Consider the following 119,037-nt stretch of genomic DNA (forward strand, 5'->3'; position numbering starts at 1 on the left):
CCAGATTTCCAATACTTAGCTTTGTTTTCACGTATTCTGTTCAAGGAAGCAAGTGACTGAGAACTAGAAACGTGATTAAGAACTATTAGTGGTTTGGCCGGGGTCTACCATTCCTGGTCAAGACCCACCCTTTCAAAGAACAGAATGGGCAATATTGTTGTCTTCCTTGGTGGATATTTGCTTAACCAAGGAAATAGACTCTCCCCTGTTCAGCCCATTCTCAGCTGTTATCAAGCAAGCCATGCCTTGCAAAGCATTTTCAGTGAGAGAGCCTGGGAATCCAAATCCAGAGGTGTATGGACAGAGTCACCAGTGTCCTATTTAAAGATTAGGTCCCCCCCCATAGATCCATAGTCACACACTTTTGTGTTGGAGCCAAGGCAAATGAGGGAATGAAAGTCTCTGGTGATACAGAGCCCCCAAATGGAATCTAAGTCTCTCAATGTCTGTGGGGCATGTGTGATCTGAGACAGAGCCCCCAAAGTTATATAAAAACACAATGATTATCATAGCTTAAAAAAATTACAGCCATCCCTTCACCAGTGTACATTTCCTACCACCAATGTCCCCAACTTCCCTGTTCCCCTGTCTGCCTGATGGCAGGCATTTTTCTGCTCTCTCACTCCCTCCCTGCTTCTTGGTCTCTCCCTTTCTCTGATTCTCTCTCTCCCACTTCCTGATTCTCTCTCTCTTCCTTACTTCTTCACTCTCTCTCTCTTCCCCAACCTTCTCACCTATTGGGCATAATCATTTGCATTATAGATACTGAAAAGTTATCAGGCAAATTCCTTTACCTACTTTCAACACTCAGTTCCTGTCCAAAATGATTATTTCCAACTATTATTGTGATACTGGGCTGGAGCGATAGCACAGCGGGTAGGGCGTTTGCCTTGCATGCAGCCAACATGGCTGACGTGAGTTCGATTCCTCCACCCCTCTCGGAGAGCCCGGCAAGCTACCGAGAGTATCTTGTCCTCACAGCAGAGCCTTTGTCCTCACAGCAGAGCCTGGCAAGCTACCCGTGATGTATTCGATATGCCAAACACAATAACAACAAGTCTCATGATAGAGACGTTACTGGGCCCGCTCGAGAAAATCGATGAACAATGGGAGAACCGTGATTGTGGTACTGGTCCCTTCTTTATCATAAATGCCCTTAGCCATCTTCCAACCATTGATCACTGCATCCAGTTCCTGTATTCCTTTATTCCTTGACCTTGAATATGTTTTGTATTATATATTATTTTTTTATATCCCATAAATTAATTTAGTCATTCTACATCAGTCCAACTCCTTCTGACACATTTTACTCAACATAAACTTTCATTTGCGGCCGCACGACATCTTATTATGACATCTTATTATCTCATTCCTACTTTGGACAAACTGGCAGGCTACCGAATGTAGCCTGCCCACATGGCAGAGTCTGACAAACTCCCCGTGGCGTACCCAATATGCCAAATACCAGTAACAATGATGGGTCTCATTCTCCTAAAGAGCCTTGTATATAATCTCAGGGCTATGATAAAGGAGACATTACTGGGGCCTGCTCGAGGCAATCGACGAATAACAGGATGATTTGTGATTTGTGATTTGTGAAACTTCCGATACCCATCCATTTATGAGCAAATGTCATGAGTTTATTCTTCCTAAGGGCTGTGTAGTATTCCATTGTGTAGCTGTATGATGGCTTCTTTACCAGTTAACTGTTCTAGGGCACTCAGGTTGTTTTCAGATTCTGTATATTGTAAATAGTGCTGCAATGAACATACACGTGCAGGTGACACTTCTGTTCTGTGTTTTTGGGCCCCCAGGGTATACTCCCCAAAGTGATATTGGTGAGTCTTTTGGGAGTTTAATGTGAGGAATGTCTGTGCTTTTTTCCAAAAAGATTGGAGCAGTCTACATCCCCACCAATGATGGATGAGAGTTACTTTTCCCCCAAATACCTGCCAGCACTGGTTGTTCTTGTTCTTTGTGATGCGTGCCAGTCTCTGCGGTGTGAAATAATATCTCATTATTGTTTTGATTTGCATCTCCCTGGTGATTAGTGATGTAGAGCATTTTTTTCAGGTGCCTTTTGACCATTTGAACTTCTTCTTTGAGGAAGTTTCTGCTCATTTCTTCACCCCATTTTTTTTGTTTGTTTTTTTTGGGGCCATACCAGAAAATGCTCAAGGATTTCTTATGGCTCTGCACTCAGGAATTACTTCTGGCAATTCTCGAGAGACATATAGAATAATGGGGATCAGACCCAGGTTGGTCATGTGCAAGGCAAATGACCTACCTGTTACTATCACTCCAGCCCCATCTTCTCCCCATTTTTTGATGCAATTGGATGTTTATTTCTTGTAAAGTTCCTCCATTGCCTTATATATCCTTGATATCAATCCCTTGTCAGATGGGTATTTGGTAAATAATTTTTCCCATTCTATGAGCTATGCTTGTATCTTAGTCACCATTTCTTTTGGGGTGCAGAAGCTTTTTAGTTTGATGTAGTTTGATGTAGTATCATTTGTTTATCTTTGCTTCCACTTGCTTGGTCAGTGATGTCTCATCTTTGAAGATGTCTTTAGCTTCAATGTTATGAAGGATTTTTCCTACCGTTTCTTCCAAAGTACTTTGTGGACTCAGGTCTGATATTGAGATATTTAATCCATTTTGGTCTGACTTTTGTGCATAGTGTTAGAAGTCTGAGTTAAATGTTTTACATGTAACTGCTCAGTTTTTCTAGGACTACTAGTTGAAAAGCCTTCCCTTGCTCCACTTCATATTTCTTCCTTTTTTATCAAAGATCAAATGATCAAAAAATTTAGGGCCTGTGTTGTGTCAAAATATTCAGCTCTACTCCATTGGTCTGCTGGTCTGTTTTTATTCCAATAACATGTTATTTTAACTACTACTGCCTTGTAGTGCATCCTGAAGTTGGGGAAGGTAATTCCTCCTATCTTCTTTTTCCCAACGATTGCTTTGACTATTTGTGGGCGTTTCTTGTTCCATGTGACTTTCAGGAGTGTTTGGTCAATTTCTTTAAAAAATGTCATGGGTATCCTTATAGGGACTGCATTGAATCTGACTAATGCTTTGGGGAAATAACCATAGCTTTGATCAATTATATTTCAAGCTCATGTAAGTACGCAGGATATCAGCCATTTTGGGTCAGAACCAAATTTGAAATTTGGCATGTAAATAAATTTGGCATGTAATCTCATGTGCAACCACAAATTCCAATGGACATCTAGACCTACACAACCTCATAGCCACTGGCATTGACTCAATCTCATGAATATGGATATATTTAAAGATACAGTTGTTTGGGGAAATAGTACAGGCATTAAAGTGTTAGCCTTGAAAGTTACTGACCAAATTTTCATCCCTACTATCACATACAGTTCCCCAAGTACCAGCCTGAATGATTTCCTGAGTATAGAGCCAGAAGTAACCCCTAAACACTGCAGGGCGTTTCCCCAAAACAACAACAAAAGTTTATAACTAAAAGAAAAAATCAAGAAAATAATACAATTCTATAAAATCAAGATCTGGGTTTCCCTCAAAAAATGAACAAGAGGGGCTGGAGCAATAGCACTGCGGGTAGGGCATTTACCTTGCATGCGGCCAAGCTGGGTTCGATTCCCAGCATCCCATATGGTCCCCTGAGCACCGCCAGGGGTAATTTCTGAGCGCAAAGCCAGGAGGAACCCCTGTGCATTGCCGGGTGTGACCCAAAAAGCAAAAAAAAAAAATGAACAAGAAGGATAAGCCCTAAGTTTGACTCATAAACAAAATAAAAGAGAAAAAGTTCAGTCAGATAAGAAATGAATGAGAAGTTACAGCATATTCCTTAGAAATATATATGACCATGTGACTTTTCTAAACACCTTTATGTCAATATCCTGTACAACCTAGAAGAATTGGATGCATTTTTAGAAGTTTAAAACCCCGGAATCAAGAGACAATAGAAAATCTGAACAGACTAGTTACTAGTAAGGAAATTGAAACAATAAGAAAACAATATCCTCTAAAACAAATTCCCAAGTGCTGAAAGGTTTATTACTGAGTTATATGAATCCTCAAAAAGGGACCTATTACCAATTTTTGTCAACCTCTTCCAGAAAATCAAACAAAAGGGAATTCATCCTAACAATTTCTAAGAGGTCACAATATTTTCAGGCTGCTAGAATCTGAATAGAATTCTTTTTCCCACCAAACTCTGTCTCATGAGTAATTGGTCTTGCTTAAGTGGTGACCACACGTATTTGAATTTGGTAACATTGGGGCCACACCTGGAAGAGATAAAGGGCGGTGGTGTCTCATTCTTTATTTCTAGGAAGTGAGACACGCAGTGATGACGCCTGAACTCAGGCTCTCATGTACTCTACTACTTATCCATCTCCTTAAAGATAGCCGCTAGTGGGGCTGGAGCGATAGCACAGTGGGTAGGGTGTTTGCCTTAAACGTGGCCGATCCGGGTTCAATTCCCAGGATTCCATATGGTCCCCCCAGACACAGCCAGAAATAATTCTTGAGTGAATTCCTGAGTGCATGAGCCAGGAGTAATCACTGTTTATCGCTGTGTGTGATCCAAAGAGAAAAAAAAAATCTCCTACAAAAGCATGTGGAAATCCAGTCACATTGAGAAGTGGCTGATAATAATAATAAAAAAAGTCTCCATTTGTTTAATAATTGCTTCCAAATATTTTAGTTGTCTAGCATATTACCCTTGGTTATGTTGCAGGAAGAGGTGATACGTGGATATGCAGAAACCCTTACATCTCTCATATGTCAGGAGAATTTTATTTTTTTTGTTTTTAATATGCTTCTTGATTATGAAGATCAGAATAAAAGGAGAGAAATAGTAGAAATTATAAATTGAAACATACCTGGTTGATTTCTCTGCTCAGAACCAAGAATAATTTTTTAGAAAATTCAAATCACAAATCATCCTGTTAATCATCGATTGCCTCGAGCAGGCCCCAGTAACGTCTCCTTCATCCTAGCCCTGAGATTATATTCAAGGCTCTTTAGGAGAATGAGACCCATCATTGTTACTGGTATTTGGCATATTGGGTATGCCACGGGGAGTTTGCCAGACTCTGCCATGTGAATGTAGCCTGCCAGTTTGTCCAAAGTAGGAATGGGATAATAAGATGTCATAATAGGATGTTGCACAGCTGCGAATGCGGCCGCATTGTTCTGGGAGCTGGTTTTTATAGTCTCTGGGTCTTGGCCGTTGATGGGATTACACGGTTCCAGGGGGCCAGTTGGTGGGTGTGACCCCTGCCTACTGGAATTTGGAGGATCTTTAGAAAATTAAAGATAAAATAAGTGGATAAAGAGACGAGCTTTAAGAGAAGTTTAGAAAATCAGGAATAACTTGTTATACTGTCCTGAGTAGGCTAAAGATTATTTTGGGATTTTGAAGGTATTATGATTTTTATTGAAGTATAATCATTTTAATGGATTATGCATTATAAATTGAAGCTTCTTTCAGATTGAATTCACAATTAATTCAGCAAAGATTGAAGACTCTGTTTCTTTCTGCTTTGCATCTGTTTCTCAATACTTCTTCTGAAAGAAATATAGTGCCTAAAATTTAACCAAAAAGTTCCAAGTTCACTGCCATTCCAGTGCCAATCAAATGTGAGTCAGAGTGAAAGATTGAGAAAGCATTTTGACTCAGAAAGAAAGGGATAGACATAGAAAGATTTCATTCATCTGGGGAACATAAAGTAACAAAATAGGAAACTAACACCCAAGTATGGCAGAGATTAGTACCAGGAATTTTACTCAATGACCCGGAGGACAACCACACATGTTAGGGGAAGGGGGAGCTCAGAAAGAGAAGGGAACACCAAATAAAGGGTGTTGGGAGGATCCGCCCATGATAGGAGAGCATGCTGAGGGTAGACTGTCGACCAAGCATGATTGCCACTCAATGCCTCTTTTGCTGACCATGGCACTCAAAAGGAGAGAGAGGGAAATGCCCTGCCACAGAGGCAGGGTGGGATAGGGGCTGGGGGGGGGGATGCTGGGATCCGAGGTGGTGGGAAATGCGCACTGGTGGAGGGATGGGTGTTTGATCATTGTATAATCGAAACCCAAGCACAAAAATGTGTAAGTCTACAACTGTACTTCATGGTGCCTCACTATTAAAAAATAAATAAATAAATAAATAAAAAGAAAAAGAAATGAGAAAATATATTTTATATCTATTCACATATTAATAAAAAAGGTCATATTGTTATCAGAACTATTTTATACATGAGATGGCGAGGATAGAAAATGTATTTATATTCCCATGACCACACATTAAAAAAAAAAGAGTGCAGGAATTAGCAAAACCTTCCAGAGATAAGTATTACACATATGGTCTGTGCAGAGTCCTGAGGATGATGCTTGGCGCCCCAACCCAACCTCCCTCACCCGCCCCATTCCTACTGATGGTCCCTGAGCACCAGTGATGTGAGCACTGTTAGATGTGGCTTTTCGGTTTTAAACCAAAAAGAAAATAAAATAAAGTAAAAAAAAAAAGAAAAGAGAAAGCATTTCATGGGAAACCAGCTCAGGTTAGAACTAGAAAAACTAGTGCAATCAAAATAACCATCTTGTCTGCATGAAAAAGAATAAGGAAGAAAGAATGGATTGCAGATAAGTGGGGTGTAGAAGAAACTATCAATTTCTTGTTGCCTTACCTCCTGAGGCCCCTTTCATCTTATCTACAAAGCTAAATAAAATTAGGATAAAATGAAGATCACTTGAGCTGGTGCCATAATACTGTCAATAGGGTGCTTGCCTTGCTTGTGGTGGAACCAGATTCCATGCCCAGTCCTTCATATGGTCCCTTGAGCACCATCGTAAGTAATTCTTGAGTACAGAGCCAAAGGGAACCTCTAAGCATCTTCAGGTGTGGCCTAACCCCACTGCCACCCCAACCCTCACCAAATGAAGATCACTGTCCTTATCTTTAGACATTTGCACAGAGAAGAGAGTGAGACAGGGACAATGTCCTTGTCAAGGAGTTTGCTGTAACTAATTTCTTTGGGCTAGTTTAAAATACAGCAATGAGCTATGATATTTTCCATCACATGTGTTTGAGATACAATATATCCCCTCACATCATCATAAAGTTGAAAAGGTGAGCAACATTAGGTGTTGGAGAAAAAGGAATCTTTGTACATTGGTGGAGGTATTATGAAAACTAATATGAAGATTCTTTAAACATTCAAGAATAGAAATACTATATGACCCAGCTATCTCACTTCTGGATTGTGTATTTTTGAAAAATACAAAGCCATTGATTCAAAAGGATATATGCACCTACATGTTCTTTGAAACACCATTTACAACAGCCAATATCTGAAAACAACTTAAGTTCCTATTCATGGACTATAGGGCAAAATTCTGTCAAGTAAGTTAAGCAGAGAATGATAAATATCTACGATTTCACTCACATGGATAACAACAACAACAACAACAGAAATTCAATCAAAAGAAACAAACAAAAAATTTTAGTCTTCAAGAAAAAATTGAGTGAAAAAAGCCAACAGTCAGAAAGCATAATATTTTGGTGGTGAGATACAATAGTATATATAGATATTAAATTACAATGTTGCTTATCAGAAAACCTATCTAGTATACAAACTGAGGTTACTTACTTCAACACAAAATTCTAAATGTTTGTGTATAATAAAATGCTGACTAGGACTAATGAGTGACCAATATTATAGGTTGTTTTGAGTTAAACTGTACAATATTTAAATTTCTAGAAAAGTAAAGATAACTAGGCATCATCGTGCTATATAAAGTCAATAGAAAAAACTCAGTTATGGATCAACTTATTTGCTTAATGAAAATTCACAAAAAATAAACTGGAATAAGGACATATATATCAGTGAAGATTATAATGAAATAAATCTAATATGTTTTCACATATGTATGTGAAATATTACACATAGTCTAATATGTAGTCACAAAAATATGTCTAACAGAAATTAATGAGTAACAGAAAATATGTCTAACTGAAATTAATAAATGATATCCTTTTCTGATATAATTAGAAAATAGCTCCTCGTTGCCAATTGCTCCTCAATTCAATGACAACTATTTTCTCTTGCTCAGACCCCAGGATACTTTGGTGAATGCAAGGTATCTGGAATTAAGGTCAGGAACTCATGCTTGCCCTAGGTGTTTTCCAAGCAACTGAGTCATATTCTCAGCTCTTTCTTACCAGGGAACCATACTGCTGGACTATTAGTAATGCTTCAGCATATGCGGTGGCACAAGGGCTTAAACTCATGACCTTTGACTTACTAGGAAGCTACTTACTACTTTCTATTACCAGGAAAGTTCTTTAAACCATTTTGCCCCATTTCAGGCCCAAATAAAGACCTGTATGTTTTTTTATTAGTTTGTTTTCTTGCACAGGACTTCACACATATGACGCAGGCATTTGAATTCTGATTTATTTTCCTAGATGCTCAGACAGTTCTATTAACTCTTATAAGAATTAAAAACTGCTGCTAATAGTGGCAAGTTCTTAAGCTAAAAGAGAAACTTGTTTGGTCCTTTAAACTCACGGCACAGGATAAGAATGACCAAAGCGGAAAGAATTGTAAGGAGTGCTGGGAAAATTGAATCAACAGGCTTTGTAGAGTTCAATATCCCCCCACTTCATCTTTGATTCCTAAGGGTGTCCCATGGAAGAATTATATTTGATTTTTTAAATTATTTTCCCATGAGTATGCCCAATATTAATATATTTTTAACTACCCTGACAACAGAGAACACTGCAGAGTCTCCTGCTCCCATGCCTGGCTGTCCTCGCCAGGGCCCCTTGGAGGGGAGCGGGTTGAGTTTTCCTCCCCGCCCCAACCAGGGTTCCGGCAGCCGAAGACCTCCAGAAACAGCCACCACTATGCTGAGACCACTCTCCACACGCATGAAGGTACTGGCAGAGGAACAAAGCCCTCGGATACCAGGGCTGAGATCTCCAAGCCTACTCGGATCGGGGCTGAGCATCCTCCACCCAGATCCTCCAAATTCCACTGGCCCCCTGGTGCCGTGTAATCCCATCAACGGCCAAGACTCAGAGACTATAAAACCCAGCTCCCGGACATCTTATCATCTCATTCCTACTTTTGACAAACTGGCAGGCTACCGAATGTAACCTGCCCACATGGCAGAGTCTGGCAAACTCCCGTGGCATAACCAATATGCCAAATACCAGTAACAATGAAGGGTCTCATTCTCCTAACTCTGAAAGATCCTTGAATATGACACTTTAAAAAAAAAAATCTCAGGGCTAGGACGAAGGAGATGTTACTGGGGCCTGCTCGAGGCAATCAACGAATAACAGGATGGTTGTGATTGTGACCCTGGCAAATGCCACATTAAGTCCAGAGTCACAGAATAAAGAAGTATTTGTGCATCAAATAAAAGGGTATCATTTATTCCTCCCATTCACTATTTTTTCTCTCCATATATAAAAAAATATTTTCACAAAGCACTACTGATATCAGCAATATGGTATATATTTGTGCCACTGAAAATCAATTTTTTAATTCTCAAGAAAAAAATTTTTTTTTGAATTTTAACAGAGGGGAACCTTTGTCAAGGATTATTGGCAATATAAAGTAGCTAATCTGTTTTATAACCCCAAATCCCAACATCAAATTATTGAAAAATCTGTAGGCACAGGTTGAGTTTTACGTGTATCATGGGTCAAAACCTTCATATTTCCATCTGTAAAATGAAGATTTCAAGATATGGCAGTTTTCCAATGAAACCAAATAAATGGTTTCCAATGAAACCATAACTTACATGACCTACCTCACAGAGGTGCCTCCAGCCATATTCAAAATTAATAGGTTACAGATCCCAGCATCTTTCATTTTATGAATCAGTAACTTTTTTCAACGTCATGCTTTATGATTGAGTGACACAAATCTTCCCTTGTTCATTAGATATAAACATCCCCCATGTATAATTTTAAATGCTGATGAATATAACGAGGACTTATTAGTTCGAGATGCTATTTTTTCCTGCTAGAAAAAGTGTTTTTCATCTTTTTAGTGGTGGCAAGAATAGAATTGCTATGCAAAGAAATTGCTCTACTGATGAGACACGTTCCTGGTCCCTGAAGGAGGATTCTTTTGGTGTAGAATCTATTGCCTACCATGTTTTTATTTAGGGTTGTTTGAGGTTAGAATTTCATCACTTCAGCTACCCAGAATTCTCTGAGTACTTTTCATCTGAGTTTAGCTGTCTCTTTTGAAGTTGAAGAGTTGGGAGTGCCCTGGAATGATAGATTTATATTTGGTATCAACAGAAAGCTGAGTTCTTTCAGCTGACTCAATTATATGGAAAGGAAAGTATTTAACTATGGTAAAAAAGCATTTTTATTACACAACACAAAAATATTTGTATTAACTTGTAAAACAAGTTTGTTAAAACACACCCAAAGCAAGATAAATAACATAGAAAAAGCCTATTGTTTCTACCAAGACTAGCACAATAAACAACATTGTGCTAGTCTTGGCAGAATTTCAATTTCCTTATCATTACTTGAGGGAGTCAAAAAGCAGTGTGGAGCTAGTAGCATGAATTGTGGCAAAAATTCAAGTAATAGTAGTAAATATATAACCTAAAAATAATGTAATGTTGTTTAAAATAATGTATAAGTGTTAATATTAATTTAAAAAAGTCATATACAAAGAGGTTTTCTATGTCTTGGTTCACATTTTGATATATTGATATCAGTGTCATTGGACTGGAGTGATAGCACAGCGGTAGGGCGTTTGCCTTGCACGCAGCTAACATGGAAGACCCAAGTTCAATTCCTCCGCCCCTCTCGGAGCCCAGCAAGCTACCGAGAGTATCTTGCCCGCACGGCAGAGCCTGGCAAGCTACCCGTGATGTATTCAATATGCCAAACACAGTAACAATAAAGTCTCCAATGGAGACGTTACTGGGCCTGCTCGAGCAAATCGATGAACGGGAGGACAGTGACAGTGACAGTCCTCCCGTTGTTCATCAATTTGCTCCGGCAGGCCCAGTAACATTGTGAGACTTGTTACTGTTTTTGGCATATTGAATACATCACAGGTAGCTTGCCAGGCTTTGCCGTGTGGGCAAGATACTCTTGGTAGCTTGCTGGGCTACTAAACAGAAAATGTTTTCTTCTAAAAACTATATAAAATATGTAATTAATCATAATTACATTCATTGAATTGTATAATAAGTATCTGCACTTATTTTTTTACAAAGTACTTTATTGAAATACAGTTAACTCTAAAACATTGTACATATTTAATTAGTACAACTAGATAAATTTAAGATAAGTACAAACTCATTTTTGATCATTTATGCCATAAACATAGCCATCTCCACAAAAAATTTTATTGTATAATTTTAGTTCAGCACATTTTATTTTTGCACCAATCCTAACTAGTAGGTATTATTTCAGCAATTTGTAAACGATAAAAAAAACTCTTAAAGAAAAAAATATATTTCTTAAGGTCAAACCAATTGAATGTTGAATAACTGGAAATAGAACTTAGGTTCTTAATACTCAAAGCTTACTTATTTAACTATGACTGTGATTATGATGATTATTTTTTCTCAACCTTTAGATAATATAAAAATAGTAGTAAAAATTAGAAAATATATTTATATCTGATTATTGTTGCATTATTCATTATAGAAAAAAGTGGAGTCATAGAAATGAAATTCAAAGATGAATTATATAAAATTATATAAAATAAAGCTAATTATATAAAAGCCATAAATAAAAGCAATTCTATCCTCTATAGACAGAAATTTAAGATGCGTAAATTGATGAGTGAAGTATGTAAAAAATTTAAACTTGGCCCCAGAGAGGGTACTTTCAGTATAGTGGACAGGGTCCTTGCCTTGAATGTGGCTGGACCTGGTTCCATCCCCTGCACCCTAAATGATCCCCCACTCAGAGCCTCAGATAATTCCTGAGGGCAGATCCAGGAGTAAGCATAAACTTAAGATAGGGCCAATAAATAAATAAAAACAACAACAACAACAGAAACAAAAGAAGCTTTCATTTGTTTTGCAACAGCAGTCATACAAGACAGTGCTCAAAAGCTACTCTTGGTTTAGTGCTTGGGTAAACATGCAATGCCAGGGATCAAACTTAGGTCTCCTTTATGCAAAACATTATCCCTTTGAGTAATTTCTCTGGCCCCTCCAGCTTAAACATTTTCTCAATGTTTTCAAAGTCTCAACTGTTTTATATGTAGACAATGGAACAAAGCAGATAAAGACCAGTTATCGCCCATTTAAGATACTTTAATAGAAGTTTACATTCATAAATCCAAGTTAAAACAAACTTTGAAAATCCTTGCTCCTTACTTTCTCCTGTGTTATGTTCCCAGAATTATCTTCTAAGTTCTTGATGAGAAGTTCACAGGCATGAAGTATCAATAGCAATTTTAGATCAGTGGTTTGAGAACGGGCGCTCTAAAACAGTGATTACCCAAATACCCACATTGAAGTGAATAAGAGAAAGTGTCTGCTTCCACAGACTCACAAAAACATCAAAGTAAGATAGGGGACTAAGGATAATCTCTGAGAAATAGAAAAGCCTTTGAAGGAACCAAAATAATAACCAAAGAAGCAAGGAAATGAGGGTCAAGACCTTGGAAAGAGGAGAGCACAAGATTGAGGGCTACTTTGCTAATTCAATGCAATTTGGGAGAAACTAAGAAATAAAGCAGGTATGTTAGTGGGTGTTCAGGGCTGAGTGACCAAGAGGTCATTAAAATTTGGCTACTAGTAATCAAGGGGGCTTCTGTAAATTTCTCAATTTTTTTTAACCCAGCTTCTTCCCATAAGGAGGAAATCTGGGAGGAACAGAGCTAATCTGGAAAGAACAGAGAGCCCTCAAAGAAATTCAGCTTTAAATAACTGCAAGTTTGTTTTTGACAAACTTGCAGGCTATCAAATGTAGCCTGCCCACAGGGCAGAGTCTGGCAAACTCCCCGTGGCGTACCCAATATGCCAAATACCAGTAACAATGATGGGTCTCATTCTCCTAAAGAGCCTTGAATATAATCTCAGGGTTAGGATGAAAGAGACGTTACTGGGGCCTGCTCGAGGCAATCGACGAATAACAGGATGATGAAATGAAAATGAAAAATGAAATAACTGCAGTCTCTGATGAATGTGGTCTCTCAGCACACGTGACTGCTAAGAGCAAAATAGATTCACCTTTAGAGACAGTGTGTGTGTCTTAATTTTCACTTCAAGTCTCATATGCAATCTGTCGTTTACCCAAACGAGCAAAAAAAGAAACAGATCACCAGGACACAAATCAAATTACGGAAAAAACGGGAGAAAGAAAATACACAGGAGACCCAGATACTGACATTTCAAGTATGTGAGATGGAGAGCTAGCAAGTAGAGTAGGTGAGACACGCATCTTGATGCAAGCAACTTGATTCTATGCTGACAACATAAATAGTGTCTCAAGTTCTGCCAGGAGTGATCCCTGAGCACAGAACCAGGAATAAGCCCTGAGCACAACTGGATGTGGCTCCAAAAACAACAAAATAAAATAAACAGGTGAGAATAAACATCTAGGAAATTAGAACCTCAGAAATACTACAGGGTGAAGCCTCAACCTTGCATGAAGCTGACCCAAGTTCATGCCCCTGCACCACTAGTCACCAAACACTTGCCAGAGTGACCCAGTTTATCTCTGTCACCAAGGGCTAGAGCCATGGTCTCCCTCAGCCCTCATGGTGAACCATTTGACTGAGAACTGCCAACGGGGCCTCAGGGACTCCTTAGCACCATTTGAGGGACCCCTCAAAATAATCTGAAACAAAAACTAAAATATTAGTTAAAATAGATATTTCCATTTGAGTCTTCTAATAGGATAGCTATTAGAATACCCCAATGAAATTTTGTGGACCTTAAGGGATTAGTTAATGTAAACTCACCTAATTTGAAATTTCCAAATAATATAAGAAAATGTTATAATATAAAAATGTCATTCTACTAATTCCCAGTATCAGTCCCAGCCACCTCTGTATTTTTGTCCAGACTGAAGAGGTCTCTACAACACAATTTTGGGAAAAGAAAGTGGGATGGTGTCTAAATTCTACTTCTGGAGTTTTATATTAGCACTGTCTGTAGCACTATTCTCCTGTTGTTCATCTATTTGCTCGAGCGGACACCAGTAACATCTCCATTGTGAGACTTGTTGTTACTGTGTTTGGCATATCGAATACGCAATGGGGAACTTGTCAGGGTCTGCCATGCGGGTGGGATACTCTCAGTAGCTTGGGATGAAGGAATCGAACCCGGGTCGGCCATGTGCAAGGCAAATTCCATACCCGCTATAATATTTCTTTATCCTTAAGGAATTAGACAGTCAGAAACCATGCAGGCCGGGTTCAGCAATAGACTTTAAAATAATCAAAATTATATTAATCTTGAGATTATATGTTAAATTTGAAAGAGCCCAGATGTATTAAACAAAATCAAATTGAACAGTTGCCAGTTTATACTGTCTTTAAGATGGGTTAATTGTGAAATAATGAATCTCTGGCAAGTAATTATACAAATACATTTGTTTTAAAAATCTTAGAAGTAATGACTATTTAAACAGAGTTTATGCTTCCTGAGATTATATATATGTATACATACATATATATATATACTTTTACATACATATATATGTGTATATGATGGGCTGGAGCGATAGCACAGTGGGTAGGGCATTTGCCTTGCACGTGGCCTACCCGGGTTCGATTCCTTCATCCCTCTTGGAGAGCCCGGCAAGCTATAGAGAGTATCTGCAAGGCAGAGCCTGGAAAGCTCCCTGTGGCATATTAGATATGCCAAAAACAGTCACAAGTCTCACAATGGAGACATTACTGGTGCCCGCTCAAGCAAATTGATGAACAATGGGAGGACAGTGCTACAGTGCACTGCTACACATATGATGGAGGCAGAGTAGGGAAAACCCCTTCCCAAGGCAATGGCAAAAGCTGACCTTGCAGAAAACAGGAAAAAACAGGAACTAAGGCCTGATAAGATCTTCACCTACCTATAGCAACAGACTGAAAGAAGCTACCCCAGGAAAAAAAAAAGGTCAGGAAAGGAATTTCAAAGAAGACCATTAGCACTCCCAGCCCCTTAGTGGGCTGGAGTGATAGCACAGTGCTAGGGCGTTTGCCTTGCAGCCAGCCCAGCCTAGCTGGGTTCGATTCCTCCGCCCCTCTTGGGGAGCCTGGGAAGCTACCGAGAGTATTCAATATGCCAAACACAGTAACAAGAAGTCTCACAATGGAGATTTTACTGGGCCCGCTTAAGCAAATTTCGAGCAAATCGATGAACAGCGAGGACAGGACAGGACAGCCCCCTAGTAACATCCTTAGCAAAGGACTTTGACCTAGGACGGTAGGTTGCAAAAACCCAATAAAGGCCACCTTGAACAAAACATGGGCAGGCTTATGCTGCCAGAGCCCATGTGCTGCTTGTGTCCATGTGCCCGAGCACCTGCAGTGAGCATGTGTGTCGCACATGTGTCAACCACATCTCACCTGCTGAGATATGTACTTTAATGTTGGGATGTGTGTAGTGGCTCTCTCTGTTTTTGGGGTAGCCTAGGTTCTCTCTTGAGCATGATATTCTCCACTCTCTCCCATTTTCATTTCCTCCTTCCCTTCTAAACCTCCAAATAAAATCACTTAATATTTCACTGCTTGTCTGCTCTTGAAATTCTTTTCTGCACGGCAAGAGAAGAACCCAGTAAGCCTGGGTCCGAGGTGGCAGAGGTGGATCAGGAGAAGGTGACCGTCTTTCTGTCCTCCGGACTCACATGAGCCACCCATGTGGTCCACAGACCTTAGGGCCACACCTAGAGGTGCTTAGAGGTAGTTCCTGATGTGATCAGGTGATCACCTGGTGCTGGGATAAAACCTGGTTCTCCTGCATGTAAGGCATATGTGCTCTGGCCTCTGCTTCATGTTTCTTATTATTAAATTTTACTTTGTATATGGGCTGGAGCGATAGCACAGCGGGTAGGGCATTTGCCTTGCACGCAGCCGACCTGGGTTCAATTCCTCTGTCCCTCTCAGAGAGCTCCGCAAGCTATCAGGAGTATCCCGCCCGCATGGCAGAGCCTGGCAAGCTCCCCGTGATGTATTCGATGTGCCAGACACAGTAACACCAAGTCTCACGATGGAGACATTCCTGGTGCCCACTCGAGCAAATTGATGAACAACGAGAGGTCAGTGCTACAGAACAGTGCTACAATGCTACTTTGTGTATTATTTCTAAGAGTTAAATGAAATCATCCAATAACTCATCACCCATTTTGGTAAGAGTTTCGCTAAGTAAGATTGAAGTTAGCTTTTGAATAATATATAATGCTAATAATTTGGAACAATAAATGATTTAGGGTTAAGACATCTTTTCTTATACCCAGGAAGTCAAACATAGTCATGTTTACATTGTAGGTCATGTAAAACCAGTGTCATTACTATAATCACAGTGAAGTGACTTGAACAGATGTTGTTCATTGTTCCCTAGTCATCTCTTCTTGTTGACTTTGCGAGTTTCCCAGCAATTGAATCTTGTGACACCATGCTCATCACCTCAGGTTCCTAGAACATTCTACTGTAGGTCAGGTCAGTTCAGAGCAGAACAAAGGCTTCTTTAGACTTTTTAATATAAAGACAACAGACTCTTTAAATGACATCATCATCTTTGATCATGTAATGAAATTGAGCAAGGTTTTGTTTCCAATTCATACAGAAAGAATGAGGAACTTAAGGAAAAAAAAATAAAAATCTCTGGTGAGAATAGTCCCACACAGCTGGCACATACCGGTACAAAACTACATTTTGAGAGTCAAAGAGGCTACCTTGGAATGTTTGCAAGTAAGTAGCAGGCTGATTACTTAGAAATGAAAGGAATGTGGAGAGAAATCTAAATGGATGTTTGTCACTTCTCTCTTCCTCAAGTAAAAAAAAAATGTAAATTTCTGGTAGTAAGAGACAGCCAGACTAGATCTCACAAGGTCTTCAAGTACAGATGAGCAGATGAGCAAAATTCTCCAGAGTTCCTTTCTTGAAAGTACAAAAGTTTTTTTTGTTGCTGTTGTTATTTTATCTCTCCTTCAGATTCATTTCACTTTTTTTGCAAACTGCATTACCTTATTGGAATGCCCAGGAGACTGATTCCATTGTTTTTTGTTTGGGTCTCTGTGCCCTTGTAACTAAGACTTACATTTTCTCATGTTAAACTCCCCCAGTCACTGTTCTTTCTTCCTGCCTGAGTATCCAGAAGGGTGGAGGAAGACTAGTTTCTTCCCCTACAGTGCAAATGTTCTGTTAACCATTTATTGGTAGTAGCAAATGTTCCTGTCTCTGTTTTGTTTTGGAGCAATCCAAGGCAGTGCTGGGAGTATCACTCCTAACCCAGAGTGCTTAGGGAGTTCACAGAAGTACAAAGAGGACCAAGAGGTGTCAGGGATTGAGCCCAGCTCTTCAGCCTTCAAGACACAGTCTCCAGTCCTTTCCTCTATCTATCTTAACTCGTCATTACTCACCTGTGAAATTTGTTTAATAACAATTTTAGAGAGGATTTTTGAGAATTAAGACAACGCCTGATAAAAGTTTAATACAGAGCCTATAAATAATAGATGATAACAGTTTTGAGATGAATCATTTAATGTTTCTTAAAATTAGTTTTGATGTTGCATTGGTTTTACTTCTATTTTAGATTTTTCAATTTTTCTCTGAATTTTTTTCAAACGACAAAGGAGATGCAGCAAATGTAACATAAACACTATTAGTCAAGCAGAGTTTATGAAAAAAGAAGAGAAGATGCAAGATGGCAAATTGTTTCTCCCAATGCAATGCAATGGTACATAAATGCTAATCATTTACCATTGACCTAGTTTGTTATCAAGTATTGTAGTCAACTTTCTGTTAAAAGTTTTCTATATGTGCTATCAAGAGTATCTCGCCTGCACGGCAAAGCCTGGCAAGCTACCCATGAAGTATTCGATATGCCAAAAACAGTAACAACAAGTCTTACAATTTGTGAGACATTGCTGGTGCCCGCTCAAGCAAATAGATGAACAACGGGAGGACAGTGCTTCAGTGCTGTCATTGATCTTATGTTATTCCTTGCTATATGTTGATTTTCTTGAACTGCTGATATTTTGAATAATCAAAGTCTATGATTTTCATTTAAATAAAAGATATCACCAAAGTACTGTATCTCTTAGAAAATGACATTATAGCTACAAATATATTGGAATGGTAGGTCACAGCGACCCCTAGTGTCTAACAAAGTAGAGGATATCTGAAACCCAGAAATTTACCCTCAAAATCTATTAAGAATCTAGCCTAGGGGAGATTGGGGGGGGTGGGGAAGAGAAGATGGGTAAGAGACACACTGGGACAATGGTACATGGAATCTGACACTTAGGAGGAGGGTGCAGAGTTGGAATCTTTCATGCACGAAACTCTGTAATTATTAATATTATAAATCACAGTGCCAAAAATAAAATAAAAGATTCTACTTTGTGGGTTTCTGTGTGGAAAGTTATGTGACTTATTTATAAACACACACACGCCTGCACATATACACAAGTTGCTAATCATGCTCATTCTGATATCGCATACATATAAAACTGGAGTTGTTACATTATTAGAGAAGCACCTTCTTTTTTAATCTGTACCAGAGTATGATCCAATTGGGCTGGTGTGGCCATTATTAAGTGGCCACATACATTTGTATCCAAGGCACCAAGATTAGGTTTGAATTTTATTGAGACATGAAGTTTTCAGGGACAAATAATCCCTACAATCATTTGAAGTACAACTAAAAATTTTCAGCCTTTGTTATTTTCTGTTAAACTCTTTATGATGTATTCTCTAATGACTTTTACAGTGATTAGAGTTCACCCCCAAAGCCTCCTTCCCTCTCTGAGATCCCGGTAAACTATAGAGAGTATCCCGCCTGCATGGCAGAGTCTGGCAAGCTACCCATGGTGTGTTCGATATGCCAAACACAGTAACAATAGCGGGTCTCATTTCCCTGACCCTGAAAGAGCCTCCAATAGGGCAACATTGGAAAGGATGAAAGGGAAGAGGCTGCTAAAATCTCAGGGCTGAGATGAACGGAGAGGTTACTGGCTCCCACTCAAGCAAATCAATGAACAACTGGAAGACAGGTGATATGGGTGATGTTGTATTCATCTATTCAACTAAAATGTATGAGATGTGTCCTCGGGGTAAGGCAGCATGCTAAATTCTGAATGCAGCAATGAGTGAATCAAACCAAATCTCTTTCTTTCAGTGGGGATAAATGAATGCTCTTATTAGTTAATTGTAAGTGTCTGAGGTTCTCAGTGAATAAAAACATTGCAAATACATATCAGTAAGTTTTATTCAATCCATGTTGAAGTTTTTAAATGTGAATTTTTTTTCCTTTAGTCATAGCAGTTGACCTGTAACTTAGTAAATTTGGAGATTTGTTTCCGTTTCTTTTGATGTTTTCAAATGAGTTCAAAATTGCTAATAAGAAAGTAATGAAAATTTTGTATTTTATTAAAAGTATAAAATTGGTGGTGCTTCTGATATAGAATCTAGTAGACAATGTACCTATTCAAGAAATAGATTGCTATTTTTTAAAAACCTTGATCCTTTTTGTATCTCACAAAATATGAGTTAGCTTTATTCTTAAAAGTTACATTCTGCTCATTTATTTAGAATTACAGCAAAATAGAAAACTATGATCGCAAAATCCCCACAAATTTTGAAGGAGCAAGAAAGACTGTCAAAACAAAAAAATATGTCTCTGGACAAACCTCATGGGTTTCATGTCTAAGTTTACCTTCTGCTAAAGTTCTGTTTTTAAGCTACTCAAATAAGGGTTTTGTTTTGTTTTTCGTAAGCTAAAAGGTCACATTCCAAAGAATTATATGTGAGCATATTTATTAAATCAAGACCTGGACCATGATGTTAATTCCCATTGTCTGAGAAGTGATCCTCATGATCAGGTAGATGGGAGGTACAAGATTAAGTTCCTAAATTTTCTTTGTGTCCACAATATAGCACAGATTTTGTCAAGGAGACAAGTCCTTGAGAGAATCTTTCTACACCATAAGGGTCTTCATTGAGGTCTCATCCTATAGAACATGCCATAGCAGTAAAAGGCAGAGGTTAATATTTAGCTAATGTAGTAGTAAAGTATGTCAAACCTATTTTCATCCTTCTATCAAAGGAGAAGAAAAAAATACTAAATAGAATATCTGAAATATGTCATGACTGAGTAGTAAAGAACAACTATTGGACATAGGGAGATAATACAGCGGGTAGGGAGTTTGCCTTGCATGTAGCTGACCGGGGTTTGAACTCCAGTATCCCATATGATCCATCGAGCAACACCAGGAATAATTCCTGAGTTCAGAGCCAGGAGAAACCCCTGAGTATCCTTGGGTGTAACCTAAAAAGCAAAACAAAACAAAACAAAACAAAACCCAGAACAACTATCACTGACAAGGTGTAGCAAAAGTAACCAATATCAATAGTCCCTAGAAAGATACTTTTGTATAAAACTGACTCATATAAATCATTATAATCAGTAATGAAAAGTAGCTTCACTTTAAAATTAGACTTAATTACTGCATATCATCCACATACTCTCCTTCAGCTGCATTTGTTCTCAGTTTAGGCAAGAAAATAATTTGAAACTAATTCCAACAGGCTTCTTTAAGTAAGATAATACATGCAATAAACAAAAGCTCTCAATAAAAATTTTTCTCCTAGTTACTAAAGACTAATATTTAATAAGACTTGATGTTTTTCCAACATTTGGTTTTTGTTTGCAGAAACCTACTATAATCATGTAGTTGCATTTAGGAGTTGTAGATAATTTGTAGACTTCTATAACATTTAAAGCGCCAACACCTGAAACCATAAAAATACATCGAAAAAGACACAGGTGTTATGCATCTTGTCATCAGTTTTATAAATGGGTTTTACGACTCTACTCCAATCTCAGGGAAAATAATACATGCCCCCCCACAAAAGAAAACCACACATCAAGTCAGAAAGCTTATGCACTGCAAAAGGAACTTGCTTCAGAACAGAAAGTATATATATATTCATCATACATCTAATAAGAAATTAATGGAAACAATATACAAAAAACAAATATCAGTAATAAGAAAAACGGAGTACCCAATTAAAAAATCTTTACAGGTTCAAGTAGAAACTTCTAGGAGTCAGAGTGTTAGTACAGTACGGAGGACGCTTTCCTTGTGTGATGCTGACCTGAGTTTGATCCTTGGCACCAGATAAGATCCTCTGAACTTGTCATGAGTTATTCCTGAGAACTAAGAGTAAGCCCTGAGCAAAGACAGGTGAGCCCTGAGCACAGCCGGGTTTAATGGCCAAGAAGTATTTTTAAATAAAGTAAAAATAATATTTAAAAAAAAAAGAGATTCCATGTTGACTCTGGTGTAGAGTATTTATATGCATAGAGACAAATGCTTTAAGTCTCTGGGAAAAACTAGCTCTCTAAAATCAATTTCACGTACTGCTTAGATGGTCCCTCTCATTCTATTCTGGGTACAATAACTGTAACTATAACTGTCCTCCCATTGTTCATCGATTTGCTCGAGCGGGCCCAGTACCATCTCCATTTTTGAGACTTGTTACTGTGTTTGGCATATTGAATACATCACGGGTAGCTTACCAGGCTTTGCTGTGCAGACGAGATACTCTCGGTAGCTTGCCGGGCTCTCTGAGAGGGGCAGAGGAATCAAACCCAGCTCGGCCGGGCTGGCTGTGCAAGGTAAACGCCCTACCGCTGTGTTATCGTTCCAGCCCTCTGGATACAATAGTGAGTTTATATGCCATTACTCATAGTCATAGATCAAGTGAATACAGACCTAAGAATCCAGAAGATTGCCTCAAGAATACATTTTTGTCTAGATTTTCAATCTTACTCCATTCTATTTTTTCAAATAGACTGGCATGCATTGAAACATTTACCTGAAGTTCAGCTAGACATATATTTGCTTTACCAAGCTTAAATTTAATTTTGGAAAGCAGATAATTCAAATAGACTGTTTCTTTATCTTTCATAGGAGGAAATGATTGCTTATATTGGTAACATAATTACATATACTCTGTACTTATATGCTGAGTAATAATAAAAGAAAAATATATTTAATATATACTCTTTCATGTGATCTTTATTATCATGAAAACTGTAATTTATGCTTGTGCACAGTTGATTAGAACATTATGATAATCAGATTTAATTCTGTGTGGGCTACAGAGTATAAGTTCAACACTGGTCTTTAATTAAAACGGCTAATTATATTTTAAAAGCTACAGACAGGAAAATGTTGATTGATTGGTCTCTTAAATCTCAAACGCCTGTTAAAAACAGATGAGGATATTATATCATAGTCACTAACAGTTTTATATTTTAAGTATTTGAAAAGTACCTTATTCTTAACTTGAAAGTTAAAATGAAGATTAAATGTAATTGTTTTCCTTCTTTACCTGTTTCTTTTTTTCTTTCTTATGGATAAAAGTTGGGCATGGTTGGTGCCAAGTTAAGAGTTAATTTTGTTCCCAAAATTTTATTTACAACACTACATATCGATAGCACAGCGGTAGGGCGTTTGCCTTGCATGCAGCCGACATGGCTGACCCGAGTTTGATTCCTCTGCCCCTCTCGGAGAGCCCGGCAAGCTACCGGGAGTATCTCGCCTGCACGGCAGAGCCTGGCAAGCTCTCCGTGATGTATTCGATATGCCAGACACAGTAACAACAAAGTCTCCAATGGAGACATTACTGGGCCTGCTCGAGCAAATCGACGAACAACGGGAGGGCCTTTACCTTTACCTTTACCTTTACATATCTAAGTATAAAAGAGGGAATGTCAAGTGTCTGAATTATTTAAATGGAAGTTAGTGAACAGTCATGGACAAAATGTCATATAGGTGGAACATCTTGATAAATATGTATTAAAACAAAACAATGGATATATCTGGAGAAACAATATGATATAAGTATTTTCTTAACACATCATTGCATCATGGCAAAATGCATGTGATTTTATCACATAATGCAAGCTTTTAAAGTTTCTGAAAACAAAAATTTAATTTAAGAAAAGATTTTGATTATTGTGAACCAGAATGTAAAGTACTTGGTTTGCATGAAGCTTATCTGGGCTCAATCCCCAGCATCACAGGTGACCCCCCAGACCACTATCAGAAGTGATCCCTGGACACAGAACCAGGAATACACTCTGAATACCAGTGGGTCCAGCTCAAAGACAAGAACAGAAAGTAAATGTGAGCATAGAAATAAAGATTGTGTTATGAAGGTGTGAATCTAAATCAGAACAAATCACAGTGGATATATGGGGTGAGTTTCAGGAAAAAGTCGGTGTTTCCATATCACTGAAGAAAAAACTGTTACTGTGTTTGGCATATCGAATACATCACGGGGAGCTTGCCAGGCTCTGCCGTGTGGGCGAGATACTCTCGGTAGCTTGCCGGGCTCTCCGAGAGGGGCAGAGGAATCGAACTCGGGTCAGCCATGTTGGCTGCGTGCAAGGCAAACGCCCTACGGCTGTGCTATAACAACAAAGTCTCCAATGAAGACGTTACTGGGCCCGCTCGAGCAAATCTATGAACAACGGGAGGACAGTGACAGTGACAGAAGTAAAAACAAACTGTGAAGCTCTAAACATCCATAAGCCAGCTCCCTTATTTACATTAAACTATAAATTTACAAGCCAAAGTCTAAGTTTTATGTAATTATAAAACACAATTACTGTCATGTTCACACTGAGTTGAAAAAGTTGGTGGAGGAAAACTGGCATACTAGTATTAGAACACTATATGCATGAAATACTAGCATTACCAGTACTGCAATTCATGGTTCCTCAATAAAAAAATATAGCAGGAGGGGCGTTTGTTTTGTCACAAGATATATGTATAAATGAATTTCCATATGTTCTCAGAATTTTTTCTCCTGATTTAGTCTCTTCTAGAATCCTTCCCATAATCAGGTCTCACTCCTCCCCAAATTTTTGGCCTCTTTACTGATCCATTTAGATAGCCATTTTCCCCCTATCTTTCCCAAAGTACTACTTAGACAAGGCATGTGAGCATACTACACTTTATGGGAAATCAAGAGCCATGGTGGTAATTATAACATACTACTCTATATACAACCATAATGGAAATTATGATCACATTTTATGCTGCTTTAATGATGCACCATTGTATGAGTGAAACTCTAGCATTAACAATATTTTAATTTACAATCGTTGATAAAAATTGGAAGAAGCAAAGATAAAATCTTCAAAGGACCAATCCCCCTACTTCTGAATACCCTAGAAGCCATACCCACATCCAACAACCACGTCCATGTAAGCTTATGTGTCTGTACAGCTTTACAGAGTCACAATTAACTCGTGGAAGAAATGCAATGCAAGCTGCAAAAATTCACAGGCCTAGCAGTTTCCTGCTGAAAACTCTGGGGTGCCCTCGGGAAGCGGGATGGCCAAGTCTCCACCTTGCTGAAGCTCTGGCAGCAGCATCCACACCCCACAGTCACTGTCATGCCAACAGCTGAACTCTCCTGCTTCACAGCTAATGTCTGCAGAGCTGAGAAGCTGCCAAAAAATCCAGGTACACCAGTGTTAGGCGGAGAGCTTTGCAGTCTTCTTGGAGTGGGTGGGCAACCTCCCTCTATCTCCCCACCACACTTCCAGAAACCCCTGCACCCACATCACATCCCACAACCCACACCATGTAAACTCACGGCTCAGTTCCATGCACTGGAATCTCTGAAGTGGCACATCTAATTCCTACAATACTGACATCCCAGTAGAAGAACAACAAATTAGATGGGAAAGTAACACAGAAGCTAACCAGAGTCAATAAAGAGTAGCACAGAAAACTCTATTAGAGATGAACAGCTTAGCAAATTCTCAGAGAAGGGCTTAATGACCCCATGGTGAGATAAAACAATTTTCACAAATTTCTATTTTCTTTTCATTTCACTTCTTTTCCAATGACAGAATACAAGACAAACACCCAGTTTGCTTCAGTTTTAAAAGGACATTTCCTTTCCCCACTTGAACGTCACAAAATTTCCTTTAATGTAGTATTTCTATTAATTCTATTGGTCATTTAGTAGTAATAAACAATATAAAATAATTTTATTCCTGTTAAAGGGATAGACTTGGAGTGTTTGGGAAAATGGATACAGTGGTGGAGGGAAGGTCACACCAGTGGTGGGGTTGGTCCTGGAATATATAATGCCTTTAACAACTGTATTATAAAAAACTTTGTAAACCCTGGTAAATAGAGCTTCAAAGGAGCTGTTACTTTTCTTATTGCTATATGTCACTTGATGCATATCACAGTGACATGTTTGTTACTTTGGGGACTGTGCCATCAATCATTTGTGTCAAAATTTTTCAGAAATTTTAAAATGACTAACACTCATTTAATTCTCCAAGACATAGAAAAATTAAAACAGTGCACTAGAAATAGCAATTGCCCAAAACATCATAGCAGACAGATTAGATAAATAATGAATATAATTCACTCTACACTCTCAAAATCAGCAATGTGTACTGCAATTCTGCTTATACACTGCTTCTTTGGGTTTATTATGGAAAATTCACTTTTTCTAAAATCACAGAAGCTCTTTAATTTCTTCAACTATTTGGGTCACACCTCATGTTGCTCAGGGATAACTCCTGGCAGGGCTTGGGGAACTGTGTGAGGCACCAGCAATCAAACCCAGACTGGTTACGTGCAGGGCAAGTGCCATAATTGCTGTACTATCACTCTGTCTCTGAGTGTGTGTTTAAAGAGACTCATTTATGCTCTTAATTGTCCTAGCATTTTTTTTGCCTTTTTGGGGTCACACTCAGCGATGCTCAGGGGTCACTCCTGGCTCTGCACTCAGGAATTACTCCTGGCGGTGCTTGAGGGACCATATGGGATGCCGGGGATCGAACCCAGGTCGGCCATGTGCAGGGCAAACACCCTACCCGCTGTGCTATCACTTCAGCCCCGATTGCCCTAGCATTATGTTGAGTTCCATTACTGGTCCAGGCTTAGCAGTTTAGGATTGGCGATTCAAAAATCTAATAGCTACATAAAGATTAACATACATACCTATCCCCCTTCTGTATTCTTGTCATGGAGAAAAACTGAAGCAGCTACAAATATAATCTATGAACTATTCCAATTCTTCTAGGCTAAATTCTTTATAATTATTTTATTAATATGATTTTGAGAATTATGGTGTATTTGTGTAGTTAAATGTGTGGAGGATTGAATTGTGTCTCTTGCTACTTAATTATCTATAATTCTTGTTACTTAATTATCTATAATTTCATCTTGCTTCTTTTAGTTTAGAAAGGAGAAAGAAACATAAGGATGCCAATAAAATAGCTGAATTATAATTATAGCACTTTCCCTAGTTTATAAAATTAGCAGAATCAGGAACCAAAGGGATAGTACCGTGGGTAGGGTATTTGCCTTGTAAGTGACCAACCCGGGCCCAATCCCCAGCATCCCATATGGTGTCCTGACCAGAGCCAGGAGTAATTCCTGAGCACTGAGCCAGGAGAGTAAGCCCTGAGCATTGGTGGGTGTGACCCCCCCAAAAAAAGCAAAAGAAAAACATAAAGAACAGAATTGTTGTGAAAATACCAAAGCTGAGGGGCTAGAGCGATAGTACAGTGGGTAGGACATTTGCCTTGCACATGGCCATCCTGGCTTTGATTCCCAGCATTCCATATGGTCCCCCGAGCACCGACAGGAGTAATTCCTGAATGCAGAGTCAGGAGTAACCCCTGAGCATCACCGGGTGTGACCCGAAAGGCAAAAAAGAAAGAAAGAAAGAAAGAAAGAAAGAAAGAAAGAAAGAAAGAAAGAAAGAAAGAAAGAAAGAACAGAGCTGAAAGAAACCTTCGCATGGTGTTGCCATTGTCCTCAAGGATACTGAGCAGTAGAGACCAGTGCTAGAGTTTCACTCAGAATGAAAGTAATCAAACTGATCATAGAAACCAAAATTCTAGATCCTCCAGCCAGCAAGTGAAAAAATATTTATAAAGTAATTAGCAGAGTGATTGACTCAACATTGAATGGAAATGTTTTTTATCCTACTATACCGCACACAACGTATTTTTGTTATGTCTTTAGACAAAAATATTTTTACATATTTTATGGGAAAAATAAGAGAATTTGAAGGATGGGAATAATTATGCTGTTTGTGAATAGTTTTAGATTTTCCGGGCTGGAGCAATAGCATATCAGTAGGGCATTTGCCCTGCACGAGGCCTACCTGGGTTTGATTCCCAGCATCCCATATGGTCCCCTGAGCACCACCAAGAGTGATTCCTGAGTGCAAAGTCAGGAGTAACCCCTGAGAATGGCCAGGTGTGACCCAAAAAGCAATAAATAAATAAATAAATAAAAATAGCTTTTCCAAAATATTTTATTTAACTGCTATTTATTAACTTTGTATCATGTCTACACAAAGTCCTCCTTGCTATACAGAATCAGGTTATAGAGACAAGTGGACATGGTTTTCAGAGGAGTAATAGTAACAGAAAATATTTATTCATTGTATTAGAAAGTGATCTTTTGGAAAATTCACATGAACTGCATACAATTCAAGTCTCAAAATATTTCTAAGTCATTCATTATTAGCCATAATTTCTTACTGAGTGGGAATATAAAGAATTAAAATGATTATTCTGTCTCACAGCTACTCGGTAAAAAAGTCAGGGAGGATTGGAATGCAGGCTTGGAAACATTAAGTATTAATATTTAATATGCAAAACAATGACATAATGAGTCCAATAAATCATGAGTCATATCAATATATTTTAAATCAAATACATTTGAATGGATGAATGGAGATGTTACTGGCACCCGCTCGAGTAATTCGATGAATAACGAGGGATCAAGTGATCAAGTGATCACTTCAAATATAGATATAGATATATATTTGGTCCCAGAGATTAAATGCAGTATCTCACACATGTAAGGCATGAACTCTACCACTGAGTCACATATTCAAAACAAGTTATATTTTATGAGGAGGGAGGTTTGGGCCACTGTGGGTTTGTGCTCTGCTCAGGGGACCAAGAGTGGTACCTGGGTTTTGAAACAGTCACAGAACATGCAAGTACCTTCTATACTATCTATTCAGCCCATGAGTAATAATTTTTAAGTTAAAGACATACAGCCTGACATTAACCTCTTTTTTTCCTCATTACCATCTCTTCCACATGTCATAAAAAACAGTAGAATTGCAGTGATAAAGTTGTAGTATTTCTAATAGTTAGATAAAATTAATTTTGAAAAACCAAATAAGGAGACAATGTGAATGAACAAGGTAAGGTAAAGGTAAAGGCCCTCCCGTTGATCGTCGATTTGCTCGAGCGGGCCCAGTAACGTCTCCATTGGAGACTTTGTTGTTACTGTGTCTGGCATATCAAATACTCTTGGTAGCTTGCCGGGCTCTCCGAGAGGGGTGGAGGAATCGAACTCGGGTCAGTCATGTTGGCCGCTTGTAAGGCGAACGCCCTACCCGCTGTGCTATCGCTCCAGCGATATAAGGAGACAATAAATAAGGAGACAATGTGAATAAATAAGGAGACAATGTGAATGAACAAAATATAGGAAAAGGAGAAAATTATTTAAGACTTGGGGAAAGAGTTAAATTTTGACCCTCAAAAATTGATTTGGCAACAATTTTGGCAGAAAACAAAAAAAGTTTCTCATAATTTGGTGCACTGTAATGTATTTCCCAGTAGATGGTGTTAGAGTATATATATTTCAGCATCAAAAGACGCCCACTATCCCTTTGTTCTCAAACAGCAACAAAACCAACTCACAGCCAAATACTAGGAACTGAATATTAAATCAGTATAGTAGCCCTGGATTTTAAATAAATTTCATTTAATCCTTATTATAAGAAAAGAGCTATGAAAAATGAGGTGCTATGGGGTGAAAAGATTCCTGAACTCCAATTACCGCAGAACTCTATTTTATGCTTTTCATATAAGTTTTCAAAGGAGATGCTGTTAGCTTTGACACAGGGTTAGCAGAGCGAGTAGGAAAGTTGCTTTGCAAGCGGCTGACCTGGTTTAAATCCCTGGCGCCCCATACTGCCCCAGAGCACAGCCAACTGTGACCGCTGGACTCAGAGCCAGGAGTAAATTCTCAACACTGGCATGTGTGGACCAAAAAACAAACAAAGAGATGTTTTTTCCATAGCTACCTCGTAAATACAGAGTAAAAGAATTTTCAGAGATTTCAAGTTTCAAAATTTAAATGTAAGGTAAAGGAAAATCTAAAAATTTGCAGTTCCCTGGTCTTAATCTCAGATTGAAATAACCAATGAGAAGAGCAAAGAGAACAGTAAGGTTTCCATACGCCTTCTGTTTAAAACAAACTGACAGCCACGTTCTAAAGAGTTTTCTCTAATAAATAGTACAGTTAAACGTCCTTGTCCTCTAGAAATGAAAGGCCTGTTGACAACCCTTCCATTCCTGACTCAGGTCAATCTCCAAAGTACTGTAGCACTGTAGCACCGTCGTCCCATTGTTCATCGATTTGCTCGAGCAGGCCCAGTAATGTCTCCATTTTGAGACTTGCTGTTACTGTGTTTGGCATATTGAATATATCACGGGTAGCTTGCAAGGCTTTGCCATGTGGTCAAGATACTCTCGGTAGCTTGCCAGGCTCTCCGAGAGGGGCAGAGGAATCGAACCTGGGTCTGCTGGGTGGGCCTCATACGAGACAAACAACCTAACTGCTATGCTATCATTCCAGCCCCTCCAAAGTACACATTCATTAAAACATTCTCAATCTGTGACCCATAGATGTGTTCCAATAGACTTTCTGACATGTTTTCAGTATGATCCCCTGTCATTCCTTTGTAGCACAGTAACTTTTATTTATTTTTTGTCTGTGTTCATGTTGGAACTCACTATTTCACACACAAAGCAGTATTTTACTGGTGAGTAGCTTCCCTAGTCAGCACAACAGTATCTTTCATTTCAATATAAATGCATCAATGACAAGACGATTTATAAATAGGAACTCTGATTAGAAATATGAACTCTCTAGTAGGAATATTATAGAATCAATTTTTAAAACTATAAATAGGAAACACTATTATTTCTAATCATCAGCAACACTCGTTCCTTGCAAATCTTTCACCTTTATGTCATATGCCTGAGGAAATCAAGAGATAATTTCATTTCTCTGCTGTGAAGATGAAAAGTGTTAATGTTAATGGATTTGGAAATAAAGAACAAGCTCTCACAATGTGCATCAAGGAAACTTCCCTCTAGATGAATTATTAGAAATAAATAAGTTAGAGTTTACAATGTGCTGGTAGGGTAAAAAAGGATTTTAATATAAATGTGTCTTAATTTCCTTCAACCTGTTTCTTTTCAAAACACTCACACTCATACACACACACACACACACACACACACACACAGAAACACACACAACCCAAATCTCCCTGTAGTTAAAAACACTGAAGTCAAATTTCTAAAAAAATAGACAAGCACCTAGGCCAGACCTTCTATCAAATCATCCCACTCTTCCAAACTCGACTTATGTCAGTTCTTCAAACAAAAAGGTGTATGATAGCTTATGCATAGGAATTATCAATATAATTTTTTCTTTATTCTATTCCTGAGAATATACCTCAAAGTCACAAAAAATGCAGAAAAGACATCTACATGTCTATGTTTATTGCAGCACTATTCAGAATAGACAGACGCTGAGTAGTCCCTAAGAATAGATGACTGGATGAAGAATCTATGCATAAACACAAAGGAATACTACTCAGCTATAAGAAAAGAAAAATTCATGCAATTTATTGATAGATGGATGGACCTGTAGAGTATCACAGTGTGTGAAATAAATGAGAGGGAGAGAGACAAGCAGAGAATGACCACACTCAAATTTTCTTTTTTTTAAAAAATTTAATTTATTTATTTATTTTGAATACCCATCCCTCCACCAGTAACCATTTCCCACCACCACGGATCCCAGTAACCCTCCCAGCCCCCATTCCATCCCCATCCCACCCTGCCTCTGTGGCAGGGCATTCCCTTTTGTTCTCTCTTTCCTATTCGGTGTTGTGATTTGTAAAAGAGTTAAGACTGATTTTCAGGGAGAAACGTTGGAAAATTTACTTTCCATTGACCACTTTATACGTAAGAAGATGTCGCGCAGCCGCGTAAGCGGCCGAACGGTTTGGAATAAGAGTTCTGGTTCTTGCATAAGCGAGCTATGCTTGTAGAGGCTCCTGGTCACTGGGGTTCCCTCTGGAGGAGGCGGGATGCGGCACCTACCCCATCTGGGACTTCCAGGTGATCTCGGCTCTCTTGGGAACCGGGAGCATTCTCAGTAGCTGTGGAGGCCCCGCCCCCTCCCCGGGGGCCTTTCTTCTCTGTGGCTGTGTGCTGTAAAAATGGCACTGGGTCAAATGTTCTTGAAGAGTCACTTCATTAAATTTATCCTAGAAACCTGAAAACCTTAGAGTGTATCATAGAAAAGGCATGCTTTTCTGAAATATAAGATATACCTTTTTTCCACCCTAATCTTGTCAAGATCTTTAGTGAGTTTCATATTGAAAAATTCAGTATTATTTCTCAAGAACCATCTCCTGAGTGTGTAATATCCCCTTTATTTAATACACAAGCAGAACATTCTTTGAAAACAACTATCTGACCTTTAACCTTTCATCAGCTTTATATCTCTCCTGGAGTTTCAGCTCTGGAAAATTATTACCATAGCTTTATCTAACTCTTTTTTACTGTTTGAACATTCTTATCTCAGCTACCCATTTAATTCTCCAGTCACCTATAACTCTTTGACATAAAAGTCACTTTATCAGATAAGAAAGGACATCCTAACTCCCCCCTGCTGCATTCTATCCTTCTGACTCTACTTCACATTATTTCATAGTGTTTTTAATTAGTTGAAGTGAATTTTATGGATGTAATGGGCTCACATTTGTTTAGAGATTTATTTGTTCTTTTCCTCATTGGAATTTGTTTCATGAGAATAAGAACTTGTCTGTTTTTGTTTTTGTCTTCCAGTGATGTTTCTGCATGTTAAGTTCAAGTAAAAAACTGGAATGAAATGGAAGAGGGAATAATTAACAAAGGATACAAAAATTATGAAATTATGAATAGCAAATAACCAGTCTTTAAATCCTATTGGAGTCACAATGATTTTTCAATGGGATGCAAAGAAGTTCCACCAATATAGTCTTAAATTTGGTAAAGACATTTAAGAGCTGTTGATTGATCTGTTACTTTAAAACTGAAACACAAACAGACTCAGACTTGTGTAATTATTTGCGGGTTGAATAAACAAATCAGCTATATTAACAAGTTGAAACAAACAGAACAGCATAATGGGTTGAAGCTAGATTTTCTAACTAAAGGATCAGAATGTTGCTATTAATGTTTTAATGAGCATAAAAATATAATGAGCAATAAAATAGCAATTGTCAAGTCAATTTCTAAAATCTTCATGAAAAATAAAATGCTAATATATCACATTTATATTCTACAGACAATGGATAAGAGTTCCTCCATGTATTTTCATTTTTATGCTCAAATTTAATTAATTTTAATAGTTTTGCATCTTAACGACTCATATTTTTTTAAATAGGGTCATTCCCAGAGGTGTTTGTAGAGCTGTCTGATACCAGGGATCATATCTGGTCCTTCTATATGCAAAACAAGTCTCCAGTCTACAGAGTTTTTTTTTTCTAGCTCCTAAACTTCCTATATTTTATTGTATCAGTATCTCAAAAGTATACTCTTTAGAATGTGAGGGAGATAATATACTGGTTAAGATGCTTGTTTTACGAGTGACCAACCTAACTATCCCTGACACCACGTATGATTCCTCAAGCATCTCCAGGAGTGACTGCTAAGCACAAAGCCAGAAGTGAGTCCTGAGCACTGCTAGATGAGTCCACAGAACATGAAAGAAAATGAAAAACAAATCTATATACTTTACTGATGCAATCTTGTTTCTATTCAGCTCATCATTGATAATTCTTAGGCACTCTCTTTTACTTTCATTCACTTCTATTCCAATTAAATTATTTACCTGATATTTTATTGTCTAAAGATTCTGCAGTATTGAGGTTTCAGTTATAGTACAGGGCATAAGGGAACTGCCTTGCCCACAACCAACCCATGCTCCATCCCTGGCACCCCATCTTGTCCTCCAAGAACCACCATGAGGTATTCCTAAGCACAGAGCTAGGAGAAACCCCTGAGCATCAATAGGTGTGGACCGAAAACAAAACAAAAGATTCTCCAGTATTAAGATCATCAGGGACTATGTCCTAAAGTAGGCAGGACCTCTGTGGGGCACTGGAACAACCCACTGGGGTGACTGTAGTCTCAGATATAACTATAAAACTTTTTGTTTATATAAAAACTGTAGATTAGGAGGTGGGGCACAGAATAATTTTTTGGTTGTTCTTAGAAAAGACACACGATCACGATCATCCTGTTGTTCGTTGATTGCCTCGAGCAGGCACCAGTAACGTCTCCTTTGTCCTAGGCCTGAGATTCTAAAAAGTTCCACATTCAAAGCTCTATCAGGATTAGGAGAATGAGACCCATCGTTGTTACTGGTATTTGGCATATTAAGTACACCATGGGGAGTTTGCCAGACTCTGCCGTGTGGGCAGGTTACATTCGGTAGCCTGCTAGGTTGTCCAAAGCAAGAATCAGATAATAAGATGTTGGCCGCATGCTTCCGGGAGCTGGGTTTTATAGTCTCTGGGTCTTGGCCATTGATGGGATTACAGGGCTCCAGGGGCAGTTGGTGGGTATGACCCCCGCCTACTGGAAGATGGAGGAACTGGGTGGAGGATGCTCAGCCCCGATCCAAGCAGGCTTGAAGATCTCATCCCCAGGACCCACATGCCTTTGTTCCTCTGCCGGTACCTTCATGCGTGTGGAGTGGTCACAGCATGGTTGTGGCTGGTTCTGGAGGTCTTTGGCTGCCGAGGCTCTTCTTGGGTCAGGGAGGGAAACTCAACCTGCCCCCCTCCAAAGGGCCCCAGTGAGGACAGCCAGCCGTGGGGGAAGGAGACTGTGCTGTTCACTTCCGGGAGCTGGGTTTTAAAAAAACACAATTGATCAAATAAGTTTTGGTACTTCTTATAGAACAAAATAAGATTTCATATCTACTATTGATGAAGAAAGAAAAATAAGACTCAAAACTACTGAATTAAATAAAAAGAGAAATGTTTGGCTCAAATAATTGAAAAGGACAAATTGTAATGATCTCTGATATGGTTTGTTCTAAGAGCTCAAAAATAGCTCCAACATTCATTTTTGCAAACTGTATGATGATAAAACCTCTGGTTCAACTGAAATGAATAAGCATTTCCTCCCTGTAATTATTTCAAAATACTGAGATAAACTCTAATTGTATAACTTATGAAAATCAAAAGATTTTTATGTTCTACTAATATGGTACTTGAAATTAAGGTAAAAATAAAATCATTTAAATAGGAATAAGATAATAAATTCTTAGACTATAAGCAAGACAAATATAGGACACAAAAATTAAACTGTGAAATAAAAATAGAGTACAATAGAGTACATAAAGCAACTAGATAAAGAATCAACCATCATATATCAGTATTTCAAAAGAATACATAGATGTTATACAATTAAATTAAAATCTCAATGAGCTTTTCTATAAAACTATCGAAGTACTAAATTTCTATATTTAATATATCTCTGAGTAGTCAAAAAATTAAAAGATAAAGTAGAAAATTTCAAGATATTTTAAGTATTAAAAAATAATTGAAAGTATATTTCAAAAGTATATGATGGTAATCAAATGTATATGACTGTCAGAGAAATATATCTATTATATATAGAAGACATATACCAAAAGATGACTATAATAGAATTTTAATATTAGTGAAAGAAAAATAGATGCTGATATGATTGATTATCTATACCAAAGGATACATAACTGGGTTCTTATTTTTTTTGTCTTTTTTGAAGAAAAATATTGGAACAATATTTCCTCATGCATGTTTATATTTTAACTTATTAAGGTAACATTGGTTTGCAAGAGCATAAATGTTTATTTCAGGGCTACAATTTACCACATTATGTCCATCACAATGTGCCCATTTATATTCTTCCACCCATGTCTATGGGTCCTTCCCCTTATCCTTGTAACCCAACTTAGATGACTTGTGTTGTCAGAGTCTAGAGTTTGCTCCCATCGGACACTATCAGCAACTTTGAATTATTTCATTTTATAGCCTGCATTCAGTATTCGTCTTTTTCCTTTTCACTTATTTCTTTTAGCATGAGACCTTCCAGTCCCATCCAGGTTGTATCAAAATGCAAGATTTTATCTTTTCTTATATCGTGTAGCATTCCATTATGTGTGTGTGTGTGTGTGTGTGTGTGTGTGTGTGTGTCTGTGTGTGTGTCTTTGTGTACTACAACTTCTTTATCCATTCACCTGTCATTGGGTACTTGGGTTGTTTACAATCTTGGCTATTGTAAATTATGCGGCAGTGAACACAGATGTGCTTATATATTTTCAATTTAGTACTTTGTAGTTTTTGAATAGATACTTGGGAATAGAATTCCTGTGCCATGTGGTACTTGAACTTTTCACTATTTAAGAGATCTCTATGTTGTTTTCCTTAGAGATTTAACCAGTTTATACTTCCATGAACAATCTGTAGAGGTTCCTTTTATCATCCACCTTCCTGCCGGCACTTATTTCTGGTTTTTTGTTTGTTTCTGGTTTTTTTTTATTGTTTCTGTTTTTAACATAGTCCAGTCTCATTGATGTGAAGTGATGTCTCATTGTTGTTATCTTAACTTGTATTTCCCTTATAATCAGTAATATTGAGTATTTTTTCTAGTGCCCACTGGCAAAATCTTTGTCGTCACTGGTGAAGTATCTGTTCAGCTCTTGTCCCAATTTTAAAATTAAGGTTGTTGTTTTCTGCTATTGCAGTTGAATTTTGTGAGTGATCTTGACCATTTGTTGGATGTGTAGTGTGCAAATATTTTGTGCCATTTAGCAATATATTTTTGTTTTAGTGATACTTTCTTTGGTGGGTAGGAGCTTATTCAATGTAATCACATTTGCTTACTTTTGCTTTTTGTTTTCTTTAAAATCAGGATTTAATTACTGAAGACGCCACTTGAGCCAATATCGTGGGGTGTTTTGCCTGTGCTCTCAAAGGATTTTTTTTTATCAACTTGGCTCTAATATATAAATTATTAATCTATTTTGAGTTAACCTTTTTATGTAGTGTGAGACAGTATCCCAATAACCCCTTCTGCATGTAGATAATTAGTTGTGAGGCAGCATTAGTATAAATTAAGGTAGAGATTTTCTGAACATGATAGAAATTTAAATATTACATATTTTGCTGTTATAAAATTATACATTTTTACATGTAAAAAACAATAAATAAAGTGAAGAAACTAATTCAAATACATATTAAGAAAGTGAATGTAAGAAATGTTCTGTTTTTCTCAAAGACTGTGTATGAAAGAATAATAGCAAGAGAGTAGACTCTAGACTGAACATGATTGCCACTCAATGCCTCTTTTGCAAACCACAGCACCCAAAAGGAAAGAGAGAACAAGGGGAAATGCCCTGCCACAGAGGCAGGGTGGGATGGGGGGGACGAGGGGTGGGAGGGATACTGGGATCAGTGGTGGTGGAGAATGGGCACTGGTGGAGGGATGGGTATTCGATCATTGTATAACTGAAACCAAGCACAAAAATTTGTAAATCTACAACTGTACCTCATGGTGTTTCACTAATAAAAATCTAAATAAAAAAATCACTTGAGTAATCCAGAGGATAGTCTAACTGTCTTACAACAGGACGAGAAATCTGTTTCTTAATAAATTTAGTGAGAGTTTTACAGTGAAAACTTAAGATTTTAGGGGGCAGAGAGATATACTACAACTGGGTAGGGAACATGCCTTGCAGGACGGCAGCCAACCTTCGCTTGGTGCCCAGCACCCTATGGTTCCCCAAGTGTACAAGTGTACAAGCAATGATCCTGTGTAACCTCCAGGCAGCTGGGGAGAGCCCCTGAGGCTCTCTCTCTCTTGCTACCTGCTTCGGTGGACTCCGGCCACTCCCCCGGGGTCCTGGGGTGGTCCATGCCGTGGGTGGATGAAGGAGGAAACAAGGGCCAAACTGATGGATGATCAGTTGCCGCTTATTCCATTCTCCACTTGCACCTCTTCTAGTCTCACTAAACTCCCCATTCTAGTCTCACACTGCCCCTCATTCCAACTCCTCCTATTTTTCATGCTCATCTCTCCATGCTCCCTCTCGCAGCCCCGTCTCTCTCTCTCTCTCTCACTCCATGGACCTCTCCTGAATTCTTTCCCCACATTCTTCTCCCTCTGTCCTCCTTGCAGGTCTCTCTGGAGTTCATCTTGCTGCCCTGCTCTCTCTCTAGTCTCTCACCAACTTTCTGCAATGGGGGTAGCAAAATCAACATATCAAAAGCCCTTCCTGATTGCCAATCAGACTGAAGGGGAGAAACACAGCCTAGGGGTGTTCCTCCTCTCCTTAATCCAATAACTTAATTAACATCTTAATTAACATCTTAATTCTACTTCTTAATATTAGTTATTTTGAGATACATTGAGCTTGTAGGGTGACTCTCCTGGGGACATCTTGCCACAGACTCAGACTACAGTATTCAGGTAAGATTAATCCTTCCTAACCCTAACGGGGTCCGAATCTAGTTATTACTTTTCGGATCATGACAGAATTTGTCCATGACCAGGCTCTTAATTTATAGTTAAGCATTATGGCACTTTGGCCAGAACCATTTTGATGCCACTGATTACCCTGGATCCATCCAGTCCCTCATCAGGACCCTGTTTTTGGGATGCTAGGAAGTAAGGGCAACTAAGGTTTAAGTTGAGAGAACATATGTCCAGGAGGTAAATATCATCTAGAGTCAATTAACTCCCAAGTAACAAAAGCATAGCATTAACTGTCTTCCTGTATCTATACAAAAAGGACATTGCTCTGAATTAATTATGCAAAGGACTAAAGGGCTAAAAGTGAAGAGAAAAACAATATTTATAAGTCAACAGAGCACAAAGAAAGGTTACAAATAAAAAAAAGAGGAATGGGAGGACTGTGATGGGAGCAACCCAATAAACCTAAGCTCCCGAGGCAAGGCAGAAGGGACAAACCAATGTTATCCTACATGATTCCTTAGTGAATATCTAAAAATAAGCAATGAACATTAATAGGGGTGTTCCCAAGCAACTCCCACCCCAAAATCTTACATATTTATTGCCAAGTAATATTTTTCTAATTAAATGTTTTTTAGAAAAATATTGTAGAATAAGTAATAATGAGTTGAATGGTATTGGTGAGAATAAATAGATAAGATAGTAAAATATAGATGAGAAAACCTCACAGACAATGAAAAATAATTACTAAAATCTCAAAATGTTCTCTCCTAGATTTTCTTTTCTTGTCAGAAACACAAAAATTTGGAAGGGTCAACAAACTTGCACTTTTGACCAAAAAGAAATTCCATAATTGTGAATCACTGAAAGAACATTCTTTTTTTAGTTTCAACTGTTTTAGTTGGAAAATAGAGTTCTGAGAAAAATTCAAAAAAATACACCGCAATATACACATCATATAATTGCTTCTAGATTAACCTAAAATTGCAATTCAAACATATAAATTGACATAGTATTACACGTTACATTTATATAATACTTGATCACTTGGTCACCTGACTTCCCGTTAATCGTCGATTTACTCGAGTGGTGCCGGTAACGTCTCCATTTGTCCCTGTCGCGTGCCAATGTAACCCAGTGGCGTCTGTTCGATCTAGGAAGACGAAGAGCCTCAAACCGATCGTTCAGGGTCTTGACGAAGAAGTCTGACCATCTGGTAGGTGGGTAGCCATGCGGTCTTTTGACCTCCAGTGGAATCCAGTCAGTAACAGCTCTAGTTCAGCGGTTATCTCCAAATCTCATTACGTGTCCTGCCCATCTGATTTTTGATGCCTTGGCAAACGAGACAGCATCCCTGATTCTTGATTGTCGATGGATGTCGGAACTCTGGATTCTTTCTCTCATTTGAGTGAAACATGATATTCCAAGCATAACTCTTTCCAATCCTCTTTGGGAGACCCAAATAGCGTTCTCATCCTGTTTGCATAGGGCCCAGGTCTCTGAGGCATATGTTAATGCAGGAAGAACAGTGGAATCAAAGAGATGTGCCCGGAGCCGGAGGTTCTTTGTCCTCTTAGCTATTTCTTTGACGCTCTTGAAGGCGTTTATTTATTATAAAATAATGCTATTTTATATATTAAATATTTATTATATATATATTTTAAGATAAAAATTTTAATGAGGAAAATCCTGTACAGTATTTTCTAAAGGTAATCAGAAAACTACAGTATTGCTTCCTCAGGAAGTCATGACACTTGTGACTTATATCATTTGTATTTAGTGGCAGGTGGCCAGATTTCAGAAATCATTCCTTTTGGATGAATTCCTGTGGAGAAATACACTACATTTGACTTATATTTATTTCATTAAGAGAACACAAATAACTACCGCTGTTAAACTGAGTTCACGAAAAGTGAAAGGGTAAATATGGTTCTAGATATCTCCTTCAATTAAAGTATGACTGTCATTATAGTAAAGGTAAGGTAAGGTAAAGGCCCTCCCGTTGATCGTCGATTTGCTCGAGCGGGCCCAGTAACGTCTCCACTGGAGACTTTGTTGTTACTGTGTCTGGCATATCGAATACTCTCAGTAGCTTGCTGGGCTCTCTGAGAGGGGCGGAGGAATCGAACTCGGATCGGCCACATTGGCTGCGTGCAAGGCAGACGCCCTACCCGCTGTGCTATCGCTCCAGCCTACATTATAGTAAATGAAACAAAAAGACAACTGTAAAAAGAGAATCTGGAACAAGCAATAAACATTTGCCATGCCAGTGGAAGTATGAATTGGTATAACTGTGCTAAAAAAACTAGTTTGAACATCTAAAGTTATAAACATGAATGTTCCATGACTCACAGCTTCAGTTGTTTATTTAAACAGGAATGTTCATGTGAGTGGGCATGTTTACAGTAGCTTTATTCATAAAATATCCATTCTAAAAGTCTATCCAGTGGCTCTATTTTGTCAGCAGAACAAATTCATCGTTTCTAGTATATTCACCTAATGAAATAATACTCTGTAGTGAAATAAATACAAATACTCTCTCTCTCTCTCTATATATATATATATATATATGTATATTGTTAATACATGTACAAATCTGTCAAGAACTGTGCTTTACCAAAGCAACCATTCACAAGGAATTGTGATTGATTTAATGCTGCTTGATCCCCTTAAAATAAAGTGTAAAATTAACAAGTCACAGTAGAGAATGTAAGGAGAAGATAGTGGGTACACAGAGCCCAGAGGATGGAGACTTGCAGGGGGTTATGAAAAGACAGTGAACAGACAAGACAGATAGTACTGGATACTACCTTTTAGGGAATATGGTATCCTGAGCATTGCAGGGGTAACTCCTGAGCACATAGCCAAGAATAGACCCTGAGCACTGCTGTCTGTGGCTTAACCCTTTCAAGATCCTCCTCCCCTGCAAAAATAAATAAATAAGAAAGAAGGGACTCAGAGATGCTAGCACTGTTTCATTTGTAAAAAATTATCAATCTTTAAACATAGTTTTAAAAACTATTTGGTGTGTGTTATATTCTAATATTTCTTAATAAATATGTGTTTGCAGCAGGAGTCTGTAGAAAGAAGTAGGCGAGTTTTTAAAATGGAAGCGATGACTTATAGAAACTTGTAACTAAGAACCAAGCATCAATTTTCCATATGGTCAGCTACTGGGTTTGTATCTATTTTGTGTAATAGACTGTAACAATGATATGGTTGATTCTGATTTCAAAAGCAAAGACTACTATTGGTGCTGTTCCAAAGAACAGATTTTTATATACTTGATTCCATTTTCCAATTCTCTAAAATATGTAGGGGAAGAATAGTGTTAACTAAAGAGAGACATCATGTAAAATGCTTCACAGCACACGGCTATTTTTGACTTGGACAAGCATTTTCACAAATACTGTTCCATGGTCTACAAAGACTCGGTGAAGCGGATATCCAATAATCCTTTGAAAGTGAATGATTCCATTGAGTACATGTTGAATGACTCTTTATTCTTGATACTGACTTAACACCTTCACCATTGGTGAAGTTCTGCTTTCCAACAATTTTAATCTCTTTCCAATGTGCTGATTCTGTGCTCTTCTCGCCTATACTTGATAGCAAAAAAAAAAAAAAAAAACCTGGAAATTCTGAACAGCTAGATGAAGGTCAAAGTATCAGATACAGTGAAACTCAGTAAGGGTCACTGAGAGCAAAATTCCAGAAAATAGTGTAATATAGAATAATTAGGCACCAATATCTAAGAAGGAAGATCCATCAGGGAGACTACAAACTGTAAAAAGAGGTATATTAACAAAACAAAGTAAATATACTTGTTTAATAAAAGGCATTCTCCATGAATGTATAATATATACATTCCATTATATTGTATATATTATATATATTCTGTTATATATAAAGGGATATATACACATTCATATACACATTATATACATAAAATATATATAAAGGGATTTTCAAACTCACACACCATTAATATGCATAGAAGAGAAAGTGGAAGTTTGAATTTTTATGATGTATTGAAAAAACAAAGATGTTATAGAGTCTTGTAGTAGGTACAGCAGGTAGAATAGTTGCTTTGCACAAGGTCAACCTTTGTTTGATATCTGGACCCCGTATCGTCCCTTGAGCCCAATATGAGTGATCCCTAAGAGCAGGGCCAGGAGTAAGCCCTAGGCATCACCAATTGTGTCCCCTAAACAATATGTAAGGGCTGGAGCGATAGCACAGAGGGCAGGGTGTTTGCCTTGCACGCAGCCAACGTGGTCGACCCGAGTTCGATTCCTCCGCCCCTTTTGGAGAGCCTGGCAAGCTTCCGAGAGTATCTCACTCACATGGTAAAGCCTGGCAAGCTCCGCATGACGTATTTCATATGCCAAACACAGTAACAACAAAGTCTCCAATGGAGACGTTACTGGGCCCGCTCGAGAAAATTGATGAACAACGAGAGGACAGTGACAGTGACAAACAATATGTATGTATATATTTACATAAATAATGTGCACATAATTATGATATTATGTACAATTATGTATATGGTATATATATGTATATGCATCCAAATATGTGAATACATTTTCTTTTTTTTTTTTCAAATGTAGGAGTACTGCTATTTATTCAGCCACTAATTAGTTCTTTGAATTGGTCATGAACTCCACCTTACTCTTTTTTTCAATTTTTTATAATTTTATTTATTGAATCACTGTGAGAGCAGTTACAAAGTTTTCAGGTTTAAGTCTTGGTCATACAATGAAACACCCGTTCCTTCATCAGTGCCCATTCTCCACCCCCAAAACCCTAGTATACCCCCATCCCACATCCTCCCCCTACCTGTGGGGCAGATGATTTCCACATTAATATCTCTCTACTTTGATTACAATCAGTATTTTTATACCAGACCCACCATTATTATTTGGGATTATATCCCAACACTCAGATCTGCTGAAAAGGCAACAGTAGACAATTTGTTTTGTATTGCTGGTTATGAATAACATATGATGTCGAGTGGCTGCAGTAGTGGCTGTGCAATTATGAAAGTCTGAAATTTTAACAATTAAATCTGGAGGGATTACTGCCAAAACCTGCTGGGTTCCGAGATTTGTTTCTGAGTCTCTTGGATCATGGCCGTTAAGTAGCTTGATCAGGAGCCAGAAAGGCCGTTCATGGGAGGCGACTCAGGGTCTTGTTGGGTTGGGAGGGAAAGGCCCGGCTCCACCCCATCCCGTGAGTTCCTGCGTGTTTCATCACTGAGGGCTCAGACCTGATGTCCAATGGCCTCTGGAGGATGTGGCCACCGAGCCACCTAGGGGGAGCAGGCGGAGAGACAGCACCCTTTCCCCCCAGGAATGGCCCGGTGACAGTAACCTACTGTGGGGTCCGAACAGATTTCTGCCAAAAACCACTGGGTTCCAAGATTTGTTTCTTAGTCTCTGGGGTCATGGACGTTAAGTAGCTTGATCAGGAGCCAAAGAGGCCATTCGTTGGTGGCAACTCAGGGTCTCATTAGGGTGGGTGAGAAAGGGCTGGCTCCACATCCATCCAATAAGGCCTGATCTTTCTCGTCACTCACTGCAGGCCTAAACCTGATTGTCCAATGGCCTCTGTCAGATGGTGGCCACCGAGTTGCCAAGGGGGAGCAGGCGGAGGGATAGCATCCTTTCCCCCCTTGGGTGGCCCAGCGACAGTAACCTACTGTGGGGTCCAGATGCATTTTTGCCAAAAGCCGCTGAGTTTCAAGATTTGTATTTGAGTCTCTGGGATCATGGGCGTTAAGAAGCTTTATCAGGAGCCAGAGAGGCTGTTCATGGATGGTGACTCGGGGTCTCGTTGGGACGGGGAGGAAAGGTCTGGCTCCACCTACATCCTGTGAGGGCCCTCATGTCTAGTCACTGTGGGCCCAAACCTGACTGTCCCGTAGCCTCTGGAGAATGGCGGCCACTGGGCCACCAGGGGTAACAGGCAAAGGCACGAAACCTATTCCCACCTGGGGTGACCCAGCACCTGTAACCTACTGCAGGAACTGGACACATTTCTGCCAAAAGCTATTGGGTTTCGAGATTTCTTTCTGAGTCTCTGGGATCATGGCTGTCAAGAAGCTCAACCAGGAACCAGAGAGGCCTTGCCTCCAATTATATAGCTGAGCCGGAGGTGGTTTGTGGGTGTGTCTCCCACATACCTAAGTTTTGGCCATTTACTTTCTTGTTATATTTTGTCCCAAGTTGTTGGGGTCTGGCTAAAGGCACAGCAGCAATTTTGGGGTATCTGGAAGTCTGAAGGCGCCATCAGGCTGCTGATGCACTTGACTCACAGGTACAGACTGACCCGCTGGTGGCACCATACCCCCTAGGAGGAATTTTTAATAACATTATCCTAATAGCTACAAGAAAAGCATTTGACAAAATATTGAACCTATGTTTTATTTTTTAAAATTAGCAAATTAAAGGGCTGGAGGAATAGCACAGAGGGTACAGCGTTTGCCTTGCACACGGCCGACCCAGTTTTGATTCCTCCGTTCCTCTCAGAGAGTCCAGCAAGCTACCGAGAATATCCCGCCGGGACAGCAGAGCCTGGCAAGCTCCCCATGTCATATTCGATATGCCTGAAATCAGTAACAACAAGTCTCACTTTGTGTTCCTGGAGAGAGCAGACAAGTATGAATGGAGACACTACTGGTGCCCATTCAAGCAAATCGACGAACAACGGGACAACGGTGGTACATTGCTACAGTGCTATAGCAAATTAAAAATTGAGAGCTTCCTCAATAAGATAAAACAACGTTCATTTAAAAATCTATAACAACAAATATATAAAACAAATATATATAACAACAAATTTGAAATCTTCCAAGAAGATTAAATGCAAAGTAAGGATGTCTCTTGTCATCATTTATTTTTTAACATTATAGTGGAAGTTTCAATGAAGAGAAGGAAAGGAAATAAAAGATTTGTAGATTGGGAGGAAAAGAAATAAACTGCTTTTGTTTGTAGATGACCTAATATTCTGTGTAGATAATATGAATTAAAAAATTATGTAACTAACAAGAAATTATAGAAGATTACCAGGATAAAAAATAATAAAATTGGTTGCTTTCCTATTACTAGTAATGAAAAGTGGAATTTTCAAAAAAAATTCTATTTATATTTTTGTCACAATAGAAATAACCCCTTAGTAAAGAGATAAATGGCTAGAAATATCCATATCCTATTAGTTTAATTAAACTTTTATTTGTATAAGCCTAATAAAGTATGTAAAAGATCAATAGGAGGAAATTTACAAAATTCTCATGAATAAATTATAAAATAACTACATAGAGATGCATTTTATTTTTATAGACAGAAATAATGTCAAAATTTCAGGTCTTCCCAGATTGTTCTAAAAATTCAAATCAATTTTAACCAAAATATGAGAAAGCTATTTTGTAAATGTTAACAAGACTATTCTAAAGATTATATGGAGATACAAATTACCAGAATTGTCAACACTATACTAAATATTGAATAAAGATGAGGACTGACACTGCCCAACGTTCAGGCTTACTGTGAAACCACAAAAGTCAATATAATGTTCATTAGTGAAATAATAGATAAACATCAATAGGATGAAATAGGAATCTAGATTAGAACCACATAAATATAGCCTACTTATCTTTAACAAAAGGAAAGAGATTTTTGATAAATGATGCTAGCATAATAAATAAATGTCTAAAAAATTTAAATTATGTTAAATAAAAATTATTTCAGACATGAGCTTTATCTCCTTTACAAATATTCACTCTCACTGGATCACTAACTCTAAAATATAAAGCTATTTTAGATTTGTGAAAATGAATAATTCAGACATGCCTACTACATTGCTTGACACACAGTATATTCAAAGACATACTTCTGTCTTTGAAAGTGAAATAGGTTGAAATAACTTGAATCAATCCAAGTGAATGTAAGCTTTTTTACATTTTACAGAAATAGTAATGCTAAATAATAATAAATATTCCAGATTTTAGAAAGCAACATGCGCAGATGCTAATATTTTAAAATCAAACTTTTCTCCTGTGAGTCCTTCAATTTCTCACAAATGAAATCAATGTTTTTACTTCGGGCCATTTCTGGCAGAAGTTGTAAGTAAGAAAGTAAAAATTCAGGAGTTTTGCCTGAACAAAAGGTCAGAGGATAAATCTCAGTAGGGTATGAACAAGCCCCCATTGTTCTTTGCTTAACCAGCCTGAGGTGATATAAAAACTGGATGGAAAAGTTCAGTAGAGATATTGGGTTATGGAAGGAAAGAGAACTCTGGTTATGAGCAAAAAGAGCAAATTGGTCAAGGTGAGGTCCTGGGAAAAGAGAAAAGTCCTGGCTGAAGTAGTAGATGATGAGATATGATTTTGTATGTGCATATTGTGTGTGTGACATTTTATAATATCCCCAAGTCTTCAAGTAAGCTTTATCTAGAATTACTTCCCTCAGATACACCATAGAAAAATAAATTTCGACATCTATCTTTGGTGTAAACATAACAGGAATTGATCGGTTAACCTTGCTCTCTATCATACTGGGCAGAACGTGATAAAGGATTGAGACAACAAACGAACTAGAGAAGTCAATGCCAATGTCTATTGCCAATGTCTGCGTATTAGGAAGATGTCAAAGTAGAAGAAATGCAATGGCTCTTGGGAATGCATTGGTGATGGTGACCTTGTACGCTGGTTAGAGCACTTAGTAAAATAGTCAAGATATGTAAACAATCTAAATGTCTCATAATAAACAAGTAGATCATGAAGTTGTGATACATATGCACAAGACCATACGATACAAGCATCAGAAATAATGAGTTTACGCAGTTTGTTGCAATTTGGCTAAAGGGTATCATAGTAAGTGAAATAAATTAGAGGGAGAAGGATTAGATGTCATCAATCATTTGTGAAACAAAGAATTTACATGTAGAAAGAACCAAACCAGAGAATAGACAATATCAATCATTACAAATCTTTGATGATGGATTATAGAATGAAGAACACCAGGTGAGAAGGAAACTTCGTGGGAGGAATAATACAGTGAACTGTAAGTAACAGAAGGGATTAGTGGAGGGCCCAGTACTTTGATCCTAGAACTATGTATATCTGACAGTATTCATGTTAAAAGAATTGTAAACAGATTACCTGAATTGTAGCAATTATAATTTTAAACATAAATACATAAATTCACAAACTAAAATGAATTAAAGACCTACTTGATGAGACCTGAGTTGTTTTAGGCTAAATTAATGTGAGAATACTGACTTTACTTTTTATAGTTTAGGATAGATCAGCCATCAGGCAGAAATTCAAATATAAGCAAAGATGCCAAAAATACTTGCCATAGCAGAGAATTTAGGAACTTTTCTGTCTCTTCACACTAGACTCATTAATCTAACTATTCATTCATTGTTATGTTCATTGAAAAATAATTGACAATTAATTGACAATCCTAATAGTCCTACACCCTAAAATGTATTGAAGACTGAAAATACTAAGGGAAGCAAAATTGACTTGACTCTGCATTTGTATTGCCTGCAGGAAATAAGAAAGATGGGCATTAACATTACGAATGAGTATTGGGGCAGAGATGGTGGATGTGATCAAGCAAGTATTGAGTACAACCCCAGATAGCACCTTATAAAAATAAACGACACTGGAAATACTGTAAATGATTGCATTGTTTATTAAATCTGTTTTAAAACACCAGAAACCCCCAAAATAAAATGAGCAATATTGTCATCTCATCTGGAAAATTCATTCCTGCAACATTTTTGGATTCAGAGTACCAGTTAAGGCATGTGTGTATGGGGTATGCATGTGTGTTTCACTCTCAGCCTGATAATCATGTTGCTTAAAGAAATGCTACTTACTGCAAAAAAATGTAAAGGAAAGAATAATGCCCACAAACTTCTGTAATTTTTATTTATTTTGGATCTTCCACTGTTAAATGTGTAAGCAAGTGAATCAGCTCTCTGCATCCTGAATTTTATTCTCATCTAAGAGAAAGCAATGGAGCCATTCCTCACAAGTAATTTGTTTTCATGGCCTGTTGAGCCATAAAGCAGTTCCCTAAAGCTACTTCATCTTTAAGGTGTACATGCTACAATGCCTTGGGTTTAAGTATGGACATTAGATTTTATGGTAAGGTACTGCATGAATCCAAAACATCAATTTATATATCCATGCAACTAGAGGCCTTGAGGAATGCCTAGATTTTACAACCTAATTAATAATTATGGGGTAAATAAAATTGTTCCCCCGAAGAACACTTCTTTCTCTTAAAAATTCGTTCTGGATCCATAGAGATAGCTCAAAGTGCTGGAGCAAGACTGATATATACAGAGCTCCCAGTTTGATCCTGGAATCTCATGTTCAGGATTCCCGATACTTCTAGGAAACTCCTAAAGGGTTCTAATTTTTTTTAATACAGTTAAGTGGGTTATATTATATCTGAACTATAGCTCTGTGAGGAAATTAGGGAACTTTACTGGGATAATATATAAATACATGCACATTCAAGGACAAGTTTTCTTCCTAGTAAAATACTTAGGACACAATATATTATGTCCCCATTTCTGTTATATAATAGATAATGGTATCAGGCTAATTTCACTTTTATGATGTCACCAAGAGTCTAAAGTCTGTAGCTACGTTGAGTCAAGGAAGATAGTCCTTATTCCATAGTTTTGACTTTTGTTCCATATACATGGACTTTATGAACATCACCTGGATCAATACTGATTTATTTATGCCTATATTATCAACTGCATAAGTCACAACGAATTCCGTGGATAATTTCTAGATGACTGTTTAAAATGAAGTAAATTGTTTGCTATAATATTTTGCTCCACTGTTGCTTCTGATTAAATATCATAAAATAAATTATTAGGTGAGGATAAGCAAATACATAAAATTAAAAATAGCTTTATATATTGATAAACAAAAGTTCCTTTTATTTACCTTTTATCTTTGCTTTTTTTTATTTCATTCATTCTTCTAAGAATACATAAATGCAAACTTACAAGTTACAAGATACATCCCAATAACATATAATTTAATTATACAGTAAAAGTGAACATTAGTCTTTTATAATCAATGGATTACCATAAAGTGTTTTATAATAAATGGATTACAATAATTACAGAATCATATCTGATTATTGTCAATAAAGCAAGGGAAAATGACAGATCTTTTTTGAAAAGTAGCAATGAAAAGATAATAAAATTTCTGTAGTATTTTCATCAACCTTTAATTAAGTAAATAGATTAGTGGAGAGTTTTATTTATTTATTTATTTATTTATTTTTCTTTGGAGGGGCCCTTATACCTAGTGACTCTCAAGGATTACTCTGGCCTTTGCCCTTAGGATCACGCCTGGTGGTGTGAAGGAAATCATATGAGATGCAGGGGATCAAATCTGCATTGGTCCCATGCAAAGCAACTACCCTACCCAGTCTACTATCTCTTCAGCCTTGATTTGAGAGTTTCTTTTCTTTTCTTTTCTTTTTTCTTTTTGGGTCACACCCGGTGATGCACAAGGGTTACTCCTGGCTCATGCATTCAGGAATTACCCCTGGTGGTGCCCGGGGGATGCTGGGAATTGAACCTGGGTCGGCCATGTGCAAGGCAAATGCCCTACCCGGTATGCTATCATTCCAGCCCCGAGAGTTTCTTATTTTTTAAAAAAATATAAAACTAGTTTCAGTTAGACTGTCATGCAAATAATATCATTAATTTCCAAAACTAATACCAAAAAAAAAAGAACAAGCAATCTAAGTTGTTTATTTGTAAACATAATATTGCATTTATTTAAATTTTGGAAAGGAAGAGTCAAACTCTCATTACTCCTGAATTTTCTCATTTCTCTGCTACCATCGCCAGTTGCTGCTAGAGATGCTTATTAATCTCTTAAGAGCCACTTTTCTCTAGATGTTGTCCTTCATTCGAATTAGACCCCAGAGAGGAAAGTCCTTCGAACTCCAGTTCGCCTTAAATCTTCCATCTGAAATAGTTTTTCACCATCCATTTATTCTTATTTTCACTTTTCATCAAGTCACCATGACTTCCTAAGGTGTTCATCAGAGTTTCAGAAATCCAATGTTTCAGTACCATCCCCCAAGCTCCAGAGTCAACTTCCTTCCACCAGTGTCCCTAGATTCCCTTCCAATCTCACTGGCCTCCTTGATAGGCACATTTTTTAAAAAAAATTTTTATTAGTGAGACATCATGAGGTACAGTTGTAGACTTACAAATTTTTGTGCTTGGATTTCAATTATACAATGGTCAAATCCCTCCACCAGTGCCCATTTCCCACCACCACAAATCCCAGTATCCCTCCCACCCCCCATCCTCCCCATCCCACCATGCCTCTGTGTCAGGGCATTCCCTTTTGCTCTCTCTCTCTCTCTCTCCTATTGGGTGTTGTGGTTTACAAAAGAGGCATTGAGTGGCAATCGTGTTTGGTCTATAGTCTACTTTCAGCATGCTTCTCCCATCCTCGGAGGATCCTCCCAACACCTTTTATTTGGTGCTCCCTTCTCTATCTGAGCTCCCTTTCCCCCTAGATGTGTGGCTGGCCTCCAAGCCATGGAGTAAAATTCCTGGTACTAATCTCGGCCATTCTTGGGTGATTGCATTCATCTGGGGAACATAAAGTAACAAGATAGGCACATTTTTGTAAGTTTGCTTGCTATAGTTTAGGTCTCATGCTTTCAGTTTCACCAGCCATTTCATGTTCCTTATCCACTTTAAGCTTATTAATGTATATAGTGCTAGCTATTATCTTGGCAAATGTATATTATTAATTGTTCCTTTTTTCTATAACATGTTAGTATATACTAAATTATATATCTACTACACTTGGCATGCTGAAGTCTCAGTTTCTAGTTCTTCAGAATATGGTGATAGTTGGAGACACTTACACAATTTTTTTAAAAAATGTGGTTCAAGTGAATTTAACAAACTTTTCGGCAGAGCCTGGCAAGCTACCCGTGACGTATTCAATATGCCAAACACAGTAACAACAAGTCTCACAACGGAGACGTTACTGGGCCCGTTCGAGCAAATCGATGAACAACGGGAGGACCGTGATCTTTGCAGATTGGCATCCCAAACTTAAATATTAGGTCATTTCTCCACCCATCACACTGCTCTATCACATGCTTTATAAAGTGAATCATATCATTTAAAGCTTATCTCATTCAGATCTTTTACAAGAATAATGAAGCATGATGTAATTCAACGTTGGCCCATGTGATCATATGCCAAGTGCCACTGCACCATTATGAGCATGGAAGGGAAGGAATGACAGCAGTGGTTTGAGTCAGAAAGGCAAAGGGTCTCTGGCCACCCCTTTATGCCAGCTTCAAATAGTAGCAAATACTTACATTGGGTGTAAACATAGGAGTTAGTATAAGGCCAAACATAATTGTATCCAGTGGTATAGGTAAAGGTAAAGGTAAAGGCCCTCCCGTTGATCGTCGATTTGCTCGAGCGGGCCCAGTAACATCTCCATTGGAGACTTTGTTGTTACTGTGTCTGGCATATGGAATACTCTTGGTAGCTTGCCGGGCTCTCCGAGAGGGGCGGAGGAATCGAACTTGGGTCGGCAATGTTGGCCGCGTGTAAGGCGAACGCCCTATCCGCTGTGTTATCGCTCCTGCTACAGTGGTCTAGGAAATAAAGTATTTAAGAGGTTTCAGGGAAACGGCTTGGATTTACCTTCAGCACCAGAGTGTTACGGGGCCTCCTCCAGCATACTAGGGGACTATTCCAGTCTGTGTGCTCAGGAGTGACCCCTGATTGTAGTTGAGGAACATATGTGGTGAGGGGCCTTCCAAACCTAGTGTGACTGCACGCATAGCCCAACAAGAGGTTATTTCATGTTGTGCCAGATTTAGAGAAGAGGAAAAAGGGATAGGAGTAGAAATTTCTTCAAATTGCATTTTTATACTTTGGAAATACGTTTTCTGAAATGTTTCCACATTGAGAATTTAACTTTCAAAGAGTATTACCAATAGCTTTTAATAGTTATTCTATAACTGTATTAGTTTGATTGTTTACCACAGTAGAATACCACAGTCTGGCTTAAGTCTGGCTTAAATGATAGGAATTTATTTTCTCTCGGTTTCTGAAGTTGGAAGTTTAACATAAACGGATCATCAAGTTTGGTTTCTTATGAGACTTCTTTCCTTTACTTGCAGGTGGTCCCCTTATTATGTCTGCACTTGGTTTTTATATTCTATGCAAACTTATTACTGGTATCATTTTCTTCTATGGTTGCAAGTCAGGTTAGATTAGTATTCACTCCTAGTGGCTTAGTTAGGCACGAGATTCTGTAAGGAGCTGGTAGGGCTTTGGCTTCATGGATAGACCATACATTGGTGTCAGGTCAAGTTGAATTCCAGGGCGTTTCTTCAGTTTGAGCTTTTGCAGAACTGCGGTGATGAAGATAAATAATTCATTTCTAGCAACATCCTCTCCAAGACACTTCCGGATTCCCATTCCAAATATCAAAACTTTATCAACGAGGTTTTTATTCAGTTGTTCGTCATCGTTTAGAAATCTTTCAGGTTTAAATAAATCGGGATTGTCCCAAACTGTTCTGTATAAAATAGTCAAGAATAAAAGTTTAAGAAGAAAGCATTTCATCACTTTTGCTAAAATGGTAACATTCACCTTTACCCTAATTTTGCTTTGCATGTAATGTATTAGATTTTGGAACAACCTCTGTAAATTTATATAAAATGTACTATACACAGCAAGTATGTAACATACACATTGAATATGTTATTTAATGTGTGTCATATAATATGTACATTACCTGTATGATACATGATGTATATTATTAATAATAATAAAGATACATAGAAACTTTATACACTTTTTTAGTTTTTCTGTTAATATATTCATTTTAGTTACCATAAAGATTTAACAAAGTTATAATTAATATTAAAATGAAACTTAATTAATTCATTAATAAGTTAGTATTTATTTTAAGATTTTAATTATTTAAAAATAGAGTTCCACAAAAGCATCATAAGAACATCCTAACATTTTCATATAAACAAAATCAATAACCATGTTTTTTCTTCTTCTTCAAGAAAAATGAGTGGGAATAGGAAGTGTATCTGAGTCATACCCCTCAAAAATTTTAGGAAACAGTTCTCCCGTAACAGCATATAGTAGAGTCCAATCCCAGAAAGAATCTCTGGGGATGGACACTGTGGGATGGATGCCCACAGTTTCCAGAATGCTGTATATCTGATTTTCAGTTCATCTACCACCTTTTGGTGATTTCACTCTCATACTTTGTCTAAGATAACTAAACCTAGCATTCCTTAGACATACGCAGCTATAAATCAGGGCTCCATTTGACTTGAAAAGAACTGTATTATTTTGGGTATTGTTATCCTTTTCCTAGAAAAAAAGTTTTCCTCTATACCAGAGATCACAGAGTTCTACAATAAGTTTTGCTTTGCTTTGAGTCTTTTAAAAATAGTTCATTGTTTCTAATGTTTAAAAAACAAAAGAGTCCAAATGAATATCTGCATTTACAAGTTCTATTTTATAAGAGAAAGAACTAAAATCATTGTGCCAGTTTCTAGACTGTAAACAGTTTACAAGGTTGAACTAGATACAGCTCCATTATTCTCTTCATTATTCAACAGGGGCAATTCCTGTATTTTTGGATAATTCCCACTGCTTAATTGGTACTGAAGTTCGTTTAGTTTGCAGGTCATATCCAGCAGTTCTTAAGTCTTACTCCAGGCTTGAAGTGCAGGGATCACTCCTAGTAGGGCTCTGAAGACCATAAAGAGTGCCCTGGATTGAACCCTGGTTAGCCGTCCTCAAGGCAAGCACCCTGCCCAGTGTACTATCTCTCTTGCTCCATAGTGACATATTCTTAGAATACTGGGATATACTTGGTATTACATGAACTAAAAACAAGTGCTATAAATCCATGCTGATGAATTCATTTTCTTAATATTTTATAATGCTTCATTTTGTGATCAAAAAGATAAAACTCACATGGGTTTAACCTCCAGCACCCCATATGTTCCCCTGAGCCCACCAGGACTGACCCCTTAGGAGAGAACTAGGACTAAGCCCTGAGCAACAAAAGTACTTAGTTTTATGTAATTGGGCCACAGGTATAGAGACCAATTTTTCTGAGAACAAGTTTTGCAATGGGACTGCCCATGCAGTATAAACTAACATTTTGTACAATCTATAGGATGGCAAAAGTCTTGTTGGGCATAGAACATAAACATTTTGCTCCCTAAAATGAGGCATGAATAGTTCTGATGAGATCTTGCGTGCAAATGGGAAACCCGCACAGCATACTCTGCATACATAAGGGTGCAGACTCGCTCAGTTTACTGGAGACATCAAACTGTGACTGTATGGGATATCTTATTTCCATGGAATGTGATTTACACTGTAAGAAGTGAGTCCTATTTATGCTACCCGTTGAACTGGTGATCTTAGATAATTCTTTTATCTGGTTGAAAACTATGAAATTAGAATCTGTGATTGGAATCATGACAGCCATAGCACCACTTCTTAAGGTTATTTCTGAGATTAAGGGAGAATCAGATATTTCAAGATTTTGTATTCAACGTATTAGAGGTCAATAACTATGAGCTATAGTTGCCATCATTCCCTCATCAATTATCTTTCTTACTTTACACTGAATGAGACAACTTCATGTTAGCCTGTCCAATTCTAAAAGGGTGATCTTCTTTAATACAGTAGTCCCAGGAACTGATCTAGCTATTGGGTAGAAGAAAATAAAAAGAAAAAAATAAATAACAATAGCTTCTATTTCATAGGAGATTTTCAGGTTTCATTTCATAATATCATTGACTAGATCATCAGAGAGTGAACCTTTGAAATTATCAGCTTTACATGTACACTGATGATTCCACTTCTGAAACTAGGTTAACAATGAAAAAATTTATATCAGGATATTCTTCCACGGCTCCGGTCCTCCTGGGAGAGGGGAGTTTGGTTTGGAGCATGGGGGAAGGGGAAATGTCATTTATTTTGAATTTGGGGCCACACCATGAGATGTTCAGGGATTGCTTGCTCCTGGCTCTGCATTCAGGGATCAGTCCTGGCTGTGCATGGGGGACCCTATAAGGCTGCTGGGGGTCAAACCCTGGGCCATCTGCATGCAAAGCGAGAGCCCTCCTCATAGTGCTATCACTCTGGTCCCAACGTCTCTATCTCTCTTCTCTCTCTCTCTCTCTCTCTCTCTCTCTCTCTCTCTCTCTCTCTCTTTGCTTTTTGGGTCAGTGGTCCCACCTAGCCAGCCAGGAGTGATAGCACAGCAGCAGGGCATTTGCCTTGCGTGCAGCAGGCCGACCGAGCCGGGTTCGATCCTCCACCTCTCTCGGAGAGCCCAGCAAGCTACTGAGAGTATCTCTCCCGCACGGCAAAGCCTGGTAAGCTACCTGTGATGTATTCGATATGCCAAATACAGTAACAACAAGTCTCACAGTGGAGACGTTACTGGGCCCACTCGGACAAATCCATGAACAACGGGAGGACAGTGCTACAGTGCTATTCTTCCACTTATAAGTGAAAAGATATGATTGAATATATTTCAACTTCTTTCAAGAAAAACAGAATTAAGTTTGGTTAAGAAGAATACAGACTTGGGGACTGGAGATATGAGCAGTGGCAGGGGACTTGCCTTGCATTCAGTCAACCCTGATTTTATCCCTGGCATCCCATGTGCCCTACCCCCAAAGTCTACTAGAACTGATGCCTTAGTACAGTCAGGAGTAAACCCTGAATATTGTCCTGTGTGGCCCAAAACAAAGTAAGAAGAATGTAGTCATTCTCAGATTAATAAATAATAAATAAGCTACTAAGAAATATTTATCCAAGGAATAATTTTGGCAACTTACTCATCATGATTTACTTGATACATATTGATAAAGATGCAAGTTTTCTTGGGAATGAAATATCCACTCAGAGTAGTGTCTACTGTAGTACTAGGAAGCAAATTACAACATTAAAGTGTGTCCTCAAAAATTTATCCCAAAACTGTTTCCCACAAATCCCAAACATTTTTTAAACATCTTTTAAAACTACAGTTAGGCATACATAGCATCTTTATAAATCTTCATTTTGTTACCAATTAAAACAGCTTTCATCTACTACTAAACTAGTAATTTACTATTTTGTTACATTAATTAATTGTTAAATAAAGGTTGAATACTTAGCATTTAATATACTCAAGACATTATTGAATTTAAATCTCATCAGAAAACTGTCACATTATTTCTATGACAGAATGAGCCTGAAAAAATATCAAGACACTATTAAGGAAGAGAACAGTGCAGTCTCCTGCCCCAGCGCCTGGCTGTCCTTGCCAGGGCTCCTTGGAGAGGAGAGGGTTGAGCTTTCCTCCCTGCCCCAACCAGGGTTCCGGCAGCCCAAGACCTCCAGGACCAGCCATCACCATGCTGAGACCACTCCCCACACACATGAAGGTACTGGGAGAGGGACAAAGCCACGCGGGTTCCGGGGCCGAGATCTCCAAGCCTACTCGAATTGGGGCCGAGCATCCTCCACCCAGATCCTCCAAATTCCAGTAGGCGGGGTTCACACCCACCACCTGGCCCCCTGGCACCGTGTAATCCCATCAACGGCCAAGACTCAGAGACTATAAAAACCAGCTCCCGGAACCCAGAACGGCAAATGCGGCCGCGCGACATCTTATTATGACATCTTATTATCTCATTCCTACTTTGGACAAACTGAATGTAGCCTGCCCACACGGCAGAGTCTGGCAAACTCCCCGTGGTGTACCAAATATGCCAAATACCAGTAACAATGATGGGTCTCATTCTCCTAAAGAGCCTTGAATATAATCTCAGGGCTAGGATGAAGGAGACATTACTGGGGCCTGCTCTAGGCAATCAACGAATAACAGGATGATTTGTGATTTGTGATTTGTGATTAAGGAAATTATAAGATAGTTTCTTTGTACTCAATATGTTTTTAAACTTTATTAACTCATAAGAAAAGGAAAACATAATATCTTTCAGTCCTGGGTAAAAGGAACAACATCATTGAAAACAAAATCTGAAATCTGGGCACTGCTAACAATGGAATGTAGGCAAATCTCTTATCTACTGTGTGGCATTTAGTTGATATGTTTGTTGACTAAAGTTATTTGGGCTCTCTAAATTGCATCTTAAGGGTTGTGAAAAGAAAATACATTTTTTAAATTGCTACTAGGACAAACATTCTCTTCTTTAGCCTCATATCTTGCATTGCTGAAGGCACCTGTGAGCCACCGAACCATCTTCCAATCTCTCCTGCACTTTGTCTTGCAACTGAGAGTAAATTTTGGAAAAAAAAACACAAACATTGTTTATTGAGTGCCTCACAAACTCAACAAAGAGGAAGGACATGTAGGAAAGAACCTATTTGTGGGGAAGGCTGACATCTTTCTATGGTCAGCCACTGTCGTCCATATACTCGTGTTCATATACTCTCTCACGGATTCACTTGCTAAAATCCTTTTCTAAATAAAAAAAATTGAATGCCCCTATCTTATAGAACACTGACACAAAATTTGGCTTTACTGATATCAAAATCTAAAAGTGACAATATTAATAAAGGATTCAACAGATAAATATAATAATTACAATTCTCTACATCCATTCCTGAAAATTGATATATGGAAGTATTTATATAAAAATTGTTATTTTTTAAATCATTGGACACTTTGTAAGTGGATTGTGAAGATGCGCATTAAATATTACACAGCTTTAAGGAATGATGAAATCATGCAATTTCTTGCAATGTGGTTGGAACTGGAAGAAAGTCGACAGTCTTGTTAACTGAAGTAAGTCAGAAGAAGGATAAATATAGGATGATCTCACTTATATATGGCATTTGGAACAACTAGATGAGGAAATGCAATGTTTTAAACATGGATGCCTAGATCACCCTTGAACCCAGAGTATAGGAAGGACAAGGAAGGAGAAGAAGAGAAACCGAATGGGGAAAAAGAGACAGACAGGAAGTAACGGGGTAGGGACAGGGGTCAAGAGGGTACTGGTGGGGCTGGAGCGATAGCACAGCGGAAGGTCATTTGCCTTGCACGCGGCTGACCTGGGTCGATTCCCAACATCCCATATGGTCCCCCGAGCACTGCCAGGAGTAATTCCTGAGTGCAGAGCCAGGAGTAACCTCTGTGCATCAGCGAGTTTGAAGCAAAAAGAAAAAAAAAAGAGGGTACTGGAACTTCAGTGGTATAAAGGAGTGGCACAGCTAAATATCCAAGCCATAGAGTCAACAATGGTGAAAACATAAGATCCAAATTTTAACAAAAAAACTTAAAATTGTGCTTGTCTAGGTGTCAGGTTGGAGGGAATTGTTTAGGAGGGAACCTGGGAACTCTGGTGGTGGTATTTGTGCTAGAACACAGTGTGTCTAAAATCCAACTAGGAGTAACTTTGACTTGGATAATTCTTTAAAAACTTGCATTTTCTATTGTTTAGTTTGGGGGCGACACCTGGTGGTACCAAGGCTTGCTCCTGACTGTGACCTGGGATAACTCCTGGGACTATATGCAGTGCTGGGGATAGAACCTAGGTTGACCACATGCAGGACAAGTATCTTAACTCTGCACTATATCTTCTAAGGAGAAAATATGCAACACATATTTATCAGAGTACAGTTTGTTCTCTCATGAGTGCGTAATATGTAAGAGCAAAACTTTTGCTGACTTTTCATAAAATTATCTAATAACCATTTTACTTTGCTAATTCATTCTAACCTGATTTCTTTTTGATTTTCTGTTGTTTTGAGTGGAAAGCAATCAACTTCAGGTGGGAAAAAATAGAATAGTCTTTCTTTCTTTCTTTCTTTCTTTCTTTCTTTCTTTCTTTCTTTCTTTCTTTTTTTTTGCTTTTTGGGTCACACCCGGCGATGCACAGGGGTTATTCCTGGCTCATGCACTCAGGAATGACTCCTGGCTGTGCTCAGGGAACCATACGGGATGCTGGGAACCAAACCCGGGTCAGTCATGTGCAAGGCAAACGCCCTACCCATTGTGCTATCACTCTAGCCCCCAGAATAGAATAGTCTTAAACAACACATCTAGCTACCTTTTATGTTGGGAACATTTTTTTGACTCCCTCTACTATAATTGGCCAAAACGTTTTTTTATTTTTCTTTTGAATACATTATTTTTTCATTTTCAATAATAAAACAAACCCTTATGTCCCAAGACATATTTCCCCCCGTCAATGCTGTTTCAAATTTGTTCTTGATTTGTTTGTTATTTTTTTTGAGGGAGGGGGGAAATGTTTGAAGTGTTTGGGCTTTATCCAACAGTTCTGAGGAGTTATTCCTGGTTCTGAGCTCAGAATTGACTCTTGGCAGTTCTCAGGGGCTGGGGGGCTGGGGTCCTGGGATCTGAACCACAGCTACACGTAGTACAATTGTCTACTTCCTCTGCTCTCTATCCGGCCTTTGATATTTGCTTTTAGAACCCTACACAATTGATTAATCTCATGCCATCTTAATAATATTGGTAAATGTGGCATGGCTTTCCTGCTACTGATTATTTAGTAAAGATATAGATCATATGCCTTTATGAAGCACTTTAAATCACCTTATAAAACTCATAGGTATGGAAGGATTATTTTAAAAAAAATATATGATCATGATTAAAACCAAAAAAAAATTAAAAATAGAAGTGATTCAAGAGAAAGATGATCAAAAGGGCAGAAGACATCATAAATAGATGCATCATATGTGAATACAGATAGAACAAACCGGAAAGGCATTGTCTCATCTTGACTTTCCTCAGTTAATTATTTAGACTTTTAAGAGCTCAGCTACATGCTACTCCACACCCTACATATTGCTGTATCAATTTTCAAATGAGTATGACAACTTCCTGTGTGAGAGACAGTTCCTTTTTTGTTTGTTTTTACTTTAAAGATTGAAAAAAAAGCTCAGAGAATTTAATTTTTATCTTAATTACATGAAATAAGAGCATTTTAAACTATCAGAACGCTTGTTCTCCATGTACATATTTTTAAAAGCTTATCTACTTAATCTATACTGACAATCATGGGTGATCTGCTATCTGGCATGAGGTTCAGTAAATTTGGAAATATCTATAAATAAACATTGCGTTTAATATATTTGTTGCAACACTGATATCTCTAACCAAGTGATAAGTAAACCTTAAGTTACTAAAAATAAAATCACATGAGCAAATATGGTTGCTGATAGGAAGAAGTTAAGTGAGTTTGAATGACATTCGGTAATTAAATATCAGGTGGATTATCTATTGTTTGGAATTTTTCTATTCTTCTCTTTCCTTCATTAGTACATAAAAATGAAAGTTAATGATACTGCTTAGTTCTAAAAAATATTTACACAATATGTCGTTTTTTTTCTGAAAGCATTTCATCAGAGGATTTTAAAATAAAATATTACTTTAAATGTTATTCTATAATATCAATGTATAGAAACCTTAAAGCACCTAATGTATTCTAATGTCTAAGATTCCTCTTTTCCAACCGCCAGCTGGTTGCTGTTTCAAAGAAGTGTCATAACTTACCAATGAGGAATAGTTAAAGGAATAAAGGAAGCATGTCTGAATACTTCAGTAATGAAGGCTTCTGTATAGGGTAAAAATTTCCTGTCTTCAAATCTGGGCAACCTCAGTCCAATTTTTGCACCTGAAATAAACTTTTTTAAATTTAATTTAAAAAATGGGCTGGAGCGATAGCACAGAGGGTAGGATATTTGCCTTGCATGCGGCTGACTGGGGTGACCCGGGTTCAATTCCTCCACCCCTCTCGGAGAGCCTGGCAAGCTACCAAGAGTATCTCGCCTGCACCGCAAAGCCTGGCAAGCTCCCCATGACATATCCAATATGCCAAAAAACAGTAACAGCAAGTCTCCCCCAATGGAGACATTACTGGGCCCATTCCAGCAAATCATGAACAAAGGGAGGACAGTGCTACAGACACTGCTACAATTCGAAAAATAATTATAAGAATAATTGTAAGAATTATATTTTCTGCTGAAAGCATGTTACCAATTTCTTCTTGAATTTTGACTTGGATTTCTGGATACTGTATCAAATAAAGGAAACTCCAATATAGACATGTTGATACTGTCTCAAATCCTAAAAAAATAAATGAGATAAAATATCATGTAAAAATTTAGAAAAATAGCTTATTTTATTTCATATTTGAATACTAAGAATTACGAATGGGTCCTAAATATGACCACACATGAATAAAATCACACTAAAATAGCAACACATTAAAATTTATTTGAAAATATAGGCATTACCTCTTATTTGTAAGGCTAGCCACTTAGAAGATTACAGATATCAACAAATGTTGGCAAAGTTGGTGAGAAACTGAAAGTCCTATGCATTCTTAGTGGGAATGTAATTTCGTTGAATCACCATGGAAAAAAGCATGAACATTTCTAACAGATTCAGTGTCTTTTATCATTTTCAATACATAAGATTTATAGCAAAATTTTATACTAAAAGAAATTACCCTAAAATGTAAGTTATACAAATGAAGCTGTTAACCATATTGTCTAGAGTACGGACTACAAAAATGGGGTATTTGGGATGTTTTAATCTATGTCTAGCCCCCCAAGGACACATAAAAGGTATAAATAATACATGAAAACCCATGTTGCGCATGTTGTAAAGCCCTGAACATTATCTCAAAAGCTAGGACTATCTGAATAAATAACGGGATTCATATTTTTAATCATTGTAAATTTGTTTTGTATTAAAGATTTAACCTACATATATTTTAGTAGATTACCTAAAAATTGACCTTATAATAATTTATGAGAGCCTGACTATAATCAAAGGAAAAATCATTTGTCTTCTTATGGACCAATTTGAGAAGTTAAACATGGAACTACAAATATTAACAAATGATCCTCTAATCCACTAAAATCTGTGGTTTAGAGTTCACCATTTTCATGTAATAAACTATTATATTATGCATTCCTAATGAGATTGTAGGCACATGTGGAAGTTTATATTTTACTAATTTATTATTCTTATTTTAAATCAATTACAAATTCTGTTATATAGGTTGGTTAGGTGAGAAAAGGATTTATATATTTTGTAATTCTTTTATTCAAATAATTTTTAAGTTTTATCTTTTAGTCATATTTTTTACTAGAATGTGAATCCTTATATAGTTTAAGGGTTCAATGATACACCAAGTCCACCCCAAATGTGTGAGATCATTAATGTTTATCCTCTTTTTGATTTACTTCAATTAGTATAGCAACTTCTAATTCCTTTCATACTGTAGACAAAGAGAACAAAAATAACTTTTTTTTAATGCGTGCATGTTTTTAAACATATCTTACTACTTTCAGTGCAGTTTTTTAAACTTCCTTTTGAAGAAAAAATTGGTATTTCTTAGATAACAGATTTAGTTAGTGGGAACGACTTTTCTTAACTTCTATTATCTGAAAAGCACATTATTGCTCCTTTGAATGTGGGTGATAACTTAGCTGAATGAAGCATCCTTTACTGGAAGTCTTTCAACTTAGTAGCTTGCAAATAGAATGTCATTCTCTTCTGACTTAGAATTTCATTTGGAAAATCTGCTGAATATATATATATATATGAATATACATATATATTCATGTATACATACATGAATACCCATATTATATATATGGGTATACTAAAGTATCTCATGCTTTGGTTCCAGTGCTCAAACAAATTCTAACATTAATTAGGCAAAATAAATGCTAGGTAAATTATTTATATGACAAGTATCAAGTGCATCTGTGAAATTCACAAAATTATTAAAATAATGAATACATAGATGTGGGAGAGGGGAGCTAAAGGGGTATATTTATAAGAAGAAAAGAAAGTATCATGGATTATTTCTATTTCTAATAGAGAGCAAATGGCCCTACAAAGAAAACTTAGGGGCATCTATGCAGGATCCTGGGGGCGGGGGGGGGGAATTAACCCAAATGTCAATAAATGCTTTTTAAAATGAAGAAAAAAAATACAGAGGGACTCAAAAGATAGCACAAATGTCAGAAATGTGGGCCCAGAGATTGCTCCCTGGCATCACTACCCACAGAGTAGTCCCGGAGATTCCTCTAAGCACCATCTGGTGGACTCTGCTAGCCGTGGATGATGGACTAATACTGTTGGTTATCTGTTATGTTGGCTGGGAGATGCCGTGGAAGCTCCCGGCACCACAGCGCCACCATTCGATCCAAACTGGGAACCATCAGGCCCTGTTTCCTGAGTATCACCAGGAGTGGCCCAAGCCATTGAGCACAGGGGCTTTGGGATGACCTACCCTTGTCTCAAAAAGATATATACAAAGAAATAAAAAAGAATTAAAGGAAGAAATAAGTAAAAAGAATTGAAAAATAAAGAACAACATTAATATTTAGTTGGTGGTGTTCTACCAATGGGAATTCGCTTTGTGCATCAAATATATTACAGGAACTGTAAGAAATCAGTAAAGTAAAAGTGTTTAAAAACCGATAATGAATTTTAAATATACTAGTAGTATGGTAGATGTATAAGTTGATAATAAATTATTTTGCAAAGGTTTTTGGTAACATTTGAGAAACTTGAAATTCGTCTTTTTTAGGTGAAACAGAGAGTCTTCTTTTTAGAACAGGATCATAATTCAAAGAAAGACAAATTGAAGTATAAAGTTGGTCATTGTATTTTAGCAAAATATTCCTTTTGAACACTATCTTCGCAGGTTAGAGCTGTGAACAACTCAGGTGTCTGTCCTAGAAACAGTAGAAGATAAAATACCCGGGTACATGTCTTGGGGTTTGTATACTTACCAGAAGTAGCAAATAATAGCTATTCCTGAAAATCATGGTCAGATTGAAAAAAATATAGGACTTCATGAAAAAACAGTTAAAACTAGATTAAGTTATAAATATCAATGGCATTTGTATAAATCAAAATTCATGATAAGAAATATGGCAATGCATTACAATGTAAGTACAATTTTACAAACATACATCAAAACAAAAAGGGAAATATTTACACAAATGAAGAATAAATATCAATAACTGGAACAAGGAACCAGGAGTTTGATGTGGGAATTAAAAGTGTTTCTGAGCGAGGCCAGGAATATGTGAATAATAATTTTAATACACATGAATTTGGGAATGTAATTAACTCAAGAATCTACTTGTGAGAGGAAAATATTTGGTAGAGGGCCACTCATGGGTCAAGTGCACATGAATGCACATACCAGAACTCAGCTCAAACCCTTGCCCACCTGAGCCCCCTAGGAGCCAGGGAAGGCCTGAAGTACCCACCCCAAGCACTGATGGAGTAATCTGGGGGTGCCCCCACTCCCGAACTTCTCAGTGGCCCTGGTTTGGTCATCTCCAGAACTGTAGGACTAAGGCAGATCACATCTAGCTGGATTGAACTGCCCTACCTTTTTTGGCAAGTATACTCAGGAATGACACCCTAGGTCCCCTGAACACAGCTTAGAATGTTAAAAGGAAATCAAGTTTTCTGAATGATATGCAAGGAAGGCATAATATCACATACTTTAACAATCAGATCAAAATCATGAAGGAAACAACACTGAAAGAAGAAAAGTTCTTGGGGATGGAGTGATAGGAAGTGGGTAGGGCATTTGCCTTGAATGTGGCCAACCCGGGTCCGATTCCCAGCATCCCATATGGTCCCCTGAGCACCGTCAGGAGTAATTCCTGAGTGCAGAGCCAGGAGTATCCCCTATGCATAGCCGAGTGTGATCCCCAAAAAGCAAAATAAATAAATAAATTAATTAAAAGAAGAAAAGTTTTAAAAGGGGAGAAACTAAATTATAATCAGTGATTAAGAAAAAAATTTCAATTAATTTTTACTTGCTTTACAAATTGATGAATACACTCACATACCAGCTCCAAAGATGTCATTCACAGTGCTTATGACTTCATCATCATTTAAAGTAGCTTTTTTGGAAGAATATTTGTTTTGGCATGTACTAATAAGAGCATCAGTAATGTCTCGGATGTGGTCCTAAGGAGAAAACCCGTAGCATAATTATTCATTCTCATCTGCATTTTATATTGCACATAATTTTCATGCAAGAGTAGTATTTTCTGGCAACTTGAAATGAAGCAAACTAACATAAATATGAAGCATATATATAAGAAGTATATTATTTCATACCTTAATTTACATAGGAATTTAAGCATGCTATTTTATACTTTTATTTTATAGCTAGTTTTGCTCATCAATGGTAATATTTAATCTTAAGAGTGTAGGCTAGGAAATCAAATTATTGAGCTCAGCTATTTCTTTAAAGATGCTTTCTGGGGCTGGAGTGATAGTACAGTGGGTAGGGCATTTGCCTTGCACACGGCCGACCTGGGTTCAATTCCCAAAATCCCATATGCTCCCCCAAGCACCACCATGAGTAATTCTTGAGTGCACAGCCAGGAGTAATCCCTGAGCATAGCTGGGTATGACACTAAAAGTGAAAAAAAAAAAAAAGGAAAAAAAAGATGCTCTCTATCAACAAAAAGAATAACTATCTCCACAAGCATATTTCATTTATTATTATTATTATTTTTTATCACACCTGGTGATGCACAGGGGTTACTCCTGGCTCCTGCACTCAGGAATTACTTCTGGTGGTGCTCAGGGGACCATATGGGATGCTGGGACTCGAACCCTGGTTGGCCGCATGCAAGGCAAACACCCTACCTGCTATGCTATCACTCCAGTCAACCCCCCCCCCAACCCAAGCATATTCGAAATAATTAGATAGACTGGACTATAGTGATAGCACAACGAGTAAGTCGTTTGCCTTGCACGCGGCTGACCTGGGTTTGATTCCTTCGTCCCTCCTGGAGAGTCCTGCAAGCTACCAAGAGTATCCCGCCCGCAAGTCAAAGCCTGGCAAGCTTTCCGTGGCATATTCGATATGCCAAAAACAGTAACAACAAGTCTCACAATTTGTTGTGAAACGTTACTGGTGCCCCCTGAAGCAAATCGATGAACAACGGGAGGACAGTGCTACAGTGCGGATCGATTGTTATGGATAAACTGCTACATAATCAATATAATAAGAGGTTTCCAAACATACTGCATTTTACTCTGATCACTTTGAGGACTGAAATGGGATTGGGGTAGGTGAGGGATTAGGAGGAAAAGTTCATAAACTTTACAAATTGTTTTACTTGCTCTAATTGATTTACAGTTTCTGCTTGATTATTTGAAACATATTCTCTGCCCTTTCCTTTTCACTGGAGAAGAATCTGTTCCTTACTCTTCATTTGCTCAATCATCAAGTTTTTCACGGTCTTTTCTCCTAATGCTGTGACTGCATTAAATTGACCCAAAGAACTAGAATTGATTCTAGTTTCTTGTTTCAAGAAGCAAAACTTACTACTATGTTTATCTTCTAATTGTGAACAAAACATTTCAATAGTTTCATAAGAAAAGTCGATTTATCACTAGTGAAGTGTTTGGTGTTGGAACAATATCCATCTGGAACTTGATGATAAATATCTTTGTAAAATTTTAATTCATGATTCACAATCACAAAATCACAAATCATCCTGTTAATCGTCGATTGCCTCGAGCAGGCCCCAGTAACGTCTCCTTCATCCTAGCCCTGAGATTATATTCAAGGCTCTTTAGGAGAATGAGACCCATCATTGTTACTGGTATGATTATCAATAAAAAATAATTTAAAAGGGAAATAAAATAAAATCAACACACAAAAGAGAAATCCTTGTTTGCCATCTGGAGAATTACAACACTTTTATATGTGTTTCAATCTAAAAATTCATTTCTAAATAGCACAGGAAATCATGTGGATAATGAGTGTAATTACAAGCTTTCAATAGAATATTCCTTACAGTTATTCAAAACTCTATTTAAAAAAGATATTGATAATTTTAAGTATGAGATGTTTTGTTCTCAGATGTCATTTGGTTTGGTTCTCTAAGAAAGTAAAACTATGTAAGATAAAAGCTATCATGGATAGTTTCATAATAATACTATGTGCTTTAAACACATATTAGAGGAATTCCAAGAACTCATTATTTTAGAGCGGTGGAAATTCCGAAATGAGAAGTAATGATACTGCTTTATAATCTCACTGACAATACTTTACATTTACTCATGGCTTGAATAAGATTTATTATGATAAAATCGGTAAAATAAACAAGGAAGAACATGTACAAACTTCTGAGTGGTAAATCTATTTTACCATCATCTTCTGTGTTTCACAAATATTTTATCGTAGTGTAAAATTTTAATATTTACCTTATCATATGTAGTGCAATGATCTCGTACATGCAACGCAATAAATTGATTCAAGGCCCGATAAAACTTCCGGGGACCATTTACAATTGGCAGTGGAAGGTAGCAGAAACATGGTATGAAATCAGCAGGATTAGCTGCACTGGATGCCTTGAGAATGTCATCATTTGTTTTAACTATTCTAAGAAACTCCTCATCACTGTGATCATACCTTTTGCCAAAGCAAAGGGCACAGACAATATTGGCTATGGCACATGTGACAGCATTTCTGGGATCAAAGCTGCCGTTTTCGGAAGTCAACTTTTCAAAAATGTTTATGAGTTCAGAAACTTCCTCCAGGACATGCTCTTCAAGTAAGCAAGAGCTGGAGGAGGATTTTGCTTCTGCTTTAGAAAAAGTTCTTAAAGCACTAGAGGCAATTTTCTTCTGAAGTTTCCAACTCTCTCCATAGTTGACTGAAAATGAAAGGCTCTTGCCTTCTGCGAGGAAAGAAAACGTATGCATATTCGGTCTGCCTGCAAATTTTTCTCCATCCTTGAGTAGTACTTGCTTCACCATTTCCATTCCATTCACCACCACGACAGGCACCATGCCCAGTTTGATAAGAAAGACATCCCCGTACTTCTTCCTCATTTCCATAAATGTAAGGTAAGGATGGTCTCCGAGCTGGAGAAGGTTTCCTATGATGGGGAAGGAGCGTGGTCCTGGAGGAAACCCCGGCTTTCTACCCTTGCTCCCCAGGGCTTTTACGATTACAAAAACTATCACAAAAATGATGAAAGAAGTGCTCAGATCTCCAGGATTGACTGCCATGTTGAATATCATGATGGTGAATAAAGCACCTAAAACAGAAAATATGAAAATTAGCTATCACTATTCGATATGCCAAACATAGAAACAGTTGTCACAATGGAGACGTTACTGGGCCCCCTGGAGCAAATCGATAAACAATGAGAGGATAGTGACAGTGACAGTGATCTATCACTATAAGCATTGACTAAGTAATCTTTCTCTCTTTAAGCACTATTATTTTTTTAAAGTACATTTTAAGGTTAATTGAAAGTTATTGTTTAACCAGCAGGGCAGAGCCTGGCAAGCTACAGGTAGCATACTCGATATGCCAAAAATAGTAACAATGACAGTCCTCATTCTCCTGACCCTAAAAGAGACCCCAAAACGCCATTGGGCTACACTAGCACATGACAGGGAAAAATAGAGACATTATTGGCACCCGCTTGAGCAAATCTATGAACAACGGGACGACAGTGATACAGTGATCGTTTATCCAAGAAAGTCACCACTGTGGCAAACAAAACTCTTCCAATTGCACTGAACCTTTATTCCAATTCTATTATTTTTAAACATCAGAACCAAATCTTTTCAGTTACTGACATAATAGAATGAAAAATAGTTGTTACTCAATATAGAAGAACACTGGTGATTAAAATAAGTTATTTTTCCAATTGAGGGAATATCTTTCTACATGGAAGAAAATTTCATACTCCTTAGTTGGAGAATTTCCATCTTGTAACAAATTTGAGAGCATTCTGGTAGTCTCATCTACTAACTCAAAAAATAAAAAATTCTTCAAGCAAAATTTACGGAACCATCCTCCACTTCCATCAATGTCAAGCATTAAAAATAACAAATCTCAGAACTCAGTGTGGGAACTACAAAGAAAAAAGACCAAAAGTTTGAATGTGTTAGAGTGCCCAATGGTATGAACCCAGTTGAACATCAAATGGAAATAATTATGAAGAAGCATGTGATAAATTTCAAAAAAATTAGTAGATATCTGTCATGCCTATTCTTGTATTTCCCTTCTGCTTGTAAAGGTGTTTTTTTTCTGAAGCTGTCATTCTGCTAACATAAACCTGTTTCACACAGAGGCCAGTGACGGAACCAAGGATTGATCACTGACCCCAAGTGACCCTTTTAGGAATAGGAAATTTGAAATACAAAAAATAATTTCAGCTAGATCTACAGAAATATAAGATAGCAGTTTGAAAAATACATAAAATGGGAATAAGATTTGGGAAACTTTGATGCTCTAGGAGACCTTGAGAAACTGAAAGCAAGTTTGAAAAATAAGGTAGAAAGTAAAATAAATAAAACTTAAAGAGAGGCCTCAGGGCTTATTTTACTTTTTCTATTATCTTCATGATATATAACCTTGAGTTCAATTCTTTCCTATTGATTTTGTTTGTTTCTAACCTAAACAAAGAAACAAAACATTTTCATAAACAAGCAGAATCACGATCACGACCTTCCTGTTGTTCTTTGATTGCCTCGAGCAGGCCCCAGTAATGTCTCCTTCATCCAAGCCCTGAGATTTTTTAAAAAGTGCCATATTCAAGACTCTTTCAGAGCTAGGAAAATGAGACCCATCATTGTTACCGGTATTTGGCATATGGGGTACGCCACGGGGAGTTTGCCAGACTCTGCCATGTGGGCAGGTTACATTCGGGTAAAGGCATGAGGGTCCCGGGGCTGAGATCTTCAAGTCTGCTCGGATCAGGGCTGAGCATCCTCCACCCAGATCCTCCAAACTCCAGTAGGCAGGGGTCACACCCACCAATTGGCCCCCTGGCGCTGTGTAATCCCATCAACGGCCAAGACTCAGAGACTATAAAACCCAGCTCTGGAAGCGCGTGGCCGCGCGACATCTTATTATCTCAAACAAGCAGAATATTTTGAATAAATAATGCATTTTATAAAAACTATAGGTGAAATACAGTATCTTCTCTCCTTTAAAATAAAATTACTCATTCTCCTCAATTACTTACTGAAACAAGTACCATCGGTGGAAAGTACACTCACTAAGCAATGTAAATACCCTGATCTATTTGATTTTTTTCCGTAGACTAAGATTGTCTTCCTTTATACTTACAGAGAATTATCTTAAAGTGAAAAGCATTCTTACAAAGAGAAAACAATTTTTTTCACAATTCAGAGGACGAAAGATGTTAAAAAACACTAACGTTAAAATTAAAGATACAATATAAGCCTACAATAAAAGTTCATCCTCAGCACCATGATCTGTAATAGTGACTCTCAGAGAAAATCTTTCTCACTTGTTATCTGATTGTTTCACCCTCCCAGCTTAACAAAAAAAATACAGTGAAACAGGGGTCAGAGGGATATACAGTCGGTAATACAATGTACTTGTACATGGCTGGCGCTGGGTCTATCCCTGACACCATATCCCCCTGAGTCATGATAGCAGTGATCTCTGAGCAGACCCAGGAAGAAGCACTGAGTGAACTTCTGGTTTTGAACCCAAATATATATATATATGTATATATATATAATCTTTGTTCAAACTATTTTATAAGAAATTAACTTTGGAGTTAAAAGAGATGGCACTCAGAATTTTTCCTTCAATATCAGGAGTACCGTAACAATGTTCTGTCTCCATTACTGTTCAATATAGCATCAGAAGTCCTAACAAGAGAAATTAGACTCCCCCAAAAAGGGGGATGTGAAATAAATCTAATTTGAAAGGGAAAAACTAAGGTCAGAGAGATGATGTAGTAAGTTCAGCACTTGCCTTGCATGCCACTGGCTTACTTAGGTTTGATCTCTAGTCCAGCATATTATCCTTTGAACCACACCAGGAGTTATTCCTGAGCACAGAGCCAGAAGTAAGCCCTGACTGTAGTTGGGTGTGGCCAAAATAAAACATAAGGTTAAACTACCATTATTTATTGAGTATGTGATAAACTTATAAAATAAAAAAGACTCAATTTCTAAAATGCTATCATAAATAACTAATAGGGTAATGTAGCTGACTTAAAAATTAATATATATGGGGCTAGAGTGATAGTACAGTGGGTAGGCCCTTGCATTGCAACTGACCCGGGTTCGATTCCCAGCATCCCATATGGTCCCCTGAGCGCTGCCCAGAGTAATTCTTGAGTGCATGAGCCAGGAGTAGCCCCTGTGCATCATTGGGTATGACCCAAAAAGCAATATATATATATATATATATATATATATATATATATATGGGCCAGAGTGATAGAGCAGTGTATATAAGTTTGCCTTGCATGTAATCAACCCTGAATTTGATTTCTGGCATTCCATATGGGTCCCTGAGCACTGGCAGGAATAAGTCCTGAGCACAGAATCAGGTGTAATACTTGAGCAATGCCAGTGTTTTCCCAAAACAAAAGACAAAGAAAAATAATATACAAAAATATGTTACTTTTATATATGCAATCAATGAGCTAGCAGAAAGAGAAATCATTAGCACAATTTTAGTTACAATTGAATTGAAATTAAAACCTTTAGAATAAATTTGCCCTAAGAGTGGAAAAATAATTGTACATGGAAAACTATAAGTCATTGTTGAAGGAAATCGAAGAAAACACAAAGTGGTAGAAAGATACACTGTAGTTGTGGATTAGAAGAAATAGCACAATTAAAATGGCACAATGCCCCACTTTCCTAGCTTCTCTACAGGGACACCCATACCCTTCTCTGCATGTCTGAGTCACATGACAAGGGGGGTAAATACTCTCAAATACTGGATTTGAACCCACCAATCAAAGAACTAATCAAAGAACTACATTAAGGATAGTTTTAGGTCTTTCTATTTCTTACCCAAACTAAAGTGTTTAGTTTGGTCACAGTCACAGTCCTCCCGTTATTCATCGATTTTGTTCGAGAGGGCCCAGTAACGTCTCCATCGTGAGATTTGTTGTTACTGTGTTTGGCATATTGAATACATTACGGGTAGCTTGCCAGGCTTTGCCGTGCGGGCAAGATACTCTCAGTAGCTTGCCAGGTTCCCCGAGAGAGGCGGAGGAATCGAACCCGGCTCAGCAGGGCTGGCTGTGCACAGGGCAAACACCCTACTGCTGTGCTATCACTTCAGCCCAAAGTGTTTGGTTTATGCCTCTTTTTTTTTTTTTTTTTTTTTTTTTTGCTTTTTGGGTCACACCTGGCGATGCTCAGGGGTTACTCCTAGTTCATGCACTCAGGAATTGCTCCTGGTGGTGCTCGGGGGACCATATGGGATGCTGGGAATCAAACCTGTGTCAGCCATGTTGGCTGTGTGCAAGGCAAACGCCCTACCTGCTGTGCTATCGCTCCAGCCCTGGTTTATGCCTCTTAAACACCTTTAAAAAATTGCTGCTTATTCAAAATTCTTTAAGGTACAGATTCTGAAGCAGCACCGACTGGACATTTCATCTGACTTCCATAGAGAAGTCAGATGCTCATGACAGACTCCTGTTTACCCCCATTCCCCTGCAATAGTTGGAGCTAACTGCCAAATATCACTGCACTGTTGCACTGTCCTCCCGTTGTTCGTCAATTTGCTCGAGCGGGCATCAGTAACGTCTCCATTGGGAGACTTGTTGTTACTGTTTTTGGTATATCAAATAACCCACAGGGAGCTTGCCAGGTTCTGCCGTGTGGGCGGGATACTCTCAGTAGCTTGCCTGGCTCTCCAAGAGGGACGGAAAAATTGAACCCGGGTAGGCCGTGTGCCAGGCAAACGCTCTATCCACTGCGCTATCACTCTGCTAAGTAGGGGAGAAATAAAAGGGGCAGGGGGAGTTTGTAGAATGAGATGAGGAATATGGTCCTAAGAAATATTAGCATAGAATGCCATAAAAAAGGGCCCAATAAAGGTGGTGCCTGATAGACTGGATGACCTAGTCTCTACCCAATTACTGGATGACTGAATGAATAGTCTAGGAGATAGACGAAAGAAGGTAATCATTTTAATTGTCTCATTTCTGCTTTACCACCCCTTCTCCTTTGAATTCAAGAAAGACATGCTGACAGACCTATCTGTCAAAAAGTGGAATGGTTTCAGCTTTCTCTGATCCTGCTTCAAGAGATGCCTCCCATAATCTGGGAACATCCCTGCCTCTTTCACCCTCCTTTACTTTAATAAATTATTTGTTTTTAAATTCAAAAACTATAATGGCAACGTATCTAAAGCAATGTATTGATTCAATAAGATTCACATTGAAGTCCCCAAAATATTCTTCACTGAAATTTTTTTAAAACTATGAGCACGGGAGCCTTGTGGACAGCCGGTTTGAGCCGGGCTCGGCGGGAGCGGCGGGGACCTCATGGGAAGGGGGGCTTTGTGGGCCGTCCCCCACGCCCCACCGAGGTCACTGGCTGCCCCCCACGAGCGGCTCTCCGGCACGGCCACGACTCCAGGGCACAGAAACCAATCTCTTAACTATCTAACTTTTAATAGAAATTCTTCCAGGGTCAATAAGTAAAATAGCAGAAATTCAAAACCACGCGGCCGCTATTGCGGCCGCGCAACATCATTTTATTCTTAAACCAAGTTATAGAAAGCAAATCATTTCACAACGCTGTTTCAGCATATCTGATTGTGGGGGGTGGGTTGTAAACTCTAAACAATAATTGTGCATCTTCTATCGAAACAATCTATCTAGTCAAAGTAGATAGAGTATTAACTAGAACTCATCTGCCTCACAAGAATTGGGAGGGGTGGGGGGAGGTGGGGGTCTATTGGGGTTCGGGGTTAAAAATAAGTATTGGAAAAGGGAAATGTGTTTGATATTTACATGACTGAGACCTAAACCCGAAAGCTCTGTAACTTTTCCCACAGTGATTCAATAAATAAATAAATTTAAAAAAAATAAATAAATAAAACTATGAAAATTATTTGAAACTACAAAAGATCTCCAATATCAAAATTATTCCCCAGGGAGGGAAAAATAACACATATATTATGATATATAGATACCATGCTCCCTTCCGTACAAAGTAGCAGTAATAAAGCAGTATGGATTGCAATAAAAACACAAATAAATCAATAGAAAATAAGTGAGACCCCAGCAGTAACACCACATAATGAAAAGCTAATGTATGACTACAAGGATTAATAATCCACAATGGAGCAAGGAAATTATCTTTTAAAAATTGAACTAAGAAAACTGGTTAGCCACTGGCAAAATAATGAAAATAGGCCATAGTCTAGCACCATATTTAAAACTTAATTAAAGATTCAGTAAAGACCTCAATGTAGGAAGACCTAAAGTCATAAAATACATAAGGGTATGGTGCCGCCAGCAGGTCGATCTGTACCTGTGAGGCAAGTGCATCAGCAGCCTAATGGTGCTTTCAACTTCCAGATTCCCGCAAATGGCTGCTGTGCCTTTGGCCAGACCCCAAAAACTTGGGGAAAAGTTTACCAAGAAAGTAAACAGCCAAAAGTTAGGTATGTGGGAGACACACCCACAAACCACCTCTGGCTCAGCTATATAATTGGAGGCATGGCCTCTCTGGTTCCTGATCGAACTGCTAACAGCCATGACACCAGAGACTCAGAAAGAAATCTCAAAACCCAACGGCTTTTGGCAGAAGTGTGTCCAGTCCCTGCAATAGGTTATAGGCGCTAGGCCACCCCAGGTGGGAATAGTTTCGTGCCTTGGCCTGTTCCTCCTGACGGCCTGGTGGCTGCCATCCTCCAGAGGCCACTGGACAGTCAGTTTCGGGCCCGCAGTGACGAGACACTTGGGGCCTCATGGCATGGGGGTGGAGCTGGCCCTTTCCTCCCCATTCCAACGAGACACCAAGCCGTGGCCCATGAACAGCTTCTCTGGCTCCTGATCAAGCTGCTTAATGGCCATGATCCCTGAGACTCAGAAACAAATCTCGAAACCCAGCGGCTTTTGGCAGAAATGCATCCAGACCCGCAGTAGGTTACTGTTGCCGGGCCACTCCAGGGGGGAAAGGGTGCTGTCCCTCTACCTGCTCCCCCTTGATGGCTCGGTGGCCACCATCTGCCAGAGGCCGTTGGACACTCAGATTTGGCCTGCAGTAACAAGACACGCGGGGCCTCATGGGATGAGTGTGGAGCCGGCCCTTTCCCTCCCATCCCAACGAGACCCTGAGTCACCGCCAACAAATGACCTCTCTGGCTCCTGATCAATCTGCTTAACGGCCATGATCCCTGAGACTCAGAAATAAATCTCAAAATCCAGGGGCTTTTGGCAGAAATGCGTCTGGACCGCACAGTAGGTTAGTGTCGCCGGGTCACCCCAGTGAGGAAAGGTGCTGTCCCTCTGCCTGCTTGTCCTAGGCAGTTCGGTGGCCACCATCTGCCAGAGGACATTGGATGGTCAGGTTTGGGCCTGCAATGATGAGACACGTGGGGCCTCATGGGTGTGGAGCTGGCCCTTTCCCTCCCATCCCAATGAGACCCCGAGTCGCCATCAAAGAAAAGCTTCTGTGGCTTCTGATCAAGCCATTAAATGGCCATGACCCCAGAGACTCAGAAACAAATCGCAGAAGCCAGCGGCTTTTGGCAGAAATGTGTCCAGTTCCTGCAGTAGGTTGCTGGCTACCCCAGGTGGGAATAGGTTTTGCGCCTTGGCCTGTTCGCCCTGCTAACCCGGTGGCCACCATCCTCCAGAGGCCACTGGACAGTCAGGTTTGGGCCCACAGTGACGAGACATGTGGGGCTTCACCGGATGGGAGTGGAGCTGACTCTTTTCTCCCTGTCCCAAAAAGACCCCGAGTTGCTATCCATGAATGGCCTCTCTGGCTCCTGATCAAGCTGCATAACGGTCATGATCCCAGAGACTCAGATCGGAACCTAGTGGCTTTTGGCAGAAATGCATTGGACCTCCAGTAGGTTACTGTTGTCAGGCCATTCCAGGGGGAAAAGGGTACTGTCCCTCCACCTGCTCCCTCTAGGAGGCTCGGTGACCACCATCCTCCAGAGGCCATTGAAGTCAGGTTTGGGCCCTCAGTGATGAGACACATGGATGGGGATATAGCTGGCCCTTTCCTCCCTGTCCCAACTAGACCCCGATTCGCCGCCCATGAATGGCCTTTCTGGCTCGTAATCAAGCTGCTTAACAGCCATGATCCTAGAGACTCAGGAACAAATCTCGGAACCCAGCAGGTTTTGGCAGAAATCCCTCCAGATTTAATTGTTAAAATTTTGAAATTTCAAAATCGCACAGTCACTACTGCAGCCACACAACATCATATGTTATTCATAACCAGCAATACAAAACAAATTGTCTATTGTTGCCTTTTCAGCAGATCTGAGTGTTGGGATAAAATCCCAAATAATAATGGTGGGTCTTGTGTCAAAATCTTGAATGTAATCAAAATAGAGAGAGACTAATGTGGAAATCATCTGCCTCTTAGTTAAGGGGAGGGTGTAGGATGTGGGTATACTGAGGTTTTTTGGAGTGGAGTATGGGCACTGGTGAAGGTACGGGTGTTTCATTGTATGACTGAGATTTAAACCCAATAGCTTTGTAACTGCTCTCACGGTGATTCAATAAATAAAATTATAAAAAATTAAGGTGGAGTTCATGCCCAATTCAATCAGCTAATCAGTGGCTGAATAAATAGCAGTACTCCTACATAAAAAAGTCATAAAATACAAAGAGAATGCTTGTAATATGTTCCCTGATATCAGTCTTAGAGTTGTGTTTGGAGACTTCATTCCACTCATAATTAAAACAAAAGCAAAGATGAGATTACAATAACTTCTGCATACCAATAGAAAATTGCCTCAAAATAAAAATATATTCCATGGACTATTTAAAAATACTTGCACATCATTTATCCAACAACTGGTAAAAAATACTTGCCCATCATTTGTCCAAAATATACAAAAACTCTTAGGGCACAAAAGTAATTGAAAACAGAAAGTTAGAAATGATGGAAAACCAGGAAGATGTCTCAAAAATTGGGGCTCATGCCTCGCAAGTGCAAGGATCTGAGTTCCATCCTCCTCCACACTGCATGTCCTGTCCTCCCCCACCCCTGCATCCCCCAACACTGCCAGTGTAGCACTAAAGATCCCTTTGCACTATGAGGATGGCCCTGTTATCTTCCAGCATCCATCTGACCTGATTGGCTGAGCACCAGTAAGAGTACCCAGGACTGGAGCATCCCACCTCCCCCACTCACCAAATAAGTAGTGGAACACAGGTACAGGGGGATTGTCAGGTTCTAACTGGTTTTGTTCTACTCTGTTCCTGGTCAACTCCAAGCTGCTGTGCTTATTGACCTTAAGCTTCCCTTCCCACGTCTATTGGTTGCAGCATCTCAGAAACATCTTGGCCAGTTTCCTTTTACATCACTGATAGTTTGCCACTTGACTGTAGCACTATGCCTAAGAAGCTCCTCACTGTCATGTTGCAGCATGGAGCACGTGGTCCAGTTGGTGCAGCACTGATGCAGATGGCACCCAGATCCCCTCCATGCACCAGTGCTCCCAGAAAAAGTGAATATCTAAATATATATTTCTCCAAAGAAGACATAAGACATCCAAATGGCACATGGAAGGATACTGATCATCTCTTATTATTGGGTACATACAAACCAAATAATGAGACATCATTCCCTATCTATGAAAATAAAGTTACTAACCAAAAGGAAAGAACAAAATAAATTAAAGAGGATCTGGAGAGAAGGGAAGCCCTAAGAATATTGCTGGTGGGAAAGTGAATTTGTGCCATCAGGATGGAGATATGGGAGGAATCAACCTCCCGAACTTCAAACTGTACTACAAAGCAGTAATAATTAAAACAGCATGGTACTGGAACAAAGGCAGAACTGCAGACCAATGAAACAGGGTTGAATACACTGACATCTCCCTCAATCATATGCTCATCTAATCTTTGATAAAGGTGCAAGTAATGTGAAGTGGAGTAAGGAAAGCCTCTTTAATAAATTGTGTTGGCATCACTGGACGGCTACATGCAAAAAAATAGGCTCAGAACTCTGCCTAACACCATGTACAAAAGTAAGATAAAAATGGATTAAAGACCTCAACATCAGACCAGAAACCATAAGGTACATTGAAGAGAAAGTTGGCAAAACCCTCCATGACATTGAAGCTAATGGTATCTTCAAAGATGCCACGCCACTGGCCGAGCAAGTGAAAACAGAAATAGATTTCTCAAAAACCTAAAGTTGAAATTCTTTGTGTTCCAGTTAGTTTCACTTTTAGGTGTTCACACCCAAATACAAAAATGCTAATTCAAAAAGATATTTGGGACCCATGATTACCAAGGCACTTATAATAGTCAAGAAATGTTAACATCCTGAATTACTGTCAACTGCTGAGTGTATAAAAAGAATACTATTTGGTTATCAAAATGAAATCCTGCCATAACATAACAATAACATGTGTGGACCTCGGGGTCATTGAGCTAATTGAAATAAACTCTAGTGTAAAAAGGCAAGCCTATGATTCCACTTATATGGGTTTATAGATTTAAAAATTAAAAATAAATTGATTAAACAAAATAATAATGAATATTTGTGCTCTAATCCCAATTAGTTACTATAATGAGTCAAGAAAGGAGAATCATCTCTAAAGGCTGGAAGCAGTGGGTAGATTTCAGAACAAGCAAGACACATGATTTAATTTTTTTTTTTCTTTTTGGGTCACACCTGGCAGTGCACAGGGGTTACTCCTGGCTCTGCACTTAGGAGTTACTCCTGGCGGTGCTCAGGGGACCATATGGGATGCTGGGAATTGAACCTGTGTCGGTCATGCTGGCTGCGTGCAAGGCAAACGCCCTACCCGCTGTGCTATTGCTCCAGCCCCCACATGATTTAATTTTCAATTATGCAGATATAAAACCTATATTATGTTATATGCAATAATATTTCAATAAAAATCTAGTGAAAGTTGGAGTTTTTATGGAAAAAATCCAAATACACATTTAAAAAAAAGTTTGTCTCTAAACAATGCAACAGCTACAATATATGAAACATCTTTTTTCTCACTGATTAGAAAGAAAATAGTTGAGGGCTTCATTGGCATTTTTCTTTTATTTTTTATTGGCATTTTTCTTATATAATGTGATAATTATATAAAACCTAATCATTAATAATAACTGCGACTTTTATTTTTACTATTATTATGTGCCAGATCCAAGGTTAATCACTAACCTTCACTTGCTTTTCAAAACCCATGTTTTTGATCTTAATACCAAACACCAATAATTGGCCTATAACAAGTGTTATTTTACTCCACAAAATCTCACTTCTTTTGGGACTTTGACAACCGCCATTTCAAAGGCGGTTTGCACACTGATAGATTCTAGAGGAATTTCAAAACAGAATGCTGATGGGTAGAAGTGGCTGTGTTGAAATAAATTTCAAACCCTGAAAAATTATTGGGTTTTCCGCCTTCCTCTTTTATTTAATTGTGGGAATTTCATTAAACCACTATATCTCTTGGCCTCAATTTCCTCACTTGTAAAATCATCCTTTCTGCCCAGAAGACTTCGAAAGCAATCTCCAACTTCTAATTAGCAAAGCTAGAAAAGAAAATATAGCCATTTCCTGTGCATAGAAAACTTAGTTAGGCTGCAAAAGTATTACTCCAGTTTCCAGACCAGTTAATCATTCACCCACAGTTGTGATTTAATATTATGCTATCACCTTGGGTTCCTTTTCAGCCGAAGTCCTTCGACGGTGTTTTTTATTTTTTAATGAAATCCTTTTGGGCATTTTTCAAGACACTGAAACACTGCCAAATTCCTCAGGAATTCCGAAGGTACATTCTGTTTCTGATATCTTGCTGGGAATAAACAAGGACTATGAGTTAGGAGCTTGAAGGCTTCCTAAGGATATATATTCCTCACCGTCAAAAGATTCCAGGTAAATGCATACCTCTTCTGAAATGAGTGAAGCAAGCAGAACATTTACTAAGCTTAAGTTTTTCTAACAATTGCCAAACTTGAACACATAAGCAGCAGACTTTTCTGAGGGGCTGGCTGATAACCATATTCAAATCCTGCCTAGAGCGATTAAATCCAAATGTTGAGAGGAAAGGTGGGTGTGTTTTCTGAAACACCTCAACAGGGCATTCCGGGTTAAGACCCTTCGGGAAGAAACAATTTGTTAAATAGATCAACTAACGCTGCATGCAGCCCAATAACAATGAGGTTTTGGGAGACTCACCTGCAATGGAGTCTCGCAGGTCACAGGGAGGAATCAGCCTGAGGGATCTAACCACAGAAATCTGCAGACACTGGGAGAATCGTAGGCAGTAACTAACTGTACCTGGGAAAGGCTGGGAGAGAACTTTCTGCGAAGGAAGACAAAGGGGGTGGACCTTGGATCTGTGCAGGGAGGAGTTTAGAACCGGACTAGGGCATTCAAGGTGAACAGGAGACTGGTCGGAATGGACAGCTGCCAGAATGAGTTCACGAAACTGGGAAATTTCAGGGCAAGCAGAAGGGAGTGAGCACTTCTGGAACAAGGAGTTTTGGAAAGGGTAGGAGGAAAATTGATCTGGCGGGGGTGAAGCAAGGCAGGAAAAGGATGAATGGAAAACATTTTTTTAATTTTTTTTCAGATAGTAGCATCAAGCAATGATAGCTTGGAGAGAAATACAGCAAGCGGCAAAGAGAGGGGAAGAATAAAAGTAGAATAGTAGGTTTGTGCTGTTGCTATGTTTACTGGGAATGTCAGATTCTCTCAGCAAAGCCAATGGCATGCCACAACAGAACGCACTGGCTTCTCTGGCTAGCAAGACCTTAGTTGGAGAAAATGACTAAAACTAAACAAAACAGTGAACTGTGGTGCCCTTTCTCAGATGCATGTACTAGAATCCTCTGGAGTCTTCATCAGTAGGAGTGTTTTACTGTCACGCTGTTCAAAGAAAGGAAGAAGGAAAGAACAGAATTAACCCCAATAAATGTGAAGATAGAATGGATTTTGCAAGCGATACGTGAATTCAACAGCATTCCGACTTGCAGGAAGAAGGGAAGAAAGCTAAGAAATAGTGTTTCTCAATATTAGGGTTCTTTCACCCCTCTCCTAATCTAGCAGTTGGTTCCCTAATTTCCTACAACACCTCTTCCCGATTAAGTGGTTTTCACATGTGCTCCCTTGGAAGATCTTGGGGGCTCTCAGAGCAGACCTAGGGTCCCCAGTTGAGAAACACTGCTCTAAAAAAAGGTTGCAATTTAGCTGACAGTGGTTTTCCACAACTGGTCTGGAATAAGTGCCTTGGTAAAGTATTAAACGTTGAATACCACCAGTCTAAAACAAATTAGAATGTTATTTCAGGCAAAGCCCCCTTCCTTAGGGGAAGTCAGGGATTGTAATGGATCTCAGAGGGTTGTAATACACATTATCTCACCAATGTTGACCAGGAAATTCCAGACTGACTCATTTAAAATTATGTTTTTTTGGCAGACGGCAATTAAGGCTTGCTATTAAGAATTGGCACAAGTAACTAACTGCTTTAGGTCTATTTTTGTATATTTTTAGATGCTACTAGAACAGTTAACTTTTACATGTGATAGTCAGTCACAGTTTGGATTTAAAAGAACATTTCCATCAGTGTCAATGCACTTCTGCTCAACTAGGGTAAGTGATAGTTTCTACCTTAAGTTTAGTTAATTTTCCACCTACTGCTAGGGTAATGACTTGTAGTTTTGAAGCAGTGTTCAGGAAGTCTGTGGCTATTCTTGGAGTCTTGGAGATATGTGGCCTTGGTTTCAATGCTAGGGCCTGAGGTGTGGGATTGCTCAGTCACTGAAGTACTGGGAACCAAAAGGGTCACTCTGGTAGTGCAGTGCTGAGTCCTCTTTTACTCCATTAATGGACTTTCCATTTAAATCTTTGAAATTCCAGGACCCATGAAGACTCAAAGATTTGAGGTAAGTTTTGAAAAATATTATCATCAGTTAGTATGTTTTGGGTTTTGTTGTTTTTTTGTTTTGTTTTTGGTGTTTGGGCTACACCCCACTGGTCAGGGCTTACTCCTTAATCTCTGCTCAGGTATCATTCTTGGTGGAGTTCAGGGGATTATATGTGGTTCTGGGGACCAAACCAAGGGTAGATGCATGCAATGCAAGTGTCTACCCACTATATTCTCTCTGGATCCTATAGTATAATAGGATTTCAGGGTGTCATTTTGTTTATTTTGTTATTTATTTATATAGGTTTGGGGGCCACATCTGTTGGTGTTCAGGGCTTATTCCTGGCTTTGCAGTAAAGAATTACTCCTGGCAGTGCCTAAGGGACTTTATGGAAAGCCAAGACCGAACCTGGATTGGCCAAGCGCAAGGCAAACAGTGGGATAATTTTTTTCCCTCTGAATGTGTTTAAAACTCAAGCACCCACCACCAAAGTTTTAGTGTTGTCTTCTGTAACGTTCCTCACACCCTCTCTTCCTCCTCTGTCACCATAACCACAATGTTTTGGTCACAAAACTACTGACTCTAGAAGTGAGGGTTCTTTTTTCCTCCACCAGTTTAATTTCTTTGTTTATCACACACTTATGAGTGAAACCATCTGGTGAGCATTTTTCATTTCCTTACTGTTTCACTTCTCATAGTCACCTTAAGATTCATCCATTGTGTTCCCAAAGGCACACTTTCCCACCAGACATACTGGACAGGTGCTTGCCTTGCCCGCAGCCCAGCTGGGTTCAATCCCCAACATCCCACAAGGTCCCTCTAGTCCAAGAGTAATACCTGAGCGCAGAACCAGGAGTGAGCCAGGGGCAAGCCACACCTCTGGGTGTGACTAAACAAATATTTTTAAAAAGACACCCTTGAATTTTTTTTCAATGGCACAGCTGTGTTCTATTGAGTGTGTATCCCAAAGCCTTCCTCATCGGTTATCATCTATCTGCAGCTGGCTTTAGAGAGATTTCATGTTTGGGCTATTATAAATAATGCTCTTATAAACATAGGAGTGCAGATATGTTCTTTAATAATGTGTTCATATCCTCTGTGTGGAGTAGTACTACTTGATATACTATTGTATTCTTTTTTATGGGGTTGTGGGTTTTTCTGCCACATTTAACCTACTTTGGAGCTATCCCTAACACTTTTGAAGAGCACCTAACACTTCTGCACGCTCTGGGGTACCCTGTATGTTAAATATGGGTACTAAACCTTTTGAATTACCTCCTTGGTAGTCTATTTCTACAAATAATCTCCATACCATATTCCATAAATGCTGCACTAATTTGTGTTCACACCAAGAATGTACTAAAGTTCTCTCCATATCCTTGCCAAGACTTATTTGTGGCCTTTTGTATACTGATAATTCTCATTTTAACATAGCATCTCGTTGTTTTTATGATTTGCACTTACTTAATAATCAATGGTGACAAACATTTTTCCAATTTTCTGTTGTCTGTCTATATGTCTTCTTTGAAGAAGTGTCTATTCAGTTCCTTTTGTTTTTTGATGGGGTTTTCTTTTTGTTGTTTTGTAAGTATATATATTTGATATTAGTCCTCTGTCAGATGCTTGGTTTGCAAATAATTTTTCACATAAAATAAGGTGTCTTCTCATTTTAGTCATGGTTGCTTTTACAGTGCAGAAGACTTTAGTTTGACATAGTCCTATTAATTTTTCTGTCAAACACAATGGAGTTTGATCATTGAAGATACCTCTGAAGTCAATATCAAGAAAAAAATCTTCCTATGTTTTCTTCTCTGTATTTTATGGATTTAGGTATAACATCAAGGGTTTTGAATTTAATTTTGTCCGAGTTCGATTCCTCCGCCCCTCTCGGAGAGCCCGGCAAGCTACTGAGAGTATTCGATATGCCAGACACAGTAACAACAAAGTCTCCAATGGAGACGTTACTGGGCCCGCTCGAGCAAATCGACGATCAACGGGAGGGCCTTTACCTTTACCTTTACCTTTTATTGTATGAGGTTGTGGTTCAACTTCATGATTTGGTATGTAACTAACTAGCTTTGTCAACACCATTTTTTGAGAGGTTTTCTTTCCTCCACTCTATGTGTATGCTGTTCACTCGTTATGAACTTTCTACATATCAAAGGGTTTACTTCTAAGATTACAATTCTATTCTATTGGTCTAAAAGTCTGCTTTTGCTTCACTGTTATAAAGTTTTGATTACTATAACTTTATGATAAAATTATGATAAAGCATATGATATACTTTAAAGTCAGTGAATACAATGCCTGTGTTATTTTTCTCCAAGATTTCCTTGACTCTTCTGGGAATCTTATGGTTTAACACAAATTTTACTAATATTTGTTCTGTGATCCTTGAAGAATTTCACTGGAATTTTCATAGGGACTGCATTAAATCTTTGTTATGCTTAAGAGGTTGGCCATTTTACCAACATTAGTTATTTTAATAAAAACATGATTTTTTCCATTTATAAGTTTTTTCTATTTCTTTTAATCAGGACCAATTGAATGCCCTTAATACTGCTAAACTAGAACATTGAAAAATAGAAAAATTATAAATTTTATGTTGTGTGCATTTTTAACTCAATAGCACCAAAAAGAAAAATTTCTGAAATTCTGAAGGTAGAAATTACAATTCTTTACACTTTGCCTTTTTCAGCCCATATTACGATAATACATCTCCAACTTATTTATTTATTTGTTTTACATTTTTATGAAATGATGGTATAATGAAAGTTTGAACATATTGTGAAGTTTATCCTGAGAATCTTCCTTTGTTTATTTCTAAATATATTATATACACATTTGGTTTAATCCTTCATTTGTATATCACTGCTAAACATTTTAGAGTTTTATAAGCTGGGATTCTCTTTGCCATATTTGGGTATTTTAAATTTTCTTAAATAAATATTGAAATCACTTTGTTTATGAAACAATTTTAAAGTCTACTTAAATTTCAGGGGTATTGACTGTATTAATAGTTCTGGGTTTGTTCTGAGAAAACAGTGACTCAATTTAGAGAACTGAAGAAAAAACACTCAAGAGAAAATAATTTCTTCATTCTAAGAATGATTCATTACTTCTAAGAAGATGTTTTTCTTGCTATTTTATTCAGTTTCCTGATACTGTCATTAGAGAGCATCTATTCTATTTTTAATAAAACCATTCTGGCTCAAATTGCGTAGACTTAAAAACATGCTTTTTGTAAGGTTAATTGATCCTTATTAGTCTTCCTACTTAAGAAATAATGCATATTTTCCATGCTTATCTTGATGTTCTCTACTTACCTATTTCTACTCTATAGAAACCCATGTTCTCTCTTGAATACACACTTTTCCCTTTCTCTCCCTTCACATATTTCTAAATAATTTTCAAAAAAAAAACCCCCACAACTATCTTGCTTCACCAAAATAAATAAAAATTTTGCTTATCTGAGGGATAAAGACCAAATGGGAGGAGTCATTGGGAAAAGCAGTGGATACTCTGGTTGTGGGGATGGTGTTAGAACATTGTACCAATAAAACTCTCCTTAAAGGTATTGTAAGTCACAAGCTGTCAAGAAAAGGGTAGGGAAGGAAACGCAGATTTTTTTAAAAAATCATTAAATAAACATTGTTTCGGCTATTAATCAAGCTGCCCAATAATGTTTCTTTTTTAAAAAGGAAAAGAAATCTTCAATCATTGTCATTTTTCTATGAGGCTTTTGTTATCATATTTTAAAATAGGAGTTTGTTTAGCAGTTCCCTATAATTTATGTTCAAGTTATGTAGACTTCCAAATGTTAGTTTGCAGTTATCATATTTATAGCCAATTTATGTTGGGGCTGGGATTTGAACTTGCACATTGGAAGCCTATATTGTCCCTTCGACTTATTAAAATAGTTACATATTTTCTTAAGAATAGATTTAACAGAGGTTAGTAATTTGCTCTAAAATTTGCCACATAATAAAATGTGAAATAAGGAAAGCAGATAACATCAGACTTTAACCTATTATAGGAAGCATGTGTTAATATTCATTATTCAATTTGAAAATTAGATTAATAGAAACTTTTCCAATTTAATTTGGTATGTCTAGGACTGACTCCAAATTTTACTAGCTTATTTGTCTCCTGGGCTGAAGTGATAGCACAGATGTAGGGCATTTGCGTTGCACACGGCTGGACTGGCTGAGACGGGTTCGATTCCTCCGCCTCTCCCGGAGTGCCCGGCAAGCAACCGAGAGTATCTCGTCCGCACGGCAAAGCCTGGCAAGCTACCCGTGACGTATTCGATATGCCAAACACAGTAACAACAAGTTTCACAATGGAGACATCACTGGTCCCGCTCGAGCAAATCGATGAACAACGGGAGGACAGTGCTACAGTGCATTTATCTCCCAACCGGTTTTACTTCACTAAAAAATTTGTTACAGAATATAAGAGAATCAGTTCTCTTCTGCAGCATTTCAGGTTTCACTAGTTACTTTCTAAATCACGATCATCCTGTTGTCTGTCGATTGCCTCTAGCAGGCACCGGTAACGTCTCCTTCTTCTTAGCCCTGAGATTTTAGAAGAGCCATATTCAATGCTCTTTCAGGGTTAGGAGAATGAGACCCATTATTGTTACTGGTATTTGGCATGTCGAGTATGACACAGGAAGTTTGCCAGATGCTGCTGTGCAGGCAGGATGCTTTCAGTAGTCTGTCAGGTTCTCCAAAGGAAAAATGAGATAATAAGATGTCCGCCGCACGCTTCCGGGAACTGGGTTTTATAGTCTCTGCGTCTTGGCCATTGATGGGACCAAGCTGGCGCTGGCGGCAGCTGGTGGGTGTGACGCCTACCTACTGGAAGATGGGGGGTCTGGGTGGAGAAGGCCCAGTCCCAATCCAAGCAGGCTTGGAGATCTCAGCCCAGGAACCCACAATTATTTTCTAAATAACTTAATATAAATATCAAAATCAAACTTCGCTTGATTCCAAAAATTTAATGCCTGAAAACTGCCCATGGGTAATAGCTTTTATGAAATATTCCATTCTAATTACCACAAGTTTGGCATATTAGATTAAAAAATTGTAGCATGACTTAATATTAATTTTTAAAACTTTATTTTGGCCTAAGTTTTCTTAATATTTTTGCATGATATAAATTGAAACCTGGACAATAATCAATTGGTTTTGCACATTATCATAGATGGTATGGTCATGAGTATCACTAAAAGCAAAAACGAGATTTACAAATAAAAACCATATTTATCCTAAATTCACTTAAAAAAAAATCTGTGTACTCTTAGCAATTAGGATAGAGAATGGCCCACTATGACAATGATAGTTGAAAATGATCACTCCGGACAAGATCTGAGTGCTGAAAGTAGGTAAAGGATTATAAATAATAACGTTTCAGTCCCTGTATTGCAAACCATAATTCTCAAAAGGAAAGAGAAAGAGCAAGAAAGAGGAGTAAAAAGACACAAAAAAAGCGCGCATGGAGAGAGAGAGAGAGAGAGAGAGAGAGAGAGAGAGAGAGAGAGAGAGAGAGAGAGAGAGAGAAAGTGTCTGCCATAGAGGCAGACTGCGGGGTGTAGATGGAGGGAAATGGGGAAAATTGGTAGTGGGAAATGTAGTATAATGCTGAAGGAACAGGTGTTAAACCGTTGTCCTACTCTATGCAACTGTCAGGAGAGATGAAGTCATGAACTTTGCTTATAAATGGATAAACAAGGAGAGTATCATGCTAAGTGAAATGAGTCCGAAAGAGAGGGACAGACATAGAAGGACTGCACTCATTTGTGGAGTGTAAAACAACATAACATGAGGCTGACACCTAAGGATAGTAGATACACAGGACAGGTAGATTGCTCCGTAGCTGGAAGGCTGCCTCATGAGCAAAGGGGAGAAGGCAGCTGGAACAGAGAAGGGATCACTAAGAAAATGATGGCTAGAGGAATTGGTCTGGATGGGAGATGTGTGCAGAAAGTAAAGGACAAGGTATGATGGCCTCATGGAGGCAGGGGGAGGGTGGGAAAGGGAGGGTATTCGAGGGATATTGGTGGTGGGGAATGTGCACTGGTGGAAGAATGGGTGTTTGATCATTGTGTGATTGTAACCCAAATGTGAAAGCTTGTAACTATCTCACGGTGATTCAATAAAATTTAAAAACAAAACAAAACAAACAAACAAAAACACATTGTATTACTGAAACCCAATCATGAACAAAACAATATGGACATTCCTTCAAAAACTAGAAATTGAGTTTCCATATGACCCTGCAATACCACTTCTGGGACTATATCCTAGAGGATGCAAAAAAGCACAGTAGAAATGACATTTGTACCTATATGTTCATTGCAGCACTCTTCACAATAGCCAAATCTGGAAACAATCCAAGTGCCGTAGAACAGATGACTGGTTAAAGAAACTTTGGTACATCTACACAATGGAGCACTATGCAGCTGTAAGGAGAGATGAAGTCATGAACTTTGCTTATCAATGGATACTCTTGGAATATATTCCGAGGGTGCAAAAAAGCATAGTAGAAATGACATCTACACCTGTACGTTCATTGCATCACCGTTCGCAATAGCCAGAATCTGGAAACAACCCAAGTGCCTGAGAACAGACGACTGGTTAAAGAAACTTTGGTACATCTACACAATGGAATGCTATGCAGCTGTTAGGAAAGATGAAGTCATGAAATTTGCTTATACATTGATGGTCATTGAGGGTATTTGCTAAATGAAATGAGTCAGAAAGAGAGGGACAGACATAAAATAACTGCACTAATTTCTGGAATATAAATTTTATCATAATTTGAGACTAACACCCAAGGACAGTAAAGACAAGGGCCAGGAAAATTGCTCCACAATTGGAAACCTGCCTTATGAGCTGGGGGAGAAGGCAGCTGGAATAGAGAAGGGATCACTAAGACAATGATGGTTGGGTGGATCGCTCGGGATGGGAGATGTTTACCATCTCCCATAGATAATATAGTAGATAAAGGACCAAACATGATAACCTCTCAGTATCTGTATTGCAAACCATAATGCCCATAAGTAGAGAGAGAGTAAAAGGGAAGTTGTCTGCCATGAGGCAGGGGGAGGGTTGAGATGGGAGAAGGAAGTACTGGGGATGTTGGTGGTGGAAATTTTATACTGGTGGAGTCACTGTAGACTGAAACTCAAACATGAAAGTTTTCTAACTGTAGCTCATGGTGATTCAATTTTAAAAACCGGAAAAGAAAAATGGGTTTCCTTCCTTTCTAAGAGAACATATTGCATATGTATAAATTTTTACTTTTCACTTGCCAATCCAACTAGATTGTGAGCTCCCAGAATCTTCTTTTTCATCAGACATACTGAGATGTATGTATAAATTATGAATGGGACAGAGTGCTTAAGGTCAATTTGTAGATGCATAAAATAATCAAAAATTTAATTCGCTCTACTTACTGCATCTAGAGTTTGTGCCACAGAAATCTTATCTAAGCTCAGCATTCAGGTATCATTTCTCTACCATAAAGCTAAGTCTGATTTGTTTCCTGGGTTCTAATCAGATACCTTTAATTGTTCCTCAACAATTTTAGCTCTTTGGTGAAAGACTTTAATCTATTTTCTATCCGCATTATACTTTTCATCTGACTGCCCAATTTTCCCCTAAAGAACTGTCATCTCCTGTACATAATCTTGTAGGCTCGGTAATTTCACATTCCTTTCTCCTCACTAACCACGTCCAGTGAGTTATCCTGTTCAGTTTACTCATTCTTCAAACTGTGTTATTTCTTGTCTCTATTATATTTGTCTGAGGTTAAGTTTTAGTATCTTGAGAAACTCTTTATTTATATCCTATACTTTAGTCTCTTGCCTTTAATGTAGATCAGTTAGAGACAGAGGTAGTACAGCGGGTAGGGTACTAACCTTGCACATGGCAAGCCTGGGTTTGATCCTGGCATTTCAATGATGGCTTGAGTACCATTAGATGTGATTCCTGAATATAGAGCCAGGAGTCAGTCCTGAGCACTGCTTGGTATACCTCTTCCCCCAAATTTTTAAACAGATGAGTTTAAACATCAAAAATACTTCTTAAATGTCTATCACTGTTTTATTAATGGTCTAGTATTAACAAAATAAGATTATCTACTCTCATGAAATTTTAAACTTAGAAATACAGAAAATTAACATTTATGAAAATTTTAAATAATAATAAATTATATGGAAAGCAGATACTACACTTGATCTTAGCCAAAAGGCCGAGAAGCGATGGGGCTGGAGCGATAGCACAGCGGGTAGGGCGTTCGCCTTACAAGCGGCCAACATGGCCGACCCGAGTTCGATTCCTCCGCCCCTCTCGGAGAGCCCAGCAAGCTACCGAGAGTATTCGATATGCCAGCCACAGTAACAACAAAGTCTCCAATGGAGACGTTACTGGGCCCGCTCGAGCAAATGGAAAGCAGAAGAGTGACGGCTTACACTCTAAACCTTCAAAAATAAGAGTATCTGGGGCTTGAGCGATAGCACAGCGGGTAGGGTGTTTGCTTTGCACGTGGCCAACCCAGGTTCGATTCCCAGCATCCCATATGGTCCCCCAAACACCGCTAGGAGTAATTTCTGAGTGCAGAGCCAGGAGTAACCTCTGAACATCGCCAGGTGTGACCCCAAAAGCAAAAAAAAAAAAAAGAGTATCTCATTTAATATTTAAATCTATATGCAATGAAAGGAAACTTATGGAAATAGTTTTGCAGATAAACCTCCCGGGAAAAATTCCACATCATGCCACTTTTTCGTGAAAACGAAGTTAATAATTGCTCATCTATAAAATGTTTAAAGGTTTTAGTTGGGGTTGTTTAATCTGACCTTAACCTAACTCTCTCTTGCCTTTCATGAAGAAACACAAGTTCTAGCATGTACGCCTAGATACAATAAATAGAGAGCTATTTGGAGTCAGCGATACACTGCTTACAAAAGGAAATGAAAAGAAGTATACAAGTGCACAGTACTGGTGATTTTTTTTTTGTCAAGGCTAACAAGCTCAGAGCTTTATTGAGAACTGCACTTCCTACACTCGCCACCAGAAGGAGTAGCAGTTCACTACACAACAAATTGACACCAAACTTGGTCTTCAGTTCGTTGCAGAGTAAATAGCACGTTCGGTTCCTTGTTCTACCCCTATACACTTCTTTTCGTTCTCCTGAAGGGATTTTTCATAACTAAAGGAGAAAATTCCTTTACCATCTTAAAAATAAAATTTTATTTTAACTTGATTTAATTCCTCTAACCGGTATAGGTAATTTATACACAGATTCATAGTTTCCTAGATTTAAAAGGGAGACACCTAAAATGTTACCAGTAATTTTCAGAAAATGCTTATTGTTAAAAATAGCAGTTTAGGGACAGAGAGATAATATAGGGAAGGAGTTTGCCTTGCATGTGGCCAACACTGATTTAAGCCCCTGCACCAGAGAACGGTCTGCCAGACATTATCAGGATGATCCCTGACCACAGAACCAGGAGTAAACCCTGAGCACTCATGAGTGTGACCAAATAAATAAAAAACCAAATCAATATAAGAATGAACAAAATAAGTGAATTTTTAAAATATAAATAGCAGTCCAAGGAAAACCAGAAATTGAAATCTTTCAATCAATATTCTTATCCCTTCTTTTACCAAAGTAAAAGGTAAAAGGTAAAGGCCCTCCCGTTGATCGTCGATTTGCTCGAGCGGGCCCAGTAACGTCTCCATTGGAGACTTTGTTGTCACTGTGTCTGGCATATCGAATACTCTCGGTAGCTTGCCGGGCTCTCCGAGAGGGGCGGAGGAATCGAACTCGGGTCGGCCATGTTGGCCGCGTGTAAGGCGAACGCCCTACCCGCTGTGCTATCGCTCATGCAATTATTTGCTACTTGAAAAAAAAAAAAGAAAAGTTCTTAACTGTAGCTAATCTCTTACTCTACATACAAATAATTCTAGAAATAAGAGATATATTATCAATAGCTTGGATGTGTTCTTCTAGATTACGAATAAAAATGTCAAGTCACCATGAGGTCAGATGAACACGTAAGCTAATTCAAAGTCTCGTGCTGGTTCAATCAATATTCTCTATCTCCGTATCTCTTCTGTGAGCATAATGAACACAACCTGAAGATTAAACATACTCTAGTTCTTTCACAATCTGGCAAGTATTATGCTAATGATCAAAATGAAAATACTACTTTTAGTTCTAAATAATAGAAAACCCCTCAAATACACCTACATGCTAAATCTAATATAGTTATTATTCAAGTCAATCTATCAGTAAATATTTGATGATTTAGGTCGAGTAAAAAAAACTCTGCAAATAATAATATAAAAATCTGCATATTTTATTTTATACATATAAATTGTTTATATGTAAATGCACATTTTATTTATATATAAATAGAAGCAAAATGTGTATTTTTATTTATACATATGAATTGTTTGCATAAATGCAGAGTTGTGTAAGTGTATAAGTTGAATTACAATCATAGATACTCTAGTGAGAGACGTGAGGAAAGGAGGAGTTATAAAATAAATTCCAGTGAGGATTTCACACATTATTTTCATAATCTGAAACTTTTCTGCTTATGAATTTATAAGTATTAAAACACAATATCTGAAAATGATGAAAAGAAAATCCACACAAACTTTACCAGAGCAAGAAAATGTTGCTTTTATGAAAGAACATTAAACTTGATTGTGGCAAAAAAAAAAATAGACAAAAGCATCGATTGTTTACTCACGGAAAATAAAGTTAGTGTTAATTAGTAGAGTATGTTATTCGTCGATTGCCTCGAGCAGGCCCCAGTAACGTCTCCTTCATCCTAGCCCTGAGATTTTTAAGAAAGTGCTATATTCAAGGCTCTTTAGGAGAATGAGACCCATCATTGTTACTGGTATTTGGCATATTGGCTACGCCACGGGGAGTTTGCCAGACTCTGCCGTGTGGGCAGGTTACATTCGGTAGCCTGCCAGTTTGAGTATGAGGAGCTCAAAATTTATTTCAAATATACTGAACTACGGTAATATGAGTAGCTTTGGAGTAGTGATTAGAAACTTCCCATCAGTTACTTACTAGTGCAATAACACATTAAACGTCTTAAAGTGATAAAGCAAGCTAGTCTTTATTACTGTCCAAAGTTCGGACTCTAAGTTTTTCCTAGTCACCAACGCTTTGCCCTTGAGAATAGAGAAGCCTTTCATTAGTGTCTCCCAATGGAGACATTCCATCTGCTTTGCTTATTAAAAAATAATTACATCAATGATTGTCTTTTAAGTTTACATCCATGGTTTCTCTTTTCCTAAAATTGAAAAATAGCAAAATCATTTTGAGTACAGATAAGTACAGATTATTATCCCTAATAAGATCTTTATACTATTGTGTGTGTGTGTGTGTGTGTGTGTGTGTGTGTGTGTGTGTGTGTGTTGGGTGGGGCATACCTACAGTGTTCAGGATTTATTCCTGGCTCTGGTCAAGAGTCATTCCTGGTGGGACTTGGTGGATAATAAGAGATGCCAGGATCAGAGCTTGTATACTCTACTATCTCTCCCGACCCTGATTTTGATATTCTATTATGAAAGGGAAAACCAGTCCATCTGTCTCCCTTCCTCCTCATATTGCCATGAAGGAAAAATTCAAACCCCCCTCTTTTTTTTTACTTTAAGCAGACTTAGCACTTTAAGCAGACTTAGCACAAACAATTCAAATCCTCCCCTCTGTCTGGCCATTGTTCCCTTAGATTATATACTAGTCTGTCCGATTGGTGAGTCTGATACTCATCAATGCCAAGTTTTTTGCTGTAGGAGATAACTGGTGCTGAAGTCCATGTTCATGCATCGATTCCCCATGGTCTATTGTTATTTCTCTCTGACTCCTCAAGTGGAGCATATGTTTTTCCTTCAGCTCTGTCCTTTTGGTTCCTGACTAAAGAGTGTCTGCCACGGCCTCATTCTGATGTCGGTGGGCCCCATGAGTGGCTTACGTGAGGCAGGAGGAGAGAGATTGGCTGCTTTCTCCCAAGTCACCTCTACCATCCCAAGACCCAGAGTTTTGGGGTTCTTATCTCACCTCACAGAAAAGAATTTCAGGAGTAGATGAGCAGTGAGGTAGAACAGACTTTGTTTGCAAGTTTTTGAAGGTGAGGAGGGAGAAAAAGTGAGAGTGAGTAACACACTCAAGGGAGAACACTGGCTTCTCCAAGGGCTGAGAGAGCCCCTAGACACGTCCCAGCATTAGAGAGGAAAGTACCCATCTCAAGAAGGGAGAAGTGGGCGCCACATGTGCTCAGGTGACACATGTGCTCAGCTACCTGGTTACAAGCAGCACATGGCCTCAGGCAGCATATGTGTAGGGCTTTGATCAAGTTGGCTTTTAAAGGGTTTCTCCAAGACACCCTTATGTGGGGTTTTCTAACAATATAAGTGTTTGATGCTAGGGCTGTTGCAAAGTGGGTAGAGTGGTCTTCTTTGAAGCTCCTTTTCTTTTTCTTTTTATTTATTTATTTGTGAAACACCATGAGGTACAGTTGTAGATTTATAAATTTTTGTGCTTGGGTTTCGATTATACAATGATCAAACACCCATCCCTCCACCAGTGCCCATTTTCCACCACCACGGGTCCCAGTATCCCTCCCACCCTCCCCCACCCCACCATCTCATCCTGTCTCTGTGGCAGGGCAATCCCTTTTGTTCTTTCTCTCCTCTTGGGTGCTGTGGTTTGCAAGAGAGGCATTGAGTGGCAATCACGTTCCCTCTATAGTCTACTTTCAGCATGCATCTCCCAACCTGGGAGGATCCTCCCAGCACACTTTATTTGGTGTTCCCTTCTCTATCTGAGCTCCCTTTTCCCCAAGCACGTGTGGCTGGCCTCCAAGTCATGGAGCAAAATTTCTGGTACTAATCTCGGCCACTCTTGGCCCACATCCAAAAGAACAAAAGCAACCAGTGCTGGCATGGATATGGCGAGGAAGGGACCCTCCTTCACTGCTGGTGGGAATGCCGACTGGTTCAACCCTTTTGGAAAACAGTATGGACGAGTCTCAAAGATTAGAAATTGAGCTCCCATTTGACCCAGCAATACCACTCCTGGGAATATATCCCGGAGAGGCAAAAAAGTATAGTCGAAGTGACATCTGCACTTGTTTGTTCATTGCAGCACTGTTTACAGTAGCCAGAATCTGGAAAAAACCTGAGTGCCCAAGAACAGATGACTGGTTAAAGAAACTTTGGTACATTTACACAATGGAGTACTACGTAGCTGTTAGAAAAGGTGAAGTCATGAAATTTACATACAAGTGGTACTACATGGAAAGTATCATGTTAAGCGAAATGAGTCAGAAAGACCAGGATAGACACAGAAAGATTGCATTCATCTGGGGAACATAAAGTAACAAAATAGGAGACTAACACTGAAGGTCCTTTTCTTGACCTTTGTTCCTGCTATGAGAGACTGGGTTCAGCCTTCTCTGGTCTGGGCTAGTTGAGGGTTAATCAGTTGAAGGAAGGAATTGAAGGTTCACCAGTATTTTCCTTCAGGTTATTTCTACAGGGAGAGTTTGATTCTCCTCAGATTCAACTGCTGATGGTCTTATCAGGTTTTGCTATATGTATCCACAAGGTGGGATAGACTTAGGACTAGTTGCTTTGTTACATCTCAGAAATTTCACTGCCATGGTGTGTGTGTGTGGCCTGAGGGGGGTGGGGGGCGTGCAGGGGGCTTACCTAACCTACATACATCAATTCTATGAATCTAAAGAGTCCCTGATTTGCAATTTATGTTCTAATTTGTCTCTGTTGGTTGGTTATAAATTGTAGCAATAGAAGAGAAATATATAATTAGAATCCATCTTTTCATTTTGGTACCCTACACACAACTGGCTAACACACATCTCTTGGGTTTTTCAAAGTGAACTCAAAATTGACACACCCAGACTTAACTTATAATCTTCTCTTTTAGGTAAAAATAAATACGAAAAAGTCTGTTTTTAAAACATCAACTGTATCAGCATATTGGATTACCTTCTTTCTAAGTTGTAGAAGTTGGAAGCCAGATATTACTTCTGACGGCTGCATTTCACAAATCTGAATCATCATACTTCTCTCCATCTCCACAACATCTTTATTCTAGACACTTTATCTCTTACTTAAATTACTGCCATTGTTCAACATTCAATATTCACTTATTCTCTGAAATCTCCTCACCATGTGAACTCACCATGTGAACTCACCATGTGATAACCAAAGAAATCTTTTCTACCCCATTGATGATCTGTTTTTATTTCAATAAAGACAATGTTACTGGTTTAGCTTCTCATAAGGATCATTAAACATCCCTAAAGCATTACAGAAGTGTTTTAGGTATTTAGTTGTAAATAAGTGATTCGCTATATTACAACTTTCAATGTTATTACTATAATAAAAAAAATAAAGCCATAGGTAACATATTTACAAACAGATGGCTGTGATCTAAGAAGACTTCAGATATAAGTAGGTGTTTAATTCAGAGCCTTAGAGTTTTCCAAGCCCTGTCGTAAAATATTTTGCTAATTGTAACCCTATTTACCTTTATCTTCTCTTACTTGGATTAGCCTAGAGCCATTGGCATTCCAATGATATTTTGTGGTTTTGTGCTTATAGTTTTTCTCACCAAAGGATATTCAAACAATGTTTTCCTTTCTCACAGGGATACTTCTTTATTTTCCCTTCACCTATTTGACTCACCCTCATTTTTGTATACTGCTCCAAGAAAATTATCTGTAACTTACACACACTTGTTTAGTCTTTTGACATCACATAGACTCTTTCTCATGACATAAAGAACACGAATAAATTTATATGATTAGAATTTATATAATTTTAAATAACTTAAAATTATCTAAGTTATGTGTATTTTGCCCATTCACTACACCTCTATGTAGAGGGAAACATATATTTCGTTTCTGTTCTTCATTGCATTTTCAAATCTCAATGCCCAGTACAAACTTTGTACCTAATGATCTCACATTGACTATAGATTTAAGCAAATTCACACATAAAATCAATCATTCTCCTTCAAACAACCATGAGCTTTCAACATTTCAGTCCTGTATCTGCTAAGTACTATCTCCATAAATAGTTGCTAGTGATAATTTTCTCCTTCCATATTATCTCCAAAGCCCTCCTCTTTTAGTTGCATACTTGGAATCCTTCTTAGTGCTACTAGTTACCTCTCTTTGAACATGTTACTATATTCTGGGGTTTTCTAGCTTTTCTCTGATTTACCAAAATGCACATGTAATAGAATGGACATATTTTCCAGTTCAAAACTACTTGGAACACACTTTTTTTGTAGGACAAATTCTTCTGTTGACTGACTGAAATAAGAAAAACCATGATACTCTGGAAAACCACAGGGGGAAATCAGTAGAAAGTTATAAAGAAAACGGGGAGCATTTGACATATGTTTGGTAATTTGAGAAAGATTCCAAGGAAATAGTTGCCACTACTGGCTACTGCTACTGGGAATTGAAGTTAATTTGTTTGAGCAACTTAACAGTTCTTTGTTTAGTTGATAAGAAATAATAAAACCTTCGAAATAATGTTTCAATGAAACATTAAAATAATGAAAAGGTAATGGTGGGGTAAAAGTGAAAATACAATAGGTAAGAAGCTTGCCTTCGACACAGCTGACCTGGGCTCAATCCCTAGCATTCCATAACGTTCCCAGATGCCAGGAGTGATCCCTGAAAACAGAGTCAAGAGTAAACCCAGAGCAGAGCTGGGTGTGGAAAACAAGTAAGGAAATAAAAGGCAAAGGTCAATTATATTAGATTAGAGTAATATCTGTTCCTTTTTATTTTGAACAATAAAGTTATCTTTGATAGCACTGTCCTCCCGTTGTTCATCGATTTTGCTCAAGCGGGCCCAGTAACGTCTCTATTGTGAGACTTGTTGTTACTGTGTTTGGCATATCGAATACGTCACGGGAAGCTTGCCAGGCATAAGACACGATTATAGAAGGTTTCTGTTTTTACCAATATTTAACATAGCTGCTAACTGTCCTTGTCTGATTTTGTCATTCTTGGCTATTCGAAATACTAAGCAGCAAAATACCAGACTTTGATGGAGTGACGGGTTATCTGCTGATAGTACTATGGTCTTGGAGTGCTTGCAGTTAGTTTCTGGCTTCATAAGATGATGTTCTTTTCTTTAGAAACCCCTCTCAGTGAAGGTCAGGTGAATGTGGAGGATGTTCTTGCAAACAAAGACTCTGCTTAGTTCTGTTTTGGGTAATCTTCAAGGAAGCAGCCTGCCCTCGAATACCAAGAGTGAATGCTTTTATTTTTAATTTTGACGTAGTTGAAAAGTCACATTGAGTAACAAAGTGAGATAGTAAAATTCCTCACTTATTGAAAAATGCATGGCATTATTTAGCCTGTTCTCACAACGACTATGATAGATAAGACTTTAAAAAGAACACTTGTCTTCGTATTCTTTCCCTAATATTTTAAAATAAAGTCTTCCCCTAATCCTTTAAAATAAAGTCTAGCAAAATTTTTCAAGAGCAGTTGCAAGTTATCAACTGAGAAGACAACTGAATTTTTAACACCCAAGAGCAGCTGTGATAAATACCAGGTTGTTCACTCCGTGGCTTAGAAGCCAGTCGCACACTCTAGGGGCAAAGGCAGCTCAGATAGAGAAGGGAGCACCAAATAAAGGGTACTGGGAAGATCTGCCCAGGATGGGAGAAGCATGCTGAAAGTAGTCTATAGACCGAACATGATTGCCACCCAATGTCTCTTTTGCAGACCACAGCACCCAAAAGGAAAGAAAGAACAAAAGGGAGGGCCCTGCCACAGAGGCAAGGTGGGATGGGGGATGGGAGGGGTGGGAGGGATACTGGGATTGGTAGGGGTGGAGAATGGGCACTGGTGGAGGGACGGGTACCTGATCACTGTATAACTGAAACCCAAACACAACAACTTGTAAGTCTACAACTGTATCTCATGGTGTTTCACTAATAAAAATAAATAAATTTAAAAAATGAATTTTGGAAATTAAGCCCGTCTCCTAACTCAAATTATTGATAACCGCCATATCTTCTAAGCATGACAAGCAAAGAATGTATAAAAATACAGTATAAAATGTATCAAAGTATAAAATATGTCTGAGGACTATGACTTAAAGAAGGTTCTGCATCCTATAAACAGAGTTATTTTTGTTGTTGTTGTTATTGTTTTTTTGAGGGACTGGTTCTTTATTTCCAAAAGACTCATGCCACTTTTCAGTGACAAAACAATTGTATCACTTGTTTATCTTACTCTCAATCAACTCCCAAAGAGGCCATTTCAAAGGAGACGGTCTTTTGATCCAATGATGTCCATCTTTTTGGGTGGATGCACACCAAACAGAACTCACAGAACCTCACTTTTAAAAAGGGGGAACTGGGTAGTGAAAGAAAATTTTCAAAGGTCACACTGCCAGCCCGGATGGGATGGTTGCTGTGTCCCAATACTAGAGATGCAAAGTTTCAAGATAACATAAAAAGTTTTGTACAAAAGCTATTCAAGCTTTCTCCAGCACTAACAGATACGAAGCACCATGAGATGGCACTTTTTGAAAACAACAAGCATTAGACCCAGAAAAGGAGAATGAGAGAAGTTTCAATAGGCGAAATCAGGGGCAAAATGCTTTCTTTTCTTTTCTTTTCTTTTCTTTTCTTTTCTTTTCTTTTCTTTTCTTTTCTTTTCTTCTTTTCTTTTCTTTTCTGTTTTCTTTTTAAAGAAGAAGGAGAGCAAATAAGTAGTCGCCTCCTCATAAAGGGTATGTGATTTCATTCTTCTTAGAAAGCAAAGGGAGAGGGAACAAGGATTTGGTCTGGGATTTCTTCATCTTAATTTGTTTGAGTTGCTTTGTTTTGTTGTCATTTGATTGAGCACACTTAAGCTCAGGGCTTCCTTTTGACTCTGGGCTCAGGGATCACTCCTGGCGATGCACATGGAACCATAAGGGGTGCAGAGATCAAAGCCGATTGGGTCATGGGCAAGGCAAGAGTTTCACCCGGCTGTCCTATTTCTTGCCCCTTCGGTGGCTTCTGATTTAACAACAAGGAAGAAAAGAAAAAGAAAAAGTAAAGTTGCCCAGAGATACCTTAAAGCTGAAAAACCTAAAGAGTCCCCTTTTTGGTTAACTTTTCCTGGGAATGCCCTCTCCTTCAGTCTGGCCAGAATTGTAAGGAGCCTTCCTGTGGAGCCTTTCTCTAAGATGTATAGAGTTTGAGTTTTCATGATGCTATTTAAAGATTCTGTAGTTAAGGGCTGGAGTGATAGCACAGCGGGTAGTGTGTTTGCCTTGCACGCGACTGACCTGGCCAACCCAGGTTCGATTCCTCCACCCCTCTCAGATAGACTGGCAAGCTCCGAGAGTATCTCCCCAGCCCGGCAAACTACCCATGACATATTCGATATGCCAAACACAGTAACAAGTGTCACAATGGAGACGTTACTGGGTCCGCTCGAGCAAATCTATAAACAACAGAAGTGACAGTGACAATGATTAAGCGTTCCATAAACTTAATTTGGCAAATAGAAGCAAAAAAATCCTTGACTCCAGATTTTCAATTAGCAAAAATATTCAATGATCCATCAGTGTAGCACAAGTTACAGAAGTTCCTATAAACCTCTTTTGAGAGCATATTTGTGGCAGGAGAGCTTTGATTCCGTATGAGGCTACAGAAAGGCAGTAACTGGTCATGAGATCAAAACTGAAGAAATGTAAATACTAAACTATGGATTGGACATACATCTAGACTGGGCATGTGCTGTTGAATTTTAAAAGACTTTTCAAATTTCAGTTCCCGCACTATACTGTACTGTAGTACTGTCCTCCCCTTGTTCATCGATTTGCTCGAGCGGGCACAAGTAACATCTCCATTGTGAGAGTTGTTGTTACTATTTTTGACATGTTGAATATGCCACATGGAGCTTACCAGGCTCTGCCATGTGAGCAGGATACTCTCGATAGCTTGCAGGGCTCTCCGAGAGGGATGGAGGAATCAAACCAGAGTTGGCTGTGTGCAAGGCAAATGCCCTACCCTCTGTGCTATCTCTCCAGCCACAGTTCCCACACACATAAAAATCCATGCTAATAGACTTGTTGCTTCTTTAATACACGAAATATTATTGATTTATAAATACTGTCATAAGTAGTTATTCACAATAGAGAATATTGGGAATATGAGATCTCAGGGAAGATATACTGAGAAATAAAATGAAACAAATTGAGCGCTCAGGAATATATGGGATACTTAGCCCTCACACCACTTTGAATCCTTTTGTCTGTCCCTAACAAACTCCTTATCTTATTTCCCCAGATATTTACTGCAGTTCAATGGTGTCATCCATTTTTATGCTGCAAATGTAATGATGTTAAATATCACAGAGAAATTAGAAATCATTGGGCATAACAAACCCCGCTCACCAACTCACCTGTAATAAACAGATCTCCAGTTCAAAGCACTTAACATCATTTTATGAGAAATCCCCTTTAGATATGGTTAGTGCTTCTGCTCCCTCATAGACTTTCCATGCCCCACATTCTGGGGAAAATGTTTCATAAGAATCTTTCTCTGTCTCTCTGTGTCTGTGTCTGTCTGTCCATCTGTTTGTCTGTCTCAGTCTGTGACTCTGTCTTTCTCTCTATCTCTACCTCTCTCTCACACACACATACACACATACATACACACATACACATGCAAACACCTTCAATGTCTTATCCATTCTTTTAAAAATTTTACCATACAATGTGATTAGGTCTCTCCTATTGAAAAGCAAGGTCTCCCAAGATACAAGAAATGTCTTCCAAGGGGTTTATTCCCTATTTAAGAAAGAAATAGACCTATGACTTATCTCACTAGCAGATAAATATCTTGAGTTTTCTATATTCACTTCTTCTTCTATCTGTATGCTCAATTAATTCCAATTAAATGGAAGAAAAAAGGAAAATGTTTTCACCCAGATCACTGACTAGTTAAGATAACAGTCTGAGTCAAAAATCACAAAACAAATTATTGCAAAATCTCAGTGGTGTAAAACAGCAACTGTTTACCATCTCTCTTGATTTTGCTGTTTCAAATTTCTGTTGGTTAGGGCTTACTTAACTGGCACCGCATGTCTCTAATCCACAATGTCTGGAATTCTGGAAAAACAGGAGCCTGGAATCATCTGAAATCTTTTCCCAGCATATTTCTGGAGGTTGATAATGGAGGGCTGAGAATTGACATTAGTGAGGTCTCCTGATAGGAACACTATGTGGTTTCTCTTTGTGGTCTGAATTTCTTACAAGGTGGCTGGGTTCCAAGTGGGAAGAGGGGTGAGGGAGGGTGGAGACGGAGAGAGAGGGAGAGAGAGACAGAGAGAGAGAGAGAGAAATGGAAAATGGAAGCGTTTAAACTCCACAAGAAGAAAACATCCAACCCCATCCAAAAATGGGGCAATGAAATGAACAGAAACTTTCTCAAAGAAGAAATCCGAATGGCAAAAAAGCACATGAGAAAATGCTCTACATCATTAATCATCAGGGAGATGCAGATCAAAACCACAATGAGATACCATCTCACACCTCAGAGACTGGCCCACATTCAAAAGAACAAAAGCAACCGATGCTGGCGTGGATGTGGCGAGAAAGGGACACTCCTTCACTGTTGGTGGGAATGTCCACTGGTTCAGCCCTTCTGGAAAACAGTATGGACGATTCTCAAAAAATTAGAAATTGAGCTCCCATTTGACCCAGCAATACCACTCCTGGGAATATATCCCAGAGAGGCAAAAATGTATAGTCGAAGTGACATCTGCACTTGTTTGTTCATTGCAGCACTCTTTACAATAGCCAGAAACTGGAAGAAACCTGAATGCCCAAGAACAGATGACTGGTTAAAGAAACTTTGGTACATCTACACAATGGAGTACTATGTAGCTCTTAGAAAAGATGAAGTCATGAAATTTACATACAAGTGGTACAATATGGAAAGTATCATGCTAAGCGAAATGAGTCAGAAAGAGAGGGACAGACATAGAAAGATTGCATTCATCTGGGGGATATAAAGTAACAAAATATGAGATTAATACCCAAGAATAGCTGAGATCAGCACCAGGAGGATTACTCCATAACTTAGAGGCCAGCCAGGTATCCTAGAGGAAAGGGCAGTTCAGATAGAGAAGGGAGCACCAAATAAAGTATGTTTGGAGGATCCTCCCAGGAGGGGAGATGCATGTCGAAAGTAGACTATGGACTGAACATGTTTGCCACTCAATGCCTCTTTTGCAGACCACAACACCCAAAAGGAAAGAGAGAACACAGGGGATTGCCCTGCCACAGAGACAGGGGGGATGGGGGGATGGGGGTGGGAGGGATATTATCCATGGTGGTGGAAAATGGGCACTGGTGGAGGGATGGGTATCTGATCATTGTATAATTGAAACCAAAGCACAAAAAATTGTAAATCTACAACTTTAAAAAAAATAAAATAAAATAAAGGGAAAAAAAAAAGAAAAAAAAAAGAAAAAAAAATGGGGCAATGAAATGAACAGAAACTTTCTTAAAGAAGAAATTTGAATGGCCAAAGGTACATGAGAAAATGCTCTTTATCACTAATCATCAGGGATATACTGGATATGCAGATTCAGACAACAGTGAGATATCATCTCACACCACAGAGACTGGCACACATCCAGAAGAACAAAAGCAACCGGTGTTGGTGTGGATGTGGGGAGGAGGGGACTCTCCTTCACTGCTGTTGTTAAGCTGACTGGTTTAGTCCTTTTGGAAAACAATATGGACATTTTTCAAAAAACTAGAAATTGAACTCCCATTTGGCCCAGCAATATCACTTCTGGGATATATCCCGGAGATAAAAAAAAAAAGTACAGTAGAAATAACATCTGCACTTGTATGTTTATTGCAGCACTATTTAAAACAGCCAGAATCTGGGAAAAAACCCAACTGCCTGAGAACAGATGACTGGTTAAAGAAACTTGGTACATGTACACAATGGAATACTATGCAGTTGTTATTAAAGGTGAAATAATAAAATTTGCATGTAAGTGGATGGACATGTAGAGTATCATGCTCAGTGAAATGAGTCAGAGGGAGAGGGACAGACATACAAAGACTGTACTCATCTGTGGAATATACAGTAACATAATGGGAGACTAACACCCAAGGATAATAGAGATAAGTGCCAGGAAGATCGCTCCATGGCTTAGAAGTCAACCTCACGTGCTGTAGGATAGAGAAGGGAACACTAAGTAAATGATGCTTGGAGGACTTGCTTGGAATGGGAGATGCGTGCTGAAAGTAGACTATGGACCAAACATGATGACCACTTAGTACCTGTATTGCAAACTATAACACCAAAGTGGAGAGAGAAAGTAAAAGGGAATGTGCCTTCTACAGAGAGGGAGGGAGGGTAGGGGGGCGGTTGGGGTGGAGGTTGTGGGAGGGATACTAGGAACATTGGTGGTGGAGAATGGGCAGTGGTGGAGAGATGGGTACTTGATCATTGTATGACTGAAACGTAATCACAAAAGTTTGTAAGTCTATCTCATGGTGATTCATTTAAAAAAAATAAAAAAATTTAAATCCAGTGTCAAAAAAAAAAAAAAAAGAAAATGGAAGCGTTATATGACCTACCCTTACAAGTTACATAACATCACTTCTCATACTCTCTTGGGGTGTAGTTCCACTCAGCCTCATTTATATCACCCTGATCCTCTATGTGTTGTGTCTTATACAATAGGGCATGAGAAAGTTGGTGACAGAAAAACTTTGAAGAGTCTAATGTACCTCTTTTATGAAACGTATTATAAATCTTTTGAAAAGATTAAAATTGAATCTTGAAGCTATTGCTACTTGAATGTATCAGAAGTGCAATTCCAATTCTATGTATGTTATTATTTCTGGTTAAAGTTCCCAAGTAATGAGTTAGATATACGTATCACTAAAGGTTTTCCTTTTAAGAAGTTCTAGAATTCTTAATATCCGCCAAATATGAAACCTGGGAAGCTCATTCATGATGATTCTGTGTAATCTTATTAGTGTTAGATCTCTATTATTCTTGCTTGAGCATACTGTTGCCAACTTATGTTGATCTATTTTCAATATTAAATATTTTAGCCGTTTTTCTATAATATTTTTACTTTGGGGTGTTGGGGATTTGAGCAACACAGGCTATGCTCAGGGCTTACCCCTGGTTCTGCACTCAGTTATCACTCAATGGTACTCAGGGGACCATACATAGTGCCAGGGATCAGACCAAGGTTAGCTACTTGCAAGGCAAGCATCTTACCCACTGTACTATCTCTCCAGCACAAATCATCTTTTTATTTCACCAGGGAATCCCTAGAACTGTACCAAATATTTTTTTTCTTTAAAGCCAAGCATGTGTTGTCTGATACTTGTCCCTAAATGCATTTAAAATAAAAGGTAAAGGTAAAGGCCCTCCCGTTGATCGTCGATTTGCTCGAGCGGGCCCAGTAACGTCTCCATTGGAGACTTCGTTGTTACTGTGTCTGGCATATCGAATACTCTCGGTAGCTTGCCGGGCTCTCCGAGAGGGGCGGAGGAATCGAACTCGGGTCGGCCATGTTGGCCGCGTGTAAGGCGAACGCCCTACCCGCTAAAAAAACCTCTAAAATAAGAGATCACTCCAATAGATTAAATGTGAAATGTTGAGAAAATATACCTAATGGCTAACTTATATCACAAGACTTACTCTTACTTTGATGATTGAAAAAGATTACTATGATAAAGGTTTCTAATATGAAAAAGAAAAATGTGTGGTCATATTGAAGCACCATTATATAGGACATAATTATTGATAGTTTAAATTAAAATAGTTCTGATAATGAGTCTCAAAGGGAATCACTGCTACCGTTTTAAAAAATTAAATTATAGCAAAGCAAATAAAATAAAATTTAATGTCACAGCAGTTGGTTAGAACAATCCCCAAACTAAGAATATCAGGTTTTTTTTCTCATCTTCTTCCTATGCTTATCTATAAATTCACTGTGATTGAGAGAAGCAAATATCACTCCTTACCCAGAAACTGAAGAAAAATTCTAATCATCATTATTAATAAATATAAAAATAGTAACATATTTACAGAGCACTTTCTAAGTGCCTAGCGCTCATGTTAGTATTTTAAACATATTAACATGTGTGGGGCGGAGCAATAGCACCGCGGTGGGGTGTTTGCCTTGCACACAGCCAGCCCAGCCAAGCCGGGTTCGATTTCTCCACCCCTCTCGGAGAGCCTGGCAAGCTACCAAGAGTATAACACCTGCTTGGCAAAGCCTGGCAAGCTCCCCATGACGTATTTGATATGCCAAACACAGTAACAACAAGTCTCACAATGGAGCCGTTACTGGTGCCTGCTCAAGCAAATTGATGAACAACAGGAGGACAGTGACAGTGACAATCATTAAATCACTATTAGTCACTGCCACTATTCCTACTTTACATGTGAAAAACTTATGCACAAAGAAACCCAGTGCTTCCTACAACCCTGCAGTTTATAAATGACAAAGTTCATCCAGACTTTCTGGTGCAGAAACATTGCTTTTAGCCATTATACTTTCATGTTTTCTGACTACTGTGAGTATTTCAGAATCTACTGGGAGGGGCTGAATATTTAGTTAAAGGACTAGTGTGTATTCTTTGCATTCCAGAGACCTAGATCTGATCTCCAGCATCACGTGTTCCCAGAAGAACCTTGAACCTTGTATGTGACCAACAAGCACTGATATGGGAATAACCCCTGAACACTGTTGAGTGACTGCCCCCCCCACCCCCCCAGGTCAAAATATAAAAATAGAAACAAGAAAATCTAGTGAGCTATATAGTTCATTGTAGGATAAATTTTTTCGAAGAGTGATTTTTATTACTTTTCTATCCACCCTCTATTTTATGCATTTTGATGTACAAAATAAGAACACAATCTAGGAATTGGTCAATCAGACTAGATAAATTAAAAGCCCAATCATTTAAAAAAAAATGAGTTCTAGAGCATATAGTTTCTTGTTAAATGACATTGATCATTTTTACTAAAACAACTTTTAAATTATTTTAAGGATAAACTTATTCAATATTGTTTCCAAAATATGTCTTCTAAATGTAATTATTAATGGGTATAGTGAAATCCACAGTTTTATAACACTAATATTTTAAGACACTGTTTCTAAAATAAATTTACCAAAGTATAAATACTAGTTTTAACAAAAATGACAATTTCTCTTTGAACATTTTTTCTAAATCAATATAAATGCCTTCTATTTTCACCACATATATTTTAAAAAAAGGTGATTAAATGCAAATTTCAAATTTAAAGTTAGAATTTTGCCATATTGTGGCATTAACAATATAAAAAACAGAAACTACAAATGACAGGAAAAAAAAAACAGAAACTGGAAGTTTAGACCAAATTTGTAAATACAGTTCTATCTTTAGATTTCTGTTTAGATGAATCCATTCATAATGAAACAAAATGCATAATGGTCAGAAGAATACATATTTCATTATTTAAGATTTACTAAGTGATACAAAAATATTTTAAAGGCATTGGAATTATATGAAACCATGAATCACTAATTTAAATTTTTTAAATGAGCTGTTCCTTATCAAAATAAATAAATGTAATATTTTTATATGGCAGCATTTTACTCATAGTATAATATATTTACTTTCTATTTTGTAATGATAGGATGTAGAGTAGAAATATTATTAAAAATATTATTGCTGGAGACAAAGGAAGTCATTTTAGGTAGATTAAAAAATAAAGGAGGTGGAAATTGGAAAAAATAATCGCATGCATTTTAGAATGTTAAGAATGCACAGAATTTCTTCTTCTTTCCTTTTTCTTATATTTCCACATTTTATAAAATTGGCTGCTGAGGTCTCTGAGTCTGCCAGCAGTGATCTCTGAATGTTGCCGGTGTGGCCCCAAAATAAACAAACAAAAATTTAAATTGGCTGGTTTTACTTTTATCAGTGAAGAATTACAAAATCACATTAAATTAGCAATATAGAATAGTAAACATATATTCTATTTCACCTGAAAGCTATACTTCTTATCATTTCAAGGCCACTGGCCAGTTTAGCTTTAAATAACAATTAGAAAACTCAGCACTTCAATAACAAAAATAAATTTTTAGTCTCTCAATTATAACTTTCTAGTTTTTAAAAAATACCATACTTGATGCCATGGCAAAGAATGACCATTGCATAGTATCATATCACTTCTCTTTGATGTGCTGTAATAACAAGTGATAGTAACAGATAAATAAAATGTATTCAACCAACGTGAAAAAAATGTGCATACCCATTCTTATAACTCATCCAAAGATGTTAACACAGCTGGTGAACATACACAACAATAGGTGATAGTCTAATAAACAAAGGGTAATAAAAATCCAAGAGGTCATTTCAAAGTCCGAACCTCAAAAGTATCTTCCATTTTAATTAACCATAGCTAAATTTTCCTGAGAGGTCACAAAAGCCAATCAAAAATTCTGAGCCAACAATGATCAGTTTTTATCATCCTCATGAAAGAACATCTAGAAAGGGTACATGCACTCTGTTGGGGGGGTGATAAAAATCAATGCATATATGTGAATATCATTACCATGTTATCTTTCTCATTCTTGCCAGAATCTTATGTCAGAGAAGAGGAGTTTCTTCTTTCATTTCCATCAGTCCTCTTCCTTATTGCCACTAGAAACCAAAGCTTAATTTGACTTTTAAATAAACATAGATCTTCAGAGATGAGACCCATGAATTAATTGGAATCATTTGCTAAAAGTTCTCAGAAGTTCCGTCCTGTCAGATTCATTAAATAGGAATGAGCAAAGTCTCTTCTTACAAACTTCACTTCTAAGCAGGTTTGAAGGTTAAAACAGGTAAACAAAAAAAAAAAAAGCTGAAGTTGGAACTGATGTTTGAGCAAGCAGAAAAAGTGTGTTATATCTAAATGGAACATTTCCAGCAACAAGAGATCAAACATGCGTTTTCGGCCTCTTCTTGACCTTCAGTGCCATAGGGAGATTCAGGTAGGATTCCTACATCCTGGTTCGTGGACTCTAGCCAGAGTCTTCTGTCCTCTGAGTAGCAGTATGGGTTCCTTATCTCGACTTGTTGAGTTGATCTTCTCATTTCATTGTGAGCACTTTCATAGGATGGAAGAGTATTCATTTTAGCTCCTTTGCTGTATCTGCTTTGAGGAACTTGAGGTATAAGAGTTTGCCTTTAAAAACAAGACAAAATATCCTAAAGACAATTTTATTCTTGCTAGGGAATTTTTTGTGGGGGGAAGCTTTCTAAAAACTCCTCCTAAAAAGACACGATGCTGACTCATTTGCTTCGGAGACACATTTGTTGTGGCCAAATTTTTTTATAGCATTTTATTGTTAATCTTAGATTAGCAACGTTGCTTGGCAACACAAGAACCGCCTAGATATTTTCACTTCGACTTACCTACATTCAGATCTTAAACTTTTCAAAAGAGCAGATGGTTTTTAAGATTTACCATTTTATATTTGTAAGAAAAAATAGACTCATTTCTAAGTTATCCTCCTAGAATAAGGTATTTAAAAATTTTGTGCTAAACGGTTCCATTTATATCTATGTTAAATGTCCTTGCCGTCTCCTCCAGTCTCCATCCCAGCTGTTCTCATCACAACCCACACTCAAACCTCTCGCTTCTCCCAATATGCATTTTTTGTTTGTAATTTCTGCTCCACAAAGGAATATGGAATAATTCAAGTAATGTCTCAACCTAAAATCATAATATGACATACATGGCAGAGTAAAAAAAGAAAGGGGAGGGCGAGAGAGAGAGAGAGAGAGAGAGAGAGAGAGAGAGAGAGAGAGAGAAGAGAGAGAGAGAGAGAGAGAGAGAGAGAGAGAGAGAGAGAGAGAGAGAGAGAGAGAGAGAGAGACTAACTTGCATTCAAGAAATTGTTTTTTTCAAATCTCAAAGCCCAGCGGCTTTTGGCAGAAATGAGTCCGGACCACGCAGTAGGTTACTGTCACCAGGCCACCCCAGGGGTGAAAGGGAATTGTCCCTCCACCTGCTTCCCCCTGGTGGCTCGGTGGCTGTCATCCTCCAGAGGCCATTGGACAGTCAGGTTTGGGCCTGCAGTGACAAGACATTTTGGGCCTCATGGATGAGGGTGGAGCCAGTCCTGTCCTCCCCCCCCCCCCCCAAGAGACCCCAAGTCATCACCCACGAATGGCCTTTCTGGCTCCTGATCGAGCTGCTTAACAGCCATGATCCCAGAGACTCAGGAGCAGATCTCAGAAACCAGCAGGTCTTGGTAGAAATCCCTCCAGACTTAAATGTTAAAATTTCAGAATTTCAAAATTGCACAGCCACTACTGCAGCCACGCGACATCATATGTTATTCATAACCAGCAATAGAAAACAAATTGTCTACTGTTGCCCTTTCAGCAGATCTGAGTGTTGGGGTAAAATCTCAAATAATAATGGTGGGTCTGGTGTCAAAATATTGAATGTGATCAAAGTAGAGAGACTATCAACAAGCCTGAGGTGCAGTTCCCTGTTTCTCTGTTCCCCGGACCCCTGTCAATTCATCACCATGAGCCTGCCAGGGGAACAGCTCTTCGCCACTCAATGTTCGAGTGTCTCATGCCCATGCTACCATGCCTTCCTTTGGAAACACACAGATAAATACCATATATACGTATATACAGAGGCAGGGTGGGAAGGGGGGATGGGGGCTGGAGGGATACTGGAATTAGTGGTGGTGGAGAATGGGCACTGGTGGAGGGATGGGTATATTATAAAATTTGATCATTGTATAACTGAAACCCAAGCACAAAAATGTGTAAGTCTTTTTTCTAAACTTTTAACAATAAACGCATACTACTAGTCTAAGGAAAATAAGCCAATTCAAGTCTTTTGCTTCATTGTTGCACAACAGACTAAATTGACTGTCAATTTCATGCTGCACTGGTTATTTAACCATTATTAGCCAACTCTATCATATCCAAATCCATTCTTCTGTGTGCTGCTATTTTATGCTGAGTTGGTGACTCTTCAAGTAATCTTTCCCCTTCTCTCTGGTTTCTTGTACCTGCCAACAACTGGGGCATTAAAAAAAACCCAAAAGGCTAAAAGGGATGTACATACAACTCTTGCTGTTTATATGTGACAGCTCCTCCTATTTATATGTGCACGTGCCATTTCATTAGTGCTGCCACATTCCAGGCATCAGCAGCTTATGTATGCAACTCCCCGGCTTCTTCCACTGCTTCCAAAGCAACCTCTCCATCCTCTCTAGGCAGTATGAGCATAAATCTAGTAGTGCTTATTTCCAATCACTATCTTTTTGCCAGGTCATTCCTAAAGTGTCCAAGTTTTAGTGTGGATCTGAACATGAGACATCTGTGTAGTAGCTTTCCAGTCAAGTTACTCTTCTACTTTCAGTCCCAAAGTAGCAGATCTTATTTCAATGTCTCTTTTCCATAAATACAAGGAAGTTCTTTATGGCTATGAAACAGAACATAACTCACAGGTAATTAGAGTCCAAGAAATAAATGCTTCCATAGACACCACAGTTCTATTAATTCAACAGTTAAAACTGTAATCCAGGGTCTGGAGCATTAGCACCGTGGGTAGGGTGTTTGCCTTACACACGGCCCACCCAGGTTCAATTCCCAGCATCCCATAGGGGTCCTGAGCACTGCCAGGAGTAATTCCTGAGTGCAGAACCAGGAATAACCCGTGTGCATTACTTAGTGTGACCCAAAAAAGCAAAGAAAAAAAAAGTTTACCACACAGACTGGAAAAATGATGTCAATTTTCCAAGGGGACTTTGATATATTTTAATAGAGAAGGCAGACATGGAGCTTACCTATTGGAATCCCTGATCACTAATTTATACTCTCAGGTCAAAGATGAGAATTACTATAAAATTAGAGCAAACATGAGTTGATTTGATTTGATGGCATAACTTTATTGAGTGTATTGTATGAGAAGTCAATTACAATTTAAACCTTAGATTAAAATCCTCAGGTGAGACTAAGAGAACTTAAAGAGTAATCAAAATCCCCAAAGATGGATACCGTGACTCTTTTGAGTGATGCCAAGTGTCTTGGAACTTTGTATATCCCTTTGATCATCAGAGAGTGGAGAGACGATAATAATATCATCCTTCTAAGTAAAAGTACAGCTTTCAGTTTTTGTTCAAAAATGAGTAGATATGCTTATAGTTGCAGAGTCATCAAAAGGCTGACATAAAGTTATTTCTTTTCAATTTTTTTCGTTTTTTTTAAAGTTTTAAGACACTATTTTAAAAATAGTAAATTTATTTTTGAAAGAGTTTCATGACCTTTTATGTAATATATATGCAGAACTTTCTTAAAACATAGTTTCAGGTAATACTATTTTTATATTACTTCTATGTGGAATGATAATTCTTTTTTTATAATTTATTTCTTTATTGAATCACTGTGGGAAAAGTTACAGAGCTTTCGGGTTTAGGTCTCAGTCATGTAACTAACTTTTTCATTCTGTATACAGTTGAGGTCCTAGAGTCTACATTTTCTTTACAGATTGTGTCCTTCTCAATTCTGCCAGTAGGAGATGCTAGAAAAAGAATGGAAGGCAAGAGAATGGAGGAAGGACAGATTGTCAGCTATTTGCCGCTTCTGTGTAGCCCTAGCTCTAACCGTTTTCTTTGGAGACACATAGGGCATAGAAAAGCCCCTTGAGAGACTCCAAGTGCTTGAGCTCAGATCTATGAACCCTTCTCCCAGGGTTCTCATAAGCCTAAACTAGTCCTCATTTCAAGCCTCTCTGAATTACTATTTTAATCTCTCTGCTCCCTCAATAGGTCATTTTTTATCTTTTGGTTATTGCCTATAACAATTTTCTCTGTTTAAAAGTAATTAGTGTATATTCAGATTTTTCTCTTAATTCTCTTGTGCAATTAGTTATCAGAGGTATTTTAGATATATTACTTTTCACAACATCCACCAAAAGAATATTAGAATCTAGTACCATGGGACCAAGGAGGCTCAATTGTAGCTTAATTTTTCTTAACTTACTCATGGTCACAAAAGAAAGTGCTATTAAAACTTTCTAATACTAAACCATCTAATATTAAACCTTCCTAAAACCAAACATTCAAAACTGAATCTGATGGAACCAAAGGTCTAACAACTGCTGAATGGATAAACGAATGTTGAATATAGCTTGCCAGTGCAATATTATTCATCAATGAGAAAAGAATTAGATACATACATGAATCTTGAATATTTAGATAAATTTAGATGAATCTTGAAACCGTATAAAAGAAATTGTACCTAAAACACATATTTTACAATAAAAATAATGACATTATATTTATATAAGTCCACATAAATGCATAAAAACAAAGGTTGATTATGTTTTCAGTGGCTAGGGAATGAAGAGTACTAATGAGTATGGGGTTTGGTTTTGGATGGCAATTATTTTTTCTTTCTTCCTTTGTTTATCTTATTTGGGGAACACATCCAGCAGCGTTCAGCGGCTGTTTTCAGAGTGGTGCTTGGTGTCTCTCCTGGCTGTACTCAAGAGACCAGGCAGTGGCAGGCATCAAACCTGGAGTTCACATATGCAAAGCACATGCTCCAATTATCTGCAGTATTACCTCTACCCCTAAGATATCTCCTTTAATATTAAAAGTAGTGATGGTAGCACAACTTTGTGACTATATCTTAAAATATGGAATTGTACAATTTTAATAATGGTTGATACAATATACATGTACATTTTATCTCACAAAACTGTTCCAAAAATTGTAATCAAGCCAAATAATGAAGCAAGGAGATCAATAGCTTTGTTTTTTTTTTCTGGAAGAAAAGAATGATGTGCCTTTATTGTTTTAGCTAAAATAAATCTTTAAAATGACTCTTTACAGTTTTTGAGTAAACCATTATTCTGCATATCTCTGTTCGTTCTCTGTGAGGTGCTTTTACACAGAGGCCACTTCCATGATAATCCTATTTTCTGTGACAATTCTATGGTGAACTTTGGGATTCATATGGAAATATTTGCACTAAAAACGAGTGGTGAGGGTGGAAAAAGAATTCACAGAAAAGAAAGTAAGTATGGTTAACTAAAAAAAAAACTTTTTAAAGGATGTTCAACTTTACTAAGAAAATGCAGATGAATTTAATAATAGCTTCTTACTGCAAAAATGAAAATGGTGACAAGTAAGGAAAAGAATTCTTATGCATCACTGGTAGGAGCATAAACAGTTTCAGCCTATTAACAAAGCATCTGGCACTGTATATTAAAATTAATAATCCATGTATTATTTTATGTAGCAATATTATTCGTTGTATTTCAGCCTATAAAACTAAAAATAAGAGTGCCTAAGGATATAGTGATAAAAATGTGTTCAATGACCTTAGAAACAAAATGAATGTCTATAAATTGGACAAAAATTTAACATACTCTAATAGTTTTATATACCATTAGAAAAAAAAGTAAACTATATATAAATATTTTCCCTGTTAAAGACATTAGAGAGAAAATTGAGAGAATTGTTCTCCCGTTGTTCATCGATTTGCTCGAGCGGGCCCAGTAGCATCTCCATTGGAGACTTTTGTTGTTACTGTGTTTGGCATATCGAATACATCACAGGTGGCTTGCAGGGCTCTCCAAGAGAGGCGGAGGAATTGAACTCGGGTCAGCCATGTTGGCTGCGTGCAAGGCAAATGCCCTACCACTGTGCTATCGCTCCAGCCCATTAAAGACATTAATACCACACATATAATGGACAAAATCTAGCTATAAGGAAATTTATATGCTCATCTATGAAGTGCAAAATGTGTCTATATATTCCTTGTGTGTTTGTATGCATGTGTCTAAGAGTTAATAAGCCTGCAAAAGACATAAGACATTTAAGAGGTAGGTAACTTTTGGCTACCCAGTTGGAGACTAAGAGATAAGGTGAGCAGCAGAATTATATTTAAAAGTAAAGGAAAATTAACAATCAATATAGCAAACATTGAATAATCTCATTTATGCTGTTTAATATATGACTATATATTAATAAAGATGCATAATTGAACTTAAGTGCTACAAATCATTATATGATGGTACAATATTTCAGAGGATTTTTTTCTTCACTGAAATTGCATATATATATTTTTAAGTCTTACAAAGATCATGCTTTATATAACAAGAAAAGTTTATGACTACTTTCAATGGGTAAAACAACTGTCACTGACACTGTCACTGTCCTCCCGTTGTTCATCGATTTGCTCAAGCGGGCACCAGTAACGTCTCCATTTTGAGACTTGTTGTTACTGTGTTTGGCATATTGAATACGTCACGGGGAGCTTGCCAGGCTTTGCCGTGCAGGTGAGATACTCTCGGTAGCTTGCCGGGCTCTCCAAGAGGGGCAGAAGAATCAAACCCGGCTTGGCCAGGCTGGCTGCGCGCAATGCAAATGCCCTAACTGCTGTGCTAGCACTCCAGCCTGGGAAAAACAACATAATTGATATGTTTTTATTATTCGTTGTAAAGGCATTAAAAACTTAATTTTTGTATTCATAAATAAAAATTTTTTGCAAATCAACTGGAATTGTTTTTGTTTTGTTCTCTGGGCCACACGCAGAAATATTTAGAGCTTACTCCTGGCTCTGTGCTCAGGGATCACTCGTGGTGGTGCTTGAGAGGCCATATTGTTACTGGAAAAGGAGGCAGGGTCTCAGGAGAAGTGATTATGTGCTAGGTAACTTAGTGCCTTTCCTCCTGCTCTGCTCTTTGGTCACCAAGAAGCAGTGGAATAGATTACTTAGACTTTAAATAAACTCCACAAAGGCTCATATTCATCAAAATTCATCTCACCTCACAAATTATCTATAACAAAAAGACCAGAAGCATTAAGTGCTAGCATGTGCCTACCATATTGGTGGGAATGTTAGCTATTTCAATCTCTTTGAAAAGAAGTACGAAGATTGCTCAGATAATTAAAAATAGAATTACCATATAACCCAGCAATTCCTTTTTTAAGTATTTATTCGAAGAACACAATTACAAGGACTGGAGGAACAGCACCAAGATTAGGGCCCATGCCTTGCCTGTGCCAGAGCTTCATTTACTCCATGGCACCACAGGACCTCTCCCCCAATACCTCAGGGTGCCTTTCTGAAGACCCCTCCCCACCAGCACCATTGGGTGCATCTAATGGTTCCCCAGCACTGTAGTGTCCAAATAGCACTAAATGCTTTGGCCTTTGCACTGATTTCCAGTTCTATTTATCCAGTGTCTCCAGAAGTGGCCTTTAGACCTCCTCAATGGTAGCACGGTGCTCCCGTTGTTCATCGATTTGCTCGAGCGGGCCCAGTAACATCTCCATCATGAGACTCATTGTTACTGTGTTTGGCATATTGAATATGTCACAGGTAGCTTTGCTGCGCAGGCGAGAAACTGTTAATGAGAGATTTGGAGAGATATACAGTGGGTAAAATTCCTGCTTTGCATCACGTGTGGTCCCGAAGCACCAGTAGGAGAGATCTCTGAACAAAACACCAGAAGTAGACTTAGCCCTGATAGAAGGGAGGGAAGGAGGGAAGGAAGGGAGGAGGGAAGGAAGGAGGGATAGAAGGGAAGGAAGAAGGGAAAGAAGAAATTAATGAAAGAAACTGAAAGAAAAGAAGAAAAGGAAAACAAAAGTAAAGGTATCTCATGTATTTTGTCTTTCTATGATCAGTTTCATTGTGTGAAAAATGAGAAACGTGTTGTTTTTCAAGAAACTGATTAATTCTAAGAACACAAAAATATGCATTCGCAAAGATGTATGCACACTGTGTTCACTGAAAGGTTATTTTGAACAGCAAGGTATATGAACAACCCAAATGCTCAACAGGTGAGTACATAAAAATATTGTGGCCCAAACACAGAAAAAGTGGTACCATTATAATATGAAACACTATGACATTACTATTGTGTCAGTGATATCTCAAAATTAAGTGAAAATTAAAATGTATAATACAAAGGAGTAAAAACGCATATTCTCACTTACGTAAATATAAAATGCATATTCTCATTATTGTCAGTTACATCGCAAATCTTGCCTTTTGTTACAACTTGGATGGAACTAGATAGTGTCATCATAAGAGAAATAAACAAAAAGGAAGGATAGATAACTGGATGATTTCACCCATATGCAGCATATAAAGAAACAAAGCAAGGAAATTGGCAGTGGCCAATGGAAACAGTTCCTTTAGCTCCTACACCAAAACTGATATAGAGTGAAGTGGGTTGGGAGGAGGGAATGAATGAAGTGATACAAGGACAGTAATAGAGAGTTTTGGTGTTGTGGTGATAGAAACAGAATAATGCTGTACACCTAAACCATTATTTAAAGCATTAAGACTAAGATAAGTTTGTATGCCTTCAGCCACCAAATAAAATAGACTTTTATTTTGCTGATATAGTTTTTCAATTTAAGAAAAAGTAACTTATACAAATAGCACGAGTTAAAGTGATCACTTGCTAGTTTCTAAATGTTAGTGTTTGAAAATGAAGAATGGTATATGTTGAATCGGATTAACATATTAAATTTAATAATGCAGTCATATAATTGTATATATTATAATTAAAATAAATTCATTTTAATTAGTATGATTATAAATGCCATATTACATTTTCCTATTGAAATAGGAAAAATTTTAAAATAGGTCTATGGAAATCTTTCTTCTTTGCTCACTCATATCTTTCCTTCAAATCAGAATGACAGTTTAAAAAAAACAAAGTGTTAATGAGCATTTTAAAATATAGAGAGAACAACAATAACAAAAAGGGAAAGAAAAGAAAGTCAGAAACACAATATTAACAAAATGCATATTTTACCATGCCTGGGAGATCAAGCCTGACAGCACTTGGTAAATACTCTTTGGAGACAGTAATGCTCAAAGGTCGTGTTTGCTGTTGTGCTTGAAGTTTGCTTTGCGTGGGATCTAAGACACCAGATGACCAGTAATCTCACTTGCCCTTTCTTTTTCTACTCTCTGTGGGCTCTGGATACAACTCCTTTCTCCCCCCGCAACCTTGTTTGCCCTGGCCAGCTCCTCATTCTTCTATAGATGTCCGAGATGGTTAAGATTCGGCAGGTCGCACTTTAGCCTGTCAGGACCTGGCGTCTCTTATGTCCAGTATTAGCTCATCGCTTCATTTCCCTTCCAAAGGACCCGGTAACAAGTCTTCTCTGTTAGACATAAATCTTAGTGGTCCAAGGCAGCAAGCAGCTTCTCATTTGGTTACCTGTCATCATTCCTTATGTTTCGTTGATCTGAGAGGCCCACGTTTCTTGACATTAGCAAGAGCAGGACAAAGAGAACTAGGATCGTTAATTTCACTTACGCTTGAAGATTTAATCTGCACAAAACCGCCACATGTTTAATCCCAAAAGTGCGATATATTTTTTGAAGACTTTGTTTTGCTTAATACAATTAATAATTCCTTAATTATTCAGTTTTAATTCAACTCATTTATTAAGTTGATGCAAGTTAAGAAGACTGTGCATGTCTCTTAAAGCTTAGAAAGTTTGTTATTATCAGTTATTGCCGGTTAGAAAATATGTTATTACCATTACCAGTTTGGTCTTTGCAACCATGTGAGACAGGTAAATGTTCTCCTGCTCTCTCAAATTTCATCCACTTGTTCATTGATACAAGCAATATTCTTAACTGAGTCTACTCATTTTCTATGATGTTCTTGGAGTGGTGCTCCAAAAAATAGTAAAGTATTGTAAATAATTTTCGTGAAATTCTTTGTTTTATGTGACAGGCACAGAACTAGGCAGTACTGTCACTGTCACTGTCCTCCCGTTGTTCATCGATTTGCTCGAGCGGGCCCAGTAACGTCTCCATTGTGAGGCTTCTTGTTACTGTGTTTGGCATATTGAATACTCTTGGTAGCTTGCCAGGCTCTCCGAGAGGGGCAGAGGAATCGAACCAGGTTGGCTGTGCACAAGGCAAACGCCCTACCACTGTGATAGGCAGTACTACTTATCTATAATCCATTGACAGAGATACTGAAGAAGCACACTGGTTTCCACCAATAACTGAAATTTAAGTCTGCCTATAATATCTTTCCAAAACTGAGATGGCACAAAGAATAAATTTATATATAGAT

The 119,037-nt window shown here is 38.2% G+C and overlaps 1 protein-coding gene and 1 pseudogene across 4 annotated transcripts; both read right to left on the minus strand.

Annotated features, from left to right (window-relative positions):
* Positions 1–48,805: 48,805 nt before the first annotated feature.
* Positions 48,806–108,722, minus strand: LOC130028043 (cytochrome P450 1A1-like). Of its 4 annotated transcripts, none has more exons than XM_056118796.1 (8): positions 80,138–80,243; positions 79,616–79,754; positions 67,196–68,034; positions 64,816–64,936; positions 60,956–61,045; positions 60,473–60,593; positions 55,785–55,871; positions 48,806–52,471 (listed from the first exon to the last, which is right to left on the minus strand). In XM_056118796.1, the coding sequence occupies exons 3-8, from the start codon at positions 68,015–68,017 to the stop codon at positions 52,189–52,191; spliced, it is 1,524 nt and encodes a 507-aa protein (XP_055974771.1). In that variant the 5' UTR covers positions 68,018–68,034; positions 79,616–79,754; positions 80,138–80,243; the 3' UTR covers positions 48,806–52,188. The 4 variants fall into 4 exon arrangements, with proteins under 4 accessions (XP_055974771.1, XP_055974772.1, XP_055974773.1 ...); XM_056118797.1 differs by having other exon boundaries at positions 79,616–79,750; positions 80,138–80,209; XM_056118798.1 differs by lacking the exons at positions 79,616–79,754; positions 80,138–80,243 and adding an exon at positions 108,508–108,722.
* LOC130028050 (uncharacterized) lies at positions 90,014–90,099 on the minus strand (annotated as a pseudogene).
* Positions 108,723–119,037: the final 10,315 nt, after the last annotated feature.

Source organism: Sorex fumeus, unplaced genomic scaffold, assembly GCF_029834395.1.
Source record: "Sorex fumeus unplaced genomic scaffold, SorFum_2.1 ptg000038l, whole genome shotgun sequence".
In the NCBI taxonomy this organism is placed as follows: Eukaryota; Metazoa; Chordata; class Mammalia; order Eulipotyphla; family Soricidae; genus Sorex; species Sorex fumeus.

Coding starts and splice junctions, on each gene's coding strand:
- LOC130028043 (XM_056118798.1), bottom strand. CDS start 68,017: ATGATATTCAACATGGCAGTCAATCCTGGAGATCTGAGCACTTCTTTC. Junction 60,594..60,955: donor CAAAATTCAAGAAGAAATTG/GTAACATGCTTT, acceptor AGTTTATTTCAG/GTGCAAAAATTGGACTGAGG. Junction 52,472..55,784: donor TATCAAGTAAATCATGATGA/GTAAGTTGCCAA, acceptor TATTTTATACAG/AACAGTTTGGGACAATCCCG.